Genomic DNA, 144,179 nt, shown 5'->3' with positions numbered 1-144,179 from the left:
TGGTGGAGTTATTTTTTATTTTAACCATTCAGTTAGGTATGATTGGTGATTTGTGTCTACTTGCTTTTATATCATTGATTTTCTATATATTTTTTGTCTTTGATTTCATTGATTTCTGCCCTTGTCTTTATTATTTCCTTTGTTATGCTTGTTTTGGGTTTGTTTTCTTTTGCTAGTTTTTTGAAGTAAGAATTTATGTTATTGATCTGAGACCTTTCTTCTTTTCTAATATAATCATTTAGTGCTATAAATTTCCCTTTGGAACTGTTTTAGCTGCATTACCCATATTTTGATGTGTTGTATTTTGATATGTTGTATTTTTATTCAGTTTTATGCATTTTTAAGAATTTCCTTTGAGATCCTTTAAAATTTATTTTATTGAAGTATAGTTGATTTGCAATACTGTGTTAGTTTCTGATATACAGCAAAGCAATTCAGATATATATATATGTATATGTATATATATATATATATATATATATGTAAATATTTGCATCTGTTAATCCCAAACTCTCATTCCACCCTACCCCCAACCCCTTCCTCTTGGCAACCACTCTGTTCTCTATGTCTGTGAGTCTCTTTCTGTTTTGTAGATAAGTTCATTTGTGTCATATTTTAGATTCTACATATAAAGGATATCATATATATTTGTCCTTCTCTTTCTGACTTACTTTACTTAGTGTGATCATTTCTAGGTTCATCCAAGTTGCTGCAAATGGCATTATTTCATTCTTTTTTATGGCTGAGTGGTATTCCATTGTGTATATATACTACATCTTCTTTATCCATTCATCTGTTCATGGACATTTAGGTGTTTCCGTGTCTTCGTTATTGTGAATAGTGCTGCTATGAACATATGGGTGCATGTATTCTTTCATATTATAGTTTCGTCTGGATATATGCCCAGCAGTGTGATTTCTGGATCATATGGAAACTCTACTTTTAGTTTTTTAAGGAACCTCTCCCTATTGTTTTCCATAGTGGCTGAACTAATTTACATTCCCACTAACAGTGTAGGAGGGTTCCCTTTTCAACCTTTGAGTTTCTTTTATTTGACCCATGGATTATCTAGAAGTGTGTTATTGAATTTCCAAGAGTTTAGAGATTTTCCTGATGTCTTTTTGCTATTAATTTTTCCATTTCATTCAGAAAACTTTATTTGAATTCAATATTTTAAACTTTGTTAAGATTTGTTTTATGAACAGTGACATGGTCTATCTCAGTGAATGTTTCATAACTACTTGGGGAAAATACGTATTCTGCTGTTGTTGGGTGAAGTGTTCTCTATATGTCCACAAGATCTTATTGGTTAACTGTGTTGTACAGTTCTATATCCTGGCTGATTTTCTCTCTAGTAGTTCTGTCATTTACAGGAAGAGAGATGTAAAATCCCTAATCTCCATTTAGCATAATATACATTTTGCTTCTTTACTTATTCATCTGTTATTTTGCCCCCAGAGACGGTCAGCTTCATGAGGGCAGGAATTTGTGTCTATTTCATTCACTCTGTGTCATTTAACAGGCAGTATGCTGAAACCAGTATACTCTGTACTAAAAGAGCATTAATGCTTACTGCATCTTTGCTTGAGAGAATGTCTCTCATTCAGCTTGGGCTTAGGGCCCAGAACAAACACTAGCTTTGGGTAGGTGTTTAGTAATGTCTGTGGAATGAATAAATGCATTTTCTTGATGATCCATTCCCAGATATTGGGAGGCCTATCAGACATGTTTCTGAAACAGCTTTGAGGATGGAGAGCTTTGATTGGCCCCTGCAAGGTTGGCGTCCTTGCTTGGGAAGCTCTCTGGAAAAGTGGCCATGGCAGGCAGCTTCCCCAAAAGGCAGCAGCTGGCACTTGAGATCTGTCTCTTCTTTTGCTTTGCAAAGTTTTCATGGCACAGCTGAGAATGTTCACAGAATATTACCCAATGTTGTCTAATTACATTTTAAAATTTTGTTCAATTATATTTTAGAGCTTTAGCATATCATTATGTAGCAATTTGGTTGGTTAGGGGTGAATGGTTGCCGATGATGATTTTGGTCACTTGTATGTGTGTAATAGTTCTTCAGCGTGTGCCAAAGAAAGATTTCAGGGAGTTGAAGGAGCAAAATTATTTTTTTCCTCTTAGAAAACAAAATACTTTACTGTTAGAAGATGCTAAGAGTATCAGGATAGCAAGAAAAGATTAGCATATGGATAGAAATCAGGCATTCACATCAGACAGACTGGGTTCAAATTCTAGCCCTGTTGCTCAGTAGTTATGCAAACATTAGTTAGTCAGGTAATCTCTCTTTGCTCAATTCCTACTTCTATAAAATTATTTGATATGTTACAGTACATAAGAATTGAATGAGTTTAAAATATCTAAAATGGAACCTGTGATAAATTAGAAACTCATCTAAATATTAATTTATTTCATTCCTACCCTATTTTTGGCATGTGGAAACAAAGAACTCTCTCCATCTCCCAGAACATTTACACTCTGTGTCCATGTTATAATTTGACATTGTTCATGGTCAAACATATTGTGGGATACAGAGAATCTGGCATCAACAACAATTAATGGATTTTCAAACACTTCTGATGAGAATGAACATGGAAGGGAATGAAGAAAGTAAGCTAAATGTGGGCATATATCCCTGTAAAAGTAGAATAAGTAGTTACAATAGACTATCCTTATTTCCATTTTCTATTACAAGTAGGATATGACCTCAGAATGATCTGTGTCTACTGATTACATGTTACCCATTCAGTTTTCATTATCATATTTCAAGTACCCTTAAAACAAAGTCTGTGTCATACCTATAGTTTCACATTTCCTAGAACATAAAAAGAACTCACTGGATTTTATAGGTAACATTTCCACTTATTTTCATCTTTTGTAGTGCACCAGAGTGTTTTTTGGAACTTCTAGATGAAGGAAAGAAAGGTTGCCCTGTTAAGTAAACTAAAATATCAATCCATAATTAACCAAGATGAACATATATAATTCTTTATATGAGTCAAAATTGCTCCTAGGAACCATAACCTGATTGAAGGCTAAGCTGTCCAAAGATGTCATTAAAATTGTGAGTCATACAGCACCTTTATTTTGACTACATGATTATGAATCAACACTGATTATAGTTTATTTTCCTCTATGGCATGCTACAAGAACAGTGTGCTGTCTGGGAGATCCAATGGGTTTGATACTCTTGGAAATTTTATTTCTTATTTAGAAATGATAAAGTTTGCTCTTAATCTTGTAATCTTTGTTATTGTGCTGTGCTCTTGAGGTACAGACAAAATTAGGTTTCTGGGTCTTTAAGGCTAAGGACTAGGTTATTGCCTAATTCAATTTATTTGGGAAGTCCACTCTGGGAGGCCTCTAGTGAGGAGATATGCTCTGATGAGTAATACTCTAAGCTCATCACTGGCTCTTCTTTTCCTACTTGAAACATGCTTACAAAGCAACTTACTTAGAAATTCTTTACACGTTTGAAGAGACAATATGAGTAAAAAAACTAACTAATTAAAAAAGTAAAAGTGTTTCAGATCTGGAAGTGACATCATATTCTCTTTTATATATACCAATGAAAATACTGTAAAGTCTGAGGTTTAGAAGAATACTAAGGTTAACTCAGGAGTCCTCTTTATCTCTAGCAGATTATCATTAAGCCTCTGACTGAAGCTGATTATTGCATGAAGTAGACTCTTTATTAAAAAAAATTATGTTAAATTTATACATAGTGAAATACATATATCTGAAGCTACAATTAGTGAGGGTTTTCTTGGTATTTATTACCTTTATTTTTAATACAATTTGTTCAATTATGCTTATATACTTTATTTTTTATTGGAGTATAATTGCTTTACAATGTTGTGTTAGTTTCTGCTGTACAATGAAATGAATCAGCTGTATGTATACATATATCCCCTCCATCTTGGATCTCCCTCTCACCACCCCCATCCCAACCATCTATGTTGTCACAGACCACTGAGCTGAGCTTCCTGTGCTTTATATCATGTTCCCACTAGCTATCTGTTTCATGCATGTAGTATATATATGTCAATCCTAATCTCCCAATTAGTCACACCCTCCCCTTCTCCCCCTGTGTCCACATGTCTGTTCTCTATGTCTGCGTCTCTATTCCTTCCCTGGAAATAGGTTGATATGCACCATTTTTCTAGATTCCACATATATGCGTTAATATACAATATTGTTTTTCTCTTTCTGGCTTACTTCACTCTGTATGGCAGACTCTAGATCCATCCACATCTCTACAAATGACCCAATTTCCTTCCATTTCATAGTTGAGTAATATTCCACCGTATATATTACCACATATTCTTTATCCATTCATCTGTCTTTGGACATTTAGGTTTTTTCCATGTCCTGGGTATTGTAAATAGTGCTGCAATAAACATTGGGGGTACATGTGTCCTTTTGAATTCTGGTTTTCCCAGGGTATATGCCCAGTAGTGGGATTGCTGGGTCATATGGTAGTACTATTTTTATTTTTTTTCTTTGCTTTTTTATATTGCAGGTTCTTATTAGTCATCAATTTTATACACATCAGTGTATACATGTCAATCCCAATCGCCCAGTTCAGCACACCACCATCACCACCCCACCATGGATTTCCCCCCTTGGTGTCCATATGTTTTGTTCTCTATATCTGTGTCTCAACTTCTGCCTTGCAAACCAGTTCATCTGTATCATTTTTCTAGGTTCCACATACAGCATTAATATACGATATTTGTTTTTCTCTTTCTGACTTACTTCACTCTGTATGACAGTCTCTAGATCCATCCATGTCTCAACAAATGATTCAATTTCATTCTTTTTTATATTACTCAGGTGAAAATAAGGCTGAGTAATAGACAAAAGGCTGGGTAATATTCCATTGTATATATGTAACACAACTTCTTTATCCACTCGTCTGTAGATGGGCATTTAGGTTGCTTCCATGATCTGGCTATTGTAAATAGTGCTACAATGAACATTGTGATGCATGTGTCTTTATGAATTATGGTTTTCTCTGGGTATATGGCCAGTAGTGGGATTGTTGGATGATATGGTAATTCTATTTTATAATTTAAGGAACCTCCATACTATTCTCCATAGTGGCTGTATCAATTTACATTCCCACAAACAGTGTAAGAGGGTTCCCTTTTTTCCACACACTATCCAGCATTTGTCGTGTGTAGATTTTCTGATGATGCCCATTCTAACAGGTGTGAGGTGATACCTCATTGTAGTTTTGATTTGCATTTCTCTAATAATTAGTGACATTGAGAAGCTTTTCATGTGCTTTGTGGCCATCTGTATGTTTTCTTTGGAGAAATGTCTATTTAGGTCTTCTGCCCATTTTTAGATTGGGTTTGTTTTTTTTTTTTTTTGCGGTACGTGGGCCTCTCACTGTTGCGGCCTCTCCCGTTGTGGAGCACAGGCTCCAGAGGCGCAGGCTCAGCAGCCATGGCTCACGGGCCCAGCTGCTCCACGGCATGTGGGATCTTCCCAGACTGGGGCATGAACCCATGTCCCCTGCATCGGCAGGTGGACTCTCAACCACTGCACCACCAGGGAAGCCCCGGTGTTGTTTGTTTTTTTGATACTGAGCTGCATGAGCTGCTTATGAACTTGGGAGATTAATCCTTGGTCAGTTGCTTCATTTGAAAATATTTTTTCCCATTTTGAATGTTGTCTTTTCCTCTTGTTTATGGTTTCCTTCGCTGTGCAAAAGCATTTAAGTTACATTAGGTCCCATTTGTTTATTTCTGTTTTTATTTCTATTACTCTAGGAGGTGGATCAAAAAAGATCTTGCTGTGATTTATGTCAAAGAGTGTTCTTCCTATGTTTTCCTCTAAGAGTTTTATAGTGTCTGGTCTTACATTTAGGTCTGGAATCCATTTTGAGTTTATTTTTGTGTATGGTGTTAGGGAGTGTCCTAATTTCATTCTTTTATATGTAGCTGCCCAGTTTTCCCAGCACCACTTATTGAAGAGACTATCTTTTCTCCATTGTATATCTTTGCCTCCTTTGTCATAGATTAGTTGACCATAGGTGCATGGGTTAAACTCTGGGCTTGCTATCTTGTTCCATTGATCTGTGTTTCAGTTTTTGTGCCAGTACCATATTGTCTTGATTACTGTAGCTTTGTAGCATAGTCTGAAGTGAGGGAGTCTGATTCCTCCAGCTCCATCTTTTCCCTCAAGACTGCTTTGGCTATTCGGGGTCTTTTGTGTCTCCATACAAATTTTGAGATGATTTGTTCTAATTCTGTAAAAAATGCCATTGGTAACTTGATAGGGATACATTGAATCTGTAGATTGCTTTGAGTAGTATAGTCATTTTCACAATATTGATTCCTCCAATCCAAGAACATAGTATATCTCTCCATCTGTTGATATCATCTTTAATTACTTTCATCAGTGTCTTATAGTTTTCTGCATACAGGTCTTTTGTTTCCCTAGATAGGTTTATTCCTAAGTATTTTATTCTTTTTGTTGTAATGGTAAATGGGAGTGTTTCCTTAATTTATCTTCCAGATTTTTCATCATTAGTGTATAGGAACGCAAGATATTTCTGTGCATTAATTTTGTATCCTGCAACTTTACCAAATTCATTGATTAGCTCTAGTAGTTTTCTGGTGGCATTTTTGGGATTCTCTAAGTATAATATCTTGTCATCTGCAAACAGTTACAGTTTTGCTTCTTCTTTTCCAATTTGTATTCCTTTTATTTCTTTTTCTTCTCTGATTGCCATGGGTAAGACTTCCAAAACCCAAGACTTTGGGTTTTGTTTGTTCTTCTTTCTCTTGTTCCTTTAGGTGCAAAGTTAGATTGTTTACTTGAGATTTTTCTTGTTTCTTGAGGTAGACTTGTATAGCTATAAACTTCCCTCTCAGAACTGCTTTTGCTGCATCCCATAGGTTTTGAATCATCATGTTTTCATTGTCTTTTGTCTCTAGGTATGTTTTGATTTCCTCTTTGATTTCTTCAGTGATCTCTTGGTTATTTAGTAGCATATTGTTTAACCTCCATGTGTTCATGTTTTTTACTTTTTTTCCCCTGTAATTCATATCTAATCTCATAGTGTTGTAGTCAGAAAACATGCTTGATATGATTTCAATTTTCTCAAATTTACTGAGGCTTGATTTGTGACCCAAGATGTGATCTATCCTGGAGAATGTTCTGTGCACACTTGAGAAGAAAGTGTAATCTGCTGTTTTTGGATAGAATATCCTATAAATATCAATTAAATCTACCTGGTCTATTGTGTCATTTAAAGCTTCTGTTTCCTTATTTATTTTCATTTTGGATGATCTGTCCATTGGTGTTAAGGAGGTGTTAAAGTCCCCCATTATTTTTGTGTTACTGTCGATTTCCTCTTTTATAGCTGTTAGCAGTTGCCTTATGTATTGAGGTGCTCTTATGTTGGGTGCATATATATTTATAATTGTTATATCTGCTTCTTGGATTGATCCCTTGATTATTATGTGGTGTCCTTCCTTGTCTCTTGTAACATTCTTTATTTGAAAGTCTATTTTATCTGATATGAGTATAGCTACTCTAGCTTTCTCTTGATTTCCATTTGCATGGATTATCTTTTTCCATCCCCTCACTGTCAGTCTGTATGTGTACCTAGGTCTGAAATGGGCCTCTTGTAGACAGCGTATATATGGGTCTTGTTTGTGTATCCATTCAGCAAGCCTGTGTCTTTTGGTTGGAACATTTAATACATTCACGTTTAAGGTGATCATTGATATGTATGTTCCTATGACCATTTTCTTAATTTGTTTGGGTTTGTTTTTGTAGATCCTTTTCTTCTCTTGTGTTTCCCACTTAGAGAAGTTCCTTTAGCATTTGTTGTAGAGCTGCTTTGGTGGTGCTGAATTCTCTTAGCTTTTGCTTGTCTGTCAAGCTTTTGATTTCTCCATCGAATCTGAATGAGATCCTTTCCACGTAGAGTAATCTTGGTTGCAGGTTCTTCCCTTTCATCATTTTAAGTATATCATGCCACCCCCTTCTGGCTTGTAGAGTTTCTGCTGAGAAATCAGCTGTTAAGCTTATGGAAGTTCCCTTGTATGTTATTTGCCTTTTTTCCCTTGCTGCTTTCAATAATTTTTCTTTGTCTTCAATTTTTGCCGATTTGATTACTATGTGTCTCAGTGTGTTTCTCCTTGGGCTTATCCTGCATGGGATTTGCTGTGCTTTCTGGAATTGGGTGGCTATTTCCTTTCCCATGATAGGGAAATTTTTGACTATAATCTCTTCAAATATTTTCTTGGGTCCTTTCTCTCTCTCTTCTCCTTCTGGGACCCCTATAATGCGAATGTTGTTGCATTTAATGTTGTTCCAGAGGCCTGTAAGGCTGTCTTCATTTCTTTTCATTCTTTTTTCTCCATTCTGTGCCATGACAGTGAATTCCACCATTCTGTCTTCCAGGTCACATATCCGTTCTTCTGCCTCAGTTATTCTGCTATTGATTCCTTCTAGTGTAGTTTTCATTTCAGTTATTGTATTGTTCATCTCTGTTTGTTTGTCCTTTAATTCTTCTATGTCTTTGTTAAACATTTCTTGCATCTTCTTGATCTTTGCATCCATTTTTTTTCTGAGGTCCTGGATCATCTTCACTATCATTTTTCTGAATTCTTTTTCTGGAAGGTTGCCTATCTCTACTTCATTTAGTTGTTTTTCTGGTGTTTTATCTTGTTCCTTCATCTGGTACATAGCCCTCTCCCTTTTCATCTTGTCTATCTTTCTGTGAATGTGGTTTTTGTTCCACAGTGTGCAGGATTCTAGTTCTTCTTGCTTCTGGTAATTCTATTTTTAGTTTTTTAGGAGCCTCCATACTGTTCTCCATAGTGGCTGTATCAATTTACATTCCCATTGTAAGAGGGTTAACTTTTCTCCACACCCTCTCTGGCATTTATTGTTTGTTGATTTTTTTATTGTTTGTAGATTTTTGATGATTGCCATTCTGACCAGTGTGAGGTGATACCTTACAGTAGTTTTGATTTTCATTTCTAGTGTTTATACCTGTATAACCGTTACTCCAAACAGAAGATGGACCGTTACCTCATTTTTCAAACAGATATGATAACTGGAAATTTGTTTATGTTGAAGTATAATCTGACTCTTTGAAACTTCTTCATGCTCATCCTATTTCTGTCCTCTGGAGTGTGCACATTGAACCTGATTTCTCTTTCCCTTGGCAGTCTTCAAGTATTTGAAAATTGAATATGAGAAAACAAATTCTTCAGAACTTAATAAGAATCATGTGTTCTGACACTATTCCAGAACATACTTCAGTTTATTTATTTATTTAGGAAGTCTGGTAAAGTGGAGCCTACTGCTTTCTGTGTATTAATTGTGTGATCTTGGGAAAGTTTCTGTGCCGCCGTAAGCTACAGTGTCCTCACCTGTAAAATGAGGACAATACCTACCCTATGGGTTTGCTGAAAGAATAAAATGATTCATGTATTATATGCTTAACATATTTCCCAGTCCTTAGTAAGGTATACAGTAGAAAGTTGTAGATACAATTTTAGGCAAAGTAAATTTGAGCATTCTCAAAAAGTCCTTGGAAAAACTTGTTTCTAATTCTGTCTCCTTTTTTGAAAGGTATTAAAGAGTATAATGTAGGAGACCTTCTCCCCTTTCTCCCCTAAAATACATCAGAAATACATCTACATGTGAAACAATTCCTACAGAACACCTACTGAATGCTGGCAGAAGACCTCAGACTTCCCAAAAGGCAAGAAACTCCCCACATAGCAGAGTACAGCAAAAGAAAAAAGAACAAACAAAGACAAAAGAATAAGGATGGGACCTGGACCTCTGGGAGGGACTGTGAAAGAATAAAAGTTTCCACTTTTCTTCCACACTAGGAAGCCTCTTCACTGGTGGAGACGGGTGGTGGGGGTGGGGGAGTGGGGGAAGCATCAGAGCCATGGAGGAGATCGCAAGTGTGCAGAGGGCAAAGTGGAGAGATTGCTGCACAGGGAATCAGTGCTGACCAGCACTCACCAGCTTGAGAGGCTTGTCTGCTCACCCACCAAGATGGGTGGGGGCTAGGAGCTGAGGCTCCAGCTTTGGAGGTCAGATCCCAGGGAGAGGGCTAGGGTTGGCTGCATGAACACAGACTGAAGGGGGCTAGTGTGCCACAGCTATCAGGGAGGGAGTCCGGGAAAAGTCTGGAAGTGCCTAAGAGGAAAGAGACCATTGTTTCAGGGTGTGCAAAGGAAGGGAATTCAGAGCACTGTCTAAATGAGCTCCAGAGAAGGGTGTGAGCCAGGGCTATCAGCCTAGACACCAGAGATGGGCATGAAATGCTAAGGCTGCTGCTGCAGCCACCAAGAAGCCTATGTGCAAGCAAAGGTCAATATCCACACCTCCTCTCCTGGGCCCTGTGCAGCCTACCACTGCTAGGGTCCCATGATCCAGGAACAACTTCCCCGGGAGAACACATGGCATGACTCAGGCTGTTGCAATGTGACGCTGGGATCCCTTTATAGCAATTTCTCCCTCCAGCAAAGGAATGAATCTAGGGTCAGAGGTTACTCGTAGTTGTCATGTCTCTTTAGCCTCTTTTAACCTGAAACATTTCCACAGCTTTTCTTTTTCTTTTATGACATTGATATATTTAGTCTTTCCTCTGTCTTTTAAAAAGTATGTCCCTCACATTATGCTTGTCTGGTGTTTCCTCTAGTCACGGTTGGGTTAAGATTATATTGCCTTGACTAGAATACCACACAGATGATGCGTTTTTCTCAAGGTATCACATCTGGAGGCACATTATGTCCATCTGTTCCTCATTGGTCATGTTAATTTTGATCACCCAGTGAAGTGTTGCCCGAGTTCTCCACTGTATATTACTGTTTATTTTTCTCCTTTGCAACTAATAAGCAGTTTGTAGAGACATGCAAATGTACTGTTTCTCATGAAGTTTCCCCTTGAATTAATATGTATTGATAATTTTTGCCTGATCCAGTCTTTATTACAACTGCAAAATAATGATTTTTCCACTCTAGCACTAGTATTCCTTACACATTTACCAGTTGGCCCTCACCATTCTACTGTAAGCAGTTATTTAATTATTTACCTAATTATTACCTTTATAGGCTCATGAATTCCTCTTATTTTCAATTGTTTACAATTTATCACTGAACTTAATTATTTTGAAGGTGAAATTGTTCCAGATTTGACCAGTGGGAGCTCCTTCAAGCTGGCTATAGTAACCCTTTGTATCCTTGTGATATCCACCCCTTCTCCCTACCCCCTGTTTTTGAGCACTTCCTTACTTCCTAGTATAACAAATCAAACCAATTATTTAAGATCTACTTCAAATATCATCTTTTTCAGGGCAACCTCCAAGACTGACTCTGCCCCCAAAGATAATTTTATTTTTCAGTGCATTGATGTATAGATTGCACTGAATTCTCTTATTCCTGCTTACCCTTAGAAGTAATTTCTTTTTTTAAAAGAATAAACCATGTTCATCCAATTGAATAAAATGGAAAAGTAATATTTAACAATCAAATATCACTTATTACACTTATTTTTAAGCAAAACAACCACACACACACAATTTGCTACCTTCTGGCAAAATTCGAAACCAAAAATTTCCAGGAAGAGCACAGCAGATTGGTAAAGTGTAAAGCAGCCCTGGATTTTTTTTTTGGGGGGGGGCAGAGGGAGGCTATAATTGCTTTACAATGTTGTGATAGTTTCTTTCTGACTTACTTCACTCTGTATGACAGTCTCTATGTCCATCCACATCTCTAAAAATGACCCACTTTCATTCCTTTTAATGGCTGATTAATATTCCATTGTATATATATATCACATCTTCTTTATCCACTCATCTGTCGATGGACATTTAGGTTGCTTGCATTCCTGGCTATTGTAAATAGTGCTGCAATGAACATTGAACTGCCTGTGTCTTTTTGAATTATGGTTTCCTCAGGGTATATGCCCAGTAGTGGGATTGCTGGGTCATATGGTAGTTCTATTTTTATTTTCTTCCCAAGTTCGGTGATTTTATTTTTTAAACTAATTTTTATTGGAGTATAGTTGCTTTACAATGTTGTGTTAGTTTCTACTGTACATCAAAATGAATAATCTATACATATATATATATCTCCTCTTTTTGGATTTCTTTCGCATTTAGGTCACCGCAGTGCATTAAGTACAGTGCCCTGGGCTATACAGAAGGTTCTCATTAGTTGTCTATTTCATACATAGTATCAGTAGTTTATATGTGTCAATCCCAATCTCCCAATTCTTCCGACCCTCTCTTGCTTTCTTGGTATCAGTACATTTTTTCTCTACCTCTGTGTCTCTATCTCTGCTTTGCAAATAAGATCATCTATACCACTTTTCTAGGTTCCACATATATGTGTTAATATATGATATTTGTTTTTTTCTTTCTGACTTACTTCACTCTGTATGACAGACTCTAGGTAGATACACTTCACGACAAATAACTAAATTTCATTTCTTTTCATGGCTGAATAATATTCCATTGTATATATGTACCACATCTTCTTTATCAGTTCCTCTGTTGATGGACATTTAGGTGGCTTCCATGTCCTGGCTATTGTAAATAGAGCTGCTATGAACACTGGGGTGCATGTGCCTTTTTGAATTCTCTGGGTATACACCCAGTAGTTGGATTGATGGGTCATATGGTTGTTCTATTTTTAGTTTTTGAAGGAACATCCATTCTGTTTTCCATAGTGCCTGTATCAATTTACATTCCCACCAACACTGCAAGAGGGTTCCCTTTTCTCCACACCTTTTCCAGCATTTATTGTTTGTAGATTTTTTTAATGATGGCCATTCTGACAAATGTGAGGTGATACTTCATTGTAGTTTTGATTTGCATTTCTCTAATAGTGATGTTGAGCATCTTTTCATGTGTTTGTTGGCCATTTGTATATCTTTGCAGAAACATCTATTTAGGTCTTCTGCCCTTTTTTGGATTGGGTTGTTTGTTTTTTTGATACTGAGCTGCATGAGCTGCTTGTATATTTTGGAGATTAATTCTTTGCCAGTTGCTTCATTTACAAATATTTTCTGCCGTTCTGAGCGTTTTCTTTTCACCTTGTTTATGGCTTCCTTTGTTGTGCAAAAGCTTTTAATTTTAATTAGGTCCCATTTGTTTATTTTTGTTTTTTATTTTCATTACTCTAGTAAGTGGGTCAAAAAAGATCTTGCTGTGATTTATGTCAAAGTGTGTTCTGCCTAAATTTTCCTCTAAGAGTTTTATAGTGTCTGGCCTTAAAATTAGGCCTTTAATCCATATTGAATTTACTTTTGTGTATAGTGTTAGGAAGTGTTCTAATTTCATTCTTTTACATGTAGCTGTCCAGTTTTCCCTGAACCAGTTATTGAAGAGCCTGTCTTTCCTCCATTGTATATTTTTGCCTCCTTTGTCATAGATTAAGTGACTGTAGGTGTGTGGGGTTATCTCTGGGCTTTCTATCCTGATCTATATTTCTGTCTTTGTGCCAGAACAATACTGTTGATTACTGTAGCTTTGTAGTATAGTCTGAAGTCAGGGAGCCTGATTCCTCCAGCTCTGTTTTTCTTTCTCAAGATTGCTTTGTCTGTTTGGGGTCTTTTGTATTTCCATACAAATTGTAAAATGTTTTGTTCTATTTCTGTGAAAAATGCCACGGGTAATTTGATAGGGATTGCATTGAATTTGTAGATTGCTTTAGGTAGTATAGTCATTTTCACAATATTGATTCTTCTAATCCAAGAACATGGTATGTCTCTCCATCTCTTTGTGTCATCTTTGATTTCTTTCATCAGTATCTTATAGTTTTCTGAGTATAGGTCTTTTGTCTCCTTAGGTAGGTTTATTCCTAAGTATTTTATTCCTTTTCTTACAATGGTAAATAGGATTGTTTCCTTAATTTCTCTTTCTGATATTTTGTTGTTGGTGTATGGGAATGCAAGTGATTTCTGTGTATTAATTTTTTATCCTGCTACTTTACTAAATTCATTGATTAGCTCTAGTAGTTTTCTGGTGGCATCATTAAGATTTTCTATGTATAGTATCATGTCATCTGCCAACAGTGATAGTTTTACTTCTTTTCCAATTTGGATTCTTTTTATTTCTTTTTCATCTCTTGTTGCCCTGGCTAGGGCTTCCAAAAGTATGTTGAATTACAGTGGCAAGAATGGATATCCTTGTTTTGCTGCTGATCTTGGAGGAAATGCTTTCAGTTTTTCACCATTGAGTATGATATTTGCTGGGGGTTTGTCATATATGACCTTTTTTATGTTTAGGTAATTTCCCTCTATGCACACTTTCTGGAGAGATTTTATTATAAATCGGTGTTGAATTTTGTCAAAAGCTTTTTCTGTATCTATTGAGAGGACAATATGGTTTTTATTCTTTGATTTGTTAATATGGTGTATCACACTCATCAATTTGCATATATTGAAGAATCGTTGCATCTGTGGGATAAAGCCCACTTGATCATGGGGTATGATCCTTTTAATGTGTTGTTGGATTCTCTTTGCTAGTATTTTGTTGAGGATTTTTGCATCTAAGTTCATCAGTGATATTGGTCTATAATTATTTTTTTTGTGATATCTTTGTCTGGTTTTGGTACCAGGGTGATGGTGGCCTTGTAGAATGAATTTTGGAGTGTTCCTTCTTCTGACGTTTTTTGAAATAGTTTCTGAAGGATGGGTGTTAACTCTTCTCTAAATGTTTGGTAGAATTCAACTGTGAAGTCACCTGGTCCTGGACTTTTGTTTGCTGGGAGATTTTTAGTCACCGTTTCAATTCCATCACTTGTGGTTGATCTGTTTGTATTTTCTATTTCTTCCTGGTTTAGTCTTGGAAGGTTATACCTTTCCAAGAATTTGTCCATTTCTTCCAGGTTGTCCATTCTACTGGCATACAGTTGCTTGTAGTAGTCTCTCATGATCTTCTGTATTTTTGCAGTGTCTGTTGTAATTTCTCCTTTTTCATTTCTAATTTTATTGATTTGACTTCTCTCCCTTTTTTAATTCTTGTTGAGTCTAGCTAGCTAAAGGTGTATCAATTTTGTTTATCTTCTCAAAGAACCAGCTTTTAGTTTCATTGATTTTTGCTCTTGTTCCCTTCTTTTTTATTTCATTTATTTCTGCTCTGATTTTTATGGTTTCTTTCCTTCTACTAACTTAGGTTTTGTTTGTTCTTCATTCTCTAGTTGCTTTAGATGTAAGGGTAGTTTGTTTAATTGAGGTTTTTTGAGGTATTATTGTATTGCTATAAACTTCTCTCTTAGAACTGCTTTTGCTGCATCCCATAGATTTTGGGTTATCGTGTTTTCACTGTCATTTGTTTCTAGTTATTTTTTGATTTCCTCTTTGAGTTCTTCAGTGATCTCTTGGTTATTTAGTAATGTATTGTTTAGTCTCCATATATTTGTGTTTTTTACAGTTTTTTTCCTCTAACTGATTTCTAATCTCATAGTATTGTGGTAGAAAATGATGCTTCATACTATTTCAATTTTCTTAAATTTGCCAAATTTGATTTGTGACCCAAGCTGTGATTTATCCTGGAGAATGTTCCATGAGCACTTGAGAAGAAAGTGTACTCTGCTGCTTTTGGCTAGAATGTCCTATAAATAACAATTAAGTCTATCTGGTGTATTGTGTCATTTAAAGCTTTTGTTTCCTTATTAATTTTCTGCCTGGATGATCTGTTCACTGTTCTAAGTGAGGTGTTAAAGTCCCCCACTATTATTGTGTTACTGTTGATTTCCCCTTTTATGACTGTTAGCATTTGCCTTATGTATTGAGGTGCTTCTATATTGGGTGTATAAATATTTACAATTGTTACATATTTTTCTTGGATTGATCCCTTGATCATTATGTAGTGTCCTTCTTTGTCTCTTGTAACAGTCTTTATTTTAAAGTCTACATTATGTGATATAAGTATTGCTACTCCTGCTCTCTTGTGATTTTTCCATTTGCATGGAATATCTTTTTCTATCCCTTCACTTTCAGTCTGTATGTGTTGCTAGGTCTGAAGTGGGTCTCTTATAAACAGCATATATATGGCTCTTGTTTTAGTATCCATTCAGCTAGTCTGTGTCTTTTGGTTGGATCATTTTATCCATTTAAATTTAAGGTAATTATCTACATGTATGTTCCTATTACCATTTTCTTACTTGTTTTGGGTTTGTTCCTGTAGGCCTTTTTCTTCTCTTGTGTTTCCTTCCTAGAGAAGTTCCTTTAGCATTTGTTGTAGAGCTGGTTTGTTGGTGCTGAATTCTCTTAACTTTTGCTTGTCTGTAAAGCTTTTGATTTCTCCATTGAACCTGAATGAGATCCTTGCTGCATAGAGTAATGTTGGTTGTAAGTTTTTCCCTTTCATTACTTTAAATATATCCTGTTACTCTCTTCTGGCCTGTAGAGTTTCTGCTGAAAAATCAGCTGATAACCTTATGAGGATTCTCTTGTAGGTTACGTGCTGTTTTTCTCCTGTTGCTTTTAACATTTTTCTTTGTATTTAATTTTTGTTAGTTTGATTAGTATGTGTCTTGGCATGTTTCTCCTTGGGTTTATCCTGTGTGGTACTCTCTGTGCTTCCTGGACTTAGGTGGCTATTTCTTTTCCCACGTTTGATAAGTTTTCAACTATAATCTCTTAAATATTTTCTCAGACACTTTCTCTTTCTCTTCTTCTGTGACCCCTATAATTTGAATGTTATTGCATTTATAGTTGTCCCAGAGGCCTCTGAGACTGTCTTAATTTCTCTTCATTCTTTTTTCTGCATTCTGCTCCTTGGCAGTTATTTCCACCATTATATCTTCCAACTCAATTATCTGTTCTTCTGCCTCAGTTATTCTGCTATTGATTCCTTTTAGTGTATTTTTTATTTTGGTTATTTTGCTGTTCATCACTGGTTTTTTGTTCTTTAGTTATTCTAGGACTTTGTTAAACACTTCTTATATCTTCTTGATCTGTGTCTCCATTCTATTTGTGAGGTTTTTGATCATCTTTGCTATCATTACTTAGAATTCTTTTTCAGGTAGGTTGCCTATTTCCCCTTCATTTATTTTGATCTTGTAGGCTTTTACCTTGCTCCCTCATTTTGACATATTTTTTTGTCTTCTCATTTTTTTTGATGAGTGGGTCTGTGTTCTTGTCTTGCTGGTTGTTTGGCCTAAGGTGTCCAGAACTGGAATTTGCAGGCAGTTGGTTGGAGCCAGGTCTTGGTGCCAAGGGGAGGACCTCCAGGGGAGCTCACACCAATTAATATTCCCTGGGGCCTGAATTTCTCTGTTAGCCCAGCAGCTTGGCCTCAGTGCTCCCACCACAGGAGCTTAGGCTCGACCCCCAGCCTAAGAACCAAGATCCCACAAGCCATGTGGCACAACATAAACAAACAAACAAAAAAAATGAAACAACAAGCAGAAAGAGCAGAACAATAACAAAGAAGAAAAAGTAAAATATAATTAGAAAAATTAAAAATATATTAGGAAAAATAAAAATGAAACAACAAAACAGAACCACAGCAGCAAAAATAAATAAATAAATAAATAAATAAACAAGAAATAAAATAAAAACTAAGAAAAAATAATAAAAACTAAGAAAATAAAATTAAAATATAAGAATAAAAACAATACAAAATTTAAAAAAATAAAAACTTCCCTGGTACCTCTGCTATCAGTGTCTTTGCGCCCACAGTGAGCTACAGCCAATCCCCACCTCCCCAGCAGGTCCTCCAAGACCTCTAGGTAGGTCTCTGGACCTGCTGTGTAAGCTGCACCACTTACCAGTGTCTGTTCCTGAAGCTAGCCTGGAGCACACATGTCCATGCAGGCCAACTGGGGTGCAGGCCTTCACAGGCACAGCTGAAGGAGGCTTTGGAGGGGGGTGGTGCTTGGCCCACCTGGGCCTGCGAGGCCAGAGGAGGCCTTGTCAGTGGTGGCACTTGGGCTGCCAGGACCCACGTGTCCCTTGGAGGTTTTGGCAGGGCTGGGGTTCAGGCCTGTGACCTGCTTGACTGGAGGAAGATTTGTCAGTGTGATGTGCAGACTGTTGGGACCTGTGCAGCCCATGGAGGTCTTGGGGGTCCTTTTGAGGGGGCTCAGGACCAGGACCCTAGCAGGTTTGCTGGAGCCCAAGTGGGCAGGGGAGACCCTGGCCACTTTTCTCTCCAATCCCCCAATAACCCAAGGCCCACCTCCATCCTGCCGATCCCCACTATGAATGGGCCTCCCTGAGTGTGAGAACCTCTTTTCTCCCCCCCCCCCAGCACCCCCTCAGAGGTGCTGGTCCCATCCCGTCTCCACTTTTCTTCCAACCTCCTTCCCTCCTATGTCCTTCCTGGTCATGTGGGGATTCCTTCTGTCCCCTTAGGCGTCCAAGGTCCCCCACTGATGCCAGTAGGTGCTCTGTGAGAAATGCTCCAATGCACTCATGTTGTACTCGTGAGGAGATGCAAACTACATGTCCTCCTACTCCACCATCTTGACTCTACCCCCTAGAAGTAATTTCTAGTTGTTTTTTTTATTTGATTTATCTCTTAAAGAGATTGTGTTTCAAGGTGAGGATCTATGTTTTCTACCTAAAAAATAAGATCCCCCTTGGAAACTTAAACTGTTTTAGATATAAAATAGATGCCAAATAGTGATTTTTTTTTATAAAGAAAGGAAGAAAGGAAGGCAGGAAAGAAGGAAGAAAGGGAGGGAAGAAAGGAAGGAAACAGTCTAGAAAAGTGTTTCTATTTTATGTTTTTCAATTTATATGTTGATTGAAAACAGAGCTATGTATTGGAGTGTAATTAGACTCCAAACAGTGGGAATTGGATGTGTCACTACACTAGTGATACAGAAAAAAGAAAAGTAAGAAATCAGTGACCTCATCAATGAATGTTTAATGATCTCAGTTGCCCAACTGACAGGATGATTTACTTTTTAGTCCTAATTTAAGGCAATTTATTGCATTATTATATTTTAGAAAATGTTCATTATTTGAGATGATAATATTTTTTTAAGTTAATATTTTTTTGGTGAAGATTTTCTTTGTTTTTATTAAAATTAATTTCTTGGATAGATTAAATGATTTAAAAAGTTATTGACTGTCTTGCTATGGGGTTTTGTGGTGGTGAACAAGTTTATGATCAGGAGGTGAATAGTAGAAGCTTTCATCCTTGATGTTGCTGTTAAACTATTTCTCCCTGTTGGCCCGTGAACCTGCAGAGTTGAGATGAAATATATTTATGAGCATGACTCCCTTGCCTCGTGCCCCACTTTTATAGGCTGCATGAATTTATTCCATTCATCAAATTCAGCAAAACTTCCTAATCTAAGCTAGTCTAGGGAAATGTAGTGAACATCAGAGAATATTTATGTAATTAAATTTTCATTTTTTAAAAGTAGTAGTGTAACAATACCTCTTCAGAACACATTCATTGTGTTAAAGGCACTTGAAGACTTAATTTGCTAAAATAATTAACCTATTAATCATTTGTATGTTATTGGGTGTGTTTTTCATAGACTCAGGGCAGCGTCAGGCTGGATGTAATTATGGTCTTGAAGTCAGACCTTCTCATCTTACAGGTAAGGGGTTTGGGACCCAGAGAGGTCAATGAGACCTCATTGGTGGGAGATTTGGTCAAAGAACCAGGTCTTCTGACTCTTGATTGAGTGTTCTGTCTTCTATACCTCAAAATACACCTACTGTGTTCTGCTTATTAAACTCATTCACCTCACTCACCCATCATACCCACCACCGGCTTAGCAAATCTTTCTAATTAGAGACAGCATGGAATCTTCAGCCCACTGTGAGCATTATCCTGAATTACAAATGTCTGAAGTCTAAATTTGTATGTTTTTACTGTAGTTCTTACTAAGCCAGTTTGATATTTAAGGTACTCTTTTGCTGGATAGAGAATGAATTAATCAAATACTGAACCAGCTCTGTAGAAATTTTTGCATTCTATAAAGACTTCCACATTAATTTGTAATCTCTTCAGTTACATTGTTACATCACAATAAACACCCATATTTAGGGTCAGGCCAGTTATGCAAATTAACTCTTCTGTGATCACCTATTCCCCAACAATTTCATTCATTCAATAAATTTTGAGATTTTTAATGTGCTACACCAAGGGCTTACAACTGGGGATGTGAGGTAACTTGTAAGAACTGATCACATGCCTCACTGTGCTTGATAGATAATTGGAAACTAAAACCACCAAAGTGAAAAATTACGATAGAGGAAGAACATGGAACCATGAGAACATATGGTAGGATGACCTAACATTTCTGGGAAGTGAGGCTGAAATTGATACCTGAAGGATCATTAGGAGTAGCCCGATGAAGAGACAGAGAACGATCACTCTAAGTAAAGGGAGTAACATGTAGGAAAACTGGAGGCAAGAGAGAGCTCAGCAAAGACAGTAATGGCTGGAACAGAGAATAGAGTGAATCAGGGCAGATGAGACTCAAGAGCTGGCAGAGGGCCTTGAAAGCCATGTGGAGTTCTGACTTTATCCTAAGGCCCTGTATTAGAGTCTAATGACTTACTCATAAGCCAATGAAAGATTCATACCTCTCTTATGGGCACTTGTCTTATTATATTATAGTCATTGGTTTATAGGTATGCCTCCATGGTAGTCTCTACACTCCTTGAGAGAAAGGCTATTTCTTTTTCAGCTTTGTGTACTTAATGTCCAGCGGCATGCCTGACACTGACCAAGTGTATAGTGAATCATTGAAGCCTGAATGAATGATACAGTTAGTAATAAATAATTATCGCCATGCTCTCTGAACGCAGGCTTACTTTGTACATGTAGTTACGTTAGAGTTAAATGATTTCTCTAGAATAGGGAGGATGAATTTCTGAGATTTCTAGAATGATCTTCATAGGATATAGACTTTTTTCCTATATCCCTAAGAGAGAAGTATAAGAAGTTAAAGTTGGCTCATAGGTCATTAGGAGAATGCCGGCTGTGAGTACATGATGTCTTTGTTGTCTATGCCCCACAACAGTTTAATTTGGGGTCTAGATAAAAAACAGTGGAAGTGCTTCTTGCTTAAAGCATTTGTTGACAAAAGCCCTGTAGCCTTTGGATCATTCTTTACAGTGAGAAGTTGACATTCTAAAGACCACATCCATAGGTGACCCCACCGTTGCAGCCCCTCTGGTGCTCACTAAGCATTATTCAAGGTGTCCAAATTCAGGCACACTGGCTTGGGGTCAGCCCTGAATCATCTGATGGTTATTTATGTAGATTTGTTGGAGTTTAGCATAAAATCACCATAATATTTGGTGACTTTGTAAAATTCCCCTTTTCTTATTTTTAATCAGGGTTGAAAGCCACAATCTTATTAAACAGTTATTTTTGACAGTGGTGAGTGCCATTGTGATTGGTTTTGGTAATTATTAAATGAGTATTTTACTGATTTCTGCCCCTTCTCTTCAGGATAGGCAGTAGCAGCCTTCTCTTCTGTATTTATTACCATGGAAACTAAATCTAGGCTAACTGCTGCTTCAGAAATGTTCATTGGTCTGTGGGTTTCTTGGTGAGGCTCTTTGCTGATATTGCAATCCCTTATGATTCCTTTCCATTAACACTTTGTGTGTGTGTGCGTGTGCATGTGTGTGTGTGTGCGTGTGCGTGTGTGTGTGTGTGCTTCTTCACTTGAATCAGTAGTTACTTTGATCTGAATCCATTTCTAAAAGTACTATATGGATTAGTTCCAACCTGGGCAGACCCCTGAGGCCATGTTGCCTGTTTGTATGTATGTGCATATGTGACTGTTGAAGAAATAATATAAGTGGAAACTGCTATGATTTCCTCCTGAGGTGTAAAATGTCAGGTTTTGGCATCTCTCCCCAGAAAGCCTGCTATTTTTCTTCTACAATTGGTCTTGATTGTGTGATGTGTGTTTGTGTGTGTGTGTGTGTGTGTGCATACAAGAAGGTATATTTATGTCAGACTATTTGTCTCCACTGATAATCCATGTGATTCAAGTTACATGAAGAATTACTTTCTTTGATTAGTTAGCATTACAGTTTTTAAAATCTCTTCTTGATAGAATGGGACAAACACACTATGAATTGGATTCTGCTACTATCTTTCACTTACATCTCATAAAATACTACAATGCAAATCATGCCTACAGTGTCCCAACATTACCAAATTAGATGTTCCTTTGAATGAGTAGGAACTGATATTTCAGGCTGAAACTGGGTCTCAGTGGAAAAACATTAAAAAAAAAAAGAAAGTGATGCCATATCAGCTATAAGCCTGTAGAAGCAATATGGTATAAAGAATTTCTAGTATGCTCCAGATTAAAGTCATGGTGCCTGTTTTACCCTGTCAACTGACTGGACTACTGCACATGGAGTCTACTGCCAGTGACCCTATGTTGACTGGCTGCAGCCATTTCTCCTGCCAATATGATGGAGATCAGAGGCCATATAAGGCTGTGTAATAATTACAGGTGCCTCATAAATATTGCAGGGCGAGAAGAATAGTCAAGACAAGAACTTAACGTTGAACTTGCTGTTCTTCCTCATTGGTAGTTTGTACTTCTGAAAGGGGTGGGTGGATGTGTCCCTCTGGAGGATACCCTTCAATCTCCTTTATTGCCTTCTTCAAGCTTCTGGCCTCTTTCTAGAGGGCTTTGTCCAAGTCTTAGGTCAGGAAGTGTTTTTATGTTTCTCTGTGGTTTCTGTCTCAAAAACAGGATCACTCTTAGGGCTTCAATTCCCCTGCCTCTGCAGCTTTCACTTCCTTCCTAAGTTCTGGTTCCTCATAGCCCACTTCCTGTTCTCCATGGCCTCCTAGATATCCTATTTGCATCTTTCCTCACAAATCAAGTCAGTTCTCTGGCATCTTTAGTGTTGTTAAAGGAATAATCACCATTTCTCAGTCAGTTGGGCTTAAACCTTGGTCTCATTTCTGACTACAGTACTTTCTTTCCTTTCCTTTCCTCAAACTACTGTTCATACAATACTGATTTTACTTCCTTAATAATTCTTTTTTAAAAATTGAAATATAATTGACATACAATATTATGTTGTTTCAGGTACACTACATTGTGATTTGTATACGTTATGAAATGACCACTGTAAGTCTAGTTACCAACTGTCCCCATACAAATTTATTAAAATATTATTGACAACATTTCTTATGCTGTATATTACATTCCTCTGGCTTATTTATTTTATTACTGGAGGTTTATACTTCTTAATCCCCTTTACCTATTTCTCACATCCCATCCTTTGGCAACTGCCCCTTTGTTCTCTTTATCTATGAGTTCGTTTTTATTGTTTTGTTTCTTTTGTTTTTTAAATTTTGCATATAAGAGAGATTATACAGTATTTGTCTTTCTCTCTCTGACTTACTTCACTTAGCATAATATATTCGAGATCCATCCATGTTGTTGTAAATGGCGAGATTACTTTTTTTTTTTTATGGCTGAGAATGTTCCATTGTGTGTATCTGTGAGCGTGTGTGTGTTCATGTATGTATCTTTATCTATTCATTTACTGATGGACACTTAGGTTGCTTCCACACCTTGGCTATTGTTAATGCTGCAATGAATGTAGGTGGGCATATATCATATCTTATTGAATTAGTGTTTTTATTTTCTTTGGGTGAATACCCAGAAGTGAAATTGTTGGATCATATGGCAACTCTATTTTTAAGTTTTTGAGGAACTTCCATACTGTTTTCCATAGTGGCTGCACCAATTTATATTCCCACTAATAGTGCATGAAGGCTCTCTTTTCTCCACATCCTTGCCAACATTTGTTATTTCTTGTATTTTTGATAATACCCATTCTGACAGGTGTGAGATACTATCTCACTGTGGTTTTGATTTAGATTTCCATGACGATTAGTGACATTGAGCACCTTTTTATGTATACTGGCCATTTCTCTGTCTTCGGGAAAATGTCTGTTCAGGTCCTATGTCCATTTTTTAATTGGGTTGCTTGTCTTTTTGCTAATGAGTTGCATCATTTCTTTTTATAGTTTGGATATTAACCCCTTATTGGATATATTAGTTGCAAATATTTTGTAGGCTACCTTTTCATTTTGTTGATATTTTCCTTTGCTGTGCAAAAGCTTTTTAGGTTTATTAGGTCCAGTAAAACAATTTTACTTTTGTTTCCCTTTCCTGAGGAGATATATCCAAAAAATATTGCTAAGACCAACATCAAAGAGGTTAATGCTTATATTTTCTTCTAGAAGTTGTATGGTTTCTGGTTTTGCACTTAAGTCTTTAATCCATTTTGTGTTTATTGTATATGATATGAGAAAGTAGTCCAGTTTGATTCTTTTGTACATAGATGTCCAGTATTCCCAACACAGTTTATTGAAGGGGTATCTTTCCACATTGTATATCTTGCCTCCTTTGTTGTAAACTAATTCACCAGGCAAGTGTGGGTTTATTTCTGGGATCTCTATTCTGTTCCATTGATCTATATGTTTGTTTGTTTTCTGTCTTTATGCCAGTACCACACTGTTTTGATTACTGTAGCTTTGCAGTTTAGTTTGAAGTCAGGGAGCATGATACCTCTAGCTTTGTTCTTCTTTCTCAAGGTTGCTTTGGTAAGATTGATTGTTTTGTGTATATCTATTAATTCTACCTGGTCTAATGTGTCATATAAGGTCAGTGTTTCCTTATTGATTTTCTGTCTGGATGATCTGTCTATTGATATAAGTGGGGTTTGAAAGGCCCCTACTATTATTGTATTACTGTCAACTTCTCCCTTTATGTCTGTTAATATTTGCTTTATATATTTAGGTGCTCCTATATTGGATGCATATATGTTAGCAAATGTAATATTCTCTTCTTGTTTTGATCCACTTATCATTATATAATGCTCTACTTTGTCTTTTGTTATAGAATTTAAGTCTATTTTATATGATATCAGTATTGTTACCCTTGTTTTCTTATCATTTCCATTTGCATGAAATATATTTTTCCATCCCCTCACTTTCAGTCTGTGTGGATCTTTAGCTCTGAAGTGAGTCTCTTAAGCAGCACATGGATTTTTTTTTTAATCCAATCAGCCACCTTATGGTTTTTGATTGGAACATTTAATCCATTGAGATTTATTAAGAAGTATGTACTTATTGCCTTTTTATTACTTGTTTTCTGGTTGTTTTTGTAGTTCTTCTCTATTCTTTTCTTCTTTTAGTGTCTTCTCTTGTGGTTTGATGATTTTCCTTAGTTGTATGCTTGTATTCCTTTCTCTCATTTTGCACATGTATTGTAGGTTTTTGATTTGTGGTTACCACGGGGTTCATATATAACAACATATATACATATGTGTATATATGTATGTATATATCATATATAATCTTTTTAACCTTATGATCTCTTAAGTTTGAATACATTCTAATCACACTACATTTTTACTCATCTCCCTCAGATTTAATGTTTTTGACCTCACATTTACATCTTTTTGTTTTGTGTATCCCTTAACTACTCATTGCGGATACAGATGATTTTACAACTTTCGTCTTTTAACCTTCCTACTCGTTTCATAAGTGGTTAATCTTCTACTGTACGTTTGCTTTTACCAGTGAGATTTCCCCCCACATAATTTTTATATTTCTAGCTGTAGCCTTTTATTTTCACTTAGTGAAGACCTTTTATCATTTCTTGTAAAGCTGGTTTAGTGGTTCTGAACTCTTTAATTTTGGTTTGTCTGTAAAACTCTTTATTGCTCCTTTAAATTTGAATGATGGCTTTACTGAGTAGAGTATTTTTGGTTGTAGGTTTTTCCTTTCATCACTTTAAACATATTGTGCCACTCCCTTCTGGTCTGCAGTTTCTGCCGAAAAGTTAGCTGATGATCTTAAAGGTGTTCCCTGGTACATAATTGGTTGCTTTTCCCTTGCTTCTTTTAGGATTCTCTTTTTATCTTTAATTTTTGTCATTTTAATTATAATTTGTCTGAGTTTGGATCTCTTTGTGTTCATCTTGTTTGGGACTCTCTTTCCTTCCTGGACCTAGATATCTGTTCTCTTCCCTAGGTTAGGGAAGTTTTAAGCTATTATTTATTCAAGTAAGTTATCTGCCCCTTTCTTTCTTCTCCTTCTGGGATCCCTATAGTGCAAATATTAGCATGCTTGATGTTGTCCCAGAGGTCTCTTAAGCTACCCTATCTTTTTAAAATTCTTTTTTCTTTTTCTGTTCAGTTTGGGTGATTTCCAATACTCTGTCTTCAAACTTACTGATCCATTTCTCTGCATCATCTAATCTAGTGCTGATTCTTTCTAGTGTATTTTTTTCAGTTATTGTATTCTTTATCTCTGTTTGATTCTTTAGTTTTCTAACTCTTTAAAATTCTCACTATGTTCATCCATTCTTCTCCTGAGTTTAGTGAGCATCTTTATGATCATTACTTTGAACTCTTTATTGATTAGACTGCTTATCTCTGCTTCATTTAGGTTTTTTTCCCTGAGGTTGTCTTGATTCTTCATTTAAAACATATTCCTCTGTCTCCTCATTTTTCCCAATTCTCTGTGTTTATTTCTATGTGTTAGGTATGTTGTTGCATTTCCTGATCTTAGAGAAATGGGCTTATGTAGGAGCTACCCTCTGGGACCCAGCAGCATGTGCTCCTCTGGTCACCAGAGCTATGTTCTTTAGGGATGCCCTCTATGTGAGTTGCATGGGTCCTTCTATTGTGGTGGGGCTGACTACTGTGGGTGCACTAGTAGGTGCAGCTGGCCCTTGGCCTAGTTGACTGCAGGGCTATGCCTTTTTCAGTGGCTGTGGGACTGCTGAAGGGTGGGGTTGGCCTCCTAAATGGCTATCTGCACCTCCCAGGGGACCTCCAGGCTGGTGCTGCCATTGCAGAGCAGGACCTGGTCACTGCAATGCTGTCTGCATGGCCCAGGGGGGCTTCGGGATAGAGCCAGCCTGCTAGAGGGTGAGGGCTCATCCCCAGTGCTAATAGGCTACAGGGATGACTCCAAAATAGTGCTTGAAAATGCCAGTGATGTCAAGGTAGAATGTGCTCTTCCAAATGGCTCCAGAATCTCCATTCCCAGAAGAAATACCAGTTGGGAGGCTCTTCAAGATCAGCAAGTGGGTCTGACCCAGGCTTCTTTTGAGCCTTTGTGCTGAGACCCAGAGCTTGTGAGCTTTTGTGTGTGCCCTTTAAGAGTGGAGTCTGTTTCCTATAGCCCTCTGTCTCCCCTGTATGTAAACCCTGCTAGCCTTCAAAACTGGATGTCTGGGGCTCACTTTCCTGACGCAGGACTCCCAGGCTTGGGAGCCTGATGTGGAGCTTGTACACCTTTTTCCTTGGGAAGAACTTCTACAATTGTGATATTCCTTCTATTTGTGGGTTGCACAGATGGGGGTATGGGTCCTGACTATACTACATCTCTCCCCCTCCTACCCTTCTCATGGTTCCTTCTTTGTATCTTTAGTTGTGGAAAATGTTTTCTGCTAGTCTTCAGATTTTTCTCATAAATAGTTGTTCTGTAAGTAGTTGTAATTTTGGTATGTCTGTGGGAAGGGGTGAGGCATGTCTTGCTCCTCTGACAATTTGTGGACGTCTGCTTTCCTTAATAATTCTTACATTCCATCCCCAATTGTATGATTATAGTGTAGACCCTCAGTATCTCTCATTCAACATTTGCCCTAGTTTAACACTCAAACTTCCTAGCCACTACCAGCTTCTTGTTTTCCCACCCCATTCTGCCAATTGCCAAATTATTTGTCTTAAAGCCTATCTCTGATTAAACCACTTCTTTACTCAAGAATATTCAATGGCTTCCCATTGTTTCTTAGACAACTATCCACAGTGTATGATTTTAAGATTCATTACATCTTCCAGACATTCCCTAGTACTAAGTTCTTCAAGGTTTTTACTGAACTGTAAAACTTTTCCATATCCACATATATTTCTGTGTCAAACTAAGAGTTTTTAACTTGTTTGAATGTTGTCTTATCTCTCTCATTCACTAGACCATTAGTTCCAGAGCAGGCACCGCATCTGTTTTTGATCATGATTGTATCATCTTGCCTAGTATATCACTTGTCACATAGCACAATAGGTAAATTTTGAATGAATAAATGTATTTTGTGATTTGCTTCCACAGAACTTGGTGAATGTACTTCTCATGTTTGGAGTATCTTATATGTACAACTCTGACTATTGTAATACCTTCTATGCTTCAATACCCATTCAAATATTACCCCTTCTATTGATTGTTTCCTAATCTCTTTTCCTTCTCACCTTGCCTGTGTTCCCTTTCTTCCATTCCCCAGCTGAGTGTGTTCTTTTCCTACTCCTTCTGGCTTCTTTGAATCTCCCTATGTCACTTAACATATAATGGCATCATACTTTGGATATTTGCAACATTATTAGTCTTAAGTCCAACTAGCAATGGATGTTTTATCTCTCCAGATATTATTATGCTGACTCTTTGTGGCCCTATTTTTCTCAATGATATGGACAAATGTATAACAAGCAAGCTTATTACATTTGTAGATGACATGAAGCTGGGAGAGGAGCCAATGCTTTGATATTCAAGAAAGCCTTGAGAGGCAGAAAAAGTAGACCAAATCTAACAAGATGAAATTAAAGAAAAATGTGATTTATTCACAAAGGCTTTATTTAAAACCAGATGTACAAGTGTAGGGTGGGAAGTATGCAGATTAGTGAAAACTTAGAGTCTTCATTAAGAATTAGTTTAGTATGGAAAGGGTGATGTAGCTTCCAAAATGCTGAAGCAGTCTTGATCTTGGATCATGGATATATTGACAGAAATAGACTCCAACATGAAGCAAATGATAATTCTTATCTTAGGCTGAACTGTCCACATTTTTAGAGATATAGAAACACTGGGGCATGTTAAGTGGAGAGGGACAAGGATTTTTAAGGATTTGGAAACGAATCAATCATGGTCAATATAAGAAACTAGAGATATTTAACACAGAATGGGGTCATGATAGCTGCTTCTGAGATAATGGATCTTGTTTACTAAAGAAAGATAAGAAGCTACAGGAGGTCTTCAATGAATCAGAAAAGGAGAGGACATTCTGTTGAACAGAGCTTTTCTAAGTAGAAATGACTTCCTCTGGAAAGTGATTTTCTTGTCCCTGGAAATGTCCAAGCTAAAGCTGGGTCATAACAGTAAATCATTTCTAAAGTCTTTTGTACCCTTAAAGGTTGCAAGATTCTAGATTTTCTTACATTTTCTTATTTCTTATGAAAATGAGGGGCAATTCCTTCCATATTCATTTATGCAAACTTAAATCAGAGACTTTAAGTGTCCTCAGTACTGCAATATGCCAGGTACTGGTGATACAATGTTGAACAAATAGCTATAACAGATGGAGAAAATTGATATAAATTAATTATTATAATACAGTTTGATGAGAGCTATAGTAGAAGTACTTATGAGATGCCATGGGAATATAGAAGAAGGACATATATGTTTTCTTGGATGACCGAGGGAAGGATTCAAAGTGGAGTGACATTTGGCAGGACCTTGAATGAATTGGAGCATGATAGGAGCATAGATGGTATTTAAGTTCTGGACCAATATGTGGGTTATTCTCAGTAGATTCAGATGAATTTACACAGGGGAGACTACATTAATTCTCTTTACTAGCCCATAGATTATTTTATAAATTACCAATTAATTCCTCTTATAAAAGAAATACATGTTTATTTTAGGAAATTCAGTAAATCAGAAATGTACAGGAGGGGGACCTTCAAGGTGGCAGAGGAGTAAGACATGAGATCATCTTCATCCCCACAAATACATGAAAAATAAATCTACATGTGGAACAACTCCTAAAGAACACCTACTGAATGCTGGCAAAAGACCTCAGACTTCCCAAAAGGCAAGAAACTCCCCCATGTACCTGGGTGGGGCAAAAGAAAAAAGAAAAAACAGAGGCAAAAGAATAAGGAAGGGACCTGAACCTCTGGGAGGGAGCTGTGAAGGAGGAAAGGTTTCCACACAATAGGAAGCCCCTTCACTGGTGGAGACGGGAGGTGGGCAGGGATGAAGCTTCAGAGCCATGGAGGAGAGTGCAGCAACAGGGGTGCAGAGAGCAAAGTGAAGAGATTTCCACACAGAGGATCAGTGCTGACTAGCACTCACCAGCCGGAGAGGTTTGTCTGCTCACCTGCTGGAAAGGGTGGATGCTGGGAGCTGAGGCTTGGGATTCAGAGGTCAGATCCCAGGGAGAGGCCTGGGGTTGGCTGTGTGAACACAGCCTGAAGGGAGCTAGTGCACCACAGCTACTGGGAGGGAGTCTGGGAAAAATTCTGGACCTGCTTAAGAGGCAAGAGACCATTGTTTTGGGGGTGCACAAGGAGAGGGGATTCCTTCCTTGTGTGCCCACAGAAGACAGAGCACTGCCTAAACGAGCTCCAGATATGGGTGCACGCTGTGGCTACCAGCTTGGACCCCAGAGATGGGATGAACCACTAATGCTGTTGCTACAGCCACCAAGAATCCTGTGTGCAAGCACAGGTCGCTACACACCCACCCCCAGGAGCCTGCAGAGCCCACAAATGTCAGGGTTCCATGGTCCAGGTACAACTTCCCCAAGAGAGCACATGGCATGCCTCAGGCACAGGCTTGCCCCACATTCCAATTATAACTACCATAGCCCTTCCTCCCCACAGGCATGAGTGAGGAAAAGCCACCTAATCAGCCGCTGTTTTAACCTTGTACGGTCTGGGCAGGAACAGAAGCCTGAGGGCAACCTACATGCAGATGTAGTGTCAAAACCAAAGCAGAACCCCAGGAGCTGTGTGAACAAAGAAGAGAAAGGGAAATTTCTCTATGCAGCCTTAGTGGCAGTGGATTAAATCCCCACAATCAACTTGAGGTACCCTGCATCTGTGAAATGCCTGAACAGACAATGAATCAACCCAAAATTGAGGCAGTGGACTTTGTGAGCAAGTGTAGATTTGGGGTTTGCTGTCTGCGACTGACTTGTTTCTGACTTTTATGTTTATCTTACCATAGTTTTTAGCATGTGTTATCATTGGTGGATTTGTTTATTGGTATGGTTACTCTTTTTTTTTCTTTTTTCAATTAATATTTCTTTTATCATTTTAATACATTTGTTTTTCTATTTTATTTATTTTATATTATTATTAAAAATTTTTTTCCTTCTTTTTTTCTCCCCTTTCTTCAGAGCCATGTGGCTGACAGGATCTTGGTGCTCTGGCCTGGTGTAAGGCCTGAGCCTCTGAGGTGGGAGAGCCAAGTTCAGGATATTGGACTACCAGAGACCTCCTGGCCCCATCTAATATCAATCAGTGAGCTATCCCAGAAATCTCCATCTCAATACCAAAATTCAGCTTCACCCAATGGCCAGCAAGCTCAAGTGCTGGATGCCCCATGCCAAACAACTAGCAAGACAGGAATATAACCCCACCCATTAGCAGAGAGACTGCCTAAAATCATAATAAGTACACAGACATCTCAAAACACACAACCAGATGTGGTCATGTCCACCAGAAAGACAAGATCCACCCTCATCCACCAGAACACAGGTACCAGTACCCTCCAGCAGGAAACCTACACAAACCACTGAGACAACCTTACCAACTAGGGGCAGACAGCAAAAACAATGGGAACTATGAACCTGCAGCCTGTGAAAAGGAGACCTCCAAACACAGTAAGTTAAGCAAAATGAGAAGACAGAGATATTCAGCAGATGAAGAGAAGGTAACAACAGACCAAACAAATGAAGAGGAAATAGGCAGTCTACCTAAAAAAGAATTCATAGTAATGATAGCAAAGATGATACAAAATCTTGAAAATAGAATGCAAAAAATACAAGAAACATTTAACAGGGCGTAGAAGAACTAAAGAGCAAACAAACAATGATGAACAACACAATAAATGAAATTAAAAATTCTCTAGAAGGAATCAATAGCAGAATAACTGAGGCAGAAGAACGGATAAGTAACCTGGAAAATAAAATAGTGGAAATAACTCCCTCAGAGAAGAATAAAGAAAAAAGAATGAAAAGAATTGAGGACAGTCTAAGAGACCACTGGGACATCACTAAACACACCAACATTTGAATTATAGGAGTCCCAGAAGAAGAAGAGAAAAGAAAGGGACTGAGAAAATATTTGAAGAGATTATAGTTGAAAACTTCCCTAACATGGGAAAGGAAAGAGTCAATCAAGTCCAGGAGCACAGAGAGTCCCATACAGTATAAATCCAAGGAGAAACATGACAAGACATATATTAATCAAACTATCAAAAATTAAATACAAAGAAAAAATATTAAAAGCAACAAGGGAAAAGCAAAAATAACATACAAGGAAATCCCCATAAGGTTAACAGCTGATCTTTCAGCAGAAACTGTGCAAGCCAGAAGGGAGTGGCAGGACATATTTAAAGTGATGAAAGGGAAAAACCTACAATCAAGATTACTCAACCCAGCAAGGAGATCATTCAGATTCAACAGAGAAATGAAAACCTTTACAGACAAGCAGAAGCTAAGAGAATTCAGCACCATCAAACCAGCTTTACAACAAATGCTAAAAGAACTTCACTAGGCAGGAAACACAAGACAAGGAAAAGGACTAAAATAACAAACCCAAAACAATTAAGAAAATGGTAATAAGAATATACATATCAATAATTACCTTAAATGTAAATGGATTAAGTACTCCAACCAAAAGACATAGACTGGATAAATGGATAAAAAAAAAAAGACCCCTATATATGCTGTTTACAAGACACCCACTTCAGACCTAGGGATACGTACAGACTGAAAGTGAGGGGATCAAAAAAGATATTCCATGCAAATGGATATCAAAAGAAAGCTGGAGTAGCAATTCTCATATAACACAAAATAGACCTTAAAGACTATTAAGAGAGACAAAGAAGGACACTACATGATTATCAAGGTATCAATCCAAGAAGAAAATAGAACAATGGTAAATATATATGCATCCAACATAGGAGCACTTCAATACCTAAGGCTAATGCTAACAGCCATAAAATGAGAAATTGACAGTAACACAATAATAGTAGGGGACTTTAACACCCTGCTTTCACCAATGGACAGATCATCCAAAATGAAAGTAAGTAAGGAAACACAAAATTTAAATGACACATTAGACAAGATGGAATTAATTGATGTTTATAGGACTTTTCATCCAAAACAACAGAATAAACTTTCTTCTGAAGCGCTCATGGAACATTCTCTGGGAGAGATCATATCTTGGGTCACAAATCAAGTCTTTGTAAACTTAAGAAAATTGAAATCATATCAAGATCTTTTCTGACCACAACGCTATAAGTTTAGATATCAATTACAGGGAAAAAATGTAAAAAATACTAACACATGGAGGCTAAACAATACACTACTAAATAACCAAGAGATCACTAAAAGATCAAAGAAGAAATAAAAAAATACGTAGAAACAAATGACAATGAAAACACGACGGCCCAAAACCCATGGGATGAAGCAAAAGCAGTTCTAAGACAGAAATTTATAGCAATACAATCCTACCTCAGGAAACAAGAAACATCTCAAATAAACAACCTAAACTTACACCTAAAGCAATTAAAGAAACAAGAACAAAAACAACCCGAAGGTTAGCAGAAGGAAAGAAATCACAAATATCAGATGAGAAGTAAATGAAAAAGAAATGAAGGAAACAATAGCAAAGATCAATAAAACTAAACTAAAAGCTGGTTCTTTGAGAACATAAACAAAATTGATAAACCATTAGCTAGATTCATCAAGAAAAATAGGGGGAGGACTCAAATCAACAGAATTAGAAAAGAAAAAGGAGAAGTTACAACTGACCCTGCAGAAATACAAATAAACATGAAGAAATACTACAAACAACTATAAGACAGCTTGGAAGAAATGGACAAATTCTTAGAAAAGCATAACCTTCTGAGAATGAACTAGGATGAAATAGAAAATATAAACTGACCAATCACAAGCACTGAAATTGAAACTGTGATTAAAAATCTTACAACAAAAATAAGCCCAGGACCAGCTGACTTCACAGGAGAATTCTATCAAACATTTAGAGAAGAACTAACACCCATCCTTCTCAAACTCTTCCAAAATATAACAGAGGGAGGAACACACCCAAACTCATTCTATAAGGTGACTATCACCCTATAACAAAACCAGACAAAGATGCCACATAAAAAGAAAGCTATGTGCTATTATCACTGATGAACATAAATGCAAAAATCCTTAACAAAGTACTAGCAAACAGAATCTAACAGCTCATTAAAAGGATCATACCCCATGATCAAGTAGGGTTTATCCCAGGAATGCAAGGATTCTTCAGTATACACAAATCAATCAATATGATACAACATATTAACAAACTTAAGGATAAAAACCATATGATAATCTCAATTGATGCACAAAAATCTGTCAACAAAATTCAACACCCATTTATGATAAAATCTCTCCAGAATGTAGACATAGGGGTAACTTACCTCAACATAATAAAGGCCATATATCACAAACCCACAGCCAACATCATTCTCAACGTTGAAAAATTGAAACCATTTCTTCTAAAATCAGGAACAAGACAAGGATGGCCACTCTCACCACTATTATTCAACATAGTTTTGGTAGTTTTAGCCACTGCAATCAGAGAAGAGAAAGAAATAAAAGGAATCCTAATCAGAAAAGAAGAAGTAAAGCTGTCACTGCAGATGACATGATACTGTACATAGAAAATCCTAAAGATGCTACCAGAAAACTACTAGAGCTAATCAATGAATTTGGTAAAGTAGCAGGATACAAAATTAATGCATAGAAATCTCTTGCATTCCTATACACTAATGATGAAAAATCTTAAAGAGAAATTAAGGAAACACTCCCATTTACCATTGCAACACAAAGAATAAAGTACATAAGAATAAGCTTACCTAAGGAGACAAAAGACCTGTATGCAGAAAACTATAAGACACTGATGAAAGAAATTAAAAACAATACAAACAGATGGAGAGATATACCATATTCTTGGACTGAAAGAGTCAACATTGTGAAAATGAATATACTCCCTAAAGCAATCTACAGATTCAATGCAATCCCTATTAAACTACCAATGGCATTTTTCACAAAACTAGAATGAAAAATTTCACAATTTGTATGGAAAAACAAAAGACCCCAAATAGCCAAAGCAATCTTGAGAAGGAAAAATGGAGCCGGACAAAACAGTCTCCCTGATTTCAGACTATACGACAAAGGTACAGTAATCAAGAGATTATGGTACTGGAACAAAAACAGAAATATAGATCAATGGAAGAGGATAGAGAACCCTAAGATAAACCCACACACATATCATCATCTTATCTTTGATAAAGGAGGCAAGAATATACAATGGAGATAAGACAGCCTGTTCAATAAGTGGTGCTGTAAAACTGGACAACTACATGTAAAAGAATGAAATTAGAACACATCCTATTGGGATTGACATACATACACTAATATGTCTAAAATGATAACTAATAAGAACCTGCTGTATAAAAAAATAAATAAAATAAAATTAAAAAAAAAAGAACACATCCTAACAACTACACAAAAATTAGCTCAAAAGGGATTAAAGACCTAAATGTAAGGTTAGACACTATAAAACTCTTAGAGGAAAACATATGCAGAACACTCTATGACATAAATCACAACAAGATCCTTTTTGACCCAACTCCTAGAGAAATGGAAATAAAAACAGAAATAAACAAATGGAACCTAATGAAATTTAAATCCTTTGCACAGCAAAGGAAACCATAAACAAGACAATAAGGCAACCCTTGAAATGGGAGAAAATATTTGCAAACGAAGCAACTGACAAAGAATTAATCTCCAACTATACAAGCAGCTCAAGCAACTCAATTCAAAAAACCAAACAACCCAATTCAAAAATAGGCAAAAGACCTAAATAGACATTTCTCCAAAGAAGATATACAGATTGCCAACAAACACATGAAAAGATGCTCAACATCACTAATCATTAGAGAAATGCAAATCAAAAATACAATGAGGTATCACCTCTCACCAGTCAAAAGGGCCATCATCAAAAAAACTACACAATAAATGCTGGAGAGGGTTTGGAGAAAAGGGAACCCTCTTGCCCTGTTGGTGGGAATGTAGACTGATATAGCCACTATGGAGAACAGTATGGAGTTTCCTTAAAAAGCTAAAAATAGAACTATCATACCTTCCAGCAATCACACTACTGGACTTATACTCTGAGAAAACCATAGTTCAAAACGAGTCATGTACCACAGTGTTCATTGCAGCTCTATATACAATAGGCAGGAAATGGAAACAACCTAAGTGTCCATTGACTGAATAATGGATAAAGAAGATGTGGCACATATATACAATGGAATATTAGCCATAAAAATAAGTGAAATTGAGTTATTTGTATTGAGGTGGAAGGACCGAGAGTCTGTCATACAGAGTGCGTGTAAGTCAGAACGAGCAAAGCAAATACCGTACGCTAACACATATAAATGGAATAAAAAAAATTGTTCTGATGAACCTAGGCACAGGACAGGAATAAAGACCCAGACATAAAGACTGAAATTTAGGAAAAATTGGAGGGGGAAGAATAAACTGAGATGAAGTGGGAGAGTAGCATTGACATATATACTACCAAATGAAAAACAGATAGCTAGTGTGAAGCAGCTATATAGCAGAGGGAGATCAGCTCAGTGTTTTGTGACCACCTAGAGAGACAGGATAGGGAGCGTGGGAGGGAGGTTCAAGATGGAGGGGATATGGGGATATATGTGTACATATAGCTGATTCACTTTGTTATACAGTGGAAATTAACACAACAGTGTAAAGCATTATACTCCAATAAAGTTGTTTAAGAAATTATATATATTAAAAAAATGTAGACAAAAGAAAAGAATCTCTAATTCTGTCCCTGAGAGAGAACTTCTATTAATATTTTGGGGCAGTAGAAATTAAGGACACTTGATGGGTGGAGTTGCAGTTTTTCAAGAGCGATGGGTACGACCTTTCAGAGGCAATGTTAAATAAGCAGAAGCCTGCAGGATATGGACAAGTCAGGCCATTGAAAACTGGGGCTTGAACTTCCTAAATGGAGACAGTAGTAAGTGCAAAGGCAGGGAGGCAGGAAATTTGTTGCTTAAGGAATAGGAAGAGGATGAGTCTTTTTGGAATGTGTGAGCAAGTGGAGAGTTCTAAGTGAGCTTGGTGAGGAAGGCAGGAGACCAATCATGCAGACCCCTGAAGGCCATGTGACCACGTTTGCACCGCCTTCCTTGTCCCCAGGGGACACCGAGAGGTTTTTCAAAGCAGGAGCAACACCATCTGGTGTATGTTTCTGGAAGATGACTCTGGCTGCCAGTGGAGAATGGACTGGGGTGGAGTGTGGGGCTTGAGTGGAAGCAGAAACTAATGGAAAGGCGGACACAGTATTCTGGGAAGAGCTGACAGTGGCTAGAACTAGAGAAGTGGAGGACGGAGAAACAGTTTGGACTTTAAAAAAACCGGATAGAACTAATAGAACTTTGTGATTCCATGTAGGGTGTGATGAAAAGTGAAATAAAGGATAGCTGACCATTTTATATCAGAAATACATTATATCTGTTCATTATTTTCATATTTAGTACAGATACCATAAAGTAAAATCCATGTAGTTCTCATAGAGTGTGAAGTGAGTCATTCTTAACTGTTTGTTGTATTAAAAAATATTATCAACCAATCTCTCCAGATATTGTTATAAGCATATACTTGGCCTAGATGTGTCCTCACATTTGAAATCAATATTCTTTAGCTCAGGCTGTTCAAATCTTCCTCAGAAGATTACTTTGTCAAAACTTTAAAAAATATATATTTTCTATTAAATGAGTAATTATTTGTTTTATTGTAAAAGTTAAGAAAATAAAGGTGGACAGAGAGAACACAAAAATGATCATTGGTAACCTTGCTACCTAGATATATACCTGGTAACATTTTGTAATAAAAACTTTTAGACAAAGACAGATATATGTGAAGATAATGAAACTTGCATTATGTCCCTTTTCCATGCTTGATAGGAGCCCAGGTAATTTTGTGTTCATCATTTTGTATTCTTTACCTAAAATGGTCCCCTCCTCACAAGGCATACATTTTAGACTGTACAAAACCAAGGTCCAGCTTTATTTCCAGGTTATTTATTTACAAGTAAATTTCATATTATGAAAAGTAGGGTCATATTTCTATTAACTTTTATCTGCTAAAATATTATCAATATCTTTCCATACTGTTGAATAGTTTACAATCATATTTTTATGGGGTGTTTTCTTTTGCCGTATGTCTGTACCATAATGTGTTTAATTAAATGACCATATTTGAGACATTAAGATTGAGGAAAGCATGTTTTCTACTTGTGTTTGATACTTATTAAATTCATGCTGTGGATCTGTTACTAGAAGGGACATATTATTGCTTCAAAAAGAATGAAATACCTAGTAACAAACCTAACTAAGGAGGCAAAATACCTGTACTCTGAAAACTATAAAACCCCCATGAAAGAAATTGAAGATGACACAAACAGATGAAAAGATATACTGTGTTCTTGGATTGGAAGAATCAACCTTGTTAAAATGACCATACTACCCAAGGCAATCTACAGATTCAATGAAATCCCTATTATAATACCAGTGGCATTTTTCACAAAATTAGAACAAAAAATTTTAAAATCTGCATAGAAACTCAAAAGACCCTGAATAGCCAAAACAATCTTGAGAAAGAAGAATGGAGCTGGAGGAATCATGCTCCCTGACTTCAGACTATACCACAAAGCTGTAAAAACAGTATGGTACTGGCACAAACACAGACACATAGATCAATGGAGCAGTATAGAAAACCCAAAAATAAACCCACACGTTTATGGTCAGGAATATACAATGGAGAAAAGAGAGTCTCTTCAATAGTGGTGCTGGGAAAAATGGACAGTTACATGTAAAAGAATGAAATTAGAACATTCTTTAACAACACATGCAAAAATAAACTCAAAATGGATTAAAAACCTAAATGTAAGACTGGATACTACAAAACTCCTAGAGGAAAACATAGGCAGAACACTCATTGATGTAAATTGCAGCAATATTTTTTTTGGATCCGTCCTAGAGTAATGGAAATAAAAACAAAAATAAACAAATAGGACCTAATGAAACTTAAAAGCTTTTGCACAGAAAAGGAAACCATAATCAAGATGAAAATACAACCTATGGAATGGTAGAAAATATTTGCAAATGATGTAACAAACAAGGGGATTAATTTCCTAAATATAAAAAGAGCTCATGCAGCTCGATATCAAAAAAACAAACAACCCAATAAAAAAATGGGCAGAAAACCTAAATAGACATTTATCCAAAGAAGACATATAGATGGCCAAAAGGCACATGAAAAGATGCTCAATATAGATAATTATTAGAGGAATGACAATCAAAACTACAATGAGGCAACACTTCACACTGGTCAGAATGGCCATCATTAAAAAGTCTACAAATAATAAATGCCAGAGAGGGTGTGGAGAAAAGGAAACCCTTCTAATACTGTTGGTGGGAATGTAAATTAGTGTAGCCACTATAGAGAACAGAATGAAGGTTCCTTCAAAAACTAAAAGTAGAGTTACCACGTGATCCAGCACTCCCACTCCTGGACATATAACCAGAGAAACTGTAACTCGAAAAGATATATACACCCCAGTTCATAGTTCATAGCAGCACTATATACAATAGCCAAGACCTGAAAACAACCTAAATGTCCATTGCCAGATGAATGGATAAAGAAGATGTGGTACATATATACAGTGGAATGTTACTCAGATGAATGGATAAAGGAGACGTGGAATATATGTATAAATATATATACACAATGGAGTAAAAAAGAATGAAATAATGCCATTTGCTGCAACATGGGTGGACCTAAAGATTATCATATTAAGTGAACTAAGTCTGACAGAGAAAGACAAATATCATATGATATCACTTACATATAGAATCTAAAAAAATGATACTGATGAACTTATTTACAAAGCAGAAATAGGCTCACGTACATAGAAAAAAACTTATGGTTACCAAAGGGGAAAGTGGGGGGAGGGATAAATTAGGAGTTTGGGATTAATAGATACACACTACAATATACAAAATAGATTAAAAAAAAGACCTAATGTATAGAACAGGGGACTATATTCAATATCTTATAAAAACCTATAATGGAAAATAATCTGAAAAATGCTATAAATATAACTATATATAACTGTATATTATATATAACTATATATATATATAATCACTTTTCTATACACCTGAAATTAATACAGCATTATAAATCAACTATACTTCAATTTAAAAAAATAAAATTTAAATTTAAAAAAAGGGGAGAGATTACCTGGCATGCTGTGGTCAGTGGTTCTGGAGTATTGCTGGCTACACGGCTATTTCTAGGAGTAGAGGTAAAATAACAGGTGACTCATTTGTTTCTTCAATACTTCTCTTACTGTTGCAGCAGTACTATGGATTTGGATGAAGTTCAGATTGACTCTTACTTTGGTTAGAATCAATTAGATTTTCCATAATACATGAAATAATTAAATTAAAAATTATACTTGGTAAAGTCTATTTAAAACGTTTTCAATTAACAGCATGCTCATTAGAATTATTAGATTCTTAAATTATTAAATATATTTAAAATATGATATCTGACTATTTCAAAAAGATAAAAATAGGTTGGCTGGATGAGCTTTGCACACAGTATTTGCAGCCTGCTTATTAGTTATTCACTTATATCAGCATGAACTCTTCTTTTTCTTTTTTTTCAACATCTTTATTGGAGTATAATTTCTTTAAATGGTGTATTGGTTTCTGCTGTATAACAAAGTGAATCAGCTATACGTATACATACAATCTCATATCTCTTCCCTCTTCCATCTCCCTCCCTCCCTCTCTATCCCAACCCTCTAGGTGGACACAAAACACCGAACTAATCTCCCTGTGCTATGTGGCTGTTTCCCACTAGCTATCTATTTTACATTTGGAAGTGTATATATGTCAATGCCACAATCTCACTTCGCCCCAGCTTAACATTCCCCCTCCCCATTACCTCAAGTCCATTCTCAATATCTGCGTCTTTATTCCTGTCCTGGCCCTGGATTCTCCAGAACCTTTTTTTTTTTTTTTTTAAGATTCCATGTATATGTGTTAGTATACGGTATTTGTTTTTCCCTTTCTGATTTACTTCACTCGTATGACAGACTCTAAGTCCATCCACCTCACTACAAAAAACAATTTCGTTTCTTTTTATGACTGAGTAATATTCAATTGTGTATATGTGCCACATCTTTATCCATTCATCTGTCGATGGACACTTAGGTTGCTTCCATGTTGTGGCTGTTGTAAATAGAGCTGCAATGAACATTGTGGTACATGACCCTTTTTGAATTCTGGATTTCTCAGGGTATATGTCCAGTAGTGGGATTGCTGGGTCGTATGGTAGTACTATTATTAGTTTTTTAAGGAACCTCCATATAGTTCTCCATAGTAGCTGTATCAATCTACATTCCCAGCAACAGTGCAAGAGGGTTCCCTTTTCTCCACACCCTCTCCAGCATTTACTGTTTGAAGATTTTTTGATGATGGCCATTCTGACCAGTGTGAGTTTTGTAGTTTTGATTTGCATTTCTCTAATGATTAGTGATGTTGAGCATCCTTTCATGTGTTTGTTGGCAATCTGTATATCTTCTTTGGAGAAATGTCTATTTAGGTCTTCTGCACATTTATGAATTGGGTTGTGTGTTTTTTGATATTGAGCTGCATGAGCTGCTTGTATATTTTGGAGATTAATTCTTTGGTAGTTGCTTTGTTTGCAAATATTTCTTCCACTCTGAGGGTTGTCTTTCCTTCTTCTTTATGGTTTCCTTTGCTGTGCAAAAACTCTTAAGTTTCATTAGATCTCATTTGTTTATTTTTTAAATTTCCATTTCTCTAGGAGGTGGGTCTAAAAGGATATTGCTGTGATTTATGTCATAGAGTGTTCTACCTATGTTTTCCTCTAAGAGTTTTATAATGTCTGGCCTTATATTTAGGTCTTTAATCCATTTTGAATTTATTTTTCTGTTTGGTGTTAGGGAATATTCTAATTTCATGCTTTTACATGTAGCTGTCCAGTTTTCCTGGCACCAGTTATTGAAGAGGCTGTCTTTTCTCCATTGTCCATTCTTGCCTCCTTTATCAAAGATAAGGTGACCATATGTGTGTGGGTTTATCTCTGGGCTTTCTATCCTGACCCATTGATTTTTATTACTGTTTTTGTGCCAGTACCATACTGTCTTTATTACTGTAGCTTTGTAGAATAACCTAAAGTCAGGAAGCCTAATTCCTACAGCTCCATTTTTCTTTCTCAAGATGGCTTTGGCTGTTCAGGGTGTTTTGTGTTTCCATACAAATTGTGAAATTTTTTGTTCTAGTTCAGTGAAAAATGCCATTGGTAGTTTGAAAAGTATTGCCTTGAATATGTACATTGCTTCGGAGAGTATAATCATTTTCACAATATTGATTCTTCCAATCCAAGAACATGGTATATCTCTCCATCTGTTTGTATCATCTTTAGTTTCTTTCATCAGTGTCTTACAGTTTTCTGCATACAGTTGTTTTGTCTCCTTAGGTAGGTTTATTTCTAGGTATTTTATTCTTTGTGTTGCAATGGTAAATGGGTGTTTGCTTAATTTCTCTTTTAGACTTTTCATCATTAGTGTATAGGAATGCAAGAGATTTCTGTGCATTAATGTTGTATCCAACTACTTTACCAAATTCATTGATTAGCTCTAGTAATTTTCTGGTAGCATCTTTAGGATTCTCTATATATCGTATCATGTCATCTGCAAACAGTGATAGTTTTACTTCTTTTCTGATTTGGATTACCTTTATTTCTTTTTCTTCTGATTGCTGTGGCTAAAACTTCAAAAATATGTTTAATAATAGTGGTGAGAGTGGGCAACTTTGTCTTTTTCCTGATTTTAGAGGAAATGTTTTCAGTTTTTCACCATTGAGAATGATGTTTTCTGTGGGTTTGTCACATATGGCCTTTATTACATTGAAGTAAGTTCCCCCTTTGCGTACTTTCTGGAGAGATTTTATCACACATGGGTGTTTAATTTTGTCTAAAGCTTTTTCTGCATCTTTTGAGATGATCATATGGTTTTTCTCCTTCAATTTGTTAATATGGTTTATCACATTGATTGATTTACGTATATTGAAAAATCCTTCCGTTCCTGGGACAAACTCCACTTGATCAGGATGTATGATCTTTGTAAAGTGCTGTTGGATTCTGTTTGCTAGTATTTTGTTGAGGATTTTTGCATCTATGTTCATCAGTTATATTGGCCTGTAGTTTTCTTTGTGACCTCGTTGTCTGGTTTTAGTATTAGGGTGATGGTGGTCTCGTAGAATGAGTTTGGGAGTGTTCCTCCCTTCTGCTATATTTTGGAAGGGTTTGAGAAGGGTAGGTATTAGTTCTTCTCTAAATGTTTGATAGAATTCGCCTCTGGAACCCTCTGGTCCTGGGCTTTTATTCATTGTAAGATTTTTAATCACCATTTCAATTTCAGTGCTTGTGATTGGTCTGTTTATATTTTCTATTTCTTCCTGGTTCAGACTCAGAAGGTTGTGCTTTTCTAAGAATTTGTCCATTCTTCCAGCTTGTCCATTTTTATTGACATATAGTTGCTTGTAGTAATCTCTCATGATCCTTTGTATTCTGCAGAGTCAGTTGTTACTTCTCTTTTTTCATTTCTAATTTTATTGATTTGAGTCTTCCTTTTTTTCTTGATGAGTTTGGTCAATGGTTTATCAATTTTGTTTATCTTATCAAAGAACCAGCTTTTAGTTTTATAGGTCTTTGCTTTCATTTCCTTCATTTCTTTTTCATTTATTTCTAATCTGATCTTTATGATTTCTTTCCATTTGCTAATGTTGTGGGGTTTTTTTTTCTTCTTTCTCTAACTGCTTAAGGTGTAAGATTAGGTTGTTTATTTGAGATGTGTCTTGTTTCTTAAGGTAGGGTTGTATTGCTATAAACTTCCCTCTTAGAGCTGCTTTTATTGCATCCCATAGGTTTTGGGTCATGTGTTTTCAATGTCATTTGTTTCTAGGTATTTTTTTATTTCCTCTGATCTTTTAGTGATCTCTTGGTTATTTAGTAGTGTATTGTTTAGCTTCCATGTATTGGTATTCTTACTTTTTTTTTTTTTTTCCCTCTAATTGATACCTAGTCTTTTAACGTTGTGGTCAGAAAAGATGTTTGAAATTATTTCACTTTTTTTAATTTATGAAAACTTGATTTGTGATCCAAGATATGATCTATCCTGGAGAATGTTCCATGATCACTTGAGAAGAAAGTGTATTCTGTTGTTTTGGGATGGAATGTCCTATAAATATCAATTAAGTCCATCTTGTCTAATGTGTCATTTAAAGCTTGTGTTTTCTTATTTATTTTAATTTTGCATGATCTATCCATTGGTGAAAGTGGGGTGTTAAAGTCCCCTACTATGAATGTGTTACTGTCAATTTCCCCTTTTATGTCTGTTAGCATTTACCTTATGTATTGAGGTGCTCCTATGTTGGGTGCATAAATATTTTCAATAGTTCTATCTTCTTCTTGGATTGATTCCTTGATCATTATGCAATGTCCTTCATTTGCTCTTGTAATAGTATTTATTTTAAACTCTATTTTGTCTTATATGAGAATTGCTACTCCAGCTTTCTTTTGATTTCCATTTGCATGGAATATCATTTTCCATCCTCTCACTTTGAGTCTGTATGTGTCAGTAGATCTGAAGTGGGTCTCTTGTAGACAGCATATATAGGGGTCTTTTTCTGTATCCATTTATCCAGTCTATGTCTTTTGGTTGGAGTGTTTAATCCATTTACATTTAAGGTAATTATTGATATGTATATTTTTATTACCATTTTGTTAATTATGTTGGGTTTGTTATTTTAGGTCTTTTCCTTGTCTTATGTTTCCTGCCTAGTGAAGTTCCTTTAGCATTTGTTGTAAAGCTGGTTTGATGGTGCTGAATTCTCTTAGCTTTTGCTTGTCTGTAAAGTTTTTCATTTCTCTGTTGAATCTGAATGACTTCCTTGTTGGGTAGAGTAATCTTGGTTGTAGGTTTTTCCCTTTTATCACTTTAATTATGTCCTGCCACTCCCTTCTGGCTTGCACAGTTTTTGCTGAAAGGTCAGTTGTTAACCTTATGGGGATTTCCTTGTATGTTTTTTTTGCTTTGTCCTTGCTGCTTTTAATATTTTTTATTTAATTTTTGATAGTTGATTAATATGTGTCTTGGCATGTTTCTTCTTGGATTTATTCTGTGTGGGACTCTCTGCACTTCCTGGACTTGATTGACTCTTTCCTTTCCCATATTAGGGAAGTTTTCAACTATAATCTCATCAAATTTTTTTTAGTCCCTTTCTTTTTCTCTTCTTCTTCTGGCACGCTTATGATTTGAATATTAGTGCATTTAATGTTGTCTCAAAGGTCTCTGAGACTTTCCTCAACTCTTTCCATTCTTTTTTCTTTATTCTTCTCTGAGGTAGTTATTTCCACTCTTTTATCTTCCAGGTCACCTACCCATTTTTCTGCCTCAGTTATTCTGCTATTGATCCCTAGAGAGAATTTTTAATTTCATTCATTGTGTTGTTCATCATTGTTTGTTTGCTCTTTAGTTCTTCTAGTTCCTTGTTAAACATTTCTTGTATATTCTCCATTCTATTTCCAAGATTTTGGATCATCTTTGCTATCATTATGCTGAATTCTTTCTCTGGTATACTATTTCCTCTTCATTTGTTTTTTCTGGTGGGCTTTTACCTTGCTCCTTCTCCTGCTGTGTATTTCTCTGTCTTCTCATTTTGCTTATCTTACTGTGTTTGGGTCTCAGTTTCACAGGCTGCAGGTTTGTAGTTCCCATTGTTTTTAGTGTCTGCCCCCAGTGGTTAAGGTTTGTTCAGTGGGTTGTGTAGGCTTCCTGGTGGAGGGGAATGGTTCCCTTGTTCTGGTGGATGAGGCTTTATCTTGTCTTTCTGGTGGGCAGGAATATGTCCAATGGTGTGTTTTGGCATGTTTTTGAACTTATTATGATTTTACTCATCCTCTCTGCTAATGGGTAAGGTTGTGTTCCTGTGTTGGTAGTTGTTTGGCATGGCGTGTCTAGCACTGGAGCTTGCTGGTCTTTGAGTGGAGCTGAGTCTTAGCATTGAGATGGAGATCTCTTGGAGGGTTCTTGCTGACTAATATTACATGGGGCCAGGAGGTCTCTGGTGGACCAATGTCCTGAATTCAGCTCTCTCACCTCAGAGGTTCAGGCCTGACAGCTGGCCAGAGCACCAAGACACTGTCAGCCACACGGCTGGAGAAGATGTGCTATGAGTTGGGTGTCAGCCACTGCCCTGTTGTAGCTCCTTCTCAGCTCTCTCCAAAAGTCTCCCATATACACTGGGTTTTTCCACCATTCCTCCAGACTTGCACATGCCAGTCTGGGATTTGTAGATGTCCTCTTGATACTATTCTTTGAAATACCTTGCATTCATGAGGGTGATAGATATGCTAGTAGCATTGGCTCTCTTCATTTCAGAGACTGAGACCGTCTGAGCCTTCATGTGGCCAAGTCAGGAGCAGCTGATCAATGGTCCCAAAGTGATAATAATTCAGATTCCAAAAAGGTTTTCTGCAACACCTGAGCAGTAGTTCCAAGCAGCTGCTCTGCTCAGCTGCAGCACTCTGACCAGGGAACTTGGTGGGACTCTCAAACAAGTATTTCTGCTGACCTTAGAGCCAGAGTGGCCCACCCAGTCAAGGAGCTGAGGATAGCATCTCCCAGCCCCATTTCACCAGAGGAGTGGAAACCTGGAAGCTCTAACAGCATGAACTTGTTTTTTTAATTCTTTTTTTTTTTTTTTTTTTTTGTGGTACGCGGGCCTCTCACTGTTGTGGCCTCTCCCATTGCGGAGCACAGGCTCTGGACGTGCAGGCTCAGCAGCTATGGCTCACCGGCCCAGCTGCTCCGTGGCACGTGGGATCCTCCTGGACCGGGACACGAACCCATGTCCCCTGCATCGGCAGGCGGACTCTCAACCACTGCGCCACCAGGGAAGCCCCAGCATGAACTCTTAATGAGAAAACCAATAGTCTAATTAAAAACAAACTATATGGAGATAATTTTGAGAATTGCAAGAACACCTAAAAGAAAATGTGATTTAATTCTCAAGATTACAGTGCTGTACCCTGAATTTTTAAGCTAACAATGGAAATATGTTACAAAGATGAAAAGATTTTGTTTTCAGATAATAACAGAAACAATCAGATATCATTTCATGAAATGATTTAATATTGATAAATGTTAAGGCAACAATTTGAATGTACAAGTTCACAACTATTGTTCATCAAAGGGTTTGCAGTATTTCCTGGTTTATGAGCTGTCTCCATGATGTACACTACTGTATTTTTACTACTGGTGTTGATGGTTTACTCTGCAGGGTAAGTGACCTCCAGTCAATATGGCAGACTGAACTGATGTGGGAAATGTAAAGAGCACATTCCCAACTCATGGAGTTGCTCCAGTGTAACTAAGTTAGAAAGCCAATAGTCCAGCTCAAAAGCAAAAAATAGAAATTCTGAGGAGCTAGAAACTAAGAGGAAACAAAGCCAGAGCCTGACTGTGGGTTAAATCTGAAAGGTCCACAGAGCTACTGAAACTTGATACAAGCTTAAAGGTTTATAGTTTCAAAAATGAGGGGAGAGCATGGGTGGAAGTCGAGGCCAAGTATCCTGAGTCCCCTGCCTACCCTAAAAGCTGTGAAAGTCTTAATCAGGACCTAGAACAATTCTGTCCATTGGCCTAGGGACACAGCAACCACAGCAGGTACCTTGGTAATGATAGAAAAAGTCATCTGTGAGGAAATGGAACAATGAACCTCTTCTGGAGGTGTGGAAGTTGAACCAAGAAATTTTTTTCAACAAATACTCATTTGTTCAGAATTTATGTTGTGAAGAACAGCTACATATGATTCTAAGTTCTTCATAGATATTAACTTATTTAATCCTTATAATGACTTTAGGAGAAAAATTAGTTTAGAGAAAAGAGTCAAACACAAAACTGTAGCATGAGGCCTCCTCCACAGCTGAGGTTGCATGGAACTACCACAGGAAATAACTCTTGCTAAAGATGAGCTAAGGTATGGGGAAGATGGCGGAAGAGTAAGACGCGGAGATCGCCTTCCTCCCCACGGATACACCAGAAATACATCCACACATGGAACAACTCCTACAGAACTCCTACTGAAGGCTGGCAGAAGACCTCAGACCTCCCAAAAGGCAAGAAACTCCCCACGTACCTGGGTAGGGCAAAAGAAAAAACAGAGACAAAAGAATAAGGACGGCACCTGCACCAGTGGGAGGGAGCTGTGAAGGAGGAAAAGTTTCCACACACTAGGAAGCCCCTCCGCGGGCGGAGACTGCGGGAGGCGGAGGGGGGAGTTTCGGGACCGCGGAGTAGTGCACAGCGACGGGTGCGGAGGGCAAAGCGGGGAGATTCCTGCACAGACGATCGGTGCCGACTGGCACTCACCAACCCGAGAGGCTTGTCTGCTCACCCGCCGGGGTGGGCGGGGCTGCGAGCTGAGGCTCGGGTTTTGGTTTTGGACGGAGTTCAGGGAGAGGACTGGGGTTGGCGGCTTGAACATAGCCTGAAGGGGTTAGTGCACCACGACTAGCCGGGAGGGAGTTCGGGGAAAAGCCTGCACCTGCCGAAGAGGCAAGAGACTTTTTCTTCCCTCTTTGTTTCCTGGCGCGCGAGGAGAGGGGTTTAAGAGCGCTGCTTAAAGGATCTCCAGAGACGGGCGCGAGCCGCGGCTAAAAGCACGAACCCCAGAGACGGGCGCGAGTCGCGGCTAAAAGCGCCAACCCCAGAGACGGGCGCGAGCCGCGGCTGAAAGCGCAAACCCCAGAGACGGGCGCGAGCCGCGGCTAAAACCGCGGACCCCAGAGACGGGCGGGAGACGCTAAGGCTGCTGCTGCCGCCACCAAGGGGCCTGTGTGCGAGCACAGGTCACTCTCCACACCCCTCTTCCGCGGAGCCTGTGCAGCCCGCCACTGCCAGGTTCCCGGGATCCAGGGACAACTTCCCCGGGACAACGCACGGCAGGCCTCAGGCTGGTGCAACGTCACGCCGGCCTCTGCCGCAACGTCACGCTGCCTCTGCCGCCGCAGGCCCGCCACGCACGCAGTGCCCCTCCTTCCCCCATCCCCCAACCCCCGGCCTGAGTGAGCCGGAGGACCCGAATCAGCGGCTCCTTTAACCCCGACCTGTCTGAGCAAAAAAACAGACGCCCTCCAGCGACCTACACGCAGAGGCAGGGCCAAATCCAAAGCTGAGCTCCTGTGAGCTGTGAGAACAAAGAAGAGAAAGGGAAATCTCTCCCAGCAGCCACAGAAGTAGCGGATTAAAGCTCCACAATCAACTTGATATACCCTGCATCTGTGGAATACCTGAAGAGACAAGGAATGATCCCAAATTGAAGAGGTGGAATTTAGGAGTGAGATCTATGATTTTTTTTTCCCTTTTCCTCTTTTTGTGAATGTGTACGTGTATGCTTCTGTGTGAGATCTTGTCTGTATACGCTTGCTGCCACCATTTGTCCTAGGGCTCTATCCGTCCATGATTTTTTAAAAAAAATTCTTTTTCTTAATAATTAAGTTTAATTATAATAACTTTATTATACTTTACCTTCATTGTTTCTTTCTTTCCTTCCTTCCTTCCCTTCTTTAGACAACGAATCACCCCAAATTGAGGAGGTGGTCTCTGGGAGCAGGATTTATGATTTTTCCCCCTTTACCTCTTTTTGTGAAGGTGTATGTGTATGCTTCTGTGTAAGATTTTCTCTGTATAGCTTTGCTTCCAACATTTGTCCTAAGGTTCTATCCGTCCCTTTTTTTTTTTTTCTAAATATTTTTTAATTCAATAACTATATTATACTTTATTTTATTTTTACTGTATCATCTTTCTTTCTGTCTTTTTTCCTTCTTTCCCTCCTTCCTTCCTCCCTCCCTCCCTCTCTCCCTCCCTCCTTCCTTTCCTCCTTTCCTTCTTTCTTTACTCATACTTCTACTAATTCTCTCTACTTTTTCTCCCTTTTATTCTGAGCTGTGTGGATGAAAGGCTCTTGGTGCTCCAGCCAGAAGTCAGGGCTCTGCCTCTGAGGTAGGAGAGCCAACTTCAGGTCACTGGTCAACAAGAGACCTCCCAGCTCCACATAATATTAAACGGTGGAAATCTCCCAGAGACCTCCATCTTAACACCAGCACCCAGCTTCACTCAACGACCAGCAAGCCACAGTGCTGGGCAACCTATGCCAAACAACTAGCAAAACAGGAACACAACCCCACCCATTAGCAGAGAGGCTGCCTAAAATCATAATAAGGCCACAGACACCCCAAAAAACACCACCAGACGTGAACCTGCCCACTAGAGAGACAAGATCCAGCCTCATCCAGCACAACACAGGCACTAGTCCCCTCCACCAGGAAGCCTACACAACCCACTGAAACAACCTTAGCCACTGGAGACAGACATCAAAAACAACGGGAAATACGAACCTGCAGCCTGCAAAAAGGAGACCCCAAACACAGTAAGATAAGCAAAATGAGAAGACAGAAAAACACACAGCAGATGAAGGAGCAAGATAAAAACCCACCAGACCTAACAAATGAAGAGGAAATAGGCAATCTACCTGAAAAAGAATTCAGAATAATGATAGTAAGGATGATCCGAAATCTTGGAAGTAGAATGGACAGAATGCAAGAAACAGTTAACAAGGACCTACAAGAACTAAAGGTGAAACAAGCAACGATGAACAATGCAATAAATGAAATTAAAACCACTCTAGATAGGATCAATAGCAGAATAACTGAGGCAGAAGAACGGATAAGTGACCTGGAAGATAAAGTAGTGGAAATAACTACTGCAGAGCAGAATAAAGAAAAAAGAATGAAAAGAACTGAGGACAGTCTCAGAGACCTCTGGGACAACATTAAACGCACCAACATTCGAATTATAGGGGTTCCAGAAGAAGAAGAAAAAAAGAAAGGGACTGAGAAAATATTTGAAGAGATTATAGTTGAACACTTCCCTAATATGGGAAAGGAAATAGTTAATCAAGTCCAGGAAGCACAGAGAGTCCCATACAGGATAAATACAAGGAGAAATACGCCAAGACACATATTAATCAAACTGTCAAAAATTAAATACAAAGAAAGCATATTAAAAGCAGCAAGGGAAAAACAACAAATAACAAAAAGGGGATCCCCATAAGGTTAACAGCTGATCTCTCAGCAGAAACCCTACAAGCCAGAAGGGAGTGGCAGGACATACTGAAAGTGATGAAGGAGAAAAGCCTGCAACCAAGACTACTCTACCCAGCAAGGATCTCATTCACATTTGATGGAGAAATTAAAACCTTTACAGACAAGCAAAAGCTGAGAGAGTTCAGCACCACCAAACCAGCTTTACAACAAATGCTAAAGGAACTTCTCTAGACACGAAACACAAGAGAAGGAAACGACCTATAGTAGCGAACCCAAAACAACATAGAAAATGGGAATAGGAACATACATATCGATAATTACCTTAAATGTAAATGGACTAAATGCTCCCACCAAAAGACACAGATGGGCTGAATAAATACAAAAACAAGACCCTTATATATGCTGTCTACAAGAGACCCACTTCAGACCTAGAGACACATACAGACTGAAAGTAAGGGGATGGAAAAAGATATTCCATGCAAATGGAAACCAAAAGAAAGCTGGAGTAGCAATTCTCATAACAGACAAAATAGACTTTAAAATAAGGACTATTAAAAGGGATAAAGAAGGACACTACATAATGATCAAGGGTTCGATCCAAGAAGAGGATATAACAATTGTAAATATTTATGCACCCAACATAGGAGCACCTCAATACATAAGGCAAATACTAACAACCATAAAAGGGGAGATCGACAGTAACACATTCATAGTAGGGGACTTTAACACCCCACTTTCACCCATGGACAGATCATCCAAAATGAAAATAAATAAGGAAACACAAGCTTTAAATGATGCATTAAACAAGATGGACTTAATTGATATTTATAGGACACTCCATCCAAAAACAACAGAATACACATTTTTCTCAAGTTCTCATGGAACATTCTCCAGGATAGATCATATCTTGGGTCACAAATCAAGCCTTGGTAAATTTAAGAAAACTGAAATTGTATCAAGTATCTTTTCCGACCACAACGCCATGAGACTAGATATCAATTACAGGAAAAGATCTGTAAAAAATACAAACACATGGAGGCTAAACAATACACTACTTAATAATGAAGTGATCACTGAAGAAATCAAAGAGGAAATAAAAAAATACCTAGAAACAAATGACAATGGAGACACAACGACCCAAAACCTATGGGATGCAGCAAAAGCAGTTCTAAGGGGGAAGTTTATAGCAATACAAGCCCACCTTAAGAAGCAGGAAACATCTCGAATAAACAACCTAACCTTGCACCTCAAGCAATTAGAGAAAGAAGAACAAAAAAACCCCAAAGCTAGCAGAAGGAAAGAAATCATAAAAATCAGATCAGAAATAAATGAAAAAGAAATGAAGGAGACGATAGCAAAGATCAATAAAACTAAAAGCTGGTTCTTTCAGAAGATAAACAAAATAGATAAACCGCTAGCCAGACTCATCAAGAAAAAAAGGGAGAAGACTCAAATTAATAGAATTAGAAATGAAAAAGGAGAAGTAACAACTGACACTGCAGAAATAAAAAAAACCATGAGAGATTACTACAAGCAACTCTATGCCAATAAAATGGACAATCTGGAAGAAATGGACAAATTCTTAGAAATGCACAATCTGCAAAGACTGAATCAGGAAGAAATAGAAAATATGAACAGACCAATCACAAGCACTGAAATTGAAACTGTGATTAAAAACCTTCCAACAAACAAAAGCCCAGGACCAGATGGCTTCACAGGTGAATTCTATCAAACGTTTAGAGAAGAGCTAACACCTATCCTTCTCGAACTCTTCCAAAATATAGCAGAGGGAGGAACACTCCCAAATTCCTTCTACGAGGCCACCATCACCTTGATACCAAAACCAGACAAGGATGTCACAAAGAAAGAAAACTACAGGCCAATATCACTGATGAACATAGATGCAAAAATCCTCAACAAATTACTAGCAAACAGAATCCAACAGCACATTAAAAGGATCATACACCATGATCAAGTGGGGTTTATTCCAGGAATGCAAGGATTCTTCAATATACGCAAATCTATCAATGTGATAAACCATATTAACAAATTGAAGGAGAAAAACCATATGATCATCTCAATAGATGCAGAGAAAGCTTTCGACAAAATTCAACACCCATTTATGATAAAAACCCTCCAGAAAGTAGGCATAGAGGGAACTTTCCTCAACATAATAAAGGCCATATATGACAAGCCCACAGCAAACATCATCCTCAATGGTGAAAAACTGAAAGCATTTCCACTAAGATCAGGAACAAGACAAGGTTGCTCACTCTCACCACTCTTATTCAACATAGTTTTGGAAGTTTTAGCCACAGCAATCAGAGAAGAAAAGGAAATAAAAGGAATCCAAATCGGAAAAGAAGAAGTAAAGCTGTCACTGTTTGCAGATGACATGATACTATACATAGAGAATCCTAAAGATGCTACCAGAAAACTACTAGAGCTAATCAATGAATTTGGTAAAGTAGCAGGATACAAAATTAATGCACAGAAATCTCTGGCATTCCTATATACTAATGATGAAAAATCTGAAAGTGAAATCAAGAAAACACTCCCATTTACCATTGCAACAAAAAGAATAAAATATCTAGGAATAAACCTACCTAAGGATACGAAACACCTGTATGCAGAAAATTATAAGACACTGATGAAAGAAATTAAAGATGATACAAATAGATGGAGAGATATACCATGTTCCTGGATGGGAAGAATCAACATTGTGAAAATGACTCTACTACCCAAAGCAATCTACAGATTCAATGCAATCCCTATCAAACTACCACTGGCATTTTTCACAGAACTAGAACAAAAAATTTCGCAATTTGTATGGAAACACAAAAGACCCCGAATAGCCAAAGCAATCTTGAGAACGAAAAAAGGAGCTGGAGGAATCAGGCTCCCTGACTTCAGACTATATTACAAAGCAACAGTAATCAAGACAGTATGGTACTGGCACAAAAACAGAAAGATAGATCAGTGGAACAGGATAGAAAGCCCAGAGATAAACCCACACACATATGGACACCTTATCTTTGATAAAGGAGGCAGGAATGTACAGTGGAGAAAGGACAGCCTCTTCAATAAATGGTGCTGGGAAAACTGGACAGGTACATGTAAAAGTATGAGATTAGATCACTCCCTAACACCATACACAAAAATAAGCTCAAAATGGATTAAAGACCTAAATGTAAGGCCAGAAACTATCAAACTCTTAGAATAAAACATAGGCAGAACCCTCTATGACATAAATCACAGCAAGATCCTTTCTGACCCACCTCCTAGAGTAATGGAAATAAAAACAAAAATAAACAAATGGGACCTAATGAAACTTCAAAGCTTTTGCACAGCAAAGGAAACCATAAACAAGACCAAAAGACAGCCTTCAGAATGTGAGAAAATATTTGCAAATGAAGCAACTGACAGAGGATTAATCTCCAAAATTTATAAGCAGCTCATGCAGCTCAATAACAAAAAAACAAACAACCCCATCCAAAAATGGGCAGAAGACTTAAATAGACATTTCTCCAAAGAAGATATACAGAATGCCAACAAACACATGAAAGAATGCTCAACATCATTAATCATTAGAGAAATGCAAATCAAAACTACAATGAGATATCATCTCACACCAGTCAGAATGGCCATCATCAAAAAATCTATAAACAATAAATGCTGGAGAGGGTGTGGAGAAAAGGGGACACTCTTGCACTGCTGGTGGGTATGTGAAATGGTTCAGCCACTATGGAGAACAGTATGGAGGTTCCTTAAAAAACTACAAATAGAATTACCATATGACCCAGCAATCCCACTACTGGGCATATACCCTGAGAAAACCAAAATTCAAAAAGAGTCATGTATCGAAATGTTCATTGCAGCTCTATTTACAATAGCCCGGAGATGGAAACAACCTAAGCGCCCATCATCGGATGAATGGATAAAGAAGATGTGGCACATATACACAATGGAATATTACTCAGCCTTAAAAAGAAATGAAATTGAGCTATTTGTAATGAGATGGATAGACCTAGAGTCTGTCATACAGAGTGAAGTAAGTCAGAAAGAAAAAGACAAATACCGTATGCTAACACATACATATGGAATTTAAGGGGAAAAAATGTCATGAAGAACCTAGGGGTAAGACAGGAATAAAGACGCAGACCTACTGGAGAACGGACTTGAGGATATGGGGAGGGGGAAGGGTGAGTTTTGACAGGGCGAGAGAGAGTCATGGACATATACACACTAACAAACGTAGTAAGGTAGATAGCTGGGGGGAAACAGCCCCAAGGCACAGGGATATTAACTCGGTGCTTTGTGACAGCCTGGAAGGGTGGGATGGGGAGAGTGGGAGGGAGGGAGACGCAAGAGGGAAGACATATGGGAACATATGTATATGTATAGCTGATTCACTTTGTTATAAAGCAGAAACTAACACACCATTGTAAAGCAATTATACCCCAATAAAGATGTTTAAAAAAAAAAAAAAAAAGATGAGCTAAGCTGAAAATTACAAAGCATATATGAAAACAACCATGACAGAAAAATCAGCAGACACAATGAATGGGAGAATTCATTTTCATTATAGATAATGGAGTGCTATGTGGAAATAATCCATTTTCTATGTGACAGAAATTGAAATTTTGATAGTTTAAGTGACCTACTTCACACAGGCACTAAATGGGGAGCCAAGATTAAAATCTAAACCCCAGAGACCAAGCTCTTGATCACTAGCCTGTATTATGTTTTCTATAAAATTAAATTCCTTATAAATACAATATAAACTTGTCAAACTCTGAATCTATAGATATTCTAAATATAGATAATCACCGAGACATATTTCTGTCAATAGTAGCCATAGTTAAGTTAAAAGTACTAGTTAAAGAATATACATCTCAGCCCAGGCAAGTTCCTTTTCTCAATGTAAGGTACGCCTGTCATTAATTCCCTGATCAAGTTTTCTCTTCTTCTAGCTTCAAACTTAGCCTGATTTCCTCTCCCCATATTTGCAAGCCCTTAATGAACACCTTGGCCTTATCCGAGGAGAGGCATGATTTTTTCCTTCAGTCTCTTGTAAGTAACACCCAAGCTTACTTCCAACAGTGGGTTTCCTTTACTCTCTGTAAAGGAAAATTTTCCACTCTCAGTTCTCTCCCAAACTGAACTAAATCCCATGAAAGAAACATGGTGCCATGGTCTGAATTGAACTGTCTCAGATTTTCTCCAGTCAGGGTCAGTTTCCTTGATTATTCCAGGCAGGCACCAGTTTGCTCACTCCTCTTATTCATGTTTCTCCTTTGATACTGCCTATCTACATTCAGCAGACTTTTTCTCTCCAAACTTTCATTTGTGAAGGTCCTGTGCTGTCTCCTTGTATTGACTAGAATAGTTGATGGGACACAGTGCTAGTCACATCTACAGCCATTGACCTCATGTCTCACTTTAATTACATCCTTCACCTTCTCACCATCCTGCACTGATACTAACTCTTTGGCTTAAGGACTTCTAATCTGGGTCACCTCTTAGCCTGTTGTTCTCATTGTCCTCATTCCATGGAGTCCAGCCCTCTGCTTCAGTTAGGCAGACATAGTTGCTCTGGCTTGCACCTGCTCCTCTTACAGTTAAGCCACTGTAAATATTGATCTGCTCCTAACCTGGAATTTTCTCCCTTACCTTTGTTGCTAAACCACTTTTTTTCTTTCTCTGGACAACCTTAATGTATGATTACCCCAAAGGTCCCATTTGGCTCAAAAATGCTATGAATTCTCCCAAGAGCCTTCCAGACCAGCCACTGTAGGTTCTAGTAGATCCCTAACACTGCCCCAGCAAGGCCCTCTCACCTGACATATATATACAGAGGCCTATGTCAGCCACCACCAACAGCATGATAGAGTAGGTGTCCCTCCGAAGACCAATAGAATGGGCAGGCTTTTCTCTGAATACTTCTTATCTTGGGGAGGAGGAGTGGAAGATAACACTTAAGAATGGGGCAAAATTCAGGAAGACTAAGTAATTACTCAAAAGAGAGCTACATTGGATTGCCAAAATAAAGATTTTTTTTCCCCCTGCAATTTCTGCCATCACTGGAATTGGGAACTTAAAGGCAAGGGGGAATATTTAAGTAACACAAAGGATGTTATTTTGTCTGCCTATATGATGAGTTCGAATAATTTTGACCCATCTTCCACTGGTTGTTGGGAATGGTCAGTGAGACAACATGTAAAGTGCCTTGCTCAGCATGGGGTACTCAAAGTTCAATAAAAGTTGATTTATGGAGTCCTGACATTTTTAAGAGACTTTTTCTGCAGGTGAAAACTCAGAACATCTTGTGTGACAAGCAAAAGATTTTCTTGGAATGACCAGGGTCTCAAAAAGGGGCAAAAATAGAAAGGAGAATAATAGGAGTGATAGGCAACTTCCTTTTTCTCACCTCTTGCAGGAGCCTGATAAATGAAATACATCAGTGGATGTGAATGGATGGTGAGTGGCCATTTAAAGCCACTCCAAGTCACCACTATTTCCTAGGTTTTATGGTCAGTCCCACAGCTCCTCCTCACCACCGTATGGTCTCAGTATGGGACTTTGATGGTGCTTGCTTTTTACTGCCAATTAGGAAAAGGACTGTCCCTTGATGGGTCATCCTGGCTCTATAAAATTCTCTGGAAGAGCCCTCTGAGTCCTGAAGGAATGGGGATGTTCACAGTGATGCCAATGGAGATGCATAGCTTTTTATAGGATTTACTCTCAAAAACACTGTTCAATATGAAAGATAAAAGAAGATACTGTCTCATCATCCCACTTCACTGTTCCTGGTTGTCCTGTGGGTTACAGGATCAGCATCTGAAGTTGTTGGTGACTTATTCTCGATGTAGATAAAGTCACAAAATAAAATTGAACAAAATTAATTAGGTCCGGAGTGGGGCAGAACCATTGGAGAGGAAAGTTGTGTTGGAAAATCATGCCTGTCACACGTGTCAGTGTTTCCTTCTAAGCTCTACGGAGACCGGAGCTCTGGGACTGATGCCTGACTGTAACATTCCTTTTAATCTACAGGACAGATAATTACGTGGCAGCTCTTCCCAAGGGAATGTAACTAAAATAGGCCTCAGAGGTAAAATTACATTACTTCCAGCTGAGGGTTTTTTCCTTAAAGGTTTGAAAATATCTGAAATATATTTAAGTATATTTCTATTTTTTGAAATTTGGGTAAACTTGAGGTTATTCTATCTTTGATTCTGTAATTTTGGGGCTTTAGCAATCTAGTGACCATATAATTCTAAATCCCAAATAAGAACGTTTGATAGGATATACTTTTTGGCTCAGGTAGTGGTCTGGGAGATGTCACAATATTAGAGCTTTTCTCTGAACTTAAACAAATATTTTTGGGAATAATAGATGTAATAGTTACAACCAGGACTTATCCAGAATTTTGGACATTGTTCCTGTTATCTTTCATCTCTATGAACATCAATTTTCAAATTGGCATAGCTCTTTCTTCTAAAATATAAATTTGAAGATCAACTGCAGTAATATCTGTAAGAACTTTCAAATAAATAACATAATGAACAAACTTAAAGTTCTATGACATAAAACTGTTACTTGGTACAAAGAACTAGGGAGCTTAATAGGAAAGGGTGGCAAAGACTCTGTATGGAAAGGGAAGAGAAGCAGCATTATGGGAGGTCTGAAAGTGCCATATACTTATGACCCATGATCTTGTTTGGTGATTTGCATTGATTACTTTTCTAAAGTTCAGCTAACATTAAACTAACATTACTATTTTAAATCCAACTTTATTATGATATCATCATTCACATATCTTTGGGCTTTGGTTTGCTAATATTTTATTTAGAATTTTTGTCAGTCTGTGTGCATAATTTCTCAGGCATACATTTTTCCCCTCCCTTTTCTTCCTTTCGTTGTCTTTCTCTCCTTCTTACCTTTCCTCCCTACTTCTCCCCTCCTTTCTTCATTCCTTCCTTCCTCCTTCTCTCTTTTCTGCTTTCCTTCATCTTTATTTCTGAGCTCTGATTGATTCCAAAGCAACCTTCCCTGTAGTACTCTGCGGTGGGATTTGGAAGAAGTTACTATGGATTTAATACTGGTTCATAATTACCCAGGTGTTATAGCCATTTTGGGGCCTAAATTAAAGTGGGACCGTCTGATAAGATTTCTCATCTCTGTTTGGGCCTGCTCTAGACTTCTGTCACCTTGGCCTCACTAGGTCACATCTGTAGCCCAGTTTCTAGGTATTTCCACACGTCTTCAGGATAAAGGAGTTTAGTTCTCCTTAGGTACTCACTTTCCTTCTTGGGTTCCAGTTTTCTTCTCAACAGGGTCTGGAAGTCTCCAGAATCTGTCAGCAATTCCACACTTTTAAGATTATATATACATACATACTTTTATATATATATATATATATATATATATATATATATATATATATATATAATTTTTTTCAGCATAAATGTTGGCATCAATAGCCTATTACCAGAAACAGAACATATTTACAATATGTTTTAAATGATTCAACTAACATTTTTATTGTGTTATAGCAGGAGGTTTTCAGGAAAACTGTCCTTGGTATTGCCAAAAGAGAAGGTCTCCATTTTGTGGGGGAGTTGACTATTGAATGAGGGGGATCTCTATTAAGTACAATATTTGCTGTAATTACTATCATAAAGAAGTATAAGTGACTTGGGAGCACTCTGGAGAGCTGGGTCTGATTGTCAATTCACTCCTTAGTGCTTTTTTTCTCTTTTTTTGGCAAAACATATGGGGATTTTAAAGCTTCTTTCATGTACTGGACCCTTAGGACAACACTGGGTTGCACAGCTCTGGTTAACAGTAATATGTTTGAGGTCATTTTTGTACTACATATAATTTATACCTAAAGTGTAACTCGTAAAAGGTATTAGGATGAAAATGAGCACAGTTAGACATGGTTTCAAGCGAATATTGAAAAAAAAAAAAAAAGGCAGCCAAGACACCTTCTCAACAATGGGCCGATCCCATCTTTTCATAGCCTTTGATGTGGCTTTGATTGTGCTCATCCATGGGGTTACAGGCAGTCTATTCTTGACTTATCTCCCTGGCACTTGGAACACTTTGATTCTGGCTTAACGTAGGGTTTTACATGTCTCTTTCTGCTCAGTGTTCACTATATTGCCATTTTATATTTACACATTCCTATGTCTATTATGTAACTGTAAATGTTTGCTTTGTTTTGTAGGATGATGCTCTTGGAAGAGAAAGTGAGCAATGGATACTATTCTCGATGAAGAAATAAATTCAAACCCACTAGTAATTATACAAAGAGACATGCAAAGTGTTATACATACAAGGATGCTTCTTAGGTTTGTCTCTGAAGTCTCTGTTAATAGAACCTCTTGTTTTGACTATGCCTATTGACTGAATGTTCTAAAAAAAATTTCAGCCTCTTGAGACTAAAATTTGTTTTGGTTTCCACCCACTTAACTTACCAAGGACAAGAGAATGCTTTTTGTGTGGATCCACTTAAAATTTTTTTTTAACATCTTTATTGGAGTATAATTGCTTTATAATGGTGTATTAGTTTCTACTATATAACAAAGTGAATCTGCTATATGTATACATATATCTCCATATCTCTTCTCTCTTGTGTTTCTCTCCCACCTTCCTATCCAACCCCTCTAGGTGGTCACAAAACACCGAGCTGATCTCTCTGTGCTTTGTGGCTGCGTCCCACTAGCTATCTATTTTACATTTAGTAGTGTATAAATGCCACTCTCTCACTTATTCCTAGCTTAACATTCTCCTTCCCCATATCCTCAAGTCCATTCTCTACATCTGCATCTTTATTCCTCTCCTGCCCCTAGGTTCTTCAGAAACGTTTTTTGTTTTTTTTTTTTAGATTCCATATATATGTGTTTGCATACGGTATTTGTTTTTCCCTTTCTGACTTACTTCACTCTGTATGACAGACTCTAAGTCCATCCACCTCACTACAAAAAACTCAATTTCATTCCTTTTTATGGCTGAGTAATATTCAAATGTATATATGTGCCACATCTTCTTTATCTTTTCATCTGTCGATGAACACTTAGGTTGCTTCCATGTCCTAGCTATTGTAAATAGGGCTGCAATGAATATTGTGGTACATGAATCTTTTTGAATTAAGTTTTTCTCAGGGTATATGCCCAGTAGTGGGATTGCTGTGTCATATGGTGGTTCTATTTTTAGTTTTTTAAGGAACCTCCATAATGTTTTCCATAGTGGCTGTATCAATCTACATTCCCACCAACAGGGCAAGAGGATTCTCTTTTCTCCACACCCTTTCCAGCATTTATTGTTTGTAGATTTTTTGATGATGGCCGTTCTGACCAGTGTGAGGTGATACCTCATTGTAGCTTTGATTTGCATTTCTCTAATGATTAGTGATGTTGAATATCCTTTCATGTGTTTGTGGGCAGTCTGTATATCTTCTTTGGAGAAATGTCTATTTAGGTCTTCTGCTCATTTTTGGATTGGGTTGTTTGTTTTTTGATATTGAGCTGCATGAGCTGCTTGTATATTTTGGAAATTAATCCTTTGTCATTGCTTCATTTGCAAATATTTCTCCCATTCTGAGGGTTGTCTTTTCTTCTTGTTTATGGTTTCCTTTGCTGTGCAAAAGTTTTAAGTTTCATTAGGTCCCGTTTTTTTATTTTTGTTTTTATTTCCATTTCTCTAGGAGGTGGGTAAAAAAGGATCTTGCTGTGATTTATATCATAGGGTGTTCTGCATATGTTTTCCTTTAAGAGTTTTATACTGTCTGGCCTTACATTTAAGTCTTTAATCCATTTTGAGTTTATTTTTGTGTATGGTGCTAAGGCATGTTCTAATTTCATTCTTTTACATGTAGCTATCCAGTTTTCCCAGCATCACTTATTGAAGAGGCTGTCTTTTCTCCATTGTATATTCTTGCTTCCTTTATCAAAGATAAGGTGACCATATGTTTGTGGGTTTATCTCTGGGCTTTCTGTCCTGACCCACTAGTTTATATTGCTGTTTTGGTGCCAGTACCATACTGTCTTGATTACTGTAGCTTTCTAGTATAGTACGAAACCAGGTAGACTGATTCCTCCAGCTCTGTTTTCTTTCTTAATATGGCTTTGGCTATTCGGGGTCTTTTGTGTTTCCATACAAATTGTGAAATTTTTTCTTCCAGTTCTGTGAAAAATGCCACTGGTAGTTTGATAGGGATTGCCTTGAATCTGTAGATTGCTTTGGGGAGTATAGTCATTTTCACAAGGTTAATTTTTCCAATCCAAGAACATGGTATATCTCTCCATCTGTTTGTATCAACTTTAATTCCTTTCATCAGTGTCTTATAGTTTTCTGCATACAGGTCTTTGTCTCCTTAGGTAGATTTATTCCTAGGTATTTTATTCTTTGTGTTGTAATGGTAATGGGAGTGTTTCCTTAATTTCTCTTTAAGATTTTTCATCATTAGTGTATAGGAATGTAAGAGATTTCTGTGTATTAATGTTGTATCCTGCTACTTTACCAAATACATTGATTAGCTCTAGTAGTTTTCTGGTACCATCTTTAGGATTCTATATATGTACTATCATGTTATCTGCAAACAGTGACAGTTTTATTTCTTTTTTTCTGATTTGGATTCCTTTTATTTCTTTTTGTTTTCTGATTGCTGTACCTAAAACTTCCAAAACTATGTTGAATAATAGTGGTGAGAGTGGGCAACCTTGTCTTTTTCCTGATTTTAGAGGAAATGTTTTCAATTATTCACCATTGAGAATGATGTTAGCTGTGGGTTTCTCACATATGGCCTTTATTACTTTGAAGTAAGCTCCCCCTACGCCTACTTTCTGGACGGTTTTTTTATCATAATTGGTGTTGAATTTTGTCAGAAGATTTTTCTGCATCTTTTGATGTGATCATATGGTTTTTCTCCTTCATTTTGTTAATATGGTTTATCACATTGATTGATTTGTGTATATTGAAGAATCCTTCCATTCCTGGGATAAACTCCACTTGATCAGGATGTATGATCTTTGTAAAGTTCTGTTGGATTCTGTTTGCAAGTATTTTGTTGAGGGTTTTTGCATCTATGCTTATCAGTGATATTGGCCTGTAGTTTTCTTTCTTTGTGACATCTTTGTCTGGTTTTGGTATCAGGGTGATTGCAGCCTCATAGAATGAGTTTGGGAGTGTTCTTCTCTCTGCTATATTTTGGAAGAGTTTGAGAAGGATAGGTGTTAGCTCTTCTCTAAATGTTTGATAGAATTCGCCTGTGAAGCCATCTGGTTCTGGGCTTTTGTTCGTTGGAAGAATTTTAATCACAGTGTCAATTTCAGTGCTTGTGATTGGTCTGTTTATACTTTCTATTTCTTCATGGTTCAGTCTCAGAATGTTGTGCTTTTCTAAGAATTTGTTCATTTCTTCCAGGTTGTCCATTTTATTGGCATATAGCTGCTTTGTAGTAATCTCTCATGATCCTTTGTATTTCCTCAGTGTCAGTTGTTGCTTATTTTTCATTCTTAATTCTATTGATTTGAGCCTTCTCCCTTTTTTCTTGATGAGTCTTGCTAATGGTTTATCAATTTCGTTTATCTTATCAAAGAACCAACTTTTAGTTTTATTGATGTTTGCTATCATTTCCTTCATTTCTTTTTCATTTACTTCTGCTCTGATATTTATGATTTCTTTCCTTCCTCTAACTTTAGGTTTTTTAATTTGTCTTTCTCTAAGTGCTTTGGGTGTAAGTTTAGATTGTTTAGATGTTTCTTGATTCTTGGAGTAGGATTGTATTGCTGTAAACTTCCCTCTTACAACTTCTTTTGCTGCATTCCATTGGTTTTGGGTCATTGTGTTTTCACTGTCATTTGTTTCTAGGTATTTTTTAATTTCCTCTTTGATTACTTCATTATTCTTTTGGTTATTTAGTAGTGTGTTGTTTAGCCTCAATGTATTTTTTTCAGTTTTATTTTCCTCTAATTGATATCTAGTTTTTTAATGTTGTGGTCAGAAAAGATGCTTGATATGATTGCATATTTTTTAAATTTATGAAGGCTTGATTTTTGACCCAAGATATGATCTATCCTGGAGAATGTTCCATGAGCACTTGAGAAGAATGTTTATTCTGTTGTTTTTGGATGGAATGTTCTATAAATATCGCATAAGTCCATCTTGTCTAATGTGTTTTTTAAAGCTTGTGTTTCCCTGTTTATTTTAATTTGGATGATATATTCATTGGTGAAAGTGGGGTGTTAAAGTCCCCTACTATTCTTTTTTTACTGTTGATTTCCCATTTTATGGCTGTTAGCATTTGCCTTATATATTGAGGTGCTCCTATGTTGGGTGCATAAATATTTACAATTGGTCTATCTTCTTCTTATATTGATTCTTTAATCATTATGCAATGTCCTTCATTGTCTCTCTTAGTAGTCTGTATTTTAAAGTCTATTTTGTCTGATATGAGAATTGCTACTCCAGCTTTCTTTTGATGTCCATTTGCATGGAATATCTTTTTCCATCCCCTCACTGTCAGTCTGTCTGTATCCCTAAGTCTGAAGTGGATCTTTTGTAGACAACATATATATGGGTATTTTTTGTGTACCCATTCATCCAGTCTATGTCTTTTGGTTAGAGCATTTAATCCATTTACATTTAAGTAATTATCAATATGACTGTTTATATTACCATTTTCTTAATTGTTTTGAGTTTGTTACTGTAGGTCTTTTCCTTTCCTGTGTTTTCTGCCTAGGGAAGTTCCTTTAGCATTTGTTGTAGGCCTGGTTTGATGGTGCTGAATTCTCTTAGCTTTTGCTTATCTGTAAAGGTTTTAATTTCTCCGTCGAATCTGAATCACCTCCTCTCTGGGTAGAGTAATCTTGGTTGTAGGTTTTTCCCTTTCATCAATTTAAATGTGTTCTGCCACTCCCTTCTGGCTTGCAGAGTTTCTGCTGAAAGATCAGTTTTTAACCTTATGGGGATTCCCTTGTATATTATTTGTTGCTTTTCCCTTGCTGCTTTTAATATTTTTTCTTTGTATTTAATTTTGATAGTTTGATTAATATGTGTCTTGGCATATTTCTCCTTGGATTTATCCTGTATGGGATTCTCTGCACTTCCTGGACTTTATTGACTATTTCCTTTCCATATTAGGGAATTTTTCAACTATAATCTCTTCAAATAGTTTTTCAGTCCCTTTCTTGTTCTCTTCTTCTTCTGGGACCCCTATGATTTGAATGTTGTTGCATTTAATGTTGTCTCAGAGGTCTCTGAGAGTTTCCTGAATTCTTTCCATTCTTTTTTCTTTATTCTTCTCTGATGTAGTTATTTCCACTATTTTATCCTCCAGGTCACTTAGCCATTTTTCTTCCTTAGTTATTCTGATATTGATTCTCAGAGAGAATTTTTAATTTCATTTAATGTGTTGTTCATCATTGTTTGTTTGCTCTTTAGTTCTTTTAGGTCCTTGTTAAACGTTTCTTGTATTTTCTCCATTCTGTTTCAAGATTTTGGATCATCTTTACTATCATTACTCTGAATTCTTTCTCTGGTACACTATCTATTTCCTCTTCATTTGTTTGGTCTGGTGGGTTTTTACCTTGCTCCTTCTTCTGCTGTGTATTTCTCTGTCTTCTCATTTTGCTTATGTTACTGTGTTTGGCATCTCCTTTTCACAGGCTGTAGGTTTGTAGTTCTTGTTGTTTTTGGTATCTGCCACTAGTGGCTAAGGTTGGTTCAGTGCATTGTTAGGCTTCCTGATGGAGGGCACTGGTGCCTGTGTTCTGGTGGATGAGCCTGGATCTTGTGTTTTTGTTGGCCAGGACTACATCTGGTGGTGTGTTTTGGGGTGCCTGTGACCTTATTATGATTTTAGGCAGCAGCTCTGCTAATGGGTGGGTTTGTGCTCCTGCCTTGCTAGTTGTTTGGCATGGGGTGTCCATCACTATAGCTTGCTGGTTGTTGAGTTGAGCTGGTTCTTAGCACTGAGACGGAGATCTCTGGGAGAGCTGTTGGTGTTTGATATTACATGAGGCCAGGAGGTCTCTGGTAGTCAAATTACCTGAGCTCAGCTCTCCCACCTCAGAGGCTCAGGCCTCACTCCTGGCTGGAGAACCAAGAGCCTGTCAGCCACACGGCTCAGAAGAAAATGGAGAAAAAAAAAAAGAAAGTAACAATTAAAATAAAGTTATTAAAATAAAAAATAAAAAATAAATTATTAGAAATAAAATAAGTAAAAAAATAATAAAAGAAAGAATGAAAGAAAGATGATAGCAACCAAAGCAATAAAGAAATCAATGATAACAAGTGTTAAAAACTAAACTAAAAAAGAAAACAAAAAATAGACAGAACCTTAGGACAAATGGTAACAGCAAATCTATACCTACAAAATCACACAAAGAAGCATACACATACACACTCACAAAAAAAGAAAAAAAATATATAAATTTTAAAAGAGAGCAACAAAATCAATAAACAAATCTACCAATGATAATAATCTCTAAACACTAAACTAAGATAAACATGAAAACAGAAACAAATTAGATGCAGGAAGCAAACCTCAAGTCTATAGTTGTTCCAAAGTCAACTGCCTAAATTTTGGGATGATTCGTTGTGTATTCAGGTATTCCACAGATGCAGCGTACATCAAGTTGATTGTGAGGATTTAATCTACTGCTCCTGAGGCTGCTGGGAGAGATTTCCCTTTCTCTTCTTTGTTCATACAGCTCCTGAGGTTCAGCTTTGGATTTGGCCTTGCCTTTGCATGTAGGTTACCCTGTGGTACCTGTTCTTCATCCAGACAGGAGGGAGTTAAAGGAGAGGTTGATTCGGGGGCTCTGGCTCACTCAGGCTGGGGTATGGGAGGGTTACTGAATGCAGGGTGAGCCTGCAGTGGCAGAGGCCAGCGTGATGTTGCAACAGTCTGAGGTGCACCGTGTATTCTCCCGGGGAAGCTGTCCCTGGATAATGGGACCCTGGCTGTGGCAGGCTGCACAGTCTTCCAGGAGGGTAGGTGTGGATAGTGACCTGTGCTTGCACAGAGGCTTCTTGGTGGCTGCAGAAGCAGCCTTAGCATTTCATGCTGCTCTCTGGTGTGCAGTTATTGCCACAGCTCGCGCCTGTCTCTAAAGCTCGTTTAAGCTGTGCTCTGAATCCCCTCTTCTCGTGCACACTGAAACAATGGGCTCTTGCCTCTTAGGCAGTTCCAGACTTTTCCCCAGATTCTCTTCTGCCTAGTTGTGGTGCACTAGCCCCCTTCAGGCTCTGTTCATGCAGCCAACCCCAATTCTTTCCCTGGGGTCTGAACTCTGAAGCCCAAGAGTCAGCTCTCAGCCCTCACCCACCCCGGTGGGTGAGCAGAGAAGCCTCTCAGGCTGGTGAGTGCTGGTTGACACTGATCCTTTGTTCGGGAATCTCTCTGCTTTGCCCTCTGCACCCCTGTTGCTGTGCTCTCCTCCATGGCTCTGAAGCTTCCCCCACTGCCCACCCTCTGTCTCCAACTAGTGTAGGGGCTTCCTAATATATGGACACTTTTCCTCCTTCACTGCTTCCTCCCAGAAGTGCAGGTCCCATCCCTATTCTTTTATCTCTTTTTTTTTTCTTTTGACCTACCAGGTACATGGGGGAGTTTCTTGCCTTTGGGGAAGTCTGAGGTCTTCTGCCAGCGTTCCGTAGGTGTTCTGTAGGAGCTGTTCCACATGGAGATGTATTTTTGATGTATTTGTGGGAAGGCAGGTGATCACATGTTACTCCTTCACCATCTTGAAGGTCCTCCTGAACATTCCTTTTTCTTATCAGAATAAGTTACCATTTTTAGCCAAAATTCTCTTCTCTCTTTTTTATCCCTGAAACATTCCTTTGCAGAGCTGAATATATATGTGATATGCATCATAAGGAAGGCTGTAAGAATGGCCAAAATCCAGAACACTGATAACATCAAATGCTGGTGAGGATGTGGAGTAACAGGAACTCTCGGTCCTTGCAAGGCTTCCTCACCCAAGACTTACTACAGAACTTGACAACTGTCATCGTCGAGTGTCCTGGAAAAGGTCCGTCACTGGAACACTGATGGCTCTCCTCCAACCGGGCAGCCCATAAGGTCCAGCCTGGATCTACAGATGACCTCATCCAATGGGAAAGATGAGAAGTGTGTAGCAGGCAGGAGTGCCTGTGTTTTGCTTGGCATCCAGAGAAAGGGCAGAAGTGAGTGCCTGGTCCCAAGGATGCTGGAGGGTGCTGGGTCACACGGTTATGGTCCTAGCCTGGCGTTATGCTGGCTGGGCTGCACCAGTGGCACTGGAGGACCTTGCCGCCCAGCTTCCCCACTTAAATTTTAAGATGGTTTAGACAGTAAGTTCCTGGAAGATTCACACTTGCTTATATCTCTGAGTCTTTGTCCATGCTTCTGTCTCTTTAGAATTCCCTTTCTCTCCATTCTGCCTGACTAATTCCTTCTTATCCTTCACAGCTGCTCTGCGAAAGCTTCTTTGACTTTCTAATCTGTGTAGGTTTGTACATATGCATCCTTTTTAGCCTGTATTTGTTCTACTATGTTGTAATTAACATGTAAGAAACTCTGGCTATAGAGCCAAGTTACACACACTCAAACCTAGGCTCCTTTAGTGACAAGCTGTGTGACTATGGACAGACTTACTTAACTTCTCTGTGCCTCAGTGTCTTCTCTGTAAAATAGACTAGGAATTTTTAAAACAATAAGTAAGATAATATATGCAGAGAATTTAATACAGTTTGACATATAATTGGAGATCAGTAAATGTATGCTATTAATTTTCCAAGCTCTTGGCACATTGTATTGAGATACTCAAATCTCCTATTGCCAGACTTAGCTCTCTTTGAGGTCAGACATTGTCTTTCATCTCTGCCTTCTCAGCACCTGATATGGTGCCTGACCCATGGCAGATTCTCAGGAAGAATAGGACTAAAGAATGAATGATTTCTTCGTTCTAGAACTCTCAGGAGAGTTGCCAGATGGTTATGGGTGTTGAGGTTTCAGTACTATATTTATGATCCTAAATTCCCATGTCTCCTCCAAAGGGTTCTGTTGGGATGGACTGTTGTACAGGAATTTATTATCATTTGTGGCCAAAGAAGTTGTGAATATCAATGATATAGATGTGTAACTATGTGTTTGTTGTGCATGTGTGTGTGTGTGTGTGTGTGTGAGTGTGAATGTGTGTGTGTGAGAGAGAGACAGAGAGAGAGAATGCAAGTTCCCTATGATAGCCAATCCTACCTGTAGCAATTAGCTAAAAATTAGCAGGGGACAATATTGGCCATGAGTTCTTAGAGAAATGTTTACCAACCTTCTCCAGTGCAGATCCATGGAGACATGTGTAAGTCTATAGCAGACATAATACCTTCACAGACATAGTACCTATCCCTTTCCACAGGTTACCCAGGTAGCCAATCCAACACAGATAACTGCCCATCAGCATTCACTTTCAAACTCTATCACTGTCTTCAGTCTCCTGATGAGCATCAGGAGACCAAGTAGAGAGTCAGGGAGGGAGAGTGGACAGAGAAACAATTATTGTTAATGTTGATGACATGGCTGGAGCAAAGATGGTGAGGGTCTTAATGAACACCCAGCCTCCTAGTGATTGCCATCACTATTTATTTTCTTTTCATCATGCTTTTGTTTGTCTCATAGGCTTCTAAGTATTTAGGAATTTGGGTTCTGCTGATGCCACTTTACTGAGGTTGCCCTGTTGCTGTTCAAGGTTTGTGTTCTTTTTTTTTTAAAAAATTGTTGTGTAGTTGATTTACAATGTTGTGTTAATTACTGCTGTGTAGCAAAGTGACTCAGTTATACATACTTATATATTCTTTTTTATATTCTTTTCCATTATGGTTTATACCAGGACATTGAATATAGTTTCCTGTGCTATATAGTAGGACCTTGTTGTCCATCCATTCTCTATGTAATAGTTTGCATCTACTAACCCCAAAGCCCGAATCCATCACTCCCCCAACCCCATCCCCCTTGGCAACCACAAGTCTGTTCTCTATGTCTGTGAGTCTGTTTCTGCTTCATAGATAGGTTCATTTGTGTAATATTTTAGATTCCACATATAAGTGATATCATATGGTATTTGTCTTTCCCTTTCTGACTTATTTCACTTAGTATGATCATCTCTATGTGTATCCATGTTGCTGCAAATGGGATTCTTTCTTTCTTTTTTATGGCTGGGTAGTATTCCATTGTATATATGTACCACATCTTCTTTATCCAGTCATCTGTTGATGGACATTTAAGTTATTTTCATGTCTTGGTTATTATGAATAGTGCTGATATGAACATAGGGGTACGCATATCTTTTTTAAATATAGTTTTATCCGGATATATGCCCAGGAGTGGGATTGCGTGATCATATGGTAATTCTACTGTTAGTTTTCTGAGGAACTTCCATACTGTTTTCCCTAGTAGCTGGACCAACTTACATTCCCACTAACAGTGTAGGAGGGTTCTCTTTTCTCTACACCCTCTCCAGCATTTGTTATTTGTAGACTTTTTAATAATGGCCATTCTGACCGGTGTGAGGTGATACCTCTTTGTAGTTTTGATTTGCATTTCTATAATGATTAGCAATGTTGCGCATCCTTTCCTGTGCCTATTGGCCATCTGTATGTCTTCTTTTGAGGAATGTCTATTTAGGTCTTCTGCCCAGTTTTTGATTAGGTTGTTTTGTTGTTGTTGCTGTTGTTGAGAAATGTTTGTGTTCTTAATGTTTGCTTTGCCCTCTGTACTTGTCATGGCCCCACTCCAGCAGCACCCTCAAGGGGCAACAGCACCACAAGTTTAAGAGAAGTCTGGGCCTTTTGACACCAAGCACCCTTTTGTGCAGAGACCTGCTCCATCCTCATCATTCCCCTTACTTTCACTCAGGTGTAGCTTTCGGCAAACAACTTAACCCTTTGGTTTTGTGTCTGCAAAGGGAATGGGGCTCTAATATTGTCTGCCTGTTTTCCTCATAGGCTTGTGCAGAGGATTAAGTTTGGCAATTAAAGTACTTTTATTATAAGTCTCCCTACTCCCTGGCTCCATGGACATATAAACTTGCTTTAATGTATTCTGCCTTTCTTAGGGCAACACTACTGCTTTAGGGGTAGAGACAAAAACAGTACTTCTCAGTGGATAGGTCAGATTATGGTTTTTTTTTTTTTAAAGTAAGAATCTTCAAAAGCATTCCAAAAACTCACTGCATATCCATCCCTTTTCAGCTTCAAAGTATTTCTTGATTAACCAGAAGTAATTTTTTAAAAAAAGGTGCTACCATTTGTTTTCATGGCTGCTGTTAAACAATCTGTTCAGAAAAGGAAGGTGGTTTTAGACTATTTCATGTGTTTTATTCAGATACTATTCCTGGAATCATTAGCAGCAAAAGATACCAGGAATCCCAAAAGGGGACATCTTGCAGACTGGAAGAATCCTGTACATACCTGATTTAATTAATTCTTTACAAATCGGAGTTCTCTCAGATTACTGGCCCCTCTAGGACAAAAATCAAGCTCTATTAATCTTTGAATCACTTCATAATAGGGGATTAATACTGGTTTATTAAATTAATAAATGCATTTACAGAAACATTGCTGCAAGAGTAGATTTAGGCTTTAAACCCTATAGCTCTCTTCAAATTCTCAAACATTCAGAAAATATTTCTTGATCTCTTACAGTGGACTGGACTCTAAGGATAGAGAAAGCCCTGCCCCTTCTCTGAGAAAGCCTAATTATTGGGGAAAATGTGGCATGAATAAGAGGGTTATGCAGAAGGGACTGCAGAAGAGGGAGAGCCTAACTCTTCCTGGGTGGTTGTGTTTAAGTATGCAGTAGAATTTTCTGGGAAGATGAGGAGACTCAACAGGCAGTCCAGAGAGAGGAAACAGCTTGGTCAGATGACCAGAAGCCTGAGCTATCACCAGTTTCGTGCTGGAGTGAACTTCTCTGGTGGCTCTTCCAGGGTGCTCTACGTGGCATTCTCAAGGAGATATTTCTGACTAGGGTACCTGAAGCAAAGGCATAAAATTACATTGACAGAACACAATATCTCTCTTAAAAATTATGAAATATTATAAAAGCACTACTGGTCTATTATACAAAAGTAGGAAAAAAAACTTATAGTCTAAATTAAGAGAATAAAATAATCATCCACGGTACTTTCATTTGTAGACAATCATTGTTAACATTTATGTTTTACTTCTTCCATGAGTATTGTTTTATCTAGCTGTGATCAGACTATACATATAATTTTTATATTTCCCTTAACATTTTTCAATGTCACTAAACTGTCTTTAAAAAATCCTTATTGAAGCCTGAATAATATTCCAGAATATTTGTGTATCTATAGGGTATCTATAGCTGTATCTATAACTGAGATCTCTTTTCTGGTGTTTTGGTGTTATGAATGTCATGGTGGCTAATATCTGTAGCATTAATCTTTGTATTTTTTTTTCTTTTAATATAAATTCCATTCATGTAAAATTTAGTTAGTTAAAAATTGTTATAATTTAGGGGCTTCCCTGGTGGCACAGTGGTTGAGAGTCCGCCTGCCAATGCAGGGGACACGGGTCGTGCCCTGGTCTGGGAAGATCCCACATGCCGCGGAGCGTCTGGGTCCGTGAGCCATGGCTACTGAGCCTGTGCGTCCAGAGCCTGTGCTCCGCAACGGGAGAGGCCACAATAGTGAGAGGCCTGCATACTGCAAAAAAAAAAAAAAAAAAAATTGTTATAATTTAAAGCTCCTTCATATTGCAGTGCAAAATTATTTTCTGAAAATATTAAACCTACATGTATTCCCCAAACTATGTATTTGGTGCCTATTTCACTGTAGCCTCACCTGTTGAAGATATTCTCAATTTAAAAATCTTTTTTTTTCAATAGGCAAAAAATGGCACTTCATTAAAAGTTTAATGTTTACAATCTTAATAATGCATTTAAATGTCTTTCAGATATTTATTAGCATTTTGTCTTGTAATCTATATGTTTATATCTTTTATACATTTTCTATTAGGAGGTGGGGGAGTAGATGTGGCAAGATTAGTATTTTCCTATTGAATTATATAGGTTTTAGATGTATTACCGCTTCATTATATTTAATGTAAATATTTATATATAGTTTCTTGATTATATGTTTATCTAAAATCCAAATAGGTTTATGTAAAATACAGACATTTAATATTTTTAGCTGTCTAATATGTCAATATTTTAATATTTGTGGGGGATTTCTTTTAAGCTTATAATTCCCCTTCTTACTTAGAGAATAGACAAATATTCAACTATATTTCCTTTTGTTTTTATAACTTCATTCAATTTCTATATGTACTAGCTCCTGCTTCCTGGTTATATATCACTTCATAGATTTGCCCATCTATTTTCATGCCAGTGCCACACTGATTAGCTTTATAATGTTTTAATATCCAGTGAGGCCATTACATCTTTTCAATTTTTTTCTTAGCTATTCCAGATGAACTTTGGAATCAATTTGTCAAAATATTTAAAAACACAGTTGGAGTTTCGATTGGGAACACATTGTCTTCAAATTAACTTGGAAAAAATTGAAACTTTCTGCTAGTTTGTCTTCTTATCCAGGAATCTGGCTTGTCTACTTATTTAAGCCTCTTTTTTTTTTCTCTCTCTGTAGTTTGGTAAATTTTTCCCCATGTGCATATAACCCTGACTTTACTTAGTCTTTTCCTCCTAGTCTTTACATATTTTCCTTAAAAATCTAAATAAGTTGTCACTTAGATTCCGGTTCTACAACTTATGGGAGTTCAATGTCCTCCCTAAAATATTTTGCAACTTTGCTGTTTTTATGGTCATCGCTGGCTCTGAGCTCAGGCCTAAGCTAACTGAATAAGTTCAGTTTTTAGATCATTGCCATACTACCTTGACTGCCCATATTTTATACCCATTGATTACGAAGTGGAATTTGGTCTCATTCCTTGATTTACACACACACACACACACACACACTCTTACATACTCACATACACATGTACACACTTAAATTCATGTGCTCACTTATACAAAATCTACTTTCAAAAGGCATTTGTAGATTAGGAAGGTTTGGCTAAAAGCTTGAGGGGACACAATATTGAACCTTAAACACTCCCATAGTTAGAAACCTTTAGGCTACCCAGCTTTGTTCATTAGCCATTTCCCATCCCCAAATGCATCTTTATTTATTATGCAAAACAATTCAGGTATCTTTTTTGTTTCTTTTTCCTAACTCCCTTTGCCCTCATGGTTTCCGCCCTTTATCCCCAGCGACTCAACAAGATAATTCCCCCAAAAAAGTTAGCTCTGTCCATCATCCAGAGCCAGATTTGAAAATAATATCCCCAATAATCTATGATTTCACATTTCTTATTGGACTTATTCACATATATTTAATCTTTTTGGTTGCTATTAAGAAAGGAAGGACATTTTTGTTTTCTTTTAACTAATTATTGATGGTATTCATGAAACTCTAAAAGTTATATATTCATTTATATCCCGACACCTTTCTAAACTCTTACCAGTTCTACAACTATATTTTTAAAAGTCTATAATACGAATTGTAATTAATATATTCTCCTGTTTTCCAATAGTTGGATACCTCATTTTGTTTTATGTCATATTGTAAAATATGAATTTTTTGTGTATGTTTGTGATCACCCTTCTCCCATATCAAAGATTCTATAATACTTTTAGGGTAAGCTCTGGAAAGAGATTATAAAGAAGTTATAGGGAGTGGCTATGGAATAATGATCCCTGATTTTCTCCCATAATATCAAGGTAGTACTTAAAATGTTTTTTTTTTTTTTTTTAAACATCTTTATTGGGGTATAATTGCTTTACAATGGTGTGTTAGTTTCTGCTTTACAACAAAGTGAATCAGCTATACATATACATATGTTCCCATATGTCTTCCCTCTTGCGTCTCCCTCCCTCCCACTCTCCCCATCCCACCCTTCCAGGCTGTCACAAAGCACCGAGCTAATATCCCTGTGCCTTGCGGCTGCTTCCCCCCAGCTATCTACCTTACTACGTTTGTTAGTGTGTATATGTCCATGACTCTCTCTCGCCCTGTCAAAACTCACCCTTCCCCCTCCCCATATCCTTAAGTCCGTTCTCCAGTAGGTCTGCGTCTTTATTCCTATCTTACCCCTAGGTTTTTCATGACATTTTTTTCCCTTAAATTCCATATATATGTGTTAGCATACGGTATTTGTCTTTTTCTTTCTAACTTACTTCACTCTGTATGACAGATTCTAGGTCTATCCATCTCATTACAAATAGCTCAATTTCATTTCTTTTTAAGGCTGAGTAATATTCCATTGTGTATATGTGCCACATCTTCTTTATCCATTCATCCGATGATGGGCGCTTAGGTTGTTTCCATGTCCTGGCTATTGTAAATAGAGCTGCAATGAACATTTTGGTACATGACTCTCTTTGAATTTTGGTTTTCTCAGGGTATCTGCCAAGTAGTGGGATTGCTGGGTCATATGGTAATTCTATTTGTAGTTTTTTAAGGAACCTCCATACTGTTCTCCACAGTGGCTGAACCAATTCACATTCCCACCAGCAGTGCAAGAGTGTCCCCTTTTCTCCACACCCTCTCCAGCATTTATTGTTTATAGATTTTTTGATGATGGCCATTCTGACTGGTGTGAGATGATATCTCATTGTAGTTTTGATTTGCATTTCTCTAATGATTAATGATGTTGAGCATTCTTTCATGTGTTTGTTGGCATTCTGTATATCTTCTTTGGAGAAATGTCTATTTAGGTCTTCTGCCCATTTTTGGATGGGGTTGTTTGTTTTTTTGTTATTGAGCTGCATGAGCTGCTTGTAAATTTTGGAGATTAATCCTTTGTCAGTTGCTTCATTTGCAAATGTTTTCTCCCATTCTGAGGGTTGTCTTTTGGTCTTGGTTATGGTTTCCTTTGCTGTACAAAAGCTTTGAAGTTTCATTAAGTCCCATTTGTTTATTTTTGTTTTTATTTCCATTACTCTAGGAGGTGGGTCAGAAAGGATCTTGCTGTGATTTATGTCATAGAGTGTTCTTCCTATGTTTTCTTCTAAGAGTTTGATAGTTTCTGGCCTTACATTTAGGTCTTTAATCCATTTTGAGCTTATTTTTGTGTATGGTGTTAGGGAGTGATCTAATCTCATACTTTTACATGTACCTGTCCAGTTTTCCCAGCACCATTTATTGAAGAGGCTGTCCTTTCTCCACTGTACATTCCTGCCTCCTTTATCAAAGATAAGGTGTCCATATGTGCGTGGGTTTATCTCTGGGCTTTCTATCCTGTTCCACTGATCTATCTTTCTGTTTTTGTGCCAGTACCATACTGTCTTGATTACTGTTGCTTTGTAATATAGTCTGAAGTCAGGGAGCCTTATTCCTCCAGCTCCTTTTTTCGTTCTAAAGATTGCTTTGGCTATTCGGGGTCTTCAAATATTTTCTCAGTCCCTTTCTTTTTTTCTTCTTCTTCTGGAACCCCTATAATTCGAATGTTGGTGCGTTTAATGTTGTCCCAGAGGTCTCTGAGACTGTCCTCAGTTCTTTTCATTCTTTTTTCTTTATTCTGCTCTGCAGTAGTTATTTCCACTACTTTATCTTCCAGGTCACTTATCCGTTCTTCTGCCTCAGTTATTCTGCTATTGATCCTATCTAGAGTGGTTTTAATTTCATTTATTGCATTGTTCATCGTTGCTTGTTTCACCTTTAGTTCTTGCAGGTCCTTGTTAACTGTTTCTTGCATTTTGTCCATTCTACTTCCAAGATTTCGGATCATCCTTACTATCATTATCCTGAATTCTTTTTCAGGTAGATTGCCTATTTCCTCTTCATTTGTTAGGTCTGGTGGGTTTTTATCTTGCTCCGTCATCTGCTGTGTGTTTTTCTGTCTTCTCATTTTGCTTATCTTACTGTGTTTGGGGTCTCCTTTTTGCAGGCTGCAGGTTCGTAGTTCCCGTTGTTTTTGATGTCTGTCTCCAGTGGCTAAGGTTGTTTCAGTGGGTTGTGTAGGCTTCCTGGTGGAGGGGACTAGTGCCTGTGTTGTGCTGGATGAGGCTGGATCTTGTCTCTCTAGTGGGCAGGTTCACGTCTGGTGGTGTGTTTTGGGGTGTCTGTGGCCTTATTATGATTTTAGGCAGCCTCTCTGCTAATGGGTGGGGTTGTGTTCCTGTTTTGCTAGTTGTTTGGCATAGGTTGTCCAGCACTGTGGCTTGCTGGTCGTTGAGTGAAGCTGGGTGCTGGTGTTAAGATGGAGGTCTCTGGGAGATTTCCGCTGTTTAATATTATGTGGAGCTGGGAGGTCTCTTGTTGACCAGTGACCTGAAGTTGGCTCTCCTACCTCAGAGGCAGAGCCCTGACTCCTGGCTGGAGCACCAAGAGCCTTTCATCCACACGGCTCAGAATAAAAGGGAGAAAAAGTAGAGAGAATTAGTAGAAGTATGAGGAAAGAAAGAAGGAAAGGAGGAAAGGAAGGAAGGAAGAAAGAAGCAAAGAAGGAAAGAAAGGAGGGAGGGAGGGAGGGAGGGAGGAAGGAAGGAAGGAGTGAAAGAAGGAAAAAAAGACAGAAAGAAAGATGATACAGTAAAAATAAAATAAAGTATAATATAGTTATTGAATTAAAAAATATTTAGAAAAAAAAAAAGGGACGGATAGAACCTTAGGACAAATGTTGGAAGCAAAGCTATACAGAGAAAATCTTACACAGAAGCATACACATACACCTTCACAAAAAGAGGTAAAGGGGGAAAAATCATAAATCCTGCTCCCTGAGACCACCTCCTCAATTTGGGGTGATTCGTTGTCTAAAGGAGGGAGGGAAGGAAGGAAAGAAAGAAAGAACGAAGGTAAAGTATAATAAAGTTATTACAATTAAACTTAATTATTAAGAAAAAGAATTTTCTAAAAAAAAGTCATGGCCGGATAGAGCCCTAGGACAAATGGTGGAAGCTAGAGTATACAGACTAGATGTCACACAGGAGCATACACGTACACCTTCACAAAAAGAGGAAAAGGGAAAAAAATCATAGATTTCGCTCCTAAATTCCACCTCTTCAATTTGGGATCATTCCTTGTCTATTCAGGTATTCCACAGATGCAGGGTATATCAAGTTGATTGTGGAGCTTTAATCCGCTGCTTCTGTGGCTGCTGGGAGAGATTTCCCTTTCTCTTCTTTGTTTTCACAGCTCACAGGAGCTCAGCTTTGGATTTGGCCCTGCCTCTGCGTGTAGGTCGCTGGAGGGCGTCTGTTTTTTCGCTCAGACAGGACGGGGTTAAAGGAGCCGCTGATTCAGGGCCTCCGGCTCACTCAGGCCGGGGGTTGGGGGATGGGGGAAGGAGGGGCACTGCGTGCGGGGCCGGCCTGCGGCGGCAGAGGCAGCGTGACGTTGCGGCAGAGGCCGGCGTGACGTTGCACCAGCCTGAGGCCCGCCGTGCGCTGTCCCGGGGAAGTTGTCCCTGGATCCCGGGAACCTGGCAGTGGCAGGCTGCACAGGCTCAGCGGAAGAGGGGTGTGGAGAGTGACCTGTGCTCGCACACAGGCCCCTTGGTGGCGGCAGCAGCAGCCTTAGCGTCTCCCGCCCGTCTCTGGGGTCCGCGGTTTTAGCCGCGGCTCGCGCCCGTCTCTGGGGTTTGCGCTTTCAGCCGCGGCTCGCGCCCGTCTCGGGGGCTCGCGCCCTCAGCCGCGGCTCGCGCCCGTCTCTGGGGTTCGCGCTTTCAGCCGCGGCTCGCGCCCGTCTCGGGGGCTCGCGCCCTCAGCCGCGGCTCGCGCCCGTCTCTGGGGTTCGCGCTTTTAGCCGCGGCTCGCGCCCGTCTCTGGAGTTCCTTTAAGCAGCGCTCTTAAACCCCTCTCCTCGCGCACCAGGAGACAAAGAGGGAAGAAAAAGTCTCTTGCCTCTTCGGCCGGTGCAGGCTTTTCCCCGAACTCCCTCCCGGCTAGTCGTGGTGCACTAACCCCTTCAGGCTATGTTCAAGCCGCCAACCCCAGTCCTCTCCCTGAGCTCCGTCCAAAACCAAAACCCGAGCCTCAGCTCGCAGCCCCGCCCGCCCCGGTGGGTGAGCAGCAAGCCTCTCGGGTTGGTGAGTGCTGGTCGGCACCGATCGTCTGTGCAGGAACCTCCCCGCTTTGCCCTCCGCACCCGTCGCTGTGCACTACTCCGCGGTCCCGAAGCTCCCCCCTCTGCCTCCCGCAGTCTCCGCCCGCGGAGGGGCTTCCTAGTGTGTGGAAACTTTTCCTCCTTCACAGCTCCCTCCCACTGGTGCAGGTGCCGTCCTTATTCTTTTGTCTCTGTTTTTTCTTTTGCCCTACCCAGTTACGTGGGGAGTTTCTTGCCTTTTGGGAGGTCTGAGGTCTTCTGCCAGCCTTCAGTAGGAGTTCTGTAGGAGTTGTTCCACGTGTGGATGTATTTCTGGTGTATCCGTGGGGAGGAAGGCGATCTCCGCGTCTTACTCTTCCGCCATCTTCAAGGTCCCCCTCAAAATGTTTGTTTTTAAAGACACTTTCTGGTAAAAACAGGTCAAAAATGGTGATTTCATAGTAATAGTCAATAAGTTTTTGTCTTTCTTGTTGGTTACAGCAACCTTAACCTGGCAGTCAGTCTTCCAAAAAAGACCTTTAACTATTTATCCCTTTTTGCTCAGAGCATTTATTTTGCCTCCAGACACAGTACCATAATTTCTCATTATACATTCCTGATAAGAGATTTCTAGTGTATAATTTTTCCACATTCCCCCAACTTTGTGATAATGTCCTATCTTAACATGGTTAAGTTTGGGGCATAATAATCATAAGTGTTAGACGGTATTTTCTCTTTTCTTACTATAGTTTAGCATTAGTAGTTAAAATATAAAATTTAAAATCTAAAGAGCCCCATACTTGCATAGTTGGCACCTTGAACAGATTTCCCACTGAGGATAACTAGAAAAGCTGAAAAAAGTCTACTTAAAGAAACAAGTGAACTAAATGGCAGTAAAGAATTCCTGGGTGAAGATCTGGAAAAAGCCAAACCTATTTGAAGTTTTTTTTTTTTTTTACCCCTACATGCATCTACTGACTCTTGAGAAACCTGGTAATAGGCTGAAAATGTGACCAGTTTGGGAGGTCTTTGAGGCTTGTGGGACTGACATTGGAGAGCACAGACTGCCAAGCATAAGGACCTAGTGAATCCCTCTTGCTTTAGATTAAATGTGGAAAGGCTAAAGTCTATAGGTAAGGATGATCTCGGTGAATTAGAAATAAACAGGTTTTCACAGGGACTGCTGCTCATATTTCAATCATCTCATGCATAAAACTGCCAGAAACAAATGTAAACCCTCTTTGGAAAAAGAAAAATTATTCTAGTCCTTAATTATTTCTATTTTTAAAATATTTATATTTTATCAGTGTGATGTTTAATTACTTAATTAACTAACTAATTTAAAAAATTTTTGGCCATGCCACACAGCATGTGGGATCTTAGTTCCCCAACCAGGGATCGAACCCACATCCCCTGCATTGGGAGTGTAGATTCTTAACCACTGGACCAATAGGGAAGTCCCTATTTCTATTTTTTAAAAGGTGCAATGTGCAGCATATAACCAAAAATATCTAGGAACCTGAGATAAGATAATGTGAACAAAACCCAGCAGAAAAAATAGAGAATAGAAATATATCATGGCTAGTACTTCTAATACTATGTTAAGTAGTCATGGCATGAGTGGGCATCCTTGTCTTGTTCCTGATCTTAGAGGAATAACTTTCAGCTTTTCTCTATTGAGTGTAATGTTCACTGTGGGTTTGTCATAAGTGGCCTTTATTATGTTAAGATATGTTTCCTCTATACTGACTTTGTTGAGAGCTTTTCTCATGAATGAGTGTTGAATTTTGTCAAGTGATTTTTCTGCATCTATTGAGATGATCATGTGATATTTATCCTTTGTTTTCTTAAGATGGTGTATCATGTGGATTGACTGATGTTGAACCACCTTATATCCCTGGGTTAAACGCCACTTGATCATGGTATGTGTGTTTTTTAATGTATTGTTAAATATGGTTTGCTAAGATTTTGTTGAGGACTTTTGCATCTATGTTCAGCAGTGATATTAGCATGTAAATTTCTTTTTTTAAAAAATGTCTTTATCTATTGGTATCAGGGTAATGCTGACCTTGTAGAATGAGTTTTGGAGTGTTTCCTCCTCTTCATTTTTTTGAGTAGTTTGAGGGATAGGTATTAGCTCTTTAAATACTTGGTAGAATTTCCCTGTGATGCCGTCCAGTCCTGGAGTTTTGTTTTTTGGGAGTTTTTTGACTACTGATTTAAATTCAATACTAGTAATCAGTTTGTTCAGATTTTCTATTTCTTCCTGATTCATTCTTGGAAGTTTGTATGTTTCTAGGAATTTATTCATTTCTTCTAGGTTGTCCAATTTTTTAGTGCATAACTCTTCATAGTATTCTCTTTTAGTTGTATGCTCTGATTTTGATTATAAGTTCTCTTCTTAGGTTTATAATTTTTTTATTGGGGTCCTCTCTCTTTCTCGTAATAAGCCTAGCTGAAGGCTTATCATTTTTGTTTATGTTAAAAAAAATGGAAGGATAATTACAATTGCAGAGGTTCTCACCCCAAGGAGTGAGGGGTCTAAGCACCACATCAGGCTCCCCAGCCAAAGAGGTCTGCACTGGGTAGATGGACCCCAGAATGTTTTGTTTTGATGGACAGCTAGTCTCACTTTTGGGAGAGCCAGAGGATTTGGGGAAATAGAAACTCCACTCAAAGGATACACACAAAATCTCAAATTATTGAGTCTGGCAGAAGCAGTAACTTAAAAGGATCCTAGATCAGAGCCACCTGCTGATCTTGGAGAGCCTCCCAGAGAGACAGAAGGCAATTCAAACTCACCCTGGAGATATAGACACTGGCAGCAGCCATTTGGGGAAGCTGATCCCACCACCAGGACATTGGTGCTGATAAGCACCATTTGGGAGTACTCTTACTAGCTTATTAGTGCTGGAATCTGGCCCTGCCCACCAGCTTGGTGGCAGCAGTCCCAGGATTCCCCAGGTCAGGCAGCTAGCTAGAAAAGGACATGGCCTGACCCACCAGCAGGCCAGCTGCAGTAGGACTCCCTGAGCCCCCAGCATCCCTAGGACTTATCCAACCCACCAGAGGGCCCCAAACAAAGTGAGTTGGCACTAGCTCTGGGACCCAGCCTCACCCACTAGTGGGGAGGTACCAACCCAGGGACTTCCTTGGTCCTGATCCTGCCCACCTGCATGATGACACCACCTCCATAACATCTAGGTTCCACAACCAGAGACCCCAGGATGTAGCTCGGCCCACCAATGGACCGACACTATCCCTGGTACCTGGCCTCACACACCTGTAGGCAGACAACAGCCCTGGGACATCTCTGGGCCCAAGCCTCACTCATCAGTAGGCCAACATTAGCTCCAGGACACTTTGAGTCCCTCAGTCAGACATCAGTGCCCACCCACCAGTGGCCTGTCATCAGCTCTGGGTCATCCCAGACTGTGCAGTCAGTAGTGTCAGGAAGTGGCTTTGCCCACCCCATAGGCCAGATAAGCCCTAAGACACCCCTGGTCCATAGCCCTACTTATCAGTAGGCTGATGCTAGGTCCAGGATCCTTATCCCACAGCCAGCCACCCCAGGAACTGACTCCACCCACCAGTGGGCCAGCACTAGTCCTGGGATCCCATGGGCTCTGTAGCAAGTTGCCTCATGATCTGCCCTGCCCACTTATGGGCTGGCAACAGGACCAGGACTTCCCTGGACATGCAGTCAGCTGCACCAAGACCTGGCCTGGCCCACCAGCAGCCAGCAGCTTCCTCAGAAGGCAGGGCCTGGCAACCAACCAGACTGGGCCCCAGCCATGCCTACCAGGACACTCACAGTAGTCAGCCTGCCACAAGGACCCACATAAGGGACACCCCTAAATCATATAACTCTGCTGACCAGAGGGGAGTGTGCTTCTGTGCCACACCAGATGTTTCCTACATAAGACCATTTCTCCAACATTGGGAAACAAAACCAACCTATCAAGTATATAGAAATCTAAAACGTGAATTAGGCAAAATTATGTGACAGAGAAACATGTTCAAAATGAAGCAACAACATAAAACCTCAGAAAAAGAACTAAGTTAAGTGGAGATAAGCAATTTACCCAGTAAAGGGTTTAAGGTAATGATCATAAAGACGTTCAAATAACTTGGGAGAAGAATGTATGTACAGAGTGAGAAGTGAGAGAGGCTTTAGCAAAAAGTTATAAAATATAAAGAAGAACCAAAGAGAGATGAAGAATACAACTGAAATAAAAAATACACTAGAAGGAATTACCAGTAGATTAGATGATACAGCAGAATAGATCAGCAAACTAGAAGACAGAATAGTGGAAATCACTGAAGCTGAACAGAAAAAAGAAAGAAAAATACAAAAAATGAGTACAGCTTAAGAGACCTCTGGGACAACAACAAGCATACTCACATTCACATTATAGGGGTCCCAGAAGGAGAAAAGAGAGAGAGAAAGGGGTAGAGAACATATTTGAAGACATAATAGCTGAAAATTTCCCTAACCTGGGAAAGGAAACAGACATCCTTGTACAGGAAGCACAGAGTCCTCAAAAGGATCAACCTTGTAATTAAAATGGCAAAAATTAAAATGGCAAAAATTAATTGTAATTAAAATGGCAAAAATTAAAGATAAAGAGAGAATATTAAATGTAGCAAGGGAAAAGCAGCAAGTTACATACAAGGGAAGTCCCATAAGGCTACCAGCCAACTTTTCAACAGAAACTCTGCAGGCCAGAAAGGTGTGGCAGGATATATCCAAAGTGATGATAGGGAAAAACCTAGGACCAAAACTACTCTACCAGGCAAAGCTTTCATTCATATTTGAAGGAGAGAGCAGAAGTTTACAGACAAGGAAAAACTAAAAGAGCTCAACACCACATGACCAGGTTTACAAGAAATGTTAAAGGGACTTAACTAAGTGGAAAAGTAAAGGTCACATCTAGAAATATAAAAAAAATGAAGTAAAAAAATTCACACATAAGGGTAAATATACAATAAAGGCAGTAGATTAACTATTTATAAAGCTAGTAGGAAAGCTAAAACCAAATATAAATACTAAACTAAAAAAAAAGAGTAAAATATAATAACAAGCAGTAAATGTGGGGGAAAGGTAGTAAAAATACAGGGTGTTTAAAATGTGTTTGAATTTAAGAGATCAGCAACCCTTATCTCTTACCAACATAGCTCTTGGTAACCACAAGCCAAAATCTGTAATAGGCACACAAACAAAAATGCAGAAGGAAATCCAAAAATGAAAGGAATCTAAATTGGAAAGGAAGAAGTGAAATTTCACTGTAAACAGATGATATGATACTATACATAGGAAATCCTAAAGACACCACCAAAAAATCTACTAGAACTCATCAATGAATTTGGTCAAATTGTAGGATACAAAATTAATATACATAAATCTTGTGTTTCTCTACACTAACAGCAAACTATCAGAAAGAAAAATTAAGGAAAATATCCCATTAACAATCACATCATAAAAAATAAAATGCATAGGAATAAATCTAAGTAAAGAGGTAAAAGACCTGTTCTAGTAAAACTATGAGACACTGATGAAAGAAATTGAAGTTGACACAGATGGAAAGATAGACTGTGGTCATGGATCGGAAGAATTAATATTTTTTTGCCACACCATGTGGCTTGTGGGATCTTAGTTCCCCAACCAGGGATTGAAACCAGACCTTCAGCAGTGAGAACATGGAGTCCCAACCACTGAACTACCAGGGAATTCCCTTAATTTTGTTAAAATGACCATATTACTCAAGGCAATCTACAGACTCAATGCATCCCCTATCAAAGTACCAATAGTATTTTTCATAGCACTAGAACAAATAGTTCTAAAACTTGTATGGAAAGACAAAAGACCCTGAATAGTCAAAACAATCTTAAGAAAGAAGAAAAAGATAGGAGATATCATGCTTTCTGATTTCAACCTATACTACAAAGCTACAGTAATCAACACGGCATGGTACTTGCATTAAAAACATACATAGATCAATGGAACAGAGCAGAAAGCCCAGAAGTGAACCCACACTTAGATGTGCAATTAATCTATGACAAAGGAGGCAAGAATATACAATGGGAAAAAGACAGCCTCTTCAATAAATAGTGTTGGGAAAACTAGACAGCTACATGTAAAAGAATCAAACTGGATTACTCTCTCACATAATACAGAAAAATAAGAAAAATGGATTAAAGATTTAAATGTAAGACCCCAAACCATAAAAATTCTAGAAGAAAACATAGGCAATATGCTCTTTGACATCAGTATTAGCAATATTTTTTGGACATATTTTGTCAGACAAGGGAAACAAATAAAAAATAAACAAATGTGACCTCGTCAAACTAAAAAGCTTTTGCACTGTGAAGAAAACTATCAACAAAATGAAAAGGTCATTTACTGAATGGGAGAAGATATTTGTAAATGATATATCCGGCAAGGGGTTAATATCCAAAATACACAAAGAACTCATACAACTCAACATCAAAGCAAACAACCCAACTAAAGAATGGGCAGAGGACCTGAACAGACATTTTCCCAAGAAGACAAATAGATGGCTGACAGGCACATGAAAAGGTACTCAATATCACTAATCATCAGGGAAATGCAAATCAAAACCACAATGCAATATCATCTCACATCTGTCAGATGGCTATTATCAAAAAGACAACAAAAATATAAGTATTGGTGAGGATGTGGAGAAAAGGGAATCCTCATGCACTAAAGTAGGAATGTAAATTAGTGTAGCCACCATGGAAAACAGTGTGGAGGTTCCTCAAAAAATTAAAAATTGCACTCTTATACAAACAGCAATTCTACTTCTAGGTATTTATCTGAAGAAAATGAAAACAATTGAAAAAGATACATGCACCCCTATCTTCGTTGCAGCATTATTTACAATAGCTAAGTTATGGAAGCAATCTAAAGGTCCATCAATAGATGAGTGGATAGAAGAGCTGTGGTATATATATAAAGTGGGATATTCCTCAGGCATAAATACTAATGAAATCTTGCCATTTGTGACAACATGGATGGGCCTAGAGGGTATTATGCTAAGTGAAATAAGTCAGATATAGAGAGACAAATACTGCATGATTTCACTTATATGTGGAATAAATAAAAATGCACAAACATAACTAAAAAGAAACAGTCAGATACAGAGAATAAACAGGTGGTTGCCAGAGGGGAGAGGGATGGAGTGAGAAGAGAAATAAGTGAGGGAAATTAAGAGGTACAAATTTTGTTTACAAAATGAATGAGTCATGGGTATGAAATATATAGTATAGTCACAGGTATGAAATGTATAGTCACAGGTATATAGTCAATAATTATGTAATATCTTTATATGGTGACAGAGTAACTAGACTTATCATGGTGGTCATTTTGAAATGTATAGAAATTTTGAATCACTATGTTGAGTACCAGGAAGTAATGTAGAGTTGTAGTGTGGTAGGTCCATTATACTTCACAAACAAACAAACTCATGGAAAAAGACATCAGATTTGTGGTTACCAGAGGTGGGAGGTGAGAGGAGGAGAAATTATATAAAGGTAGTCAAAAGTTTCAAACTTCCAGTTATAAGATAATTAAGTACTAGAGATGTAATATACAACATGATAATAAACACTGCTGCATGTTTTATATCAAAATTAAAAGAGTAAATCCTAAGAGTTCTCAACACTAGGAAAGAAAATGTTTTCTATTTCTTTAGTGTTGTATCTATATGAGCTGAGGTTCACTAAACCTATTTGAGGTAATCATTTCATGATGTACATAAGTCAAACTATGTTTTACACCTTAAACTTACACAGTGCTATAAGTGAATTATATCTCAATAAAACTGCGGAAAAAAAAAGCAGAGCCTTGGGTTTTTTTTACAGCCTTCTAGTAAACCTCACTGGTTTTCAAACCAATTAAGGGGGCTTGTATGCCTGGTGTCAGAGCCCAGGGTGGAGTGCCTAATGTGGGGTTCAAATCCCTTGCTCCTTAGGGAGGATCTCTGAGCCAGTGATATCTCCCTCCTCTTCTGGTCACCTGCTAGGGGTATGGATCTCTACTAGATACTTCTCCCCTCCTACCACACTCCATGTGGTTCTTTCTGTACAGTGTTCATTGTAGAAGAGCCATTCTGCTAGTCTTCAGGTTGTTCTCAGTGAGAGTTGCTCTATTTGTAGTTGTAGTTTCAATGTGTTCATGTTCATGGGTGGAGGTGAGCTCAGGGTCTTTCTACTCTGCCATCTTGATCCCTCTCCCTAAGTAATCATGTAATCATTTTTCATTAGTTTTTAATTTATCATGTCATTTGTTAAAAAGTAAGTGTATACACACACACATGTATATTTGTATTACTTTCCCTTTCTTATAAAAGGTAACATACTATATATGCACTTTCCTTTTTTTAGCTTAGCAGTATGTTAATATGTAGAAATATTCCACAATCTCTTTTTTATACCTGAATAGTACTACATTGTGTGACTGCACCATCATTTCTCCAACCAGCCCCATTTGTGCCGTTTCCAGTCTCTTTCTACTACCAGTAGTGCTGTATTGTATAGTCAGGTGTGTACATCTTTTTGTATTATTGCAGATATAGTGGTATGGTTGGATCAAAGGATAAATGCATATGTAATCTTCTAATTATCAAATAAAATATTTTGATTAAATTAAAATTAAGCACTCTAACAAAAGACACGACACCATTAAGAGAATGAAAATGCAAGTCACAGAGCAAGAGAAGTTATTTGCAACATGGACGACTGACAGAGGAGCCTTATCTAGAATGTATATATGTGTATATAAATCTTTTATATCTATAAGAAAAAGAAAGGCAACTTAATCCGATAAAAAATGGATTCAATAACATTAAAATTATGAATAGAAATTGAAATAAAAACTTGTAATTGTTAAAATCAAAAAGTTGGCTAAAACCAAATGTTGATGAGACTACAGAGCAAATGGAAAATTGGTGGTAGTGTTGATTGGTACAATTTGGAAAACAGTTTGATGTAATTTATTAAAGCTGGAAATACACATATTCATGATTCAGCATTTCCTCTCCTAGATATATGCACAACTAAAATGTGTGTAATTGTGCACTAAGAGGTGTGTTCAAGAATGTTCATAGTAGCATTGTGCAAACATCCACATGTAGAATGGTTAATAAGTTGTGGTTCATTCATGCAATGGAATGTTATATATTCATGCAAACGAATAGACTGCATCTACCTGTCACAATGTGAACTTTTAAATATAATATTGAATGAAATAAGCCTGACATACTCTCGGTGCATATCTACATTTTTAGAGGAGGGAGGGAGGATTACCTGGGAATAATGGATATTGCTGCTCTGGGGTCAGAGTACATTGGTTTGTTTCCTAGCTTCTTTTTTTCTAACTTTATGACCTTGGAAGGCTGCTTACCTTCTTGTATCTGTTTTCTTATTTCTACAATGGAGATGATAATAGTAACTGCCTCATAGTACTGTGAGGATCAAGTGTGCTAATAAATGTGCTCAAAGCAGGACTCAGCACATAGAGCTCAATACAGGCGTTCCTCTGTATCTGTGGGGGATTGATTCCAGGACTCCCCAGGATTACCAGATCTCTTATAAACATGGTGTAACTCAGCCCTCTGTATTTTTGGGTTCAGCATCTTCAGATTCAACTAACCACTAATCAGCAGATGGTGTGGATGTAAAACCCGTGGATATGGAAGACCTAGTGTGTATAGTAACAATTAGTTTCCTCTTTCTCCCTTTCCTCTCCTTTTCTTCATTGTTGTTATTTAAGTTTTATTATTATTATTATTACTATTCTCTCAGGCCACAGTTAATGCAGAGGCTCTCAACTATCTTTTAAAGTAAGAAAGCATATAGCTCTCCTTTCTCTTAAGGCTCCAACCCCATGGGAGGAAGTCTTCCCAGGGAGACTACCCTTTTTCTTTTGAGAACCCTTATCAGAGCTTGAGCCTGGGGACATAAGCTGTTCTGTCCCTTGTTCTGTATATGCAGGTGATGAGGAGGAGCCTAAAAGGCCTGGCTGTTCCAAATGTAGTTCTTAATATAATTACTCTGATTGTTGTCCCTATTGACCTCTCTGACTATTGGATTTAGTCCTTTGAGTTTGGAGCTTCTCCAAAGCACCCTTGAGAAGAACTATACTCCCCTTTGATATGTTGGACAGATGTTTTGTCTGCTATGGCTTTTCTGTCTATCTGATCCCAGGGATTTCCAGATGTTATAAATTTGTCCACATTTTTATTCTGTTGACTGCATTCTTTATCATTTTCTAGTACTATTATGGTTTTTTCCTTTAAAAATATGTTGAGATTTTTGTCATTTCAACAGAACCTTTGGAGAGAGGAGGTAGGTAGAAGTACTCCTCTTTGATCTTGTTGTCTGTCCAGAATTAGACTATATTTGACTCGTTATTTGGACATGTTTTCTGATTGTCTGTTCCTTTCTGACAAGAAGATGTTATATCTTCTGAGATTAGCTTAATTTCTGTTAGGTTTTCCCCTACCTCCTGATTATGTCTCCCCCCTGTCTTCCTGCGTACAACATGCTTTAAATCTCTCTGGGGGCTAGCCCCTAGAATAATGCCCCAGTTTGACACTAAATGAATGTTTGAGTAATTTGCATTAAATATGGCATTTTCCTCTATTTTTAAATGTATTTTCATCCAAGCAACTTTCTTCCACATGTATCACATTTCTCCTCTGGGTTGTCATTTGGTACAAGTACCAGGTCACTGGGAAAATACTGGCCTCTTGCTCGACCTTGGCCTCCCAAACCTCTACTGCTATAGATTTCCAATTTCCAAGGATGGCTGAAAAAGTGATTTATGACTCATGGATTCCTGCTGTAGTAATTCAGTAGAGGAAATAAAGTGGTAGGGAAGATGTAAGTTAAGAGTAGGGGTAATTATACAGTTACAGACCTTTCATTCAAATCCCAGGTTCTCAGAAGAGCATGGTAAAATTGGGCTCAATTTGAGCTTGATTTAGTATCCAATATATCTGACATTTGATGTGGACATGGCAGTAAAAGCCTCTATGCAGTGATAATCATCATCTAGGCAATAGATTCATCCTCATTCTGGTTGGTCTCTGCTATGTATGACAGCGTGCAGAGAAAGGATCTGACAAGTCTAAACAACAATCTAGAGCTCAGGCCAAATAGTCTGGGGTTCAGGGGACAAATATTGCTTCTACAGGACATGGAAATACAAAATAGAAAACCACAGCATCTGTCACTTTACAAGATTGGGCAAACCCAAGAGAAGGAAGGCTACAGCCTGTGACAGCCAGTGGCTGGCCAGGGCTCACACAGACTCCACTCACTGAGGCAGGTGGGGCTCTGAAAAGACCTCCAAGCCTGGGGATGATGGACTCTGGCCAGGCTGGGGTTTGACTTGCAGATTGCGGCTGGGGAAGTTACGGACTAGCATGCCTCTTTGTTTCTTCCAGTTGCTCCTCTGGGTTTTCAATGCAGCTTCCATCTCTAAGACCTATTGCCCTTTGCAGCTGGTCTTCTTTATTTGCCAATCAGAAAGGTCCTCATTCTTAGAGTTGGGCGATGGGTGAAATGAATGCTTATGAGCTCCTCCTTCCCAGCCTCTGATCCCATGAGAGGAGCCAGTGTGGAGCAGAATCTTGAATCAAGCAGGCCCCAGAGATTTCAGTCAGTGGCGTCAGCACTTCCTCTGCCTTAGGTGTTATTTGTTTATTTATTTTTTAACAAATTTGACATAGTGATACTACTGGGTGCTGACAGACCTTGCAAATTTGTCTTGCCAACTGCTCCCGCCAAAGCAAGAAGGTGAAAGAGCAGCCACAGATGCTGCCATCGCAGCCACAGCCATCTGCTAGATGATTATATGCATACAGTGCTGGTGAGAGGAGTGGGAAAGAAGAGGACACACTTGAAATGTACAGGCCGCGCCAGCTTAGACTCCAGGACACAGCAGAGCTCATAAGTGGTTTCTTGTTTTCCTTTCCTGAGGTAATTCTCCACACCTCCCCACTGCCTCTCACCTCCTCCAACTCTGCCATTTCCTGGTGAACATTCAGATGGTGAGCAATGCCCACCTCCTACCCCTTTCTTGGGAGTGCTTCTCAGAGTTGTGGCACCTTTAGGGCCTGCTTTCCAAGCAGAGATTTTGTCACCATTCGCCCCTCTAGTTCCCTGACCTCTAGTCTTTAAACATCAATTAAAATCTTTTTTATTTTTTTTTGCCAAGTGTCATGCAGGATCTTAGTTCCCCAACCAGGGATTGAACTGGCTCCCCACTTCAGTGGAAGTGCAGATTCTTAACCACTGGACCACCAGGGAAGTCTCTCTCCTCTTTCTTGAATCTTTTTCAACCCCAGTATAGAAGTTAATGCTGCTTGCATTTAGGCCTCCCAGACATAAATGTTACCATGATTTTTTTTATTAATATGCAGGTCAATAAAGGCTATAAACAATTCTAGGATGTTGGCTAAGTCAACTTCTCTACACCCCAGTGTTCCCATTTCTAAAGTAGAGGTAGCATTCATAAATTCTAATACTTATTGAGCACTTTGATATATGTCAGGCACTATTTTAAGTACCCTGAGAAGTAGGTATTATTATTATCATCCTTATCTTACAGATGAAGAAACTGAGGTGTAGAGAGTGTAAGTAACTTTTCTATGCAGCTAAAGGTGGTAGAGCTAAGGTCAATTCTAGGCAGCTTGGCTCTAGGTCTTGTTCTTCTATTCACTATATTACAGGGTCTCTAGAGCCCTTCCAGTTTTAAGATTTCACAATTTTCTTCAAAGCTCTAGCTTTTCTTTTTTTCCTTATCATGGAGAACAGGATTGCTAGAGTTCAGGATTTTAAATGATTATGAATTTCTCATCCTAGTAGAAATGTAGCAGTTCATATCTGGATTGTTAGGCTTCCAACATTTTCCTGACTCACCAATTCCTGGAACTGCCCATCATGTACACCAGGCCATTCCTCAACCCCCAGGAGCATCTGCTGACTTCTCATATCAAGTGTCGACTTCATCAGGCTACTTTAGAAGCTTTCCAACTATATGAATTTGTGTTTCTTGTGTGATACCATTGCTTTCTAACACATTCCTCCATATAGTAAAACTTGTATTCTTGTTTTCTTATCCTCCCACTTCATTTTGCCCTGAACATTTTGTTTTCATAAGGAATTCACTGTTTTACATTTGTTTGCTTCTCAGTTTACAATGTGTTTTCAGATACCTTATTCCATTGGCTCCCCATGACAAACCTGGATTATTGTAACCAAAGATTAGTTTTTCTACCTTCAGACATGTCCACCCCAATTTCTTCCTCCTCATAGCTGTCAAAGGAATATTTCAGAATGAATAAATCTGCCCACATCACTCCCTTGCTTACAATTTTCCAGTGGATTCTCACGCTCATAGATCATGTTGCTTTCCACCCTTCCTACCCCTTTCTCCTCATGCTCCTCTCCCCACCATATGACTCAACAAGTGTAGTCCCCAGAACTCACCACAATGTCTCATACCTCTAATCTTTTGCTCCCGCTCTTCCTGGGGCATCACCTGCCGTCTTCTTTCGTTGCCTCTCTAATTCCTATTGTCCTTTATGATTCTGGGGCCAGCTCATCCAGGCAATTTCTCTGCTAACCTCCCTGCTCCAAGATCCTGCTCCCCTAGTGTGTCCATCCACATCCTAACATTCATCAGTTTGTATTGAAACGATTTATTTGTTATGTGCCTTTTCTCTCAAACGACCTTTATTCTTGAAGTACTAAACTGTATCAGATATATCTTTGAAGCTTTTGAATCCCCAGATCTTAATACTGCTAAACTAAAGAAAGTATGTAGGCCTGACCGAATCCTCATTTTGTTGGTCAGTCAACTGAGTCTGAAAATGTTAAATCAACTTCTGCAGGTCTCATGGCTGAAAATGACAGAGCTAGGATTAGACTTCAGGATTGCCAGTACCTTAACACTCTTGCCCAAGTTGTCCTAAATATGTGGAATAATCTTCCTCCTATTTTACGTAAGTCTCTCCCTCTTTTTCAAATAGTTTCCCAAGATGTACCTTCTCCACCAATCTTCTCCCTTAACTCAAGCTTATAATGACTCTATTTACTGGGTTACCTATTTTATATCACATTTTCTCCCACTTGTCTCTAATCTTTAGATCAGGAACTGCATCTTCTTTCCTCTCTGCCTCATTGCTTAAAAAGGGCACCCAGTGGGCCCCAATCAGTGCTCTCCTTCTGACAGAAATACATCAAAGGAAACCTCAGTGCACATGAACAACACACTTTCCCAGCTTGTAGAGATAGTTATTAAGCTCTGTGCCTAGGGCTGAGCCTCCTCTAGCTCTCCCTCATTTATTCCAGTGTAATGTGCTATGTCAGTTTCCCACTACACCCCATTTCTTTGAGACATCTCCACTTGGCTGAACAGTCTTGGCATCTGACACAGCCTGAGCAGATTTGTCTTGCTCCAACTGTATAGTAGAAAATGCAAGGGCCTTGGAATCAAAAGAACTAGGTTTGTGTCCCAGGTCTTTGAGCCCCAGTTTCTCATCTGAATGTTGGGAATCAAAATAGCATATGTCCTGTTTAAGTTACAGAGTTATTACTGTAGGAAGAAATGAGATAAATATATGTGAAATGTATTTTTAAAATTTCAAATATATATAATATATATAATACAGTTTATCCTTTATCCTTATTATTTGTGGATTCTGTATTTGTAAATTTGCCTAAAGTTTATTTGTAACCTCAAAATCAATACTTGTGGCACTTTTATGGTCATTTGCAGGCATGCACAGGACTGTGAAACATTTGGGTTGTTCAACATGCATGTTCCCAGCTGAGGGGGAACAAGGTGATGCTCTGCCTTCCTGTTTCAACTCATACTGTAAACAAGTGTCATTTTCACAATGTATTTAGTGCCATTTCTTTTTTGCATTTTTGTGCTTTTTGCTTGTGATTTCATGGTTTAAAATGGCTCTCAAGCATAGTGTTGAAATGCTGTCTTATGTTCTCAAGTGCAAGAAGGCTGTGATTTGTCGTTAGGGAAATTACAGTACTATAACTCATACCTTCACCCAGGTATGAGTTATAGTACTGTTGGCTGTTAGTTTAATGTTAATGTACCAACAATATAATTAAATTAGATGTCTTTAAATGGAAGCACACATGAAACAATACTGTGTGTTGATTGGTTGATGAAAATGTCGTGACCAGAGTTATTTGTAAAAACAATGGTTTCGTACTTGCTAGTTCAATGTTCGTGGTAACTTTATAGAACATAACTACCATGAATAATGATAAGCAATTTTATAAGATTTTAAGAGAATCTTCTCACTTGAGGCCACTGCTATTCTGTTTCTTGACCAGTCCCAATCCTTAGCCCAGTGATCCTCAAACATTTTTTCTCCTTAAGGATAATGGAGGAGCCTGTTAAAATGTGAACCCCTGACCACAACCCCGGAGATGTAGATTGAGTAGCTTTTGATGCAGGTAGTGGTCCAGGAGCACATGTGGAGAAGGCCTGACTCAGACAAAGGCTCTTGGGTGGCATAGGGCTGGCAGGCTATGGACAGCCACAAGCTTATCATGCTAGGACCAGTAAGTCTTCTGAAGACTTTCTGTCAAACCCAGTGTTCTGAGAATCTTTTCCCCTGGCCTGACCCCAGTTCCTGTAGGTTCCCTTTCTTATCTTTCACTGGAGTTTCTGGAACCAGAGATGAGGGGAAGGCTGAGGAGAGAGGAAGGGAATGACCACACTAGTACCAATCACTCAAGCCTTTGAGGTTTTGGAGAATCCCAGGCACATCCTGCTCTTCAACTTTTTACTGAATTGTCTCCTCAGACATGGATGAGAAACCAAATCGTATCCCCCCAGCCCACAAGCACCAGGCTGAGCAGAAGCACAGCCACTGCTGTCAGATTAATACTTCATACCAGATAAGTGGTAACACTGGCCAATATTTAAATTCATTGTGTTTTGTCAAGGGAATGCTAATTAGTTTCCTACAAGAATTGACTTTTCCAATTAATCTCTGCTCCCAAACATGACAAGAATATTTAGAGACTTTTTTTAAACGACAAGGACTTTATGTTGTGTTCAATGAGGAAAAAAAAATATGTTTTCAGAGCTCGTCAATCTCATGCTCAAAGTAGGGCACTCCAGGAGTCAAGATAGTATGTCCTCACAGAGTGTTAAAGAAGGTGGTTACAGTGGAAGAAGGTGTGCTGTGGACATCAGACAGCCTGTGTTCAAACTCTTACTTTGTTATTTTCTGGCATTGTGAGTTCAGAAAAAGTACTCAACTTCCCTCTTCCTCTTCTATAAAAAATGTAGACAAAGGCTTCTGTAAGGTTAGAAGACACCGTGAAGGTTCTCAGCCTGGTACGCCTTGGAACATGGTAAGAGCTCCACAAATGTTAGCTTTCTCTCCCTTCCTCTTCCAACCTCCTGTAGACATCAGGAGGCTATCCCATTTCTTTCATGTCTCTGTGGTACTGGCTATGCTCCAAATTCTAGATGGAGTGCTTTCTACCCCCTTTCCTCCCTCTCCTTTTCCTTTGAAAATTTCTTCCATTTCTTTAGAGCCTTTTGTGGGAATGACCTTAGTTGACAAGATGATTCTATGCTGATGTGATTATGGGTAGTAAGGAGTTAATGCATCACCCTTCCCATGTGACAAGTTCCACTTTATCAGGGATTTTCCAGAAATGAATACTGGGAATTTCTGAGTGACTTAGTTTGAGAGTTGGGGCATCTCTCAAGTTAGGAGAGGTTTAGCATGTATGAGGGGTTGGCCTTGACTGAGGACTTATTGCTGGAGGATTATTCAACTTTGAAGGGAGAAGGCTAGGATCCTGAATTATGAAATAAGACAGTCGTATATATAAATCTTGACTTTACCACTTACTGTGTCACCCTAGGCAAATAATGACCTTTCTGAACCTGAGGTTTCTTAGCTGTAAAACAAAGATAACAATACTTGTCCTTTAGAGTTTTTGTGAGGATAGGGAGTATTATAGGTAACTGTCTGGCTCATAGTATGAGATCAACAAATGGCAGTTACTATTATAGATCAGTGAAATGTTGAGCTGGAAATGGCTATCAGTTAACAGGCTCAATGAGTATGAACTGTGTCAGTAGTTTTCAACTAGTTTTACTAGTTTCATTCAACTAATAATTTCACACTTAGTGATAATCTGGTGTCAAGCTAATTTCAAGATAAATCATAAGCAATCTTTCTCTATTAACAGTTAAATAACTAACATTTGGGATAATTTTTAAGCTATCACTCTCATTTATTTGTCTTCTGATATGCTTTCTTGAATAGGAGAGAAAGGTGTGGATTAAATGCCAGTTTCCTGGAAAGAATGTATATGAGAATGTATCTTATATGTGAACATCCTTCATTGTGTATATTAAGGGATAAAAAAGGTTAAAAGTCATTGAGGTAAGTTAGAGCCAGAAGCAGCAGCTAGTCAGGTAGGTACTGACAATACCCTTTGGGGCTCCCTGTTTCAGAGTTATGTGAGTGTGCACAGCTGACCGTATGGCCCCTACCCTCTGTTTCTCCACACTCCTGTTTTGCTTGGTGTGAAGCCATTGCCCAGATCTTTCTCTGGGTACAGGCTGGTTGCAACTTTGGTTCCTTGGGGCTGATCACACTGAAAATGCCTTGGATCTCTCCAGCAGCCAAGTGCCTGAGGCTCCTGGCTTCACCCAACTGGACTTTCACATCATCCTCTGATAGGTGAGCTTAAGGGTTACCATTAATAGAGAAGCCAGTTTTAGGAGTAGCACTTGTTTGTCCCACTGAAAAAGTAAGAACTTGTCCTTCCCCAAGATTCATTCAAATCAAGTACTCCCTGAGCTTGTGCTGAAAACAGGGAGAAGCCGATTGACCATCAGGAATGACCCACCTCTCCTAGGCTGAGTTGGGTATAACTTCTGTAGGAACTAATATGATGTCTTTGCCTTTTTATTTCTTTCATTCTTCTGATTTTTCTTTATAGCTCAGGCATAGGTACACAGCAGGCACCAAGAAAATGTTTCTTCAATGTTTAAACAAATGACTGGAGTAGCTTATGTTTGTTTAATATAATTCCAGTGAGATTAAGCATAGGAATGCTTCTTTAAGGAAAATTGAAGGAAATTGTTCAGAAAGGTTTTGGGTTGCACCAAACAAAACAAAGGAAAGCAATATACAAATAAACAAAAGCTTATTGTGTTCTTGTTGCTCCAGGAATGATTGCTCTATACTTTCCAGATAGGAAAACTAAGGAATGGAGAATATAAGTGATTTGCCCTAGTTCAAACAAGTAGTAAATAGGAGATCCAGGATTTGGAATCAGATTTAACTTATTTCCCTCATCTACCCACTCATACAACCCACATTAAATCTAAGGAATGCGAGTATGTGGCATCAGAGCCCCTTTTGTTGTGAAGGAAATAATTAAGCTGGGTTGCCCCAATCTAATAAAAAAACTACATCTTTAACTTCCAAAGAAATTAGATTGGCAAAATACATACCATTTGGCCATTAATATAGTTGATTAAATCAACACTAAGGATTTCTGTTCAAGGAAAGGCACCATAGAGAAAGATAACTAAGAGATGATAGACTGGGAAGAGATGTCTTGTGATGTCTAGAATCAAAAAGCAATTAATATCTAAACTATAGAAGGAACTTCTTTATTTAATAGGAAAAGACAGAAACCACAATAATGAATGTGGAAAAAAATCTCCCCAAACAACAAAAAGACCCAAACTCTTTAAATAGATGAGATGGCTCCAAGTCACTCATTATCAGAGATGTATAAAATAAAACAATCACTTTCTTCATTTTTACTAAGTCTGGGTGTAAATTGGATAACATGGAGTGTTAGCAAAGCTGTGGGGAAGCAGGACACTCTTGCAGAACTGTGAGTTAACACAGGCATTGCATGAAGCCACCTGGTGGCCCTCAGTGAAGCCAAGTCTCTCCCTGCTCCATGACCCAGCAATCCATTCCTGGGACTATATCCCAGAAAATCCTTCTGTAAGTCCACAGGAGGACTTAGCTGAATGTGGTAGTGAGGAGCTGAACCACCTTTATGGTGGCTGCTGTCTATGTCTGCTCTGCAGCAGTTAGGAGTGAGAAGCACACTCAGCAACATGGATAAATCTTAAAATGAGATTAGAGTGAAAAAAAAGAGAATGAAATCTGTTATCCAATATTCAGGTTAATTAAAGATAAAACTATTTTTACAAGAAAAAAATTGTTCCACTTTACTGAGGTATAATTGACAAAGTTATAAGATATTTAAAGTGTACAATGTGGTGATTTGATATACATATACATTATGAAAGTATTCTCTCCATCTAGTTAATTAACATATCCATCACTTCACGTTTGTCTCTTTTGGTGAGATCATTGAAATTCTACTCTCTTCGCATATTTTAGTTATACAATAGCATTATCAACAATAGTTACCATGTTATACAGTAGATCCTCAGATCTTATTCATCTTACAGCTGAGAGTTTGTACCCTTTTACCAAGACATCTCTATTTTTCCCAACCCTCAGCCCAGTTTGCTACTCCATTTCTTTTTTTAAACATCTTTATTGGAGTATAATTGCTTTACAATGGTGTGTTAGTTTCTGCTTTATAACAGAGTTAATCAGCTATACATATATCCCCATATCTCCTCCCTCTTGCATCTCCCTCCCACCCTCCCTATCCCACCCCTCTAGGTAGTCACAAAGCACCAAGCTGATCTCCCTGTGCTATGTGGCTGCGTCCCACTAGCTATCTATTTTACATTTGGTAGTGTATATATATATGTCCATTCAACTGGCAACCACTTTTCAATTCTGTTTCTAAGAGTTTGACTTTTTAAATAGATTCCAAATATCATACAATATTTGCATTTCTCTGATTTATTTCACTTAGCAATGCCCTCCAGGTTCATCCATGTTGTCATGAATGGCAGGATTTCCATCTTTTTAAAGGCTGAATAATATTCCATTGTGTGTGCCTATATATCTATCTATATCCATCTATCTGTCATCTATCTATCTATCTATCTATCTATCTATCTATCTATCTATCTATCTATCTATATCTATCTACCTATCATCTATCTATCTATCTATCACATTTTCTTGATCTATTCATCCATTGATGGATACTTAGAGTATACTTAGAGTGTTTCCATACCTTAGCTATTGTGAATAATGCTGCAATGAACATGGGAGTATAGATTTGTGTGTGTGTGTGTGATAATGATTTCATTTCCTTTGGATATATACCCAGAAGTGGGATTTTTAATTTTTTGAGAAACCTCCATACTGCTTTCCATTGTGGCTATGCCAGTTTACATTCCCACCAACTGTGTCCAAGGGTTCCCTTTCCTCCACATTCCCATCAGAATTCATTACTCTTGTCTTTTGGACAATAGCCATTCTAACAGGTGAGAGATGATTGTGGTTTTGATTTGCATTTCCTTGATTATTAGTGATGTTGAACACCTTTTCGTGTTACTCTTGGCCATTTGTATATCTTCCTTGGAAAAATGTCTATTTAGGTATCTTCGCATTTTTTAACTGGGTTGTTTATTTTATAGCTATTGAGTTTTGTAAGTTCCTTGTATATTTTGGATATCAACACTTTATTGAATATGTGGTTTGCTAATATTTAATACTTCCACTCAATACATTGCCTTTTCATTCTGATGATGGTTTCTTTCACTAGGCAGAAGCTTTTTAGTTTGATGTAGTCCCACTTGTTTATTTTTTCTTTGGTTGCCTTTATTTTCAGTGTCAAATCCAAAAAAATGATCTCCTGTGTTTTATTCTAAGAGTTTTACAGTTTCAGGTCTTAATTCAAGTCTTTAATCCATTTGAGGTGATTTTTGTGAATGGTATAAGAGAGGAATCCAGGTTTATTCTTTTGGATGTGGTTATCAGGTTTCCCAACACCACTTTTTAAAAAGTTATTATTGGATTACAGTTGATTTACAATGTTGTGTTAGTTTCAGGTGTACAGCAAAGAGAATCAGTTATACATATATATATATTCTTTTCAGATTCTATTCTCATATAGGTTATCACAGAATACTGAGTAGAGTTCCCTGTGTTATACCATAGATCCTTGTTGGTTATCTATTTTATATATATTAGTATGTGTATGTTAATCCCAAGATCTTGATTTATCCTTTCCCCCACCACGTCTCCCCTTTGGTAACCATAAGTTTTTTTTTTAATATCTGTAAGTCTGTTTCTGTTTTGTAAGTAAGTTTATTTGTATCACTTTTTAGATTCCATGTAAAAGTAATATATGATATTTGTCTTTCTCTGTCTCACTTCCTTCACTCAGTATGACAGTCTCTAAAACCATCCACGTGCTGCAGATGACATTATTTCATTCTTTTTTATGGCTAAGTAATATTCAATTGTGTATATGTACCACATTGTTTTTATCCATTCCTCTGTTGATGGACATTTAGGTCACTTCTATGTATTGGCTATTGTAAATAGTTCTGCAATGAACATTGGGGTGCATGCATATTTTCAAATTATGATTTTCTCTGGATATATGCCAAGGAGTGGGATTGCTGGATCATGTGGCAGCTTTATTTTTAGTTTATTTAAGGAAACTTCATAGTGTTTTCTATAGTGGTTTTACCAATTTACATTCTCACCAACAGTGTAGGAGGGTTCCCTTTTCTCCACACTCTCTCCAGCATTTATTGTTTGTAGGCATTTTGATGATGGCCATTCTGACTGGTGTGAGGTGATACCACATTGTAGTTTTGACTTGCATTTCTCTAATAATTAGTGATGTTGAGCATCTTTTCATGTGATTTTTTGGTCATCTGTATGTCTTCTTTGGAGAAATGTCTATTTAGATCTTCTGCCCATTTTTTGATTTAGTTGTTTGTTTTTCTGATATTCAGCTGCATGAACTGTTTGTATATTTTGGAGATTAATCCTTTGTCAGTTGCTTTGTTTGCAAATATTTTCTCCAATTCTGTGGGTTGTTTTTTGTCTTGTTTATGGTTTCCTTTCCTTTCCTAATTAAGCTCTTAAGTTAAATTAGGTCACATTTATTTCTTTTTGTTTTTATTTTCATTACTTTAGGAGGTGGGTCAAAAAAGATCTTGCTGTGATTTATGTCAAAGACTGTTCTGCCTAGGTTTTCCTCTAAGAGTTTTAGAGTGTCCAGCCTTACATTTAGGTCTTTAATCCATTTGGAGTTTATTTTTGTGTGTGGTGTTAGGGAGTGTTCTAATTTCAATCTTTTACATGTAGCTGTCCAGTTTTCCCAGCACCACTTATTGAAGAGACTGTCTTTTCTCCATTGTATATTCTTGCCTCCTTTGTCATCTTTTAGGTGACCATAGGTGCTTGGATTTATCTCTGGACTTTCTATCCTGTTCCATTAATCTATATTTCTGTTTTTGTGCCAGTACCATACTGTTTTGATAACTATAGTTTTGTAGTATAGTCCGAAGTCTGGGAGCCTGATTCCTGCAACTCCATTTTTCTTTTTCAAGATTGATTTGGCTATTTGGGGTCTTTTGTGTTTCCATACAAATCTAAAATATTTTTGTTCTAATTCTGTGAAAAATACTATCAGTAATTTGATAGGGATTGCACTGAATCTGTAGATTGCTTTGGATAGTACAGTCATTTCCACAATATTGTTTCTTCCAATCCAAGAACATGGTATATCTCTCCATCTGTTTGTGTCATCTTTGATTTCTTTCATCAGTATCTTATAGTTTTCTGACTACAGGTCTTTTGCCTCCTTAGGTAGGTTTATTCTTAGGTATTATATTCTTTTTTGATGTGTTGGTAGATGGGATTGTTTCCTTAATTACTCTACCTGATCTTTCATTGTTAGTGTATAGGAATGCAAGAGATTTCTGTGTGCTAAGTTTGTATCCTGCAACTTTACGGAATTCATTGATGAGCTCTAGTAGTTTTCTGGTAGCATCTTTAGGATTTTTATGTATAGTATCTTGTCATCTGCAAACAGTGACAGTTTTACTTCTTTTCTGATTTGGATTCCTTTTATTTCTTTCAATTCTCTGATTGCCATGGCTAGGAATTCCAAAACTATGTTGAATAAATTGGTGAGAATGGACATCCTTGCCTTGTTCCTGATTTTAGAGGAAATAAGTTTTTCACTGTTGTGTTGACGTTTGCTGTGGGTTTATTGTATATAGCCTTTATTATGTTGAGGTAGGTTCTGTCTATGTCCACTTTCTGGAGGTTTTTTTTTTTAATCCAAATGGGTGCTGAATTTTGTCAAAGCTTTTTCTGCATCTATTGAAATGATCATATGGTTTTTATTCTTCAGTTTGTTTATGTAGTGTATCATATTAATTAATTTGTATATATTGAAGAATCTTTGCACCCCTGGAATAGATTCCACTTGATCATGGTGAATGATCCTTTTAATATGTTGTTGGATTCTGTTTGCTACTATATTGTTGAGTATTTTTGAGTCTATGTTCATCAGTGATATTGGCCTGTAATTTTCTTCTATGTGTGATATCTTTGTCTAGTTTTGGTTTCAGGGTGATGGTGACCTTGTAAAATGAGTTTCCTCTGCAAATTTTGGGAAGAGTTTCAGAAGGGAAGGTGTTAACTATTCTCTAAATGTCTGATAGAATATGTCTGTGAAGTCATCTGGTCCTGGACTTTTGTTTGTTGGGAGTTTTTAAATCACAGTTTCAACTTCAGTATTTGTGATTGGCCTGTTCATATTTTCTATTTCTTCCTCATTCAGTCTTGGAAGGTTGTACCTTTCTAAGATTTGTCCATTTCTTCTAGGTTGTCCATTTTATTGGCATCTGGTTGCTTGTTGTAGTCTCTTGTGATCCTTGGTATTTCTGTGGTGTCCATTGTAACTTCTCCTTTTTCATTTCTAAATTTACATATTTCAGCCCTCTCCATTTTTCTTGATGAGTCTGGCTAAAGGTTTGTCAATTTTGTTTATCTTCTAAAAGAACCAGCTTTTAGTTTCATTGCTCTTTTCTACTGTTTTCTTCATCCTTATTTCATTTATTTCTGCTCTGATATTTATGATTTCTTACCTTCTACTAACTTTGGGCTTTGTTTGTTCCTCTTACTCTAGTTGTTTTAGGTGCAAGGTTAGGTTGTTTATTTGAGATTTTTCTTGTTTCCAGAGCTAAGTTTGTATTGCTATAAGCTTCCCTCTTAGAACTGCTTTTGCTGCATCCCATAGGTTTTGGACTGTTGTGTTTTCATTGTCATTTGTTTCTAGGTATTTTTTGATTTCCTCTTTGATTTCTTCAGTGATCCATTTGTTGTTTAGTAACATAGTGTTTAACCTTCAGGTATTTGTGTTTTTTATAGTTTATTTCCTTTAATTTATTTCTAATGTCATAATATTGTGGTCAGAAAAGATGCTTGAAACGATTTCAGTGTTCTTAAATTTGCTGAGGTGTGATTTTTGGACCAGCATGTGGTCTATCCTGGAGACCGTTCCATGTGCACTTGAGAGGAATGTGCATTCTGCTGCTTTCAGTTGGTATGCTCTGTAAATATCAACTAGGTCCAACTGCTGTAATGTGTCATTCAAGGCTTTTGTTTCTATATTAATTTTCTGTCTGCATGATCTGTCCATTGGTGTAAGTGGTGAGTTAAAGTCCCCCACTATAATTATGTTATTTGTCAATTTTCCCTTTTATGGCTCTTAGCACTTGCCTTATATATTGAGGTGCTCCTATAAGCACCTCTTCTCTTGTGATTTGATGTCTATCTTTAGTGTTTGTTTGGATTGCTTTTTCTTTTTTTGTGTGTGTATCTACTGTAGATTTTTGGTTTGTGGTTCCCATTAGGTTTTGATATAGCAGTCTACATATATACAAGATTGTTTTAAGTTGCTGGTCTCTTAATTTCCAGTGCATTTCCAATATCCTGCATTTGTGCTCTTCTTATGATTGCTGGTTTTTATATCATATTTTTGTGTGGATTATTTCCTACCTTTGCTGTATGTTTGCCTTTACTGGTGAGCTTTCTCATTTGTAATTTTCTTGATTCTAGTTGCGACTTTTTCTTTTATGCCTAGAGAAATTCCTTTAGGATTTGTTGTAAAACTGGTTTGGTGGTGCTGAATTCTCTTAGCTTTTGCTTGTCTGTAAACTTTTGATTTCTTCATCAAATCTGAATGAGAGTCTCTTGGGTAGAGTATTATTGGTTGTAGGTTCTTCCCTTTCATCACTTTAAATATATCATGCCTCTCCCTTCTGGCCTGCAGAGTTTGTGCTGAAAAATCAGCTGATAACCTTATGGGGATTCCCTTGCATGTTATTTGTTGCTTTTCCCTTGCTGCTTTTAATATTTTTTCTTTGTCTTTGTCTTTAATTTTCTTCCGTTTGATTAATATGTGTCTCAGCATGTCCCTCCTTGGGTTTATCTTGGATGGACTCTCTGTGCTTCTTGGACTTGAGTGACTGTTTTCCCAGGGAAGTTTTTGGTTATACCTCTTCAAATATTTTCTCAGGCCCTTTCTCTCTCTCATCTCCTTCTGGGACCCCTATGATGCAAATGTTTGTGCATTTAATGTTGTCCCAGATGTCTCTGAGACTGTCCTAATTTCATTCTTTTTTCTCTTTTCTGTTCCATGGCAGTGATTTCCACTATTTTGTCTGCCAGCTCACTTTCCCGTTCTTCTCCCTCAGTTATTCTGCCATTGACTTCCTAGTATATTTTTCATTTCAGTTATTGTATTGTTCATCTTGGTTTGTTTGTTCTTTAAATATTCTAGCTCTTTGTTAATCATCTCTTGTAACTTCTTGGTCTGTGTCTCCTTTCTGTTTTGAGATCTTGGATCATCTTTACTATCACTACTCTAAATTCATTTTTGTGTATGTTGCCTGTCTCAACTTCATTTAGTTGTTCTTGTGAGTTTTTTTCTTGTTCCTTCATCTGGATCATATTTCTCTGCCATCTCATTTTGTCTAACTTTCTGTGTTTTTGGTCTCCTTTCTGATGAATGGAGGATTGTAGTTCCTCTTGCTTCTGGAGTCTGCCCTCTGGTGAGTGAGATTGCTCCTGAGACTTGTGCAGGGTTCTTGGTGGGAGGGACTGGAACCTGCCCACTGGTGGGTGGAGCTGGGTCTTGTCCTCTGATGGGGAGGGCCATGTGAAGGGGTGTGTTTAGAGGTGGCTGTGAGCTCATTATGGCATTAGACACCCTGTCTACTGATGGGTGGGTCTGTGTTCCTAACCTGCTGGTTGTTTGGCCTGAGATGTTCCAGCACTGGAGCCTGTAGGTTATTGGGTAGGGCTAGGTATTGATGCCAAATAGGTGACCTCTGGGAGAGCTCATGCTATTCAATATTCTCTGTGTTTTCTGTCACCTGTGTCCTTGCTCCACACTCCCTGCCCCCAGTGAGCCACAGCTGACCCTTGCCTCCCCAGGAGACCCACCAAGACTTGTAGGTAGGTCCAGCCCCAGCTCCCATGAAGTTACTGTTTTGGGCTGGGTCCCAGTGTATGTGAAACCTTGTGTGCTCCCTCCAAGAGTGGAGTCTCTGTTTCCCCCAGTCCTGTGGAACTCCTGTACTCAAATACCCTGGTCTTCAAAGCCAAATGCTCTGGGGGTTCCTACTCCTGATGCAAGACCTCATACTGGGGAGGCTGATGTTGGGTTCAGGATGCTCACTCTTGTGGGAGAACCTCTACAATATATTTTCCAGTTTGTGGGTCAGGTATGGCATGGGATTGTCATGAAAGTGGCCCGCCTACCATTTAATTGTGGCTTCTTCCTTGTCTTTGAATGTAAAATATCTTTTTTGGTAGGTTTCAGTCTTTTTTGTCAATGGTTGTTCAGCAGTTGTTTGAGATTTTGCTGTTTTCATGAGAGGAGGTGACCTCAAGTCCTTCTACTCTGCCATATTTTCCAGATTCCAGAAACATCTAATTTTGCTCTCTCCTAAACCCTGTAAAAACTTCAGAGAATCACAGCATTAGGAGGAAGAACCTTGAAAACCAACCATTTCCGAAATGTCAAGCCTGTGGTCTCCAAACCTCAGGAGTCTCCTCAGCAGTCCACATGGCCAGTGTGTTCTGCTCCCAGCCTTGTAGAAGTAACCTTTGTTCTCTGTGTTCATTTTGCTCTTTGGCCTTACCCTAATAGATACTTTTTTCCCCTGAACTATTTGTCTATTTTTGCTCTGGGTATCCCTCACAGCACATGATCTTTGCCAGCAGTTAACAATTTTCTTTCTCCCAACACCATATATTGAAGGGACTATCCTTTCCCCATTGTATATTCTTGGCTCCTTTGTCAAAAATTACTTGACCATATATGGATGGGTTTATTTCCAGGTTCTTTTTTTCTTAACAGCTGCTAAAGCTCTGGCACCAGATGTATGTACAAACTCCTTCTAGGGAGATACTGGTGACTTGATGTTACCTATAAGAAGAAGGCAGGGTAATGTCCACCAGATTCCCTCATCTCCAGGGAGGAATATAGCCAGTCCTTAAATGTATGCTAACTTGGAATCCTGACCCACAACCAGCATGTTTTAAAGTATGCAGATGAATCCCTTTTAGGGAAAGACTGAGATATGGGCATTTTTGTCTGTTCTCGCTGTACTGAGCCCTGGGTGGATAGCCAGTTTAGAACTACTTCTTTGTTTGCTACAGTCCTGTGAGCCTTCTGAACAAAAGTGCCATTGGCTATCAGAGCCAGGCAATCTGGGTGTTCATTCTTGGGCAGCAGTGCAAAAGCTGGGGTGCAGACATGTGTATAGGCTTCTTTCAAGGAGATATTGCTGACTTAGAGTAGGCTGGAGAGAAATGGCAGGGGGAGTGTTTGTTGGTTTTCCTCAACTCTGGGAGGGTTACAGACTGCCCTTAGATGTGTGCTAATAAATGAGAAACCCAGCCCTCATGCAACAGCTTTCAAATGTATGCAGATAGATCTGTTTCAGGGAAAGACTGAGAGATAGACATTTTTTTCCCTACTACCGGTGCACTTGGCCCTGTGCTGTGGTGAGTCCTCACTGACCATTAATAACTGCTTCTTTGTTTGCTATGGCTTTGTAGTCTCATGGATGCAAGCCTGGTTGGCTTTCAGAGTTAGGAGTTTTGGGGACTCACCCTTTTGGTGGGAGTCTTAAAAGGTGGGATGCCAAATGTACGGTCCAAATCCTTCACTGTTCAAAGAGAAGCTGGGATTTGGCACTTTCCTCTTGTTTGTATGATGCTATACCAATGTGGGCTTTATGGTGAGAGTGTGTCTCAGCCTTTCCTAGCTATTTCAGTGTGGATATTTTCTCATCCTCCTGATGTATAGGAGTCAGCCCTTCCGCTTGTTTCTGGTTTTCTTTCAGAGGTAATTGCTCTGTGTGTAGTTGTATATTTGCTGTGTCTGTGGGAAGACAGGAGTTCAGGAGCCTCCTATGTTGTCATTTTGGTCAATCCCTACCCAAAAAACTTGTTTAAGGAAGCAAATTGATATGGTTCTTAACTTATAGCATATCCAGTTTTTGATGTTTAAACTTGTTGACTGAATAAAAAAAGCATAGCCTAAAAATTGAGAATTATGTTTTGTTCTGTGGACTTCCTGAGGACTTATGCCTGGGATACAACCTCTCAGATAGCTCTGAGGGACTGTTCCAAAGATGTAAAGGATGAGCCAGGATATGTAGGAGATTTTGCTAAAAAAACTCCATGTAGTCGAACATCAAAAGATTACTGTAATCACAAATACAGACATCTCAAGTTAATGATTTTAGTACTTTTCTGTGAGTGGGAAGTTGCAAGAATCTGGACTTATTTAAATCACTCCTTTGATATGTACCTTAACTATCTAGGGCTAATATCCTGTTTTTTCTCCATCTGTATTCCCCTCAGGGCCCACTGTGCAGGGTGGCTGCAGTGACTGATGCCTTTAAGGGTGAAACATCCTTTGTTTACCATAAATTCTAGAGATGCATATGAAAATATCACATAAACTTTCCTTAATAGATATATAGATTGCTTTGTAAGTTGTGTTTCTAATGTGTGAAAACTTTTATGTATCTAAAAATCTAAATGCATTGAAGTTTAAGTTGAATATATGGAAGAAGTCTATAATTTTTTTATTAGAGCAAAAATTATTTGGAAAAAAATAATTACTTATTTGTTTCTCACTTTGTCTTTTTTTACCTGGGATTTATTAATGCAAACACATCATTATTTTTCTGAATAAGAGGTAATAACCATCATTTGATGAAGCTCTTTAAAGATTTTATCATATGCTTCATTTTTGACAGAGGATTACTGAGGGATGGTGAAGTTACAGGGTACAAAATAAGGTTGAGCTGTAATTGGCTCATTCTATATAGGTGCTGAGATTTGCAAAGCACTTTCCTCCTTATGCAGATTTTCTAAAGATGTTTTAGGAAAGGTAAATGGATGTATGTCTGTGTGGTGAAAATCCACTCTTATTCTAAATGAAATAAACAGGCATGCCCAGTGGAGTGTGCAGGCACCAGCCTGGTTACAAGCGTGTTGCCAGAAAACTAGCAGAGATGAAGGCAGGGTTGACATGAGGCAGGAACATTTCAAATGGATGCCAGAGAGGCAGGACATCTTCATGAGGGTCACTACAAGTGGCAGGTACAGAAGGCTGGAAATTTTCAACACTGACTCCAAGGCAATTACTGAAGTGACTGGTTCTGTTTAAACTAAGAAGCCAAAATCATCTACCAATAACCTGAAATGGTAGCAGCTGTATTTTTAAGGAAAGAAGACATAAATCTCAGGGTCAGTGATTTCTATTAAAGGGTGACATCTACCTATCACTTTAGGGTGATCTAACATCTGTGCACCATTCAAGAGTAAATCTAATCAGATATAGCACTCAGACTGTGCCTTTTACATTTGTAGCTAAAGACTTTCCATTGCACTCAGCTTTGTTCAAAGGTGGCATAGGGGGCTAGTGACTAACAGTAGCTTTAGACTCTATTGGATTATATGTCATTCATTATGTAATGGACTTTTGTCACTTATTTTGACAGCTTAATATCTTCTGTTTGGAAATGTCTTATGAGCCTGTCTCTCTATGAAAGCTTAAAATGTTCAGAAATTCAGTTTCCCAGCCTCCCTTTCAGTTAGGGCTTAGGCACATAGTTTAGGCTCTGCCAACCACATACAACCACCTTGCATCTTGATCCAGGAGCTAGAAGTGCTAAGTAGCTGAGATGGAGGAACATGAAGAACAGTAACATCAGTTTTTAGGGGAAACAGCCATAGCAGCACAGTGGCTGTATCCACTGATTGGTGCCCATAATGGTGGTGGGAGTCTGGGGTTGGGAGGTGACAGTGTCCTCAGCAGATGGTTTTGTGGTGTGGGGATTTTGGCTGTAATCCAGGTTAATGTATTAGCTTCCTTTATTCTTGACTGTTTTCCAAACCTGGCCTTCCTGGCAACTATGAACTACCCAGTAGTCTTTCAAAAAATTTGTTTTTGCTTATGTCAGCCAGAGTTGGTTTCTGTTGCAACCAATAAAGCTGACTGATACAGGATGCATATCCAGGTTTCTGATGGTAATTGCTTTTTGTAATCAAGTTTGTAGCCTGTGGCTTTTCCACATTTGATTTGTCTCTGGTAAGGTCTAAAGCTATATTATAAATAGCTCATCACCATAATCTTTTAAACTCTGTGATTTCAATGTCACATCTTTAAGTTAGTCACAAAATCAACATTAAATGAATACCTACTATGTGCCAGATACTATACTAGAAATTGGAATAACCAGTAGCTCCTGGTCTCGTGGTGCTCACTGTATAAGAAGGGAGATGGACAAAAAAATGAGCAGTTGCATTATAGTTATTGTGTAAGGGCAGTGGGCTTCAAGAGCACCTAAGAATGGGCTTCCCTGGTGGTGCAGTGGTTGAGAGTCCGCCTGCCGATGCAGGGGACACGGGTTCGTGCCCCGGTCCGGGAAGATCCCACATGCCGCGAAGCGGCTAGACCCGTGAGCCATGGCCACTGAGCCTGCGCATTCGGAGCCTGTGCTCCGCAACGAGAGAGGCCACAACAGTGAGAGGCCCGCGTACCGCAAAAAATAAATAAAAGAGAACCTAAGAAGATCTTCTACCCATCTAGCCTTATAAGGGACTGTGTAGCTGCGTATAGTATACCTTTACCTGAATATTCTATTTTTTTAATTGAAGTATAGTTGATTTACAATGTTTCAGGTGTACAGCAAAGTGATTCATCTATACATATATACATGTATATTTTTTATTTTTCAGATTCTTTTCCACTGTAAGTTATTAAAAGATATTGCATATAGTTCCCAGTGCTATACAGCATGTCCTTTTTGTTTACCTATTTTATATATAGTGGTATGTATCTGCTAATCCCAAACTCCTGATATAAGTTCATTTCTGTTTTACAAATAAGTTCATTTGTGTCATATGTTAGATTCCACATATAAATGATATCATATGATATTTGTCTTTCTCTGTCTGACTTAATTCACTTAGTATGATAATCTCTAAGTCCATCCATGTTGGTGCAAATGGCATTATTTCATTCTCTTTTTATGAGCAATATTCCATTGTATGTATATATATATTCTATTGTGTGTGTGTATATATTTATATATGTATCACATCTTTTTTATCCATTCATGTGGTGATGGACTTTTAGGTTGCATCCATGTCTTTCCTATTGTAAATAATACTGTTATGAATACTGGGGCTGAATGATCTATTTTTGTCTTAAATCCGTCTTCATTTCTACCTTCTGCTCCATTACTTTATTCCCTTATTATTACATTTTCATTACAATACCATTATCCTCCAAGTTATCTGGACCTTCACCTGGAGGATAATTCTTACACCTTCATTCTCTATGTTCACTTAGTTACCCAAATTGCAAACTAAAGACACATACTTGCACACCAGAACTGAAACAATAGTTTCATGAAATAATATTTTATAGGATAGTCTCCATTATGTCCTATCCTATTATGTCATATTGAATTTCATGTTTCCAAAAAATGCAACTTGCAATCCACTAAAATGATTTCATGACTTCCTGTTTTATTACCCAGTCTTGAAAAAACTCTGCCTTCTATATATTAACACTTTTACTTCTAACTAGATCTTTTACTTTTTATTTAAACATGACTCTTCCATCTTAAAAGAAGCAGTGTGGTTAACAAACAAACCTTTCAAAACACTTTCTCCTAATCTTTAGTCTCATCATAGCCTAAAGGATCTCTATTTTCTTTCTCCTCCATTCACTTAAATTTAGCTTTCATCACTAGTATGCCAGAGAAACTGCTTTCTCTAAGGTCACTAGCTACTTTCATTTTCCTAAATCCAATGGATATATTTTCGTCTTTTTCTTGATGAATATCTCCCTCCTTCAGAAACACTTCTTAACATGGTTGCTGTGACCCCCACCTACTGGTTTTCCTTTTATTTCTCTGGTATCTCCTTATTTTAGGTTTTCTTTTCTGGCTCATCCTCTTCCATCTGGCCATTCAAAATTTCTCAAGACTCCAACCTAACTTTTTTCTCACTCTCTAGTCTCATTATGGTCACAGATTTAATTTCCATGTACATGCTGATATTTCTCAAATCTGCCCCAGGATTTCTAAAGCTTGGCATTATTGATATTTGAGGCTGGATCATTCTTTGTTGTGAAGGGGCTGTCCTATGCATTGTAGGATGTTTAGCAGCATCCCTGGCCTCTAATTACCAGTAACAACCTTTCCATCTCCAACAGTGACAATCAAAATTTTTGTAAACATTGTCAGCTGTCCCCTGGGTAAAGTCACTCTTAGTTGAGAATCACTGTCCTACCCTGACCTCTTGTCTGAATACTTGGCTGCATTTCCAACCACTTAACACTTTCACTTGGATGTTTCAAAGACATCTCAAATTCACCATGTCAGAATTGAATTTAACTTACTTATCAATCCTGTCAATTTACCTATCAATCCCAGTCCTTTTCTAATAATACTATACATTCATCCAGTGTCTTAAGCCAGAAAGGTAAAAGTCATGCTTGACATCTTCCTTTCCTTCCATCACCACTCTTCTCTTCCTAAGCCCAAAACTCATGGAAATCATTGGAAGTTCAGAAACCTTTGGATCTTTCCCTTCCATTCTTTCCTCTGTAAAAGTTTATTTTTTGTCTTTAAAAATCTTCCAGATTTTCCATCCTCCTACTTCATACTTGAATTATATCAACAGCCTTCTTACTACTTATCCCTGGCTCCAGTCTCTCTCTCTTCCCCTTTTCATATGTGTATAACCTCAGAGATCTCTTCCTGAAAATCTGTCCATGATTTCAAATCTCCATATTCATTATTTATTCCTCTACTCTATAACCAAAAATTGACCCTAAATTTTTTTCTGTTTAGGTACTTCAGTCCAGTTTTTATAGCTTTCCCTAATCTGATACCTCTCTCTCAGTATCACTGGTCCTCGTCCAAAGATGCCCTCTGCTCCTGACATACTGATCACTTCATCAGTATCTTGTCTGGATATTTGCACCTGTTGTTCTCCCCATCTGCAACTCTATAGCCTCTATTCCACTCACTGAAATCTCTGTATCTGAGGGCAAGCTCAATAAATCTTCCTCCAGCTAATCTACTCCACAGGTTGCTTTCCCCTCTCTAATCTCCCATTTATACTTCTAGTCAACACAAAATTCATTGTTAATTGCTTAACTTCCTTTTAATTTCATGCACACTAGGTTTTCTACTCCCAGCTTGATGGCAAGTTTATTGAAAGCAAGGTCTTCATCTTACATGTCATTTACATTCCACGTTTCATTGATCAGAATGACTGGTACATGGTACATATTTAATAAATGTTTGACTAAATGTTCCTAGGTTTAAAAAACCTTCTAGAAAAGACAGAAGGCCTCTTTCAGTCATTTTTTTTTTCAGAAAGTTTTTCCTTATACCCTTACATGCTTCCTTCTTTTAGAGTTTAAACCTCATTGTCTTGTTCTGAACTCATAGAAATAAAAATAAAAACATTTTTATAAACATAAAACCTATGTCCTCCTTTCAGCTTGTTGAAGTTATGTTTTAAAAATATCCCATTGCAGAGAAGATTTAAATGCCTTTATTGAAAGAATCTTCTCTCTAGTTGTAAATGTTTAAGACTGTTCTCTTGAAATATTTTGGGATCTCTTTTTCTTTCTAAAATAGGAATAATAAATGGAAGTATTATTGGAAACCAATTACTCTTGGGGTCAATGTCTACCGGAAAGAACATGCGTGATGAGAAGAAAAGGCCCATCTCAGAACAGGAAGCAGGAATTCTGATTAGGCTCCCAGAATCATTTTCTGTGGGGGTGAGTTTTAATATTTGAAGGTTAGAAAGGTGAACTTAAGTTGAGCACGGTGTATGAAAACTGCCTACTTTTGCTAAGCAAATTACCTTGGGAGTGATCCAGTGTTGGATTCAGGAAAGCTTGTGCTGGTTCTCAGAGGAGAAGGCTGAGGGGAAACTATGATTTCTGCCGGTGAGTGTCAGTTATCCATCCAAGCCCATCAATCAATAATGGAAGTCAGAAATGAGGTTGAATGTCCTGATTCCTCTGATAATGGCCAGGGAAATGAAGATATCCTGGAAGATGTCCTGAAGCCGAAAAGCATTTGGATTTCAACACTGTCCCGTAGACATGGACTCTGCAATACTTTCTCTAGGATCATGCTTAGTATTCACTCCCAAACATCCTCTAAGGATCTCAAAGAATTTTGCATATACCATCCCATTTACTGTGTCTTTTTGGCAGAAGAGTCTTGTGTTGTGGGCTTGTTTTCAGATTTGGGGTGTAAATAAACAAGACCCATATTCAGTCCTAAATAAAATTTATCTAGCACCTACCATGTGCCAGACACTGTGCTGTTTTTACAGTTGCAGCTTTCATGTAATTTTCTCAGCAACATTGTGAAGTAGATATTAATAATTCCATTTTACAGATAACAGAATTGAGGCTCAGAAAAGTTATGCAGTTTGTCAAAGACACCTTGTTAGAATCAGGTTCCTGACTGAAAATGCATGTTATTTGACTTCAAGTCTCATATTTGTTTTGCGCTACCCTGGAGAAAGTCTTGTAAGTGTGCCAATCCCATGAAACTCAAGTTCTCTTCCAGCTGAAGACTAACAACCACTGAGATAAAATGAGTATGCTGTTCTACAGCTCTGTTTCTCATATGTGAATGAAGTGGTGTATGAACCATGTGATTTCAGGTCACACAAACTGATTGGAATTTGACTGAACTTGTTTCAGAATATGTGAACTTACACACTTGCCCATAACTGCACATGATAAAATAGTCTTAGCAGGTTGTAGACTGGGGATATCTTATCTGAGGACCTCAAGACACATGAGGGCTGTGGTTGGGCTTTAATTGATCAGTTTGGTGTACTTATGTTTGCTTTAACTAGCTTTGAAATTACTATTAGGTAGAGCAGATAGTCCCATAAATTTGCTCCTGGCCTCATTACTCTCTGATCATTACTTATAGCCAATTCACACAATTCTGTGACCTTCCTGATCCCTGAAGACATTTGAGCTTGAATTCCTGATTAAAGCCTTCAGAATCCATTATAATTTCACACTGGGACCTAATGACTTCATTGCCTGAGGATTCCAGGCCTCACCTCCCTAGAGGACAGTATAATCATACAACTGATTAATTTCAGTGAAGGCTAGACTCTGCTAGGTGCAGAGGATGGAGTTATATTTAAAGTATAGTTCTTAGCCTCTGGAAGCTCACAGACTAGTGAGGGGATAGTTATATAATAATATATTCCATACAACATAAGAGGTATGAGCATGTGGAGAGAGTTTTTACCATAAAGAATGAAGTCTTCAACAGAGTATGTAACTTCTGAATTGTGTCTTGAAATTATAGCAGACATTTTCTAAGGAAGTAGGCAAGAAAGGGCATTTTCAGCACATGAGAAAGCTGGAATGTATTAAAGTACGTGGCCTGATTGGGTAAGAGCAAACTGTTTGATTGTGATTATGACATCATGTGCATGGGAATAATGGTTAAAGTTGAACTAAAGGAGAATGTTATACAGGATGTGAAGGATCTAACAAGTTTAGATTTTATTCCATAGGTAATGGGGAGTTATTAAATGATTTTAATTGATGAAGTAACATGACCATATTTGTTTTTTCTTTGGAAGAAACTGGAGTTAAAATTAGAAGGGAAAGACAATCAAGACAGAGATCACATTAGGACCTTATTTAATAGCCCAGGTAAGAAATATGAGGGCTTGAACTAAAGAAATGACAATGATTATGAAGAAGCATAATTTCAAGGGATTATTAAGAGGTAGAATGAACCAGATTGAGTAAAGGAGAGAGGAGTAGGCCTATGCACAGTGATCCAGGGTAAAAATGGACTGCTGCTGCACTATGGTCTCACCTTGGAGGTGATCATAACAGACAGTGGAAGGGACATTATCCCAGTGGATGGAACTTTGAGCAGTGTACTTGATCATCTACTATGTGTGGAGAGAGACGTGGCCCAGGATAAAGATATACATAAACTCTTTGGCTGTGATGAATGGCTTGGTTGGTTGATCAGGGTCCTGGAAGGAGCAAGATAGGAAGGTTAAAGACAAGAAGGTCTGAGGAAGGAAGATGTAGAGTGACCTATGGGAGTGAACACAAACTATGAGGATCTTTGTATTGTGTGTTAAAGTTACCAGGACACGTCTCCTGCAGAAGACCCCCAAGCAACCAAATGAACAGGATGATATATACGGTAGATGTCAGCCAGCCTCTGTCCCCAGCATTCCCTGTGTTTTCACAATAGGTTCACGAATGAAGTAGGTAAGGTTGGAGAGAAAGAAGCCTTGCATGGGCTTCTCCTCACTAAGGCTGATCTAACTTCTGATTTTACAGAGTATTCTGATCTTCCAGTAGCAGAGACTGATGCTGAACCCTTTGATACAGTATCATATCTTAAGGAGACCATCTAGTTACTTGAAGTCAACTTTGATTATCCCATTCTACCTTAGAAAGGAAGACGTTTCATTTTGATTTGGACTAACACACATTTTGGATGTGAGTTTGCTTTCCTGCTGCAGGACCTCAGCCCAATGTTACTATCTGAGGCCTCATAAAATGTCCAGTGTGGTATGATATTTAACATTGCCTCAGCTCAAGGAATCATTTTACAACAAAGGAGTTATAGCAGCGAGCATGTGGCCAGGCAAATTGCTGGTCCTTCAAATTAACACACTGTCTAGAAGGGCTTTTTAAAGGCACAGCAGTGAGAATCAGATGTGCTGTTTCAGAATATGATATACATCTTAAGACTTAGACCATTGTATGGTAATGTGTCCCAATTCATGGATCCAATAATCAAGGAATTGAAATAAAAGTGGTTCCATTTGCCATGATTTCCAGTGACTCACTGGAGACATTTTGTGGTTTTTATCCCTGTGACTTTGTGTTCCTAGAAAGCCTGGGGTCCACTGGGGATGCACATTACTCAGGGTGTACAGTGAGAGCCCCACAAAACTTAAAGATACAGCTATCACCTGTTACTTCGTGATCGTTGTGTTTAGACCACTAAACAAGGACAATTGAATCTGATTATTATGAAGAGGGGGACTGCTGCTACATAGTGGGGCATAGAGAAATATAGTTAAGACTTAAGAGTTCTACTGGGATATCTTTTTTCTGTTAATGGAAAAGTACAATAGCTATGATCGGAAAAGAACCAGCTGTTTAGACCTGGACCTTTAGAGAAGAGGATCTATGTCATCCCACTAGGTAAGCCACCTAAACTAGCAGAAGTACTAGCCAAGATGGAGGGAATATAATATAGGTAGTGAAGGAGGGAGATGATGAGTGTCAGTTACAGTCTCAGGACCATCTATAGCAGTGGGAGTAGTAATTCCTGCCACTAACTCTTCTCTTAGAAGTTTTAAAGGAATTATGATGAATTAGAGTTGAAGAGAAGCTGTGCTTTGTTAATGTGAACCAATATAAGAAGTGGATCCAGACTGTACAAGTGTTGGACTAGTCACCTTGCCTTCCCAGATCCCCTTCACAAGTGCACCAATCCCACAGTTGCTTTTATTACTAAAAGACAGCTGCTAAAGACTCATGATTACTTCTTCTCCAGAGAATTGTCTTCTGCTGATCAGGAGCCATTTTGTCCCAGGAGATCTATCTCCAACACCTCTCCTGGAGAAGCCAGAAACTACTAGCTGAATCATATAGGGGTACAAGAGGCTGATCACCTTGAGTCAAGATGATACCACTAGTGTGCAGCAGAATGCATATCCTTATTTAGCATTTTATCCTATTCTGCTTTCCTCACTTGCTTTATCATGAAAGCAGGTTCTGCCTCTTAGGAACCTGACTTGAGTCAGGAGATCTGGCTTGGAGGGATATGTTATATATGTAATGAGAGACCTATGGGTAATAGTTGATAATGTGAATGCATGAGAATACTCAAGGAGAGCAGTTAAAATGAGAAGAGAAATAAAGACAAACTTTGAAGAGCACTAAATTTGGATGAGAGTTCAGAAAAAGAATTTAGAGCAGAAGATAGTTAAAGAGAGGGAGAAGAGAGCAGTGAGAAATTAGTAGGAAACAGTGAGAATGTATATCAGGTCTCATCAACTCCTTTGGATTATAGCAACAAGCATCTAACTCTTGTCTTGGACATAGAAACCAAAGAAGAGAATTTAACAAAAAGATTGGCAAATATGATGAAGGATGAGAAGAGCCTGTCTGATGTGGTATGGATTTGAAATTCACTGCTCTGAAGGAATATTTCATATTTACCATAGAAACTATATTTACTGTAGAAACTGTGTACTTATGGGTCAGTTGATGTTTATGACACTACTTATGAGATTCTGTGCTCTGATCACATCTGCTTTTCAACACTGTTCAATATACACCATTTTTGCTAAACTCAGATTGTGGGTGTAGGGGACAAGGAGAAGTAGCTGAAAGACTTTTGTGTCCTAGTGTGCTGCTGAGCATGAAGATTGATCCATGAAAAAACAATGGATTATTCATCAGTGTTGTTGCAGCAAATGGCTGGCCATCTGTAAAAGAAAAAAAAAAGTGGACTTTAAGCTCACTTTTTACATTTAAATCAATTCCATATGGACCAAAAATTTAACATAAAAGATTAACTATAAAAGTCTCAGGGTAAAAATAAAATAGGCAAACTATTTTAGTTTTAGTGTGGGGAATGTCTAAGTAAAACACAACTCATAAACTATCTATGAAAACACTACATTAAAATTTAAAATTTCTTCAGGACAAAAATAATAGTATTTAATGATAGTTAAGGTTTGAGTACTATATGTGTGTTTTACGAGTACTATCCCATTTATTCTTCTAAACAAATATGCCAGGTGTGTATTATTGCTATCCTCATTCTAGGCTAAGGCAACAGAGGATCAGGAGGATTAGGCAAATTTTATAATACTACAAAATAGTAAGAAGCAGAGTTAGAATTCAACCCAAGTGGTATGCTTCCAAAGCCTATGCTTTATTTATAGCTTTTTATTTTGAAAAATTTTAGACTTAAAGAATTTGTACAGTGAACTCCTATATAACCCTCATCAAGCGTTGACACCTTACATAACCATAGTAGTGTTATAAAAACTAAGAAATTAATTTTGGTTGAACTGCAGACTTTATTAGAATTTCCTCATTTTTCCAATATCATTCTTTTTTGTTTCCAGATCCAATCTGGAAACATCTGACACTGTATTGTAAAATTGGGTTGACTGTTTTGATGTGTATTTATTGTATGTGTTTTCTATGTGTTCTGGATATTAATATCTTACCAGATATATGATTTGCAAATATTTTCTCCCATTCTGTGGAGTTCCTTTTCACTTTCCTTTTAGTGTCTTTTGAAGTACAAATTTTTAAAATTTTGATGCAGTGCAATTCTTTTTTGGTTGGCTATGTTTTTAGTGTTATATCCAAAAAAAATCATTACCAAATCCAACGTGATGAAGCTTTTCCTCAGTCTTCTTCTAAAAGTTTTGTAGCTTTAGCTCTTATATTTAGGCTTTTTAAAAATCAGCTTTGTGTTAATTTTTATATATCGTCTGATATAAAGGCCCAATTTCATTCTTTTGCATGTCGGTATCCAGTTTTCCCAGCACCATTTGTTGAAAAGATTGTCCTTTCTTCATTGATGGTCTTGGCACCCTTGTCAAAAATCATTTGACCATATATGTAAGAGTTTATTTCTGGCCTCTGTATTTTATTTTATTCCCTTGGTGTGTGTGTGTGTGTGTATATATATATATATATATATATATATATATATATATATATATATAAAATTTGTCTTTATGCCAGTACCACACTGTTTTGATTACCATAGTTTGTAGTAAAATTTGTAATCAGGAAGTGTGAGACCTCCAACATTGTTCTTCATTTCCAAAATTGTTTTGGTTGTTTAGGGTCCCATGAGGTTCAATATAAATTTTAGGATGGGTTTTTCTTATTTTTAAAATAAGATGATTAGAATTTTGATAGGTATCACATTGAATTTGTAGATCACTTTGGACAGTATTGACATCTTAATTGTATTAAGCCTTCTTACCAGTGAATATACGAGGTCTTTCCATTTTTTTATGTCTTTTAAAATTTCTTTCATCAATGCTCGGTAGTTTTCTTTGTACAGTTCTTTCACCTCCTTGATCAAGTTTACTTATAATAATTTTATTCTTTTTGATGCTGTTGTAAATGAAATTGTCTTTTTATTGAAGTATATTCAATTTACAATATTGTATTAGTTTCAGGTGTACAGCAAAGTGATTCAGTGATATATATATATTTTTTCAGATTCTTTGCATTACAGATTATTATAAGATACTGAATATAATTCCCTGTGCTATACAGTAAATCTTTGTTGCTTATCTTTTTATATATTGTAGTTTGTATCTGATAATCCTATACTCCTAGTTTATCCTACCTCTCCCCCATTTCCTCTTTGGTAAACATAAGTTTATGTTTTATGTCTCTAAGTTTCTGTTTTGTATATAGATTCCTTTGTATTATTTTTTAAATTTCACATATAAGTGATATCATAGAATATGTGTCTTCGTCTGACTTACTTTACTTAATATGATATTCTTTTTATAAATAAATTAATTTTTAACATTTTAATTGGAGTATAATTGCTTTACAATGGTGTGTTAGTTTCTGCTTTATAACAAATTGAATCAGTTATACATATACACATGTTCCCAAATCTCTTCCTTCTTGCATCTCCCTCCTTCCCACCCTCCCTATTCCACCCCTCTAGGTGGTCACAAAGCACCGAGCTGATCTCCCTGGGCTATGAGGCTGCTTCCCACTAGCTATCTATTTTACGTTCCGTAGTGTATATATGTCCATGCCAATCTCTCACTTTGTCACAGCTTACCCTTCCCCCTCCCCATACCCTCAAGTCCATTCTCTAGTAGGTCTGTGTCTTTATTCTTGTCTTAACCCTAGGTCCTTCATGACATTTTTTAAAATTCCATATATATGTGTTAGCATACAGTATTTGTCTTTCTCTTTCTGACTTACTTCACTCTGTATGGCAGACTCTAGGTCTATCCACCTCATTACAAATAGCTCAATTTCGCTTCTTTTTATGGGTGAGTAATATTCCATTGCATATATGTGCCACATCTTCTTTATCCATTCATCTGTTGATGGACACTTAGGTTGCTGCCATGTCCTGGCAATTGTAAATAGAGCTGCAATGAACATTTTGGTACATGACTCATTTTGAATTACAGTTCTCTCAGGGTATATGCCCAGTAGTGGGATTGCTGGGTCATATGGTAGTTCTATTTGTAGTTTTTTAAGGAACCTCCATACTGTTCTCCATAGTGGCTCTACCAATTCACATTCCCACAAGCAGTGCAACAGGGTTCCCTTTCCTCCACACCCTCTCCAGCATTTATTGTTTCTACATGTTTTGATAATGGCCATTCTGACTGCTGTGAGATGATATCTCATGGTAGTTTTGATTTGCATTTCCCTAATGATTAATGATGTTGAGCATTCTTTCACGTGTTTGTTGGCAGTCTCTATATCTACTTTGGAGAAATGACTATTTAGGTCTTCTGCCCAGTTTTGGATTGGGTTGTTTGGTTTTTTGTTATTGAGCTGCATGGGCTGCTGGTAAATTTTGGAGATTAATCCTCTGTCATTTGCAAATATTTTTGCCCATTCTGAGGGTTGTCTTGTTTATGGTTTCTTTTGCTGTGCAAAAGTTTGCAGTTTCATTAGGTCCCATTCGTTTATTTTCGTTTTTATTTCCATTTCTCTAGGAGGTGGGTCAAAAAGTATCTTGCTGTAATTTACGTCATAGAGTGTTCTGCCTATGTTTTCCTCTAAGAGTTTGATAGTTTCTGGCCTTACATTTAGGTCTTTAATCCATTTTGAGCTTATTATTGTGTATGGTGTTAGGGAGTGATCTAATCTCATACTTTTACATGTACCAGTCCAGTGTTCCCAGCACCACTTATTGAAGAGGCTGTCCTTTCTCCACTGTACGTTCCTGCCTCCTATATCAAAGATAAGGTGACCATATGTGCATGGGTTTATCTCTGGGCTTTCTATCCTTTTCCATTGATCTATATTTCTGTTTTTGTGCCAGTACCATACTGTCTTGATTACTGTAGCTTTGTAGTATAGTCTGAAGCCTGGGAGCCTGATTCCTCCAGCTGCGTTTTTTGTTCTCAAGATTGCTTTGGCTATTCGGGGTCTTTTGTGTTTCCATACAAATTGTGCAATTTTTTCTTCCAGTTCTGTGAAAAATGCCAGTGGTAGTTTGATAGGGATTGCATTGAATCTGTAGATTGCTTTGGGTAGTAGAGTCATTTTCTTTCTTTCTTTTTTTTTTTGCGGTATGCGGGCCTCTCACGTTGCAGAGCACAGGCTCCGGACGCGCAGGCTCAGCGGCCATGGCTCACAGGCCCAGCCGCTCCACGGCATGTGGGATCTTCCCAGACCGGGGCACGAACCTGTGTCCCCTAACATCGCAGGCGGACTCTCAACCACTGTGCCACCGGGGAAGCCCCCATTTTCACAATATTTATTCTTCAAATCCAAGAACATGGTATATCTCTCCATCTATTTGTATCATCTTTAATTTATTTCATCTGCTTCTTATAATTTTCTGCATACAGGTCTTTTGTCTCCTTAGGTAGGTTTATTCCTAGATATTTTATTCTTTTTGTTACAATGGTAAATGGGAGCGTTTTCTTGATTTCACTTTCAGATTTTTCATCATTAGTGTATAGGAATGCCAGAGATTTCTCTGAATTAATTTTGTATCCTGCTACTTTACCAAATGCATTGATTAGCTTTAGTAGTTTTCTGGTATCATCTTTAGGAATCTCATGTCATCTGCAAACCGTGACAGCTTTATTTCTTCTTTTCTGATTTGGATTCTTTTTATTTCCTTTTCTTCTCTGATTGCTGTGGCAAAAACATTCAAAACTATGTTGAATAAGAGTGGTGAGAGTGGGCAACCTTGTCTTTTTCCTGATCTTAGTAGAAATGCTTTCACCATTGAGGACGATTTTGGCTGTAGGCTTCTCATATGGCCTTTATTATGTTGAGGAGAGTTCCCTGTATGTCTACTTTCTGCAGGTTTTTATCATAAATGGGTGTTCAATTTTGTCTAAAGCTTTCTCTGCATCTATTGAGATGACCATATGGTTTTTCTCCTTCAATTTGTTAATACGGTGTATCACGTTGATTGATTTGTGTATATTGAAGAATCCTTGCATTCCTGGAATAAACCCCACTTCATCATGGTGTATGATCCTCTTAATGTGCTGTTGGATTCTGTTCGCTGGTATTTTGTTGAGGATTTTTGCATCTATATTCATCAATGATATTGGCGTGTAGTTTTCTTTCTTTGCGACATCCTTTTCTGGTTTTGGTATCAAAGTGATGGTGGCCTCGTAGAATGAGCTTGAGAGTGTTACTCCCTCTACTATATTTTGCAAGAGTTTGAGAAGGATAGGTGTTATCTCTTCGCTAAATGTTTGATAGAATTCACCTGTGAAGCCATCTAGTCCTGAGCTTTTGTTTCTTGGAAGATTTTTAATCACAGTTTCAATTTCAGTACTTGTGATTGGTCTGTTTATATTTTCTATTTCTTCCTAATTCAGTCTTGGAGGTTGTGTATTACTAAGAATTTGTTCATTTCTTCCAGGTTGTCCATTTTATTGGCATAGAGTTGCTTGTAGTAATCTCTCATGACCTTTCTATTTCTGCAGTGTCAGTTGTTACTTCTCCTTTTTCATTTCTAATTCTATTGATTTGAGTCTTCTCCCCCCCCCTTTTTTTTTTTTGATGAGTCTGGCTAGTGGTTTATCAATTTTGTTTATCTTCTCAAAGAACCGGTTTTTTGTTTTATTGATGTTTTCTATTATTTCCTTCATTTCTTTTTCATTTATGTCTGATCTGATCTTTATGAATTCTTTCCATCTGCTAACTTTGGGGTGTTTTTGTTTTTCTTTCTCTTATTGCTTTAGGTGCAAGGTTAGGTTGTTTATTCGAGATGTTTCCTGTTTCTTAAGGTAGGATTGTATTGCTATAAACTTCCCTCTTAGAATTGCTTTTGCTGCATCCCATAGGTTTTGGGTCGTCGTGTCTCCATTGTCATTGGTTTCTAGGTATTTTTTAATTTCCTCTTTGATTTCTTCAGTGATCACTTCGTTATTAAGTGGTGTATTGTTTAGCCTCCATGTGTTTGTATTTTTTACAGATCTTTTCCCGTAATTGATATCTAGTCTCATGGCGTTGTGGTCCGAAAAGATACTTGATACAATTTCAATTTTCTTAAATTTACCAAGGCTTGATTTGTGACTCAAGATATGATCTATTCTGGAGAATGTTCCATGAGCCCTTGAGAAAAATGTGTATTCTTTTGTTTTTGGATGGAATGTCCTATAAATATCAATTAAGTCCATCTTGTTTAATGCATCATTTAAAGCTTGTGTTTCCTTACTTATTTTCATTTTGGATGATCTGTCCATTGGTGAAAGTGGGGTGTTAAAGTCTCCTACTATGAATGTGTTACTGTTAATTTCCCCTTTTATGGATGTTAGTATTTGCCTTATGTATTGAGGTGCTCCCATGTTAGGTGCATAAACAGTTACAATTTTATATCTTCTCCTTGAATCAATCCCTTGATCATTATGTAATGTCCTTCTTTGTCTCTTCCAATAGTCTTTATTTTAAAGTCTAGTTTGTCTGATATGAGAATTGGTACTCCAGCTTTCTTTTGGTTTTCATTTGCATGTAATATCTTTTTCCATCCCCTTACTTTCAGTCTGTATGTGTTTCTAGGTCTGAAGTTGGTTTCTTGTAGACAGCATATATATGGGTCTTGTTTTTGTATCCATTCAGCCAGTCTGTGTTTTTTGGTGGGAGCATTTAATCCATTTACATTTAAGGTAATTATTGATATGCATGTTCCTATTCCCATTTTCTTAATTGTTTTATGTTTGTTATTGTAGGTCTTTTCCTTCTCTTGTGTTTCTTGCCTAGAAAAGAACCTTTAGCATTTGTTGTAAAGCCAGTTTGGTGGTGCTGAACTCTCTCAGCTTTTGCTTGTCTGTAAATTCTTTAATTTCTCCATCAAACCTGAATGAGATCCTTGCTGGGTAGAGTAATCTTGGTTGTAGGTTTTTCTCCTTCATCACTTTGAATATGTCCTGCCAGTCCCTTCTGGCTTGCAGAGTTTTTGTTGAAAATTCAGCTGTTAACCTTATGGGGATTCCGTTGTGTGCTTTTTGTTGGTTTTTCCTTGCTGCTTTTAACATATTTTCTTTGTATTTAATTTTTGACAGTTTGATTAATATGTGTCTTGGCATGTTTCTCCTTGGATTTATCCTGTGTGGGACTTTCTGTGCTTCCTGGACTTGATTAACTATTTCCTTTCCCATATTAGGGAAGTTTTCAACTATAGTCTCTTCAAATATTTTCTCAGTCAATTTCTTTTTCTCTTCTTCTTCTGGAACCCCTATAATTCGATGGTTTGTACGTTTAATGTTGTCCCAGAGGTCTCTGAGGCTGTCCTCAGTTCTTTTCATTCTTTTTTCTTTATTCTGCTCTGCAGTAGTTATTTCCACTATTCTATCTTCCAGGTCACTTATCCGTTCTTCTGCTTCAGTTATTCTGCCATTGTTCCCTTCTAGAGTATTTTTAATTTCATTTATTGTTTTGTTAATCACTTCTTGTTTCATCTTTAGATTTTGTAGGTTCTTGTTAAATGTTTCTTGCATTTTGTCTATTCTATTTCCAAGATTTTGGGTCATTTTTACTATCATTATTCTGAATTCTTTTTCAGATAGACTGCATTTTCCCTCTTCATTTGTTAGGTCTGGTGAGTTTTTATCTTGCTCCTTCAGCTGCTGTGTTTTTCTGTCTTCTCATTTTGCTTATCTTACTGTGTTTGGGGTCTCCTTTTTGCAGGCTGCAGGTTCGTACTTCCCGTTTTTTTTTTTTGGTTTCTGTCCCCAGTGGCTAAATTTGGTTCAGTGGGTTGTGTAGGCTTCCTGGTGGAGGGGACTAGTGCCTGTGTTCTGGTGAATGAGGCTGGATCTTGTCTTTCTGGTGGGCAGATCCATGTCTGGTGTTGTGTTTTGGGGTGTCTGTGTACTTATTATGATTTTAGGCAGCCTCTCTGCTAATGCGTGGAGTTGTGTTCCTGTTTTACTAGTTGTTTGGCATATGGTGTCCAGCACTGTAGCTTTCTGGTCATTGAGTGAAGCTGGGTGTTGGTGTTAAGATGGAGATCTCTGGGAGATTTTCACCTTTTGATATTTTGTGGAGCTTGGAGGTCTCTTGTGGACCAGTGTCCTGAAGTTGGCTCTCACACCTCAGAGGCACAGCACTGACTCCTGGCTGTAGTACCAAGAGCCTTTCATCCACACGGCGACTTGCAGCACATTCTCCACTGAGCCGCTGTCCAGCAGATGGATTCCCCGGCATAACGGGAGCCCCTCGCCAACAATATGATATTCTCTAGGTTCATCCATATTGCTTCAAATGGCATTATTTCATTCTTTTTAAAGGTGAGTAATATTCCATTGTATATATATACACCACATCTTTTTAAACCAATTCTCTGTTGATGGTGCCTTGGGTTGTTTCTATGTCTTGTGTCTTGTAATTAGTGCTGCTATGAACATTGGGGTGCATGGATCTTTTCAAGTTAGAGTTTTCCTCTTTTCTGGATATATATCCAGGACTGGGATTGTTGGATCATATGGTAGATCTATTTTTAGTTTTTTGAGGAAACCCCATAATGGTTTCAATAGTGGCTGCACCAACTTACATCTCCACCAACGTGGAGGAGGGAGTAGGAGTGTTCACTTTTCTCCACAACCTCTCTAGCACTTGTTTTGTAGACTTTTTGATGATAACCATTCTAACGAGTATGAGGTGATACCTCATTGTCGTTTTGATTTGCATTTCTTTAATAATTAGTGATGCTGAGCATCTTTTCATGTATCTGTTGGCCATCTCTATTTTTTGTTGTTTGTGTTTTTTTTTTAATGTCTATTTAGGGCCTCTGCCCATTTTCTTAATTGGGTTGTAGTTGCTGTTGTTGTTGCTGTTTTTTGGTATGGAGTTGTATGAGCCGTTTGTATATTTTTGACAATTAGCCTCTTGTCAGTTGCATCATTTGCAAATATTCTCTCCCATTCAGTAGGTTGTCTTTTCATTTTGTTGATGATTTCCTTTGCTGAACAAAAGATTTTAAGTTTGATTAGGTCATATTTGTTTATTTTTGCTTATATATACAGTTTTTGGTCTTGGGAGAATGATCTAAGAAAATATTGCAATTTATATCTAAGAATGTTTTGCCTATGTTCTCTTCTAGGTGTTTTATGGTGTCATGTCTTATATTTAGGCCTTCAAACAATTTTGAGTTTATTTTTGTATATGGTGTGAGGCAGTGTCCTAATTTCATTGATTTAGATGTAGCTGTCCAGCTTTCCCAACACCAGCTGCTGAAGAGATTGTCTTTTCTTCATTGTATATTTGTGCCTCAATTGTTTTCTTAATTTCCTTTCCAGATTGCTTATTAGTAGTGTATAGAAATATAATTGTTTTGCATATTGATTTTATATCTTGCAAATTTATTTATTATTTCTAACAGCTCTTTTGTGGAATATTCAGGCTTTTCTACATATAAATCATGTTATCTCTGAACAAAGATAGTTTTACTTCTTCCTTTCCAATTTGGATGTGCTTTTTATTTCCTTTTCTTGTCTAATTGCTCTGGCTAGAACTTTCAGTACTATTTTGAATGGCAGAAGCAGGCATCCTATTCTTATTTCTGATTTTAAGGGTAAATCTTCCAGTCTTTCACCACTGAGTATGATGTCATCTGTGGATTTTTCATATATGGCCTTTATGGCAGTTTCCTCTATTTCTAGTTTGTTGCTATTTTTTTCTTGAAAGGTGTTGAATTTTCTACATGTTTTTTATGCATCAAGTGAAATAATCATGTTGTTTTTTCCCTTCATTCTGTTAATGTGGTGCATTGCATTTATTGATTTTTGTGTATTGAACCATATTTGCATATCAGGAATAAATTCCACTTGATCATTATAGTGTATAATCCTCTTAATGTATTGGCAATTCTGATTTGCTGGTATTTTGTTCAGGATATCTTCATCTATATTCATAAGGGATATTGTCTGTAGTTTTCTTTTCCTATAATGCTTGCATCTGGTTTAGTAATAAGGGTAATGCTACCCAAATAGAATGAGTTAGGAAGCATTCCCTCCTCTTCATTTTGTGGGAAGAACTTGAAAAAGATCAGTGTTATTTCTTCTTTAAATATTTGGTAGAATTTACCAGTGAAGACATATGGCTGTGGCATTTTTCTTTGTTAGAAAGTTTTTGATAACTTATTTGATCTTATTACTAGCTATAGGTCTTTTCAAGTTTTTCAATTTCTCATGATTCAGCCTTTGTAGTATTTGTGTTTTTAGGAATTTTTCCATTTCATCTAGGTTATCCAATTTGTTGGTATACACTTACTTATAATAATCTCTTACAATCATTTTTAAGATCAGTAGTAATATCTCCATCTTCATTTCTGATTTTAGTAATATGAGACTTCTCTCTTTTTTCTTAGTCAATTCAGCTAGACGTTTTCCAATTTTATTAATCTTTTTAAAGAAAAAGATTTTGGTTTTGTTGATTTTCTCTATTGTTTTTCTATTTTACTTATCTCTGCGCTAATATTAATTCTTTCTTTTCTTCTGCTATCTTTGGATTTAGTTTGTTCCTAGTTTTCTAGTTTCTTAAGGTGAAAAATTGCTGATTTGAAGTCTTTCTTCTTTTTAAAATATAAGCATTGATAGCTATAAATTTCCTTTTTAGCACTGCTTTTGCTGCCTTCCATATGTTTTTGTATGTTGTGTCTTCATTTTCATTTGTGTAAAGATATTTTCTAATTTCTCTTGTGGTTTCTTCTTTGACTGGTTGGAGTTTAAGTGTGTGTTGTTTAATTTTCATATATTCCCCATTTTTCTTCTGTTATTGTTTTCTAGCTTCATTCCATTTTAATTGGAAAATATATTTTGTGTAATTTCAATCTTTTTAGATTATTAAGACTTGTTTTCGTGACCTAACATATGGTCTATCTTGGAGAATATTCCATGTGCACTTGAGAAAAATGTGTATTTAGCTGTTGTTGGATGGAGGGTTATGTATATTTCGTATATCCAATTAGTTTATAATGTTGAAATCCTCTATGTCCTTGTTGATTTTCTCTTTGGTTGTTCTATTCGTTATTGAAAGTGGGGTATTAAAATCTCAAACTATTATTGTAGAGCTGTCTATTTCTCCCTTTAATTCTGTCAATATTTGCTTCATATGTTTAGGCATGTTGGTGCTTATATGTTTATACTTGTTATATCTTCTCAGTGAATTGATCTTTTCATTATCATATAATGTGTTTTGTCTCTTATTACAGTTTTTAAATTAAAGTCTATTTTGTCTGATATTAGTATAGACATGCTAGATTACTTTTGGTTACAATTTTCATGGAACACGTTTTCAATTCCTTCACTTTCAACCTACCACTGTCCTTTGATCTAAAGTGAGCCTCTTGGAGACAGTATATAGATGGGTCACATTTTAAAAAATCCATTCTTACATTCTCTGTCTTTTAGACTGTGAAGTTTAAACTATTTACACTTAAAGTAAATGTGGATGGTGAAAGATTTTATTTAGTCATTTTATTGCGTTCTGTATGTCTTCTATTTTTCTTTCATTTCTGCCATTACTGCCTTTCTATAATTAATTAATTAAATAATAATTAATTAATTTAGTGACATGTTTTGATTCTCTTATTTCCTTTTGTGTATATTCTATTGATATTTTCTTCATATCAATATATATGCTCTGCAGGGTAACCATGAAGAAATTAGTAATAGAAAAAAAAAAAATATATATATATATATATATATATATATATACCTTCCTAAAGTTTTAATAATCTATTTTGAATTGAAACCAATTTAACTGCCTTCACAAAAAAAATCTACTGTGCAGCTCCATCCCACACCTTGTTATTGATGCCACAAATTGCATCTTTACACTGTGTACTCAATAACATAGTTTTATAGTTATCTTTCATACATTGGTCTCTTAAATCCTGGAGAAAATAAAAAGTGAAATTACATACCAAAATTGCAATGATATTGTTTTTCATATTCTTCCTTGTAATAGTTACCTTGTAGATACCTTGTATTTAGGGGTTTTTTTTTTTTTCCCTTTTTTAAACATCTTTATTGGAGTATAATTCCTTTACAATGGTGTGTCTGTTTCTGCTTTATAACAAAGTGAATCAGCTATACATATACATATGTCCCCATATCTCTTTCTTCTTGTGTCTCCCTCCCTCCCACCCTCCCTATACCACCCCTCTAGGTGGCCACAAAACACTGAGCTGATCTCCCTGTGCCCTGCGGCTGCTTCCCACTAGCTATCTATTTTACATTTGGTAGTGTATATATGTCCATACCAATCTCTCACTTTGTCCTAGCTTACCCTTCCCACTCCCCATATCCTCAAATCCATTCTCTAATAGGTCTGGGTCTTTAATACTGATTTGCACCTAGGTTTTTCATGACCATTTTTTTTTCTTTTTTAGATTCCATATATATGTGTTTGGCATACGGTATACATTTTACTCTTTCTGACTTACTTCACTCTGTATGACAGACTCTAGGTCCATCCACCTCACTACAATTAACTCAATTTCGTTTCCTTTTATGGATGAGTAATATTCCATTGTATATATGTGTCACATCTTCTTTATCCATTCATCCCATGATAGACACTTAGGTTGTTTCCATCTCCAGGCTATTGTAAATAGAGCTGCAATGAACATTTTGGTACATGATTCTTTTTGAATTATGGTTTTCTCAGGGTATGTGCCCAGTAGTGGGATTGCTGGGTCGTATGGTAGTTCTATTTTTAGTTTTTTAAGGAACCTCCATATTGTTCTCCATAGTGGTTGAATCAATTTACATTCCCACAAGGAGTGCAAGAGGGTTCCCTTTTCTCCACACCTTCTCCAGAATTTGTTGTTTGTAGATTTTCTGATGATACCCATTCTAATTGGTGTGAGGTGATACTTCATTGTAGTTTTGATTTGCATTTCTCAAATAATTAGTGATGTAGAGCAGCTTTTCATGTGCTTCTTGACCACCTGTCCGTCTTCTTTGGAGAAATGTCTATTTAGGTCTTCTGCCCATTTTTGGATTGGGTTGTTTCTTTAATATTGAGCTGCATGAGCTGTTTATATATTTTGGAGATAAATCCTTTGTCCATTGATTCATTTGTGAATATTTTCTCCCATTCTTAGGGTTGTCTTTTCATCTTGTTTATGGTTTCCTTTGCTGTGCAAACCCTTTGAAGTTTCATTAGGTCCCATTGTTTATTTTTGTTTTTATTTCCATTACTCTAGGAGGTGGATCAAAAAAGAACTTTCTGTGATTTATGTCAAAGAATGTTCTTCCAATGTTTTTCTCTAAGAGTTTTATAGTGCCTGGTCTTACATTTAAGTCTCGAATCCATTTTTTATTTTTTGTGGTACATGGGGCTCTCAAGCTGCGGCCTCTCCCATTGCGGAGCACTGGCTCTGGACGTGCAGGCACAGTGGCCATGGCTCACGGGCCCCGCCGTCCTGCAGCACATGGGATTCCCCTGGACCGTGGCACAAATCCGCGTCCCCTGCATCTGCAGGCGGACTCCCAACCACTGTGCCAGCAGGGAAGCCCTTGAATCCATTTTGAGTTTATTCTTGTTTATGGTGTTAGGGAGTGTTCTAATTTCATTCTTTTACATGTAGCTGTCCAGTTGTCCCAGCACCACTTATTGAAGAGACTGTATTTTCTCCATTGCATATCTTTGCCTCCTTTGTCAAAGATTTGTTGACAATAGGTGTGTGGGTTTATCTCTGGGCTTTCTATCTTGTTCTGTTGATCTGTTTTGGTTTCTGTGCCAGTACCATATTGCCTTGATGACTGTAGCTTTGTAGTATAGTCTGAAGTCAGGGAGTCTGATTCCTCCATTTTTTTCCCTCAAGATTGCTTTGGCTATTTGGGGTCTTTTGTGTCTCCATACAAATTTTGAGATGATTTGTTCTAGTTTTGTAAAAAATGACATTGGTAATTTGATAGGGATTGCATTGAATCTGTAGATTGCTTTGGGTAGTATAGTCATTTTCACAATATTGATTCTCCCAATCCAAGAACATGGTATATCTCTCCATCTGTTGGTATCACCTTTAATTACTTTCATCAGTGTCTTATAGTTTTCTGCATAAAGGTCTTTTGTTTCCCTTGGTAGGTTTATTCCTAGGTATTTTATTCTTTTTGTTGCAATGGTAAATGGGAGTGTTTCCATAATTTCTCTTTCAGATTTTTCATCATTAGTGTATAGGAATGCAAGAGATTTCTGTACATTAATTTTGCATCCTGCAAGTTTACCAAATTAATTGATTAGCTCTAATTGCTTTCTGGTGGCATTTTTAGGATTCTCTTATGTATAGTGTCATGTCATCTGCAAACAGTGACAGTGTTACTTCTTCATTTCCAAGTTGTATTCATTGTATTTCTTTTTCTTCTCTGATTACTGTGGCTACGACTTCCAAAACTATGTTTAATAATCGTGGTGAGTGTGGACATCCTTGTCTCATTCCTGATCTTAGAGGAAATGCTTTCAGTTTTTCACCATTGAGAATGATGTTTGCTGTGGGTTTGTCATATATGGCCTTTATTATGTTGAGGTAGTTTCCCTCTATTCCCATTTTCTGGAGAGTTTTTATCATAAATGGGTGTTGAATTTTGTCAAAAGCTGATTCTGCATCTGTTGAGATGATCATATGGTTTTTTTTCTTCAATTTGTTAATATGGTGTATCACATTGATTGATTTGAGTATATTGAAAAATCCTTGCATCACTGGGATAAATCCAACTTGATCTTGGTGTATTATCCTTTTAATGTGCTGTTGGATTCTGTTTGCTAACATTTTGTCGCAAATTTTTGCATCTATATTCATCAGTGATATTGGTCTGTAATTTTCTTTTTTTGTACTATCTTTGTCTGGTTTTGGTATCAGGGTGATGGTGGCCTCATAGAATGAGTTTGAGAGTGTTGCTTCCTCTGCAATTTTTTGGAAGAGTTTGAGAAATATGGGTGTTACCTCTTCTCTAAATGTTTGATAGAATTCACCTGTGAAGCCATCTGGCCCTGGGCTTTTATTTGTTGGAAGATTTTTAATCACAGCTTCAATTTAATTACTTGTGATTTGTCTGTTCATGTGTTCTGTTTCTTCCTCGTTCAGTCTTGGAAGGTTATACCTTTCTAAGAATTTCTCCATTTCTTCCAGGTTGTCCATTTTATTGGCATAGAGTTGCTTGTAGTAGTCTCTTAAGATGCTTTGCATTTCTGCAGTGTCTGTTGTAACTTCTCCTTTTTCATTTCTAATTTTACTGATTTTTGTCCCCTTTGCTCTTTTTCTTGATGAGTCTGGCTAATGGCTTATCAGTTTTGTTTATCTTCTCAAAGAACCAACTTTTAGTTTTATTGATCTTTGCTATTTTTTCTTTGTTTCGATTTCATTTATTTCTGCTCTGATCTTTATGATTTTTTTCCTTCTTCTAACTTTGGGTTTTGTTTGTTCTTCGTTCTCTAGTTCCTTTAGGTGTAAGGTTACATTGCTTACTTGAGATTTTTCTTGTTTTTGAGGTAGGCTTGTATAGCTATAAACTTCCCTCTTAGAACTGCTTTTGCTGCATTCTATAGGTTTCGGATCCTCATGTTTTCATTGTCATTTGTCTCTAGGTAGTTTTTGATTTCCTCTTTGATTTCTTCAGTGATCTCTTGGTTATTTAGTAACATATTGTTTAGCCCCCATGTGTTTGTGTTTTTTACGTTTTTTTCCCTGTAATTGATTTCTAATCTCATAGTGTTGTTGTCAGAAAACAGGCTTGATATGATTTCATTTTTTCAAATTTACTGAGGCTTGATTTGTGACCCAAGATGTGATCTATCCTGGAGAATGTTCCGTACAAACTTGAGAAGAATGTGTAATCTGTCATTTTTGGATGGAATGTCCTATAAATATCAATTAAAGCTATCTGGGCTGTTGTGTCATTTAAAGCTTCAGTTTCCTAATTTATTTTCATTTTGGATGATCTGTCTATTGGTGTAAGTGAGGTGTTAGAAGTCCCCCACTATTTTTGTGTTACTGTCAAATTCCTCTTTCTTAGCTGTTAGCAGTTGCCTTATGTATTGAGGTGTTCCTATGTTGGGTGCATATATATTTATAATTGTTATATCTTCTTCTTGGATTGATCCCTTGATAATTATGTAGTGTCCTTCCTTGACCCTTGTAACATTCTTTATTTTAAAGTGTATTTTATCTGATGTGATTATAGCTACTCCAGCTTTTTTTTGATTTCCATTTTCATGGAATATCTTCCTTCCATCCCCTCACTTTCAATCTGTATGTGTACCTAGGTCTGAACTGGGTCTCTTGTAGATAGCATATATGTGGGTCTTCTTTTTGCATCCATTCAACAAGCCTCTGTCTTTTGGTTGGAGCATTTAATCCATTCACATTTAAGGTAATTATCAATATGTATGTTCCTATGACCATTTTCTTAATTGTTTTGGGTTTGTCTTTGTAGATTCTTTTGTTCTCCTGTGTTTCCCACTTAGAGAAGTTCCTTTAGCATTTGTTGTAGAGCTGCTTTTTTGGTGCTTAATTCTCTTAACTTTTGCTTTTCAGTAAAGCTTTTGATTTCTCCATCGAATCTGAATGATATCCTTTCTGGGTAGAGTAATCTTGGTTGTAGGTTCTTCCCTTTCATCACTTTAAGTATATCATGCCACTCCCTTCTGGCTTGTAGAGTTTCTGCTGAGAAATCAGCTGTTAAGCTTATGGAAGTTCCCTTGTATGTTATTTGCCTTTTTTCCCTTGCTGCTTTCAATAATTTTTCTTTGTCTTCAATTTTTGCCTATTTGATTACTATGTGTCTCAGTGTGTTTCTCCTTGGGTTTATCCTGTATGGGATTTGCTGTGCTTTCTGGACTTGGGTGGCTATTTCCTTTCCCATGATAGGGAAATTTTTGACTATAATCTCTTCAAATATTTTCTTGGATCCTTTCTCTCTCTCTTCTCCTTCTGGGACCCCTATAATGCGAATGTTGTCACATTTAATGTTGTTCCAGAGGCCTGTAAGGCTGTCTTCATTTCTTTTCATTCTTTTTTCTCTATTCTGTGCCATGGCAGTGAATTCCACCATTCTGTCTTCCAGGTCATGTATCCATTCTTCTGCCTCAGTTATTCTGCTATTGATTCCTTCTAGTGTAGTTTTCATTTCAGTTATTGTATTGTTCATCTCTGTTTGTTTGCTCTCTAATTCTTATACATCTTTGTTAAACATTTCTTGCATCTTCTCGATATTTACCTCCATTCTTTTTCCGAGGTCTTGGATCATCTTCACTATCATTATTCTGAAGTCTTTTTCTGGAGGGTTGCCTGCATCCACTTCATTTAGTTGCTTTTCTGTGGTTTTATTTTGTTCCTTCATCTGGTACATAGTCCTCTGCCTTTTCGTCTTGTCTATCTTTCTGTGGATGTGGTTTTTGTTCCACAGGCTGCAGGATTGTAGTTCTTGCTTCTGCTGTCTGCTCTCTGGCGGATGAGGCTATCTAAGAATCTTGATGGGAGGGACTGGTGGTGGGTAGAGCTGACTGCTGCTCTTGTGGGCAGAGCTCAGTAAAACCTTAATCCACTTGACTGTTGATAGTTGGAGCTGTGCTCCCTCCCTGTTGCTTGTTTGGCCTGAAGCAACCCAACACTGGAGCCTAACTGGGCTCTTTGTTGGGGCTAATGACAGACTGTGGGAGTGCTCACGCTAAGGGGTACATCCCAGAACTTATGCTGTCAGCATCCTTGTCCCGTTGCTGAGGCACAGCCCACCCCCTGCCTCTGTAGGAGACCCTCCAACATTAGCAGGTAGATCTGTTTCAGTCTTCCCTGTGGCCACTGCTCCTTTCCCTGAGACCTGATTCACACACTACTTTGTGTGTGCCCTCCAAGAGTGGAGTCTCTGTTTTCCCCAGTCCTGTCGAAGTCCTGCAATCAATTCCACTAGGCTTCAAAGTCTGATTCTCTATGAATTCCTCCTCCTGTTGCCGGACGCCTCGGTTGGGAAGCCTGACATGAGGCTCAGAAAGTTCACTCCAGTGGGTGGACTTCTGTGGTATAAGTGTTCTCCAGTCTGTGAGTCACCCACCCAGCAGTTATGGGATTTGATTTCACTGCGATTGCACCCCTCTTCCCGTCTCATTGTGGCTGCCCATTTGTCTTTGGATTTCTTCAGTGATCTCTTGTTTTTTGAGTAGTGTATTGTTTAGCCTCCATGTGTTTTTATATTTTACAGAGCTTTTCCTGTAATTGATATATAGTCTCATAGCGTTTTGGTTGGAAAACATACTTGATACAATTTCAATTTTCTTAAATTTACCAAAGCTTGATTTGTGACCGAAGGTATGATCTATCCTCGAGAATTTTCCATGAGCACTTGAGAAGAATGTGTATTCTGTTGATTTTGGATGGAATGTCCTATAAACATCTGTTAAGTCCATCTTGTTTAATGTACAATTTAAAGCTTGTGTTTCTTTATTTATTTTCATTTTGGATGATATATCCATTGGTGAAAGTGGGATGTTAAAGTCCCTTGCTACGATTGTGTTACTGTTGATTTCCCCTTTTATGGTTGTTAGTATTTGTTTTATGTATTGCGAGGCTCCTAAGTTGGGTGCATAAATATTTACAATTGTTATATCTACTTCTTGGATTTATCCCTTGATCATTTTGTAGTGTCCTTCTTTGTCTCTTGTAATAGTGTTTGTGTCAAAGTCTAATTTGTCTGATATGAGAATTGGTACTCCAGCTTTCTTTTCTTTTCCATTTGCATGGAATAACTTTCTCCATCCCCTCACTTTCAGTCTGTATGTGTCCCTAGATCTGAAGTGGGTCTCTTGTAGACAGCATATATACGGGTCTTGTTTTTGTATCCATTCAACCAGTCTATGTCTTTTGCTTGGAGCATTTAATACATTTATAATTAAGGTAATTATCGATATGTATGTTCCTATTACCATTTGTTTAATTGATTTGGGTTTGTTATTGTAGGTCTTTTTTTTTTTTAACATCTTATTTGGTGTATAATTGCTTTACAATGGTGTGTTAGTTTCTGCTTTATAACAAAGTGAATCAGTTATACATATACATATGTTAATATATCTCTTCCCTCTTGAGTCTCCCTCCCTCCCACCCTCCCTATCCCACCCCTCAAGGCAGTCACAAAGCACCAAGCTGATCTCCCTGTGCTATGGGACTGCTTCCCACTAGCTATCTATCTTACATTTGGTAGTGTATATATGTCCATGCCTCGCTCTCGCTTTGTCACAGCTCACACTTCCCCCTCCCCATATCCTCAAGTCCATTCTCCAGTAGGTCTGTGTCTTTATTCCTGTCTTACCTCTAGGTTCTTCATGATATTTCTTTTCTTAAATTCCATATATATGTGTAAGCATATGGTATTTGTCTTTCTCTTTCTGACTTACTTCACTCTGTGTGACAGACCCTAGGTCTATCCACCTTATTACAAATAGCTCAATTTCACTTCTTTTTATGGCTGAGTAATATTCCATGGTATATATGTGCCACATCTTCTTCATCCATTCATCGATGATGGGCACGTAGGTTGTTTCCATCTCTGGGCTATTGTAAATAGAGCTGCAATGAACATTTTGGTACATGGCTCTTTTTGAATTATGATTTTCTCAGGGTATATGCCCAGTAGTGGGATTGCTGGGTCATACGGTTGTTCTATTTGTAGTTTTTAAGGAACCACCATACTGTTCTCCATAGTGGCTGTACCAATTCATACTCCCACCAGCAGTGCAGGATTGCTCCCTTTTCTCCACACCCTCTCCAGCATTTATTGTTTCTAGACTTTTTGCTGATGGCCATTCTGACTGGTTTGAGACGATATCTCTTTGTAGTTTTGATTTGCATTTCCCTAATTAATGATGTTGAGCATTCTTTCATGTGTTTGTTGGCAGTCTGTATATCTTCTTTGGAGAAATGTCTATTTAGGTCTTCTGCCCACTTTTAGATTGGGTTGTTTGTTTTTTTGTTGTTGAGCTACATGAGCTGCTTGTAAATTAATCCTTTGTCAGCTGCTTCATTTGCAAATATTTTCTCCCATTCTGAGGGTGGTCTTTTCATCTTGTTTATGGTTTCTGTTGCTGTGAAAAGTGTTTAAGTTTCATTAGATCCCATTTGTTTGTTTTTGTTTTTATTTCCATTTCTCTAGGAAGTGGGTCAAAAAGAATCTTGCTGTGACTTATGTCATAGAGTGTTCTGCCTACGTTTTCCTCTAAGAGTTTAATAGTTTCTGGCCTTATATTTAGGTCTTTAAACCATTAGGAGCTAATTTTTGTGTATGGTATTAGGGAGTGATCTAACCTCACAGTTTTACATGTACCTATCCAGTTTTCACAGCACCACTTATTGAAGAGGCTGTCCTTTCTCTTCCGTACATTCCTGCTTCTTTTATCAAAGGTAAGGTGACCATATGTGCGTGGGTTTATCTCTCGACTTTCTATCGTGTTCCATTGATCTATTTTTCTGGGGTTTTTTGCCAGTACCATACTCTCTTGATTACTGTAGCTTTGTAGTATAGTCTGAAGTCAGGGAGACTGATTCCTCCAGCTCCATTTTTCGTTCTCAAGATTGCTTTGGCTATTTGGGGTCTTTTGTGTTTCCATACAAATTGTGAAATTTTTTGTTCTAGTTCTGTGAAAAATGGCAGTGGTAGTTTGATAGGGATTGCATTGAATCTGTGGATTGCTTTGGGTAGTAGAGTCTTTTTCACAATTAGATTCTTCCAATCCAGAAAATGGTATATCTCTCCATCTATTTGTATCACCTTTATTTTCTCTCTTCAGTGTCTTATAATTTTCTGCATACAGGTCTTTTGTCTCCTTAGGTAGGTTTATTCCTAGATATTTTATTCTTTTGGTTGCAATGGTAAATGGGAGTGTTTTCTTGGTTACACTTTCGGATGGTTCATCATTAGTGTATAGGAATGCCAGAGATATCTATGCATTAATTTTGTATCCTGCTACTTTACCAAATTCATTGATTAGCTCTAGTAGTTTTCTGGTAGCATCTTTTGGATTCTCTATGTATAGTATCATGTCATCTGGAAACAGTGACAGCTGTACTTCTTCTTTTCTGATTTGCATTCCTTTTATTTCCTTTTCTTCTCTGATTGCTGTGGCTAAATTTTCCAAAACTATGTTGAATAAGATTGGTGAGAGTGGGCAACCTTGGTTTATTCCTGATCTTAGTGGAAATGCTTTCAGTTTTTCACCATTGAGGATGATGTGGGCTGTGGGTTTGTCATATGCGGCCTTTATTTTGTTGAGGAAAGTTCCCTCTATGCCTACTTTCTGCATGGTTTTTATCATAATTGGGTGTTGAATTTTGTCAGAAACTTTCTCTGCATCTATTGGGATGATCATATGTTTTTTCTCCTTCAATTTGTTAATATTTTTTATCACATTGATTGATTTGTGTATATTGAAGAATCATAGTGTTCCTGGAATAAACCCCACTTGATCATGGTGTATGATCCTTTTAATGTGCTTTTAGATTCTGTTTGCTAGTATTTTGTTGAGGATTTTTGCATCTATGTTCATCAGTGATATTGGCCTGTAGTTTTCTTTCTTTGTGACATCCTTGTCTGGTTTTGGTATCAAGGTGATGGTGGCCTCGTAGAATGAGTTTGGGAGTGTTCCTCCCTCTGCTATACTTTGGAAGAGTTTGAGAAGGATAGGTGTTAGTTGTTCTCTAACTGCTTCATAGAATTCGCCTGTGAAGCCAACTGGTCCTGGGCTTTTTTTTGTTGGAAGATTTTTAATCACAGTTTCAATTTCAGTGCTTGTGATTGGTCTGTTCATATTTTCTGTTTCTTCCAGATTCAGTCTTTGCAGGTTGTGCATTTCTAAGAATTTGTCCATTTCTTCCAGATTGTCCATTTTATTGGCATAGAGTTGCTTGTAGTAATCTCTCATGATCTTTTGTATTTCTGCAGTGTCAGTTGTTGCTTCTCCTTTTTCATTTCTAATTCTATTAATTTGAGTCTTCTCCCTTTTTTTCTTGATGAGTCTGGCTAGTGGTTTATCTATTTTGTTTATCTTCTCAAAGAACCATCTTTTAGTTTTATTGATCTTTGCTAGTGTTTCCTTCATTTCTTTTTCATTTATTTCTGATCTGATTTTTATGATTTCTTTCCTTCTGCTTACTTTGGGTTTTTTGTTCTTGTTTCTCTAATTGCTTTAGGTGCAAGGTTAGGTTGTTTATTCGAGATGTTTCCTGTTTCTTTAGGTGGTCTTGTATTGCTATAAACTTCCCTCTTAGAACTGCTTTTGCTGCATCCCATAGGTTTTGGGTCGTCGTGTCTCCATTGTCATTGGTTTCTAGGTAATTTTAATTTCCTCTTTGATTTCTTCAGTGATCACTTCATTATTAAGTAGTGTATTGTTTAGCCTCCATTTGTTTGTACTTTTACAGATCTTTTCCTATAATTGATATCTAGTCTCATGGCATTGTGGTCAGAAAAGATACTTGATACAATTTCAATTTTCTTAAATTTACCAAGGCTTGATTTGTGACCCAAGATTTGATCTATCCTGGAGAATGTTCCATAAGCACTTGATAAAAATGTGTATTCTGTTGTTTTTGAATGGAGTGTCCTATAAATATCAATTAAGTCAATCTTGATTAATGTATCATTTAAAGCTTGTGTTTCCTTATTTATTTTCATTTTGGATGATCTATCCATTCGTGAAAGTGGGGTGTTAACATCCCCTACTATGAATGTTTTACTGTTGATTTCCCCTTCTATGGCTGTTAGTGTTTGCCTTATGTATTGAGGTGCTCCTATGTTGGGCGCATAAATATTTACAATTGCTATATCTTCTTGGATCGATCCCTTGATCATTATGTAGTGTCCTTCTTTGTCTCTTCTAATAATCTTTATTTTAAAGTTTATTTTTTCTGATATGAGTATTGCTACACCAGCTTTCTTTTGGTTTCCATTTGCATGGAATATCTTTTTCATCCCCTTACTTTCAGTCTGTTTGTGTCTTTAGGTCTGAAGTGGGTCTCTTGTAGATAGCATATATATGGGTCTTGTTTTTGTATTTATTCAGCCAATCTGTGTCTTTTGGTGGGAGTATTTAGTCCATTTACATTTAAGGTAATTGTTGATATGTATGTTCCTATTCCCATTTCCTAAATTGATTTGGGTTCGTTATTATAGGTCTTTTCCTTCTCTTGTGTTTCTTGGCTAGAGAAGTTCCTTTAGCATTTGTTGTAAAGGTGGTTTGGTGGTGCTGAACTCTCTCAGTTCTTGCTTGTCTGTAAAGGTTTTAATTTCTCCATCAAATCTGAATTAGATCCTTGCTGGGTAGAGTAATCTTGGTTGCAGGTTTTTCCCCTTCATCACTTTCAGGATGTCCTGCTACTCCCTTCTGGCTTGCAGAGTTTCTGCTGAGAGATCAGCTGTTAACCTTATGGGGATTGTCTTATGTGTTATTTGTTTTTTTTCCCTTGCTCTTTTTAATGTGCTTTCTTTATATTTAATATTTGACAGTTTGATTAATATGTGCCTTGGTGTATTTCTCCTTGGATTTATCCTGTATGGTACTCTGTGTGCTTTCTGGACTTGATTAACTATTTCCTTTCCCATATTAGGGAAGTTTTCAACTATAATCTCTTCAAATATTTTCTCAGTCCCTTTCTTTGTCTCTTCTTCTTCTGGAAACCCTATAATTCGAATGTTGGTGCATTTAATGTTGTTCCAGAGGTCTCTGAGACTGTCCTCAGTTCTTTTCATTCTTTTTTCTTTATTCTGCTCTGCAGTAGTTATTTCCACTACTTTATCTTCCAGGTAACTTATCCGTTCTTCTGCCTCAGTTATTCTGCTATTGATCCCATCTAGAGTACTTTTCATTTCTTTTATTGTGTTGTTCATCATTGTTTGTTTCATCTTTAGTTTTCTAGGTCCTTGTTAAATGTTTCTTGCATTTTGTATATTCTATTTCCAAGATTTTGGGTCATCTTTACTATCATTATTCTGAATTCTTTTTCAGGTAGACTGCCTATTTCTTCTTCATTTGTTAGGTTTGGTGGGTTTTTATCTTGCTCCTTCATCTGCTGTGTGTTTTTCTGTCTTCTCATTTTGCTTATCTTACTGTGTTTGGGGTCTCCTTTTTGCAGGCTGCAGGTTCGTAGTTTTCGTTGTTTTTGATGTCTATCCCCAGTGGCTAAGGTTGGTTCAATGGATTGTGTAGGCTTCCTGGTGGAGGGACTAGTGCCTGTGTTCTGGTGGATAGGGCTTGATCTTATCTCTCTGGTGGGCAGGTCCATGTCTCGTGGTGTGTTTTGGGGTGTCTGTGGAGTTATTATGATTTTAGGCAGCCTCTCTGCTAATGTTTGGGCTTGTGTTCCTGTTTTGCTAGTTGTTTGGCATATGGTGTCCAGCACTGTAACTTGCTTGTCATTGAGTGAAGTTGGGTGCTGGTGTTGAGATGGATAGCTCTGGGAGATTTTCACCATTTGCTACTATGTGGAGCTTGGAGGTCTCTTGTTGACCAGTGTCCTGAAGTTGGCTCTCGCATCTCAGAGGCACAGCACTGACTCCTGGCTGCAGCACCAAGAGGCTTTCATCCACATGGCTCAGAATAAAAGGCAGAAAAAGTAGTGAGAAAGAATTAGTTGAAGTAGGAAGAAAGAAAGATAGAAAGAAAGAAATAAAGAAATTAGGGAAGGAAGGATGGAAGAAGGAAAGAAGGAAGGAAGAAAGAAAGAAGAAAAGAAGGAAAGAAGGAAAGTGGGAAAGAAAGAGAAAGGAGGGAGAGAGGTAGGGAGGGAGGGAGAGATGGTGGGAAGAAGGAAGGAGGGTAGGAAGAAAAAAGGAAGAAGAAAGAAGATAAAGTTAAATAAAATAAAGTAAAATATAATAAAGTTATTAAATTAAAAGATAATTATTTTTTAAAAAAAGGACGGATAGAAACTTAAGACAAATGGTGGAAGCAAAGCTATACAGACAAAATCTCACACAGAAGCATACACATACACACTCACAAAAAGAGGTAAAGGGGAAAAAATCATAAAACTTGCTATCAAAGTTCCCCTCCTCAATTTTGGATGATTCATTGTCTAAAGGAGGGAAGGAAGGAAGGAAAGAAAGAAAGAAAGAAAGAAAGAAAGAAAGAAAGAAAGAAAGAAAGAAAGATAAAGTAAAATAAAGTTATTAAAATTAAAATTAATTATTCAGAAAAAAATTTTTAAAAAAACGGACGGATAGAACCCTAGGACAAATGGTGGAAGCAAGGATATACAGACAAAATCTTACACAGAAGCATACACATACACACTCACAAAAAGAGGAAAAGGGGAAAAAATCATAAATCTTGCTCCCAAAGTCTACTTCCTCAGTTTGGGATGATTCGTTGTCTATTCATATATTCCACAGATGCAGGGTACATCATGTTGATTGTGGAGCTTTAATCCGCTCCTTCTGAGGCTGCTGGGAGAGATTTCCCTTTCTCTTCTTTGTTCTCACAGCTCTCAGGGGCTCAGTTTTGGATTTGGCCCCGCCTCTGCATGTAGGTGGCCGCAGGGCATCTGTTGTTTGCTTAGAGAGGACGGGGTTAAAGGAGCCGCTGATTCGGGGGCTCTGGCTCACTCAGGCCGGGGGGAGGGCGGGTTGCAGAGTGCAGGGAGAGCCTGCGGCAGCAGAGGCCAGTGTGACGATGCACCAGCCTGAGGCCCGCCATGCGTTCTCCCAGGGAAGTTGTCCCTGAGTCCCGGGAATCTGGCAGTGGCGGGCTGCACAGTCTCCCCGGAAGAGGGGTGTGGATAGTGACCTATGCTCGCACACAGGCCCCTTGGTGGCGGTAGCAGCAGCCTTAATATCTCCCGCCTGTCTCTGGGGTCGCACCCGTCTCTTGTTATTGTAGGTCTTTTCTTTCTCTTGTGTTTCCTGCCTGGAGAACTTCCTTTAGCACTTGCTGTAAA

This window comes from Phocoena phocoena, chromosome 8 (assembly GCF_963924675.1).
Source record: "Phocoena phocoena chromosome 8, mPhoPho1.1, whole genome shotgun sequence".
NCBI lineage: Eukaryota > Metazoa > Chordata > Mammalia > Artiodactyla > Phocoenidae > Phocoena > Phocoena phocoena.
Note: the sequence above shows the minus strand (reverse complement) of the source record.